Source organism: Cucumis melo, chromosome 7 (genome assembly GCF_025177605.1).
Source record: "Cucumis melo cultivar AY chromosome 7, USDA_Cmelo_AY_1.0, whole genome shotgun sequence".
NCBI classification, from domain to species: Eukaryota; Viridiplantae; Streptophyta; class Magnoliopsida; order Cucurbitales; family Cucurbitaceae; genus Cucumis; species Cucumis melo.
The window spans coordinates 22,751,183-22,883,867 of record NC_066863.1 but is presented as its reverse complement, the minus strand read 5'-3'; the positions used below and the strand labels follow the sequence as shown (position 1 = coordinate 22,883,867).

The window sequence follows — 132,685 nt, the reverse complement described above, 5'->3', positions numbered from 1 at the left end:
TCTAAGTTTATTGCAACACAGTCAACACTTGATAATCGGGTCAACAAGAAGAATAGCAATCCACAACTTTCCATTTGGAAAAATTGTCACGCCCCACCCCAAGGTCACTTGGTGCGACCAAGTGAAAACATGACTGCCTAGAAGTGTATCTCCCGCAAGATATAGCCGCAGAACGCCTAGTAAGCGAAATTAACACAACCAACAACCAATCTTTAAGCAACTTGAACCATAGCTTTATTCCCTAGTTCAACTTTAAACACTTTAAATGCTAAGCGATAATAAAAATACACTGCCGCGGAATATAACAAACAAGTTCTCTTTATTACTTAACATTTGCGTTCAAAATACAATACATGCTCTCTTTACAACAAAGACTTAAAATAAAACTCTCAAGCCTTCAACACCTAGCACAACTTCACTTAAACGCCTAGCTTACTCACTTTAACGTGTAGCAGCTTGCCTTATCCTTCTTATCTTGGCCTTAATGCCTTGAACCTAGGGAAGGAAACCTTAACATGTAAGTCAAATACTTAGTGAGTGATGATTTTAAAATCCTTTTAGGAAATACAATTCAATCACATAAATTCATTTTCATTTTCATAAACAAACTCTCAACGCCTCATTTTTATAAAACATAAATTACACATTAGCTTCTACTTATTTCTTTCTTTCAATAATATGAATCATTCCCACGTCTAGTGTAAGCCCTCTTTTCGCTCTTCTTTATTTTATTAATTTATTTAATATCTCCTACATGGTGAAAAACAATTTGGAGTACTTTTTATACTCTTTTAAGGTTGAGTTAATTGAAAAGAAAATTTAGAACTATTTTTAGTTGGGTTTAAAATTTAAATTATTTTATTAGATGTCGAAAAGAATGAAGATAAGGACAAAAAGTAGGTTTAAATTGGAGTGAGGGGCAATTTGGTCAATTTTATTATTATTAAGGTTACAAAAAAGAAAAGAAGAAAGTTTCTTCTTCTTCTCCAAAAAAAAAAATCATGAAAACCCCCTCCCCTCTCTAGAAATCTCTCTTCCACTCATCGTGCGCTCACCGTCTCTTTCTCTCCTTTAGCCGACACCACCCTTGCGGCGTTTGACTGTCGGATGATGATTGCACACCAATGTAACCCAGCCGACGCTGTGCGTCTTCCTTCGTGCGTTGTGGCTCATCGATACCAAATGAACTACCGTCACGTTGCCCATCTAGCTAAACGACAACCACCCCACGTCGAAACCTTTGCAGGTCACGCAAATTTTAAGTCTTTAGGCTCGATCGAAGTCGTTCTGTCTGAGTCCCTCCAAGGATTTTGTTGTCAGTCGAGTTGCCTAGCACCTAACCATCGTTTTACAAGCCGAATTGCTGCCAACTTCGTTCTTTTTCAACTCTTTATCATCGAATCTAAGTTTTTGGGGTAAATCTTCTTCATTTTAGTTGGATTTCTTGATGAGTTTCAATTACCCATTAAGTTTTGACTTGATTTTCACAAATAGCCATTACATATTGATAGCAGATTTGAGTTTTAGAAGAATTTGAGCCGCTGTCCAGTCATTTGAAAGCTTGAAATTTGACGTTTTGATACAACTTTGGTAAGTTTCTAAGCTTTTTGGATCGGATGTTGAGTACCCATTTAACTTCATTGATAATATTGAGTAACCTCTGATGTTGGATGCTTAATTCAAATTTAGATGGCAGTTAGGGTGTTGTTCGTTGAAGTTACGGGTGCTTTATTAAGTTCTTGTTAATGTTTAGAATAGTTTTATTGAACTTTCTTAGAGCTCTTGAAATACCCACTAAGTTTAAGCATTAAAATGGATTTACCCATGATACTCGGGTCCTAGAGTCGAAGTGGACTTTCCAATAACCTTGGAGTTCGCTTGGGTGTTACCTCTATAAGCTCGAAGCATAAAATGGTTTTAGGTACTAGATTTGAATTTAGAAAGCCGTTAATGTGCAGTCAAGGTGATTTCGACAAGGTATCAAAAAGGTTTTAGGTAAATTTAATGAGTTCTCTTAGAGTTCTTAAATGCTCATTTAGTTTTAGCATGAACTTAATATTACTCATGATGTTTGAATGGAAAGTTGGAGGCTTTACAGAACTATGAAGCATTGTCACCACACTTAAGATCGTTTAGAACAAGTGTGGGTAATCTCTTAAGTTATTGATTTGTTAGTTTGGCTTTGAGATTGTTAATGGATCTAAACCTCTGAGGTATGGATATTGGGTATAAGAGCATATGGTTTTACAAGACGACTTAAGTTTGGTTACTTGTGGCGTTAGGAGTTTAAGTTGAAGTTTAAAGGCTCAAAAGTGAAATATTTAGCCTAAATTAAAACATGTGGTGAATGATACAAAGTTAATAAGAGAAGTGGAATTCAACCAATTGAACCATAAATAGTTTTAGTTGTCATGATCAAGTATTTTAGAGATAGTTGTGATATCTTGATATGCGAAGATAACTGAGGGTCATTGATCATTGTTTTAGGCCAAATTGAAGTGGGGAAAGCGTCTAACCCCGAGGGATCAAGTTATTGACTGTGAGTACTTATTTTCAAGCATTCTTTATATTTATACATGTTATCTCATGATATGGCTTGGGAACTACTACGACTTAAGCTTTTTATGACATGCTTTCATTTATGTTTAAACAATATGTACGCATCACGTTTTTAAGAATGTTTATGACTTGAATTTTATAAAAATTGGTTTCAAGTTCTTGTTTCTATTTATACTTAAACGATGTGTTTATTCATCGTGATTTTAAGAATGCGTATGACTTGAGCTTTATAAAACCATGTTTCAAGTTCTGATTATACTTGGTTTGAAATATGTTTAACTGATACTTATGGTAAACGAGAATGTGATTTTCCTAAGGCTACATACGTGAATGTATTTCCATAGTGCCACCAATGGTTGTCAAGGGTTCCGGAACTAAAAGAGGTCGTGACCGAAGATCCAAGAACCTGAGCCTAGGTGAGGATGTGGATGGAGGATTGTGATATGGCTTCGGGCCTAGCTTAACCCATGGTGGGTGGCTCTATGTGCACATAGGAGCGGTATGGATGTTGTTACTGTGGTAGGTGCTAAGTATGCTTGAGCTCCATTTGGCTGCGTGTTTCCTCGTGAATATGGATCACGTGTTAGCTATTACAGGCTATGTATTTAGTATGCTATCATGGTGGATTGATTGGAGGTTGTTATCGTGGTGGGTACTAAATATGCGTGAGCTAGTTTTGGTCGCATGATTCCTTAGTCATGTGCGAGCTATCTTTGGCCGTATATTTAGGCACCTTGCCATGATTGATTTGGGTACAAGTTTGTTGGTTTGACTAGTGGTTATGAGTTAATGACGCTTTTAACTATTATTTCTTTACTAATTCATATTTACAGATTTTCCTTGAGCATGCTTTATGAGTTTACTTATAAAGAACTTGCCACTTACTGAGTTTTCAACTTTCGTTTTCAATGTCTTCTCCCCCCTCAGGTAGCGATTAAGGGTCAAGCATTGGTTGAACCCTCATCATCACTTGTAGATCTCCATTTTTTTTGTATGTATATAGTTATCTCTTGTATTGCATCTTGGGGAGGTTAGATGTAGCAAGAGGGCACTAAGGGCTCGTGTTTTAAGAAATCCTTCATTAGATTAAAATCTTTCATTTGTAATATCTAGTTTAAATCTTAAATTTACTTAAAACTCTTATTTTGTCTGGATAAATGCGTGGTGAGACACACTTAATGTGATGTGGTTTTTTGGAGTTTGCATATATAGTTATAGAAATGAAAATATCTCCCTTTATAGGTTTTGACTAACTCATATTTTAGGGAGATGCTGTCGAAATTTTTATTGAATTTATTAAAAAATGTTTAAAAAATGGCTAATTTTATGAGCTTTGTTACACAGGCCGTAAATATTTAACAATTTGTTATATTTATGAAAATTTCTCTATGTTTTATTCATTTAATGAATTTAAATGAATAAAATATAATTTAATAAATTAATATTAATTTAAATTAATTAATTAATTTAATGCATTTAAATTATATTTAAATGAGTATCTATTGCATAACCTATAGTTTTAATTTAATTAAATAAAATAAACTAAACTATATTAATTTTCCAATTAATTAATTTCTAAATTAAATATCTTATATTTAATTTAATTCAAATTTGAATCATATTCAAATATAAATTTCTCTCATAACCTGTAGTTTTAATGTGTATCATATATATATATATATATATATATATATATATATATATATATATATATATATTAAATTTTAATCTATAGTTTTAATATGAATCTAATTCACATTAAATTAATATTTTAACTCATTCAAATATTTTATTTTCTCATAAATTAATTTTGAATCATATCCAAAATTAAATCTATATAATAAATTTTAATTATAAAATATAAACTTTATATTATAATGTATCACCATACATTATATTAATTCCCAAAGTAAATTTGAACATTTCAAATTACAACCAATACAAATAAATATCATTACTCTTTACGAGCTAGAAAGGGAACTTAATGGATCTATAGATGAGATGCTACAACGATATGAGATTAATCGACTAAATTCATTAACCACATTAATCAATAGTCGTTAACTGTGTGTACACTCCACTAAAGACTCACAACTAAACTCTTCTCACTATAGATATATTTCTTTGTCCACGGATATAGACGAGTACCAGTAAATTAGTCCTTCACAAGTGTTCGTAACACCATTTTGGTCAAATTACTGTTTTACCCCTGAGTTACTTCTAGTCCTTAAATATTAATGCTCCTCTAATGAACAACATGTTTATGGTCCAACCACTAAACAGAAACTCTTCTCGTGCAAGGATGGTAGGGTCCTTTGTTCAAGTCCCAAATACACCATTTAAGGGAACACTTATCTACTTGAAGGAGTGAATTCCATCTTGTGTGATTATGTTTCTAACTACCTCCATTTTGGGGACAGTAAAGGAAGAAATTATCGACTAGACAAGTAATTTCTCGCTCTGTGTTCTCGGAGGCTTCTAAGAATATCAAAGCAATTCAGTGAGAAAGGATGTAGAACCCGTGGAGTTTCTTCGGTCGTCAACTTATCATACCAATACAGCCCCCGCCACTCGTTGGTCTTTCACCTCGTCAAAGGGATAGTTCCACTCGATCTTGTCCTTAAAATGATAAGTATTTTGAGTCGACAATCTGACCACTCTCACCCATACAAATCAAAGGACAATTCATCGTGAAGAAGAGTTCATAATACACTCAGGATTAAGATTAAGTTACCTAGGTCATCCTAATGAAATAGAAACCTAACTAGTTAACAGAGTTACATCTAGTGGTTACCATTTCGTGGTTTGATCTTTTGCAAACTCGTTGCATAGGGTACCCTCACGCACATGTCACCTACATGAACGTGTTGGATCATTACATTTGTATCAAATATAAAGTGAGTCGTATCCATAGTGTTACCAGGATAAGGTATCTAATCTTATCCTTATACCCTTTAAGTTGTATCTCGAACATCGATCATTGTATGTCTCTACATACTATTCAAGACTCATCAAACAACTTAGGATATTAGTTTATTGGATTTAGGTTATTAAGACAAAATTAATAGTATAATCAATAACACTTATTGAAATTATAATAATAATACTTTATTAACAACAGCTAATGGATTATATTTACTATCTAAGAGTTTTAGGATATAAAACCCAACACACTTGACAGGTAAAAAGCGTCAAGTAAGGCTATTTTTGTAGTAATAAAGCTACTTGACTCTGCTCCACAACTATCTTCACCTCCTTTATACTCTCAGATCAGTCTCAACTAATCGTAAGAAATCACTCCACTTTGCTATAGTCGTCACTAGAGTGCAAATCTCTTTCCTCATACCTCTCTTGAACCTCCTGCATATGTCGCTCTTTGATGCAACTATTACCTCTCCATACCACGATAGCTTGACATGCTTTCTGTCATAATCAGCTACTGAGAGTGATCCTTGTTCCAATCTAAAAAACTCATCTTTCTTTGCTCACAATAAGTACTAGGGTAGTACTTATCTTTAAAAATGCTCTTTAACATCCCTAGTCTAGGGTACGTGCATCTTTACATCGGGCTAGAATGGACTTCCACCATCCCTCTGCTTCTTTCTGCAAAAGGAATGTAACCAATCTAACCTTCCTCTCTTCTGGGTAGCTCATAATCTCAAAACACTTCTTCCACAAGTGAAGGCCCTCGTGCCAATGGGGGAAAGTTCAGTTCAACTGACCTAAGTTAAATTATGGATGTATAGTAAGAGTTGGTATATGCAATAGCTTTACGTGGTTCTGAATGATTAAGGAATTTATGAAGTATTTCTAAAGCTTTGCTCTGTCACACATTTACAATGATTTATACATTTAAAGCTGAGCATTGAGAACAACTATTTGGAAATGATGTTTTAGAAAAACATCACTCACTGGGCATTTTTAGCTCATTCTTCAAATGTTTTCACACTTTCTAGGTATTGATCATGTTTCCCTAAGCTAAGCTTATTGCTGCCGCACCAACCAGTCTGATAGGAGAATTTGTAAAGTTATTATGTTTTAAAGTAGTTGTGTTGTGGGTAATTAAAACTGATTGTATTGGAAGTCTAATCTTGTTAAAACCTTGATAAGTGCTTCGTTTTAAAAGTTTATAAATAAGATGGGCTACACTTGAACTTTCTTTTTCTAAAAAACAAATTATATGTTTCCGCTAAGTTTTAAGTAAGAGTTTAAAGGTTAAGGTCAGCAGGTATCGTTGAAGCAAAAGATGATACATCAGTTGACTTCACACCATCTTTCGAGCTGAAAGTGTAGATGGTCCAGGAAGGGGTGTGACAAGTTAAATTGTATTTTTTGTAAGCGTACAAATTATATGCGAAATATGTACTATTTTTCCTTCACTAGGATTTTTTTTTTATTGGATTTTTTACTAGTAAGGTTTTAATGAGGCATATTTCATATATGTAATAGGCATATAAAGGGGAATATTATAAATATTACTAAAATAGATACTCATTATCCATTATGCTTAGTGTCATTGCATGGCATGTGTCATTCCCTTCTACATCCAACACCTTTGTCACGTGTCTTGAAGATATTCATCCTTAGTGACCATGCAGTTCATCTCATGCTTACCAAATTGCCTATAAACAGTGACATTTGGTAGGTTTTGTAAGACACATATTGGTGAATTATCTAAAGGAATAGGAGAAAAATAAAAATTTGTTGAGAATTTTCCAATTTCTTATTTATTTTATTTATACGTTATATTTAATTATTTTAATATTATTTTTCTCGATTGTCGTCCTTCAGTCTTATTAAAAAAACTATTTTTTAGTTGCAATATTAGTTTTTCTTTAGGTTATTTTTGTTTTTAAATTTTTTTGTTCTTTCATCCAATTTCAATGTAAAATGTAAAAACGACAAATCACACTGCTCCAGACGAAGCAATAATTTGAGAAAGAGATTGAAAAGGAGACAAAAAGAGGGTGGAAATATTGAATAAATGCCATTTTTTTTACACTGGCTGATAATATATCTCACAACAAAAGAGACAAAAAAGTGTGGACAATGACGAACATACTTCAAGATGGAAATCCACGGCTTCAAAGCTCAATGGAATAACTCTTCGTGAATTATTCAAACTTTGCGACTTATACTTATATTACACATACTTTTATTCCTTCAAACATACATCATGTTACATATTTGTTATGATCTCAGTTTCTGCCTCCTCCTTTTCTACCTCCACCCTTCCCGCTGCCTCCTTTCCATACACCGCCGCCATCGCCTCCACCGTAGCCTCCCCAACCAGGAGGTGGTCCTGTAGCATACTTCTGATCTTCAGAAGTGCCATCGTTATCCACATGTGCTACATCCTCTGCTGGAACTAAATACACAAAGATTTCATTTACACCACTTACTCTCACCCCTGTATACATCAGAATTTACAGAACCTTTCTCAATCATATATTTGTTAAGTAAGTGCAATATTTGGCTCCATCTTTTTTTTTTTTTATTTACATATTTTCCATCTAATTTTAATAAGAGCAATGATTAGGTAGATGCACCCGTCGGATCACCTTTTTTTTAAACAAAACATCATTTTTTGAAAAGAATAAAAACTGCCATGTTATAGATTTTTTACTCTCCCTTTGGTATGATACGTTTTTCAGTTGGATAGCTCCCACTGTTGTAATTAAAAGTAGGTGCAAACACCCAATAGTTTTCTTTTAATTATAATCACACATAACAAAATCTAAAAGATACTTTGAAAATGATGAAAGAAAAATTCTTTTTTATTGGTTGTTGATCAATTAATTATCCCAAAACGCCTCGAAAACTTTGGTAAAGCTTGATGTATTCAAAAGATTTAACACAAGTAGGAACAAGTCTTGTTCTAATAAATTATTATAATCTTAATTTTACTTGGCTTTCATGCAAAACATGCATGAAAATTTTGTAAGTTATGTTAAAAAAAGTGTCAACACTAAAAAATGAAAGGAAATACGCGTGTGTTAAATTGAATACCTTGTTTCTCATCTTGAGTTGCGTGGATTTGTTTAGCCCATGAGATGACTAAAACAAACAAAAATAGGACACATAAAAACAGAGAATATTTGAATTTCATTTTCACTTCTAAATAAAACCTAAGGATTGTACAAGTATCGCCACTTTATATAGAGGGACATAACTTCATTTAGATATGATTTTAAATTGATATTCAAATCATATAATATTGCTTAAGAGAACATAACTAATTAGTATATGAATCATAACCAACCTAGAATTGTATATTAGGGACAACTTTATATAAATTAAAAATTTTAGTTCATTAACTTCTAAATTTGTGTCGTAAAGCATCTTAATTTGTACCATACATTTTTTCATAAAAATAATCTAATTACTACGATTAATTTCTAAAGTACATGATCAGTATCGAAACCAAAGCAAGGATTTAGAGGTCCATCACTTAACTAAAAGAGTAAACAACAATGTTAGTTTAGTGGAAGCACATCTTTTATATTTAGATATTACGGACATTTTTTATAATTTATAAAAAACACAACATGCTCATGTATAACTGCATAAGCTGAAGAAGAGCACGTGTTCTTTATCCCTTTGTAGATTCACCCCTAACAAGAATTATACGGTAAGTATACGAAAAGGAAAAGAAACAAGAAGGTTCTGACAGATAAATATGCAAAAGGCATGACATATTATAACATTATATTTGGAAGAATTTATATTTTTCTTTTTTTTTTATTTATTTTGAATGAACTGGAGAAGATGTACAACCTAAGCCTTAACTTAATTTTATGATATCTTTTTATCTTTACATCCAAATATATATATACACTACAACAAATATGCCTTTTAATAGAATCCTACCACAACATTTTTAATAACACGTTATAAAAAGTAAAGAAAAAAAAACAGAAAATAAAAATTGTATTAGAAGGAAACAATTATTTAAATTTTAGGGCAACTCTCATAGATTTTCCCCAAATTCCCCTTTCATTTTTATCTTATTTTTGTTTTCACGTTCACACCCCTACCCTCCATTCGTGCATCTCGGGTCTTGGGAGATCGACTTGTAGAAGACGCACTACTTGAACGATGGCTGATCGACAAGTGCTTAGATGGAGAAGAGAATGGTGCGGACAGAGCTTCGTCAGAGAAGAGCGGCTTGCGTAACACCCGTATGGCTCGAACGAAATAGACAAGCTTCAAGATGGAGATTTAAGATGCGAACGGCGGAAATACTGAGGTTTCAGCTACACGGTGACAGATGTGTACAATAACATCTATAAACATACTCACACTTGTACAATAATCATAAATAACAATTTCTTCTAAGAATGTACAAAGAAGATGAAAAGGAAAAATAGAGCATTGAAGACAAAATGTTGCTCACCATTACCATTGTTTTCCCCTTTTATTCAGAAAAAGAGAAAGTCATTCTCATTGTTCATATTTTAGAGTACTCTATGTTATAGTTGCAACTATAGGACCAAGTTATGAGTTCAATATTGACGTGCTTGGAGAAAATTATGACGCATAACTATATAAACTTAAATAAATAAAAAAAATTAATAATCTATGCCTGTACAAATAATGGTAGACCAATTAGAGAGGAGGAGTAGAGAAAGTTGAGATCATAAGTATAAGGCAACAATGATTTTTCTTCGTATGAAAATGCTAATCTAATGCCAAAGCTTACTGCAGAACCCATTTCGAAAGTTCTTGCAAGATATGATATCAAAAAAGGAGTCAGCTAACTGTCCAGCCAAGCTACTAGGTTCATCAATCAGTGTTTGGATAAAAGCGTTGACTACTCTATCTTCTTGCTCGGTTGATCTCAAGTTAAACCATGTTAGAAGTTTCAATCTAAATCCCTAATGTAACCTTCACATTCTAGCATGGTTTTCCAACATGCAATAGTGTTCTTTATAACCAATATACAGGGTTTTTAACAAACATCAAACAAAGCTTACTGCAAGGATTCAACTTTACAATGCAGCAGGGTTAAACAAACGATTAAAATTAACCATGACAAGCAGTAATAGATGGAAATTCTAGATAAACATGTTATATTTAACTATACTTATAAGATTACATGAAGGAGTTTGATTAAAGAAGAGAAATGCCAACAAGATAATGAATACCTGATTGGCAACAAATTCAACCGGCTCCAACTCATGAACATGGTCTAGCACTATCGGATGGAAGCATCAAAACCATTAAGCACATATCGATTAGTCGAAAGCTCTGGCTAATCATTTATTTGAGAATTAGAAAAATGCAATAGAGGAACACAAACAACAACCACCTCTCCAGTCATTTATCTACCAGCACGAGGTCATAGGCTCGCCGTTGGGGAATTTAAAGATATTTTTATGGCCCGGTTACTACTAAACACTTGACTGATCAGATGGAGATTAATGAGGATAGTATATTAATATGTAGGGTTTTCTACAAATATCAAACAACCAAAGATAAAGTCAACATCGACTGAAAGGATTTCCACAAACATCAACAACCAAAGACAAAATAACCTACTAATATATTCATCACAAACATCAAACAACCACAAACAGAAACAAGATAGATGAGTTAAAGAATAGACAAATTAAGTTGATGGCAAGACGATTGAGCATACCAAATGAAGATGGATTGATCATTCGAAAGAGCCTTCTGAGTCAACTTATGCTACTCTACCTTGTTATTTTGGGATAGGCAAGGCTTGAAGACTTAGAGAGATTGAAAACCCCTTAAATATTAGCTTGACTAGATGGAGATTGGAATGAAGGCGATGGTTGAAGACATAAGAGAACGAAGAAGATTAGGTCGAAAGAAGAGGTTGGGAGAAGGTTAGAAGAAGGTCAGAAGGGAGAGTTGTGCCGTGCAAATAAAAGAAGAGAGTCAAAGGAGAAGAAGAATCGTTCGAAATTAATTAGGTCACATGTTTCGCTTTTCTTTTCTTTCCTTTTAGTTACGTTTTAGTCCCATCCGCTTTTCTTTTCTTTTTTCTAATTCCCGTGCGCGCCAACTTTCTTTTCTTTAATAACATTTTATAATATATGTTATTAAAAAATGTTATTGAAAGTCTAATTTGTTGTAGTGTAACAGGAGTAGAAAACTCGTGAAATATGCCCTTTAACCCACAGAACTCTTTGAAAGCATTATTCTCAAATTTGCACCCATGGTCACTTCGAATGCAAATAATACCTTTACTTTGTTCACGTTGTAATTGGAGAAACAGTTCTTGGTAGACTTTGAAAGCTTTAGACTTTTCACACAGAAACTTTACCTGAGTATATCTAGAGTAGTCATCAATACACACATATGTATAATGTTTCCCACTAACGCTTTCCACCTGCATTGGTCCCATAACATCCAAGTGTAGCAGTTCAAGAACTCTGGAAGTGGAACATTTTATAATAGACTGATGTGAAGCCTTAATCTGTTTTCCAGTTGGACATTCATTGCAAATGTCATTCACATTAGATTTCAACACATATTGTAAAGATGCTAAGATGGTCGAGGCGCTTATGCCACAAATTAGCTTCATCAGTCTTTAACAAATTACATACAAATATTTCGGAGTCCCAGTGATAATAGTTAGCAAAGAGACGAGTGCCACTTAGTATCACTTTATGCTTTTTGTTAAATACTTTACATCTATCTTTACGCAACTTTATAGAGAAACCTTGATCACATAATTGGCTTATGCTGATAAGATTCGCAAAAAGACCTTTTACTAACCTCACATCTTAAAGACATGGAAGCCCAGGTTGATCAATTGATCCTTTTTCGAGAATCTTACCTCTGACTCCATCTTCGAACATAACATGTCCAACACTAATTTCTTTGAAACTAGTAAAAAAATGCAGCATTTCCTGTCATATGATGAGAACATCCACTGTCGAAATACTAGTCAGTAGCTCCTGTAGAATGGGTGGATGTTAATGCAACGTTACACTTTTTCTTTCTTCTTTTTGGTCTCCATTCAGTCTTGGAGCTTTTCCACAACTTATTTCTGAATGTAGGTGATAACAGAACGGTCGAATGTGCCTATGTCTTCCATAGAAGTGACAGATCCACTGCAGCTTCTTTCCTTTTTGTTGATCTTCTTTAATTGTTGGAGTAGAGTTGTGAGTGCTGGAGGCTTTTACGAATACTGTAGATGATGTGCTTGCATGGCTGTTTTCAAAATATCCCAGACCCATTTTATTTTATGGTGATTTTCCATCATTTAAAATATTCTCTAGATTTTATGTTCCCGAAGTTAGCATCTTGACGTGCTTTGACAAGGATTCAAACTCATGACGAGCTTCCTTCAACTTTGTTTTGAGTGTTGCAATGGATGTTGGTAATGGTGATTATCTTCCACCAAAACTTGTATTCTTTCATTTACTTGTTTTAAAGCAATTTGATCAGCTTCCCATCTCTTCAATAGATCATTACTGGAAAAATGTACAATTGAGGAAGATTGTTGGTGATCACAATATAGATCAAATTCTTTTCGTTTGTTAGGACCATCTTCATTCGAGATCACTTTCTCCGTGGATATGCTAATGAGAGCTCGCCCAAATTCTTCTGTATCACTATTAGAGGTCATTTCATCGTCAGATAAAGTCACTATCAGACTTTTCTTTTTCTTTTTGTGGAAAGTTGGACATTCAGCTTGAAAATGACCAAACCCCTCACACTCATGGCACCTGATACTTCTGTTTCCTCTCTCAGACCTTGTGGTTACACCCTCTCGGTCATTTCTTTCATAACCTTTTCTTTTGTTCAGATTGAAATTATTGTTTGAATTAGAAGCGTTTAGGGAATATGACGAGGATGTCGAGGAGTCTTTAGTATTGTGATTTTTATTGGTTCCAACATGCCTGAAGAATTGATTTCTGAGTTTTGACATTTGTTTTGTTAGAAGTTTTATAGATTTTGCAAGGGATTCTTCACTTATGTGCTCCTTCTAAGGTTGAGTATTATCTTCATTGATCGATGAGAACGCAATACTAGACTTTTTTTTAAGATCACCCCCTCCTAGAGTTAGTTCGAAGGTCTTCGGAGACCCAAATAATTCATCAAGTTTCATTTGAGTAACATCATTCACTTCTTCTATTGCAGTGACTTTCATACTAAAACGTTGAGGAAGAGACCGTAGTACCTTCCTTACAAGTTTTGAGTCCGGTATCTTTTCTCCTAGTAAGAAGGATTCGTTCGCAATATTTAGAACCTGTACTTTGAATTCTATTAGAGTTTCATCATTAGTCATTTTGAGTGCTTCATAACGAGATGTCAGAATATGTAGGAAAGACATCTTTACTTTAGAAGTTCCTTCATAGGCAACTTCCAGAATGTCCCAGGCTTCCTTGTATCAAGTTAAACACATTTTGATCAACACCATTGAATAGGGTATTTAGTGCACGACAGTTCCCAACAGTAACTTCATCTTCAGCACTCGATCACTTTAATTCAAACTTTGGAGAGACTTTGCCATCTTCACTGGTTTCAGTTGGATACTCTCATCCAGCCATCATAGCTCTCCAAGACCTAATGTCAAGAGATTTCAAGACGGTCATCATTCATGCTTTCCAATATCCATAGTTGGCTCCATCGAGAATTAGGGGTCTTGTTGTTGAGCTTTAATTTATTCACGTAGTTAATCCATTCGCAATAGTTTTCTTCGCAGCCCACTCTGATACCAATTGAGAAAGTGAACACTCAGTTATAATTAGAAATTATGTTGTACCGGAAGATAATAACTAAGAGGATATCAACAAAAACATGAAAGACAAGCAACACAATCAACTTTGGTAACCTAGTTTGATGATACAACATCTACATCTGGAGGGCTTCTGACCCATGATAAGAGATTATATTTCTCGTCTAGAACTGTATGATTGCAATGTCATGTCTTAGGGTTTAGCACTCATCACATGTTTTATTGCGCTAACCATGAACTGACACAATAATCAGAAATAACAATAACTATCATAACATGAAAAGAGACACTCCCCCTTAATCAATGTTCACGGGTAATTCTAGCTTCAATCCTCCTTGAACCAATGGGATAACCTCTCATTTTCAATATGATGTTTCGTCACAATTTAGTTTTGGATGTGCATACTGAAAAAGTTACCTTCAATCAGAATACTTTCTTCTAACTTGAAGAGCACACTCGGCCAACGTTTATTCAACCTTCCTTCCTTAAATAAATTTGAATGTCTTGGTTGTTTTGCGAAATCCAAACAATTCATAATTAAAGGAATTTTGGGATATTCTAACCGTAATCCCAACATGCATATATCCTCTAATAATAACAATTAATTAATAAATAATAAAGGAAGTGGGACCACATTGTAACAAACATAACAAAAGCTCCTTCTCATGCCCAGATGAGCACAAGAAAACTAACGATGAGCACAAGAAACTAACACTAATCAATTCCTAAAAAACTAGCATCTATATCATACCAAATCATTGACAATCTCATAGCATAGCCACAACCAAACTCTCTACTATGTATATGTTGACGTTTTTTTTTTCAATATTAAACTTGTAATTTAGTTTAATTTAACCCCAAAATAATAGAAAAAGGAAAAGAAAAGAAAAATACCTGAACCTTGAAAATCTTCTATAAAACCTTGAAAAAGAAAAATACCAGAACCTGAACCTTGACATTTAGTTTAATTGAAGGCATATTCTATAAAACCTTGAAAATCTTCATACTAAACTTGTAATTTAGTTTAATTTAACCCCAAAATAATAGAAAAATAGAAAGAAAAAAAAAAGAGAAATGTCAATTATTAATAAGTTGATATGAATAAATGACAAATACCTTAACCTCACTCTCTCTAGTCATTTGTGCCCGCCTGGTTGACTTATATTCGAAAGTAAATAAAGGAAGATTTGAGAGAAAATTACCTTAAGAGCCAAAGCTTTTACGATCTCCTTTACTGCCTTACACTTCGCAGCTTCCTCCCTTGCAACAGATCATACCTTTTTAATCTTCTATCGACACTTTCATATTTTCTCATCTCCATTGTTACATTGTAATTCAAGGTTCTTTACCTTTACGATAAAAAAAAATTAGTGAAAACTCATAACACAATTTAACTTGACATTACAAACTAATCCCCACTGCACAATCATAGTTTAGCTTCCAAATTTCAAGGTATAACCATACCATATTCCATCTGCATCCAAATACGACATGACTTTTTTGGAGAAAAAATAATGTGTTGAGTTCTTAAGTATTTTGGAATCAAAAATAGAGTAAAATCTGACTTTTATTAATGTCATAATTAACCAAAACACCCTTACAATGGGAGCAATTAAGTAAAATAAGAGTAAAATATTGCATATATTTTTGGAGAAAACACTCATTTCTTGACCTCTTTTCAAAAGAACGTCAAGTAATTAAATCCCAAACATCAAGAGAGTCCCTTTTTTTAGTAGTATTGTGGGAAAGATCCATGCAACTGATGTCATGTTTAAATTAAACTTGGAAATGAATAAGAAAATGTCTTCTGCTTATATGTTGTCTTCCTTTAATATTTGGCATGCTAGGTTTTGTCATGTTAATAAAATGTTAATTAGCAACATGAGTAGATTAAACATAATTCCTAAGTTATCTTTGCATGAATTTGGAAAATGTGCATGTTGTAGTCAAGCTAACATAACTAAGACTTCGCATAAATCTGTAACTAGGGTAACCTGGCCTCTAGATCTAATTCATGCTGATGATTTATGTGAATTTGATGGCATGCTAACTAAGAATAGTAAAAGGTATTTTATAACCTCTATAGATGATTGTTCCGACTTTACTTTTATTTTATTTACTTAAAAATAAAAGTGATGCTTTTGATATGTTTAAGGTGTTTGTAACTGAAATAGAAAATCAGTTTAATAAAAGAATTAAGAAACTTCGTAGTGATAAAGGAAATGAATATGATTTAGTTGCCTTTAATGAGTTTTATAACTCAAAAGGAATAGTACACGAAAAAATTGCACTTTATTCTCCTGAAATAAATAGAAAAGTTGAAAGGAAGGATAGTACACTAACTGAGTTAGTAGTTGATATCTTGCTTGATTGAGGAGCAGCAGCATCTTGGTGAGGTGAAATAATTAAAACAGTTAATTATGTTCTTAATAAGATTTCTGAATCAAACAAAACAACCTCACCTTACAAAGTCCTTAAGAATAAAACACCAAACCTGTCTTATCTTAGAACTTGGGGTTGCCTAGCCTATGTTAGAATTCCTGATCCTAAAAAAAGAGAGCTAGCCAGTAGAGCCTATGAGTGTGTATCGGATACGTTGAAAATAGTAATGCATATTGGTTCTATGACTTATAAAATAAGGTAATCATAGAATCAAACGATGTAGATTTTTTCGAAGATGGATTTTCTTTTAAATCTAGAAATAGTAAGGGCCTAAATAGTTAAACTAGCTAGTGGGGGCTCAAGTTTAAGTAGTTTATCTTCAGTTAGGATCCAAACCCCAAGATAAGGAATTAGATCTTGAACCTAGAAGAAGCAAAAGAGCCAGAACCATAAAAAACTTTGGAGAAGACTTCGAAATATACAATATAGAAGAATATCCTAAAGATCCAACAGAAGCCTTATCCTTAGTAGATGCTAACTTATTGCAAGAAGCTATTAATGATGCAATGAAACCTCTTGAATCAAATAGGACTTGCCACCCAATTGACTTACCTCTTGGCTACAAAGCAATAAGCTGTAAATGGGTTTTCAGGAAGAAACTCAAACCTGATGGATCAATAGATAAGTATAAGGCTAGCCTAGTAGCAAAAGATTTTAGACAGAGGGAAAACATATATTTTTTCAACACCTTCTCCCCTGTTATTAGAATCACCTCAATTAGAGTGTTGATTTCTATAACTGTCTTGAACAATCTCTTAATACATTAGATGGATGTTAAGACTGACATCCTGAACGATGATTTAGAAGATGAGATCTATATGGAACAACGTGAAGGTTTCATAGTTCGTGGTTAAGAATCTAAAGCTGTAAGCTAGATAAACTCTTTATGGCCTAAAATAAGCTCCTAAGAAATGCCACAAAAAATTTTATAATCTAATCATGTCTAAAGGATTCAAGGTAAATGAGAGTGATAAATGCCTCTACTATAAGACTGAGAATGGCTTATGCACTATCATATGTTTATATGTAGATGACATGTTAATCTTTGAATCAAACTTGCACGTCATAAATGATGTAAAATCAATATTGAGTGAAAATTTTGACATGAAAGACTTAGGAGAAGCTAATGTAATCCTAGGTATCAAAATCACTATAACTAGAAAGGGAATTTCTTTATACCAATCCCATTACATAGAGAAGATCATAAAGAAAGACAACTACTTTGATAGCAAACCAACATGTACATCCTATGATTCTAGTGTTAAGCTATTCAAAACACTGGTGACAACGTTAACCAATCCGAATATGTGAGCATCATAGGAAGTCTCAAATATGCTACTGACTGCACTAGTGTCATGCCCACCCCAAATGTCACCTCTTGTGACCAAATGGGAACGTGCCACCTAGACACCCATCGCATACCTCATCACGAGATGACGCCCTAAACGCCTAGTAAGTAGAACTCACATCGTCTTGTCTCATCATAACTCATCGCAACAAATTTACTTAACCTTTAGATTTTACTTCATCGCCTAGTTTTCAATACTTAATCAAATTCAACTACTAAGCGATAGGTACAATTAATAATCCAGCGGAATAAACGTAACTTATCTTTATTAACTTAACTCTTTACACAGGGTTTACACTTAAAATTACATTTCTTTTCTCGCAAGGTAAAATATTAAATTCTAAGTTCTAATCCACATGCCTCCATTCACCAAGGTGCTACTTTTCACATTAGAGTGTTTAGGAGTATAAGAACCCATCTCAAGTATAACCTTTAGGATTTTCATGCCTGACTCAGCTCTTTCACTACTCATCGTGTTGGGCCTCACAAAATTGCAATGCAGCCCTCGACACCTATTCGAAACTGAGCTTGTAGCCCTTCGCATTAAGGAGCGAAACACTTACCTACTGACACCTTAAACGCAATATGGAAAGACACGGTTTGCTCGCCACACAAGTTTACATAACAACCCATCTTATCCTTATTTACTTAGCTTCAACGCATGACAATCTGGGGAGGAGAAACTTAAAATACTTAGTGACTGATAGATTTAAGATCTACCTTTTTGAGGAATACAAAAATTTCAATAATAACAACAATCTTAATCTCAAGAACACAAGTTCTCAATACATAAATTTATAACCACAACAATTGAAACAATCCCACACATTTCATTTCATCAAAACATTCACCATTCATTGTCATGACCTGGGATTCTCCCATCCACATATAATCACCTAGACATGGGATTCACTTTAACAACATCTCGCAATAGACTTGAGATTTCTACCAGCGTCTCATAGCACTCATTTCCTTCTCAGACCTGAGATTCTCTTTCACCAGCATCTCATCGCCTAGACCTAAGATTCACTTCCACTAGCGTCTCACAATCGACCTAGGATTCACTTTCACTAGCGTTTCATAATTCATTCCTTGCCTAAATCTGGGATTCACTTCACCAGTGTCTCGCGTTAAACTTGAGATTTCCACCAACTTCTTTCGATAGATCAACAACACCACACATTACAACTAGACTAGACATAGCTTATGTAGCAGGGCTACTATGTAGGTTTACTAGCAAACCTAACCTAGAACACATGAATGCTGTAGAAAGAGTAATGAGATATCTTAAGAAAACCTAAAATCTAGGATTGCATTATCAAAAGTTTCCTACTGTACTCAGGTTACAGCGATGCTGATAGGAACTCCCCCTCAGATGAATCAAAGGCTACAAGTGACTATATTTTAATATAGCAAGAGGTGCTATTTGCTTGAAAATCTAAGAAATAGACCATGTTAGCACAATTAACAATAGAATCATAAATGATAGCACTAGCTACTGCTAGTATAGTAAGTTGGCTTCGAAGCTTGTTATTAGAGATTCCCACATGGGAAAGACTGGTACCAGCTATACTAATCCTTTGTGATAATACTGCAACTATCGCAAAAGTTTAGAACCGCTATTACAATGATAAGAGACGACAGTACGTCATAAACATAGTACCATCAGAGAATTTCTCACTACTAGTGTAGTGATTGTGGATCATGTATAGATTGATGATAACTTGGTTGATCCTTTGACGGAGGGACTAGCTAAAGAGAAGGTTTTTAGGACCTCATAGAGAATGGGACTCAAGCTTATAGAAAACTGAATCAACTGTGACGTAAATCCAACTTGAAAGACTAGAGATCTCAAGAAACAAGTTCAATGAGTAATAACTGATCACAAATGATATGAAGAAAATCATGTTGAAATACCTAGGAGTTCCATTCTTATAATTCACTGATTAGCATGATATCTTGAAGCGAATGATAAGGTTGAACTTAGTTGTTAATGAATTCTATACTTAAAGTTAAGTAGGATACCTAGTTATAAGAGTACTCTTGATAGATTCACCTCTAAGGATGTGGAAATGAGGGTCGCTTCCTATAGAATTCTAGGTAAATTCTCTAAAGCATCCACTAAACTGGGATATACGTGCAAGGCCTTAAAGCACAAGCACGTTTTAGAACTTCACTCGAATAATGTTATGTATGCAATCTTCTTAAAGGTAAAGTTCAAAACCATGAGTTACTTTACAATATTCTAAATCATCGCCACTATATAAAGGTTCAAGTCATCAAACACCTTTGCTTAAGCACAATATTACATAGATAGACACTGCTCGATAAAAATGTTTTAAAAAATTTCCAATGGAGGATTGTTAATGAATTTTTTTGAAAATATCATTATTACAAAATTTGGTTTGCCCTACATTGCTAAGAAAGCATTATGGAAGTCTTTTCAAATATCCACACATTTATTTGTGGATTTAGACCCTAAGGGGTAGCTAAGTTTTGGAATGGGAGAGAAGATAGGTAAAGGTATGTTTGTCGCTGTCTGCACACGCGCCGCTGTTGTTCGTCCAGTCAGACGTGCGTAGCGAGGCAGGGTATGAGAGTATCTCTTTGGGTGTTGGTATTACAATCAATATCCGGTGCAGTTCTAATTGACGAAGCACGGTTGTTTTGTCCTGGAGACAACAAGACTGTACAAATCCGTTTGGACAAAAGAGCAGAATTATGAAACGTCTTAAAAAAAAGCAAGATCTGTGGTTTAGCCTTTTTTTTTCTTGACTTGTTTTTATTTTGCCGTAGACAAATTTTGTTTGCAATTGGACTAGGCGAGTAAAACTGTACATAATCTGACTAGTAGGCGAGATAACACACATTCTATTTAATCGTTATACAAGGCGAGATAACACGCGTTGTCTAAGCGTTCTATCTACGTACATACCTTCTAAGCAATACAATAAAAGATTATCATAGGAAAATGTTTGCAGCAAAAAAGCTATTATCAATGTTTATTATAATTTATGAATATTTGTAGTAGGTACTATCGTAAAATAATAATAAAAGAAAATACACATTTTGATTATTTTGAGTTTTGTTTTAACTATTTAAATAGTTACGAATGAAACTCACGCTCTTGTCAAAACTCTCAATAATAACCTAATTATAAACTCAAATCTCTCCTCCTTTTTATCTCTCTCGGAGTTGTGTTTTATCAAATTTTCCCTAATAATTCAGGTTGTAACACCCACTACAAGAAAAGTTACCTTCTATGACATTTCATTACAAGAAAAATGGAGAGGAGAGAAGAAACAACTGTCATGATACGTCAAAATGCACGTTTTTGGCGAGAAAAAACGTTGTTTTCGAAAATTATTTTCCATGACAGTTATTTACTGTTATAAAAGATTCTAGGTTTTATTAAAATAATTTATTAAAATAAAAATCCCCAAATCTATTAAATTAATCGATTAAAAATTAGAAATCCCTAATTAATCGACAAATCGCCTTCTTCGACGTCCGGCGTCCGATTCTTCCGCCCAAATATTCTTCCTCCACGTCCGATTTTCTTGCGCCCAGTTTATCTTCCTGCCTGATATTCTTCTGCCCCAATTTGCTGTCCGCCTCGATTTGCCATCGCCCACATTCGATTTCTCTTCTGCCCGCGGTTGGACGGACTTCCGCCGACCGTCCGTCTTCCGCTGATCGTGTGTCTTCCGCCGACGGTTCAACGTCGGCCAACTGTTTCGCCTCCACCCACGCTTCAACATCCGCCCAATCTTCTGCCAACAACCGGTGAGTTCTCAACCCTTCCCACTGTATCTCACTAATCAAGTCATTTGGCAAATTTTCAAAGCAATTTTAGTTGATTAAAGCTGTAGTTTCTAAGTTGTAATTGTTTTCTTATATGTAATAAAGCTTATGTAAAAGTTTGGAAGTCAATTGTGTTGTAAATGGGAAGTTTCTAAAGGTCAAAGTTGCCATGGTGGTGTTGCCGAAAACAGAGGACAAAACTGGGCTGTTATACAAGAGCATGAAAATGAAAGGGAGAAGCTAGTCATCAAAATGGAAGCTGTTATACAAGAGAAGGTATCATTAGAGACTAAATTAGTTGCTTTGAAAATACAAGTTAACAGTTTAACCTTGGAAATAGAAAAACAGAGAGCCAAGGTAAAAGAAAAAACTTCGGCTCATTCAAGTAGTAGAGCAATTATTGACTATATTTACCTTATTTTCACAATTATAGGTATTTTCTATAAAAAGTAATAATGGTCATGCTCAGACTATGGAGAAACTTAAAACATTGGAGGTTCAACGATCCAGGTGAGTGGCTATGAGTTAGAACTTTGATTTTTAACTATTAAATTATTTCAAATGACTATTAAATTAAGTTATGCACTAGCCCTCTTGACAGATGCTTAATTGATTGTTGTATACTTTGGAAGATTATGCTAAAATCATTACCATCCTATCCTTACTCTTTCAAATCTTCTTTTTACATATGAAGCCTCGAGGAAAGGGTGAACAAGAAGGGAATGGCAATGTTTAAGAAAGAGGAGGAATACAATGATATGATGTCAAAGAAAAACATTATCAAGTTTAATTTCGTCAATCATGCATACATTTTCTTGTCTTCGTTTTACTAACTCAACTCTACTTTTTAGTACGTGGATTGAACTTGTAATTTAACATTTTATCTTTTAAGTAGTCGTACCGATCATGTTAGGTAATAGTTTTTGTTTTTACTTTTCTATTTACAAAATTTACGGGAAGAAACACTCAAATCTTAAGTTAATTTTTTAAAAAACAATAACAATAGGTAGGTAGATGTAATGTTTATAGTCTTGATCGATTTTTAGAAATGAGATCTTTTTGGCATAGCCATATGTTTAAATTTCTACATCTCTTATATTAATCATCTTTCTTTGTTAAAAACCATTCTTTTTTTTCCATTGATACTTATAGAATGGAGGTGTTCAGGTTGAAGTCAATAGCAGGAGCTGCAAAGGTAGCAGGAATATTATTTTGCATTGGTGGTGTTGCGATAATGGCATTTTACAACGGCCCCCAATTGAATTTGTTTAACAATCACCATCATCTCTTTCCTATCCATAAACCTAATAATAATCACCATTCTTCTTCTCTTTCATTGCCCAATTCTTGGCTGATGGGTTGCTTTTTGATGCTATCTTCCAATACCTTATAGAGTGTTTGGGTTGTTCTTCAGGTATCAATTTTCAAATATTCTTCTAATCATTTGTTTGGATATATCAATTTTTGTTACAATAATTATATTATTTGAAAAAACAGGCATTGGTATTGAAAAGCTATTCTTTCAAGCTTCAATTGACAAATCTTCAATGTTTATTAAGCTCATTTCAATCATTTGATATTGCCATTGTAATGGAAAGACAACCTCATAAATGTAAACTTGGTTGGAATCTTCAACTTCTTGCAGTCATATATTGTGTAATTTTGTCTCTATATCCACTTTAATTTCCTCCTTTTCCTTAGCTTTTTTATTATTTCTTGAAACTAACCTTAAAGTATCTAAGTTATTAAGAACTCAACTGTTTGGTTAGAATTATAATTTGGGTTCTAAAAGAAACAAACTTCAAACTATTAGCTTGATATATATATATATATATATATATGGGTTTCTATGACAGTTGTCTATAGCCAAAATTGAGGTTGGAGGGTAAAGAAGCTGTCATAAATGCTAAAAAAGCGCTACGGAAAGGCTTATTGGGGATGATGATTTGAATTCGGAATATCTTTGTCCGTTTTGTCCGAAGGAATTTGATTTGATTGAGCTTTGCTGCCATATTGATGACGAGTATCCCGTAGAAGCCAACTTTGGGGTAAGAAAAATCTCTAATTTGTAACTTTAGAACCTAGCGTTTGCGTTTTTAAGTTTTAAGTGGCTTTGTTTATTCGGTTCCCTCAGTTTCAGTAGGAGATTCGATAGACTTTTCTTAATGCTTGAGCTAAAGTTTAGAGGGTCTATCTATTTAGTGTCGTTCAAGTGAAGTAACCTTACCTGGTAATAGCACCTAAATAGTAGAAAATTGGGGTGACTCTCAATATTTGGTAGATTTCTAACATATCATTGATGGATTTAGATGACAGTTAGTTCTCAAAATGCTTGATTGTCTTCCTTGAGTAACAATGAACTTCAAGCTCAAGTCATAATCTTGTTGACTGTTAATAGTTCATGTTTTTATGTTTTTTATGCAAGTTTTTTTTTTTAAAAAAAGCTTTTGTCGTGAACCTGTTTCATGAACGAGAAGGTCCTTTCTGATGTATCATCTTACTGGCTGTTTATGGAATTTATCATCATCTTTCAAATATGTTATAACCCACTTACTAATAGAAGATGATTTACTGCACAGTTGCTTGAGTATTATTTTTTGGGGTTTGACTTGTAACGTTATATTACTATGGCTGCCTTTAGCTTGGGTGCCTTGGTCGTATTTTGCTTATATTTTTCAATTCCAAGATATACTTGGTTTGATATTGTACTTGAGCACTCGTCTTGCCTCTAGTCAAGAATGTTTGCCTATGGTTATTGGTTAATATGTTGTACCAGTGACGAAAGTTTAGAATTCTTCTACTTCAAATCCCAGCTCTTCATAATCCATTTTCATTCAAAAGGTTGGTTTTCTCTCCTTTTGTATTTTGTGCTAATACATCGTTCGATCAATTTTTTTACTTTTAGCCATTGATATACTTGTAGTAAAGCAACAGGTATTAGTTTTGTATCAATGCAACACCCATTTTCTTGTTTAGCTTAATTAAAGATGTATTCCCCATTGTGTGTGTGTGTGTTTTTCTTTTTCAAGGTATTTTGATTAATGGGCAATTTCTAGGGCCACAAATTGAGGCAGTTACTAATGAGAATTTGATTATCAATGCCTTTAATAGTTTAGATGAGCCTTTCCTGATCTCCTGGTTGGTTTTTCTTTTTCATTTTTACCTTTTTCCGTTTTTGTTCACAACTTGTATGAAGAAATGCCTCCATTGTCTGACTTGGTTGGATTCATGATCTTAATCAATCCATTTCTTGATTTCTCTTTATGATGTTATAATTTTGGATTATCGATTTTCCATTATGGACTATTTTCCACGTAGGAAACTTGGAATGATTGGACAACTTGAAATTTTCATTATAATGCTTGCATAGTCTTGAATGTACAAAAGCTCTTCTTCTTCACCGCTTCTCCAAGGTTTGCCATTCTTCTTCTCTCTTCAATTCTCTTCCAGTTTTGGAATCCATTTCTCTAATTGGAATTCATGGTTATATATATATATTTCTGGTAGGCATGTGGTGCTTGCTTCTGAAGTGGCGAAACGTCTCCCCAAGAATCGCCTTCTTTCTGAAGTAAGTATTTCATGATTCTTCTCTATAATCATTATTTCTTGTGTGGAATCCTATTGTGATAATCGAAGACGAACTAAAATTGGAAGTGGAAGAGATCTCTCTCTTAATCATGGGCTGCTTTTACTCTGATTGTGCGATAGAATCTAAATACATTTGAGATCTGTGTAATTTGATTATGCAATAGATTGATTGCGTGATGATTAATCTAAAGTAAATATTTCTCGATTCTCCTCCATATCATAATTTCTTGTGTGAAATCCTATTCTGCTAATTGAAAAGAAAACGAAATAAAAATTCGCTTCAAGAATTTGCATTTTGTTGGGGTAAAGAAATTTTCTTTCTCATCCGAAAATTTCCTCTGAATCTCTTTCTTTTTACTTGACTCCATTGTTATTAGAATGATTTGTAATCTGCTGATTATATATAAATTGTATGTGTTTTTACTTGTATTCTTAACTCAATTTCTCAAAACAAGAAAAAAAAAAGGCAAATCTGTATGTATCGAATCTCTTGTTTATGTTCATAATATCTTGTTCTCATAGACAAAATTGTAATTCACAATCTCTTTATCTCAGTTTTTATATTTGAACAAAGCCTTGAATCATGGGTCTAACTTGTTTTTCTTTTTAATAAAACTTGGAAGCTGTTTGACTGTTTGTAAAAGTTGTAGTGTTCTTTGTTTAATTTGTTTGTTCAATGTGAAGATTCCATATAATTACCTAACAACTTTAACATTTATAATGTTAGTGTAACAATTTGTTTATTTAAATAGTTTCTTCAAAGTGTTAATGGATAGGAAGGTAGTCATATAATCTACGACTTATTTGTGATTCTGAAACAGGAAACTTTTTTTTTTGCGGTTGATTTTTTGAATTGTTAATATAGAGGGGGTTGATTGTTATACTTATGAGACTTTGTTATTATTCTTGAAGTGTGTATGTGCTCTATGTTATTGAAGTGTGTATGTGCTCTATGTTGTTGAAGTGTGTTGTTGATCATAAAGTGTTGTTGAAGTGTGTTGTTGATCATGAAGTGTGTATGTAATTTACCTAAGTTTGTGGGCTAAATTTGCTAAGCTTAGAAGTTATTATTCTTGAAGTGTGTATGTGCTCTATGTTGTTGAAGTGTGTTGTTCATCATGAAGTGAATGTGATGTGTTTATGTGGGTGAATGTGTTGTCTTGTTCAATCATTTTTTTTCCTTTTCTTATCTTATTAGGTTTTGCCACAATCCATTGGAGCAATGAAGCCACATTTACGCCAATTCATTGATGTATAGGCTTTTTTGTAGGTTTGGTAGGAAATTTTTATGTTTAAATGTAGTTATTTAAATAGTTTGTTCGTACCAAAACACATTTGTTCCAACAATTAAAGCAATATTACAAAGTGTGTTTCTTTCTATTAAAGCGTTCACCGTTTTTTCATATGTGATTGTATTGGTCTGTAATAGTAGGACGACAAGAAATATAAGATTCAACAAGAAAGAGGGCTGTTGAAAACAGTGACTAAAAACACAAATATGACATTTAAATTGAAAAATAAAACTGTCATCGAAAAAGTTTTATTGACATTTAATTAAAGTCATGGTAAGTTAAATAATGACAGTTAAAAAGTGTCATAAATCATAAATAATGATATTTAATATCAGTCATATAATATTAACAATGACAATTATCCTCCGTCATAAAATGTAAACTATAACAGTTATCCTCCGTCATAAAATATAAACAATGATAGTTATTAACTATCATCGAAAATAAATAATGACAGTTACAATCTGTCATAAAATGTAAACTGTGATAGTTATTAACTGTCATCGTAACTAAATAATGATAGTTATAATCTGTCATAAAATATTTCATTATTTACAACTGTCATAAAATACTTTCCATGACTCCCGCATCAATGACTGCAAAAAAACTGTCACGAAAACCTTTAATGACTAGAATCTTTTTTCTACTAGTGACCTTTCAAAAATTTCAATTTGTTTACAATTATTGATAAGAAGTGCACTGCGTATAGACTTTTCGATTCTAGAGGAGCCGGTTTTGTATTGTAAAACCATTTCTGATAATTTTATTCTCATAGCTAACACATAAAAAATATATATATATATATATATATATACAATTTGTATTCTTTACACATTGTGGAACATTTTGGAAATTGTAGAGACGAAGCTAATGGGACAAAAAGAGCGAGTAATACTGTAATAATGATTTTTTTTTTCTTTTAAAAAAGAAAGAGTAACAAAGACAAAATAAGACACCTTGTATCTTTCCTCCATGATTGTACTTGTGTGGTGAGTCACGTGTAATCCTCGTACACTCTTCCATATTGGTAAGAAACTTAAAGATAAAGTTTTGGTTTCCTAAATTGGCCCATCTCTTTTTATATGAATAGAATAGCTCGTTAATATACAACCGTTCACACATCGAGGCTTGTAGATTATGCATGGAGTTTCGTATCCACGAATATAATCAACCATTTATCTCATTGTAGGAGATGATTGGTCAAAGACACCACGAGCACCATACGGAATACCCACTTGTATTTGTTGGATACAATTAATTAATTAATAAAAATAAATGTTTAATTTTGTTATTTTCTCCATTATCTCATGTCTTCTTAATTACAAATAAATTAGGTCACCACACATAAAAATGAAGAAGATGGTTAGTAAAATATAATATATAATATTTTGTGATCTAGAATTATCAGCAAAGGAAACACACATACATGATAGTAACAATATTGTTCAACAACACATACAATCCCATCAAAAAGGGTGGTGGAAATGAAGATGATAATAAGCAGCCCAAGCTTGGTTACCCAACAATCTTTTTCCTGAATTGAACAATAAACTCAGAAATCTTGTTAGAGTCAGGTAGGGATTTAGAAACGCTCTCCTTTTCTGAACATCTTTTCGCCCAACTCACTAACTTTGGACACTCAGTTTCAATGCTGAAATTTCCAACGCTCTCTAAACCACCAAACCAAGTTGAAAATCCAACCAAAGATACGTCTAAAACTCCAAAACATTCACCTCCAAAATAATCCTTTTCTCCAAGCACTTTTTCTAATTCCTTCAATATTTCCATCATCTCCTTTTTCCCTTCCTCTTGCTCCTCTCCTTTTCCACCATATATCTTCCTCACACTTCCATAAAGCTGCATTTTCAAATACTAAATTTACATCAACATTTAACCCAATATTTACAATTCCAATCATGCTTTTTTCAGGTTTCTTCGGTAACCATTAGTTTTTTAAAAACAACTGGTTTTGTTTTTTCTTTTTGACAATATCGATTTTATTTTAAAGCTAATTTTCTTCGTTTTCACAATTTAAAAAACAAGTTTGTTAAAGAAAAAAAGAAAACCGAAAACAAATAAGGTGATAATTAGCAAGATTTAAACACAGCCTTTTCAACGACGATAAATTAAAATTAAGATGATGATGAATATTAATGTTAAGAAAAATGAAGAAAAGAAACGGTCACCTTCTTATCGATGAAATCAACCCAAAATCTGGCTTGAGCTCGTTCATAAGGATCGGACGGCAACAGAGGAGCTCTGTCATTCCAAAATTCATCGATATACTCAACAATAATGGCAGATTCACAAATGGGTTTTCCATTATGAATAAGAACTGGGATTTTCTTATGAATTGGATTCATTTGAAGAAGCAAAGGGCTCTTGTTACTCAGATCTTCTTCGATACACTCATAACCCACACCCTTCTCTGCCAAAGCTACTCTAACTCTCATCCCAAACATGCTGGGCCAGAAATCCAGGATTTTCACTTCGTCCGCCATTGTTAGCCAAACAGGAACAAAGCTTCAAACAAATTGTGAATGATAGAAGAGAAATTGCGAGTGGACCCGTTTTATAGAATTTGGAAAAGGAGAAAATTTTGAGGGTGGGCCATTTCTAGAAAATTCCCCCTTTTCCTGTTGGACAAATCAAATTTGAAGTTTATCTCAATAATTTTAGGTTTATTCGGTTTTAATTTTTGGACTTAAGAATATATTTTTAAAATAATTTTATAGTAGATTTTTCGTCATTTTTTTTTTTGTTTTTTTATTAACATTTTTTTACTCTGAATTTTAAAAATACATTTATATAACTAACATCAACAACTAAACCAAAGAATCCATTAAAGGCTGTTTGACCCTCGTATTGTTGAAGAGTAGTCCACTCCATATTTGGTCTAAGGATTATTATAATTCGAGCATTAGGACTAGGACTATTATACCGATTTTTTCTATTTCTCTTGTGTTACTATTTCTCATTCCTCCATTTTCTTCTGTGACACTATTTCTCGCTCCCCCATTTCTCCTTTTATCTCTATTCCTTCTCATTTTATCACTATTCCTCACTTCTCCAAGGATTATTATATATTTCATAAATTTTAGTTATGTACCAAAAAAATCCATCTAATGAATTTTGTTAGGAAAAGTAAATTAGAAAAAATCTACTTTGCAAAAATAACTTGGGAATATGGCTTGTTAGAAAAAATAAATTGCAAAAATAACGTAGTAAAAATTACTTAAGAAAAATATCTTAGAAAAATTTTCTTTATAAAAGTTTAGAAAATTTGTGTTAAATGGTTAATACCTAAACATAATACGAAAAGTTAATTGTGTTAAACTTGGGAAAAATAGTAATTCACAATTTTATCAATTTATTTCAAGTTTTCAAAAGGGAAATTGTATTGGGTGGCACAATAAAAATTCAATTTAGCAATATTAGCACCAACATTTTCAATTTTGCAAATATAGAAACTTTTTAATTTTGGTTGATATTTCTTATTTTATTCTTTTTATTATTCCAAAATTACCCCTCTTTGTTGTTTTCTCTTCCTCTTTCGTTTTTCTTTATTGTTCTCCTTCATTTTTCGTTTTCTTCTTCTCTTCTCTGTCGTTCTTCTTCACCATTTCTCCTATTCACCTACTTCTCTTCTCCTCGTCTTCTTCTGTCTCTTCTCCACCGTCCTTCTCTCCTCTCTTCAGTTTCGTTCTTTTAAATTTCTCCCTCTTCGTCGGTTTTTTTTTATCTTCTCCTCGTCTTCTTCTCCTATTCTCCTCATTTTTTCTTCAGGAAAAACAAGAATTATGTATGTATTTCTTCCCTTTTTTTGAAGCACTAATACTATTTCTGTGAATTGCTCATATATTATTTATTAAAATTAGGGCTACGATTAATTCTTCCTCATCTCTTTTATTTGTTCCTAATATCTTTTATCGAAAGGAACTTCATAGATCAGTTTGGTTTTATTTAGTTATGTTCGGTTCTTTTTTTTTTTAAATTTGTATCAGTTTTTTATATCAACGGTATGATATACTTATATTATATGTATTAGTTGACTGATATACTTACTACGTGTTTTTTATTTTTCCAAAATGGTTGCAGTTCATTGTAGTTATGGTTAAATTGGCAGTAATTGTTTTTCAGAGTGGTCAATGGGATGAGCAACATTACTACGTGGATTACAAAACAAATTGTGTTTTGGTTGATGGAGTGATATCATCATTTGATTCTTTTGTAAACTTGATTCATACTGAAATTCAGGTTGAGTCATGTATTGAACTTTCAATTTTAATTTGTTGACTATAGGCGATAATGATGTTCAACATGTTATTAAGATTGTAAACATACCATAACAACTGTATCGACAATACATAAAATGTATCATGCTTATGCATCATATATATTTAATTAATTGAGTGTATCAACAGTTTTGCAAGTGTATCAACAACATATCAAGTGTTTCAAACTAATAATATGTATCAATGAAGTTTAGCAAGTGATTAAGTGTATTACAACTATCAAATGTATTAGCAAACAAACAAGTGTATCATTCTTAGTGCATCAAGTGTATTTAATTGATTAAGTGTATCAATAGTTGAGCAAGTGTATCAACAACATATCAAGTGTTTCAAACTAATAATATGTATCAACGAAATTTAGCAAGTGATTAAGTGTATTAAATCTATCAAGTGTATCAGCAAACAATAACAAGTGTATCAATGATATATAAAGTGTTTCATTCTTAGTGCATCAAAGTGTATTTAATTGATTGAGTATATCAATAGTTGAACAACTGTATCAACAACATATCAAGTGTATCAACTAATAATATGTATCAATGAAGTTTAGCAAGTGATTAAGTGTATTAAATCTATCGAGTGTATCAGGAAACAATAACAAGTGTATCAACGATATATAAAGTGTATCATTCTTAGTACTTCAAGTGTATTTAATTGATTGAGTGTATCAACAACATATCAAGTGTTTTAAACTAATAATATGTATCAGTGAAGTATTAGAGAGTAAAAAAAAATGTACGAGCAGTACATCAAATCAGGTGTATCAACGGTATATATTGGTGTATCAACCGTATATATTGGTATCAGTATGACTGAAGGGTAGCTTCGTAATTTCGTATTTTTAAAATGCGGATTGGGCTTCAATTTTGTTATTTTTGCAAATGTAAAAATGATATGCTATGGGCCTAATTTATGATACTATAATTGTCATATTTGCAAAAGACCCTTTTCAAAAAGGAAAAAAAAAACAAACTAGACAATCAACAATTTTTGACAATGTTTAATATAGAAATAAATAAACATAATAAAAATAATATTGGTAATTAGGTGGGGTAAAATGAAACTATATTTGTATTTCCATTAATTCAATTTTTTTTCAAGCTTTTATTTTTAAATAAATCAAAGGAATAGTTTTAAGAAAAATTACAATTCAAATTTTTTCATTAAAAATTTATTTTTTGAAAAGATTTAGCATAAAACAAAATTAGACTAACCAAATTTGTATCGTAAATTTGAAAAAGAAAAGATATGTATCATAATCCATTTTTTTAAGAAGACAATTTGTATTATAAAAAGAATGATAGCATGATAAAAGATAAAAACAATAAATTTCTATCATAAAAAGAATAAATTTGTATCATACTTAAAAAAAATAAATAATCAATGCTAATATGACAAATGCATTTAAAAAAAAGTAAGTTGTGTAGTGGTTAAAATCATGTAAAAACTTATATAATTTTTTTTACAAAATTAACAAACTTATAACTTCCTTTAAAAGTCATTTTTGGAAAAAAAAAAACATAAAGTAATGAACACTAGTAATTAAATAATGAAAATGAAGAATTAGTAATTAAACTTTCTCCTAAATTTTTTTTTTATGACATGTAACTAATGACTTAGAAAATGTAATTGAAGAAATGAATATGATAATTTTAATAAAATCATTTGAAGAAAAATATGTATTTCATATATCATATATAAGCATGGCAAAAAAAAAATTAAAAAAAAAACGAAAAACCAAGTTTGAAGCTAAATTTATTAATTGAACATTATGATTAATTAGATTTAATAAAATTAATTGAAGAAAAATGTGTAATAGTCTACACTCTAAATGTAGACAACACTGACACAAACTATAATACTCTACACCCGAAACGCTTACTATTATAATCTCCCGTCAATTATAATATCCATATTATTATAATCTTAGACTAAAATGATATTTGTACTTTTTTTTTTTATATATATATTTCACCATTAGAGTCGTTGTGTGAATTAAATATATTCCATACATTTCACGTTATATATATTTATAAAACTGAGACACGTTGATATCTCGGAATAGATTGCATTTGAAATAAAAAATTATATGGTAACATATACACACATGATCACTTAGGATTTGAATTATTTAAAGTAAATAATCAGATACCTATCTTGTCCTCACTATTTATTCTTATTATTAATAATTTTGAATACCAACTACTCCCTTCATCATCGCTCATAAAGGACCATTCACCTACCTATTTTGTGTGAATTTGTTAATTCCACAAATTATGTTGCTTTTAATTTAATTATCAAACTTACCTTTCATATTTCCTATATAAATGCCATAGCAAAACAAATAATCTATGTTGTATTCTCTTAATTAATTACCTGATTCAGCTTAGTCTATAAATATACCTCTTCTTCAAATTTGTTAGGTTTTTACCTTTGATTTTCATAAGCATTTTTTTAGAAAACTTTATTTCCTTCATAAATCTGTTCAAGTTCAATTTACTCTGTTTTATTGGATATTGTAAACTGGACATTGTTTTTAAAAACTGGAATTTGTTCTATTTTGATAGATAATTACTTTTGAAATTCAAACATTAAAATGATAAAAATTGTCTTTTAACAAATAATGTGAATTTGTCAAACTCAAATTTTTTCTATAACTTTGTTTTCATCGAAACTCACTCATTTTTTAAATTTCTATTTTTTGACTTTCTAACCGACAAACCTCTAATCATTTTTTTTTTAATATATTTTTTTCTCTTAAAAAAAACGGGAAAGAGAGGATTCATTGATTATGAATAGATTATCTTTTGAAGCAATCATCCAAAACAATATTTTCAATGTATGTTGTGCAAAGTACTTCTAATACATTACGTATAGCTAAGGTTGAACGTGACACTAAAAAGTTGGATCTCCACAATTTTGAGGGGAAAAGTAATAATAATAATGAATGACCTTACGTATGGAATATCAAAGCCACATCTGGCCAATTTTATTCAATGATTCACACACTATATTGATATAATCTTCAAAAGGAAATTCAATTGTTTTTCCTTTTTTAGTACCACAACTATCATTCAGGATCAAATCTTCGACCATTATTAAATAGAAATATCATGTGAATTCTGAGGAGCTTATCTCGCAATATCTTTTTTTTTTTTTTTTTTAAGAGAAAAATAGCAAATGAACTTCTTATTCAGCAAATCTCTAAACAGAAAATAAGAAATACAAGCATAAAATTTGGGCTTAGTCAAGCCCAAAACTTTTCTTCCATTCAACCACAAATTGATAGACATTGTTGGGGTCAGGCAAGGACTTAGCCACACTCTCATTTTGCAAGCATCTCTTTACCCAACTCATTATCTTTGGACACTCAGATTCAATGCTGAAGTTGCCAATGGTCTCGTAGGTATAAAACCAAGTGTAGTATCCAATCAAACCAATGTCTACAAATCCCAAACTCTTACCTCCAAAGTAAGTCTTATCCCCAAGAACTTGTTCCAATTGCTTCAGTACTTCTATCACCTCCTTCTTCCCTTCCTCACGTTCCTCTCCTTTCCCTGCCCATATCTTCTTTGCACCATCATATAGCTGTTCATCACAAATAACACGTTGAATTAAAGACATGTATGTTGTTTGGAAGTGGTTATTATACAATGATTAAAATCATTTTTAAAAAATAAAAAATAAAAATGTAAAGGTTATACCTTCTTGTCGATGAAATCCACCCAGAATTTGGCTTGAGCTCTGTCGTAAGGATGCAAGGGCAACAGATTAGGAGCTTTATCCTTCCAAACTTCATCAATATACTGAAGGATAATGGAAGATTCACAAATGGGTTTTCCATTATGAATAAAAACAGGGATTTTCTTGTGAATTGGGTTCATTTGAAGAAGCAAATCGCTCTTATTCCTCAGATCTTCTTCAACATATACATAACTCACACCCTTCTCTGCCATAGCTATTCTAATTCTCATCCCAAACATGCTTCCCCAAAAATCCAATAATTTCACTTCCTCCCCCATCTTATTCCCCAAAAATGACAACAAATTAAAACTTCTGAGATATGGAATGCAGTGGACACATTTTAATGGTGAAGATATGAAATAACAAAAGAATTTTGTTTTTATCTTTTACTTTTATGGTAGTGGTCTGTGGACCAAATCCCTTTTTCTTTTTCTTGTTTTGGCTTATCTGCCTATGATTGAAACATAATGGAGAGAGAAAAATAGTTGAAAAGTAAGGTTAGGATTTTTAATAATAGATTTATGTTTATAACAATAGTAATTGAGTGATTTAACATGGTATGGTAGGGAGTTGGTATTGGGAGGTAAAATCTTGAACCTCCTCAAATGTTATTTTCTTTCAAATGTTATAAATAAATTAATAATTATATGATACAAATTGAGTGTGAAATTAAAAATGGAAATGAAAAGAGCTCATTTGGTTCACTAAATCTCAAATATTTTATTTTTAAAAATTGAGATTTGCTTAATAAGATCTCTTCTTCCTACCTAATACCATATATCTTTCAATCAACCATTATATATACGTTCTTTGAATTTATTGCAAATGTTATCAAACTAACAATTTTCTGAAAGATTCTGTCCATTGGATTCCATCCATTAACCCTTATGACCATACAAATTTTGTAATCGAAAAAATAGAACTCCATCTATACATTTGCAATTCTTTTAAGAATTGAAGAAGACGATATTTATCGAAAGAAATGTTCATTTTGTTGAAGAAGGTAAGAAAGAAGATTTTTGGGGATGAAAGAGGGAGTGTATTGATGTTTAACCGGAAACCAAGTGTGAATAAGTAGAAGACGGAAATGGATGGTGAAAGGGACATTCTGTTCGTGTTGACAAGAAAAGTATAGTGATTGGTGACAGGGGATGACTAGCAAGAATTATTTGTTGTGTTAGAGTTCTTGGGATGCAATATGTTGATGATAAGATCTTAAACTATAGTTAGCATCTAATGTTGAAAATTTGGAGAAGGCGGGTGCGGAGATGTACTGGAAAACTCAGAACAATTGGGAAACAGAGCATTTACCAAGTGAAACCAAAACAAATTCTTAAAGATCAGCATTCACCAAAAGTAAATGGCAATTTATGACAATATTGCCATTTTATTGAACAGTGAGACTCGCTACATTGACAAATTGTTCAAAAGCACACACACAATCAAGCAAATGCGCAAATGAACCATCTTTTTTTCTTTAGAAGACCCAAAACACAGAAATTAAAATACCCAAAAACCCCTCCAAACTAAACACAACATATAAAACATTACACATGAATTTATTAGTGATTGTTTTGGTCAAATAATCCCCATAGCTTTTTGCACTTGAACCACAAAATCATAGATCTTTCTGGAGTCAGGAAGGGACTTAGCCACACTCTCATTTTGCAAACATCTCTTTCCCCAACTTATTATCTTTGGACACTCGGCCTCAATGCTGAATTTCCCTATTGTCTCATATGTATAGAACCAGCTGTAAAATCCAATCAAAGCAATGTCTATAATTCCCATACTTTCACCTCCAAAATAGTCCTTTTCTCCAAGAACTTGTTCCAATTGCTTCAATATTTCTATCATCTCCTTCTTTCCTGCTTCATGCTCTTCTCCCTTGGTAGCCCATATCTTCCTTGTAGGATCATAAAGCTATAGACAATATTTAACAAAAAATATATATATATATATATAAATATCTATTATAAATTCAGTGGGACCTATCAGAACTGTATGTGGTCGCGAATAATATCATATTATCTACTTTAGAAATATTAACCTAATATTGTTGGAATATCACAGGTTGAGTTTTATGCTAGAAATTAACCCCCATCCACTCAAGCATGTCATTTAGCAAAAAAGAATTTCTATTATGAATGGGTCAAGCTTCTCGAATTCGTACGTTAATAAACAATACTTTTTACCAACTTTTACGAGGGGGTGGTGGTGTATTTTTTAATAAAAGACACCAACTTTTAACAACAACCAAAAGAAAAGAAAAATTATGCAAAGAAGAGAGAAAGGGGAGAAGACAAATTTAACCTTCTTATCAATGAAATCAACCCAAAATCTGGCTTGAGCTCTGTCATAAGGATGAGAAGGCAAGAGAGGAGCTTTGTCATTCCAAACTTCATCAATATACTGAACAATAATGGAAGATTCACAAATGGGTTTTCCATTGTGAATCAGAACTGGGATTTTCTTATGAATTGGATTCATTTGAAGAAGCAAAGGGCTCTTGTTTCTCAGATCTTCTTCAATATACTCATAAGCCACACCCTTCTGTGCCAAAGCTATTCTAACTCTCATACCAAACATGCTGGGCCAAAAATCCAACAACTTCACTTCCTCTGCCATTGTTACCCAAGTTGATCATCACAATAATAACGAAGGAACCATTTTATAGGGAACCGTATATTGCAAAATTAGAGAGAGAGAGAGAGAGAGAGACAGAAAAGGGTAAAGGACAAAAAGGTAATTAAGTAAGGTGAGAAGGAGCATGGAAACAGCTCTTGTTTTCAAAATTTCAATGCCTCTCTGGAAAAATCTTTTTCTTGTTGGTCAATGTATAGGTGAGAATTTCAAGTTTGATGTCCTCTAGTCTGTAAATCAATCAATTTGGACGTACACCTAAGACTTCTAACGCTTCCAAACCTACTAAAAACAAGAAAATCTATCCTTCAAAGGACACAATTTCGACTAGACGTGTAATTGTAAAGTGTCATATTTAAGTTTTCTAGAATTTTTTTATGTGACAAATTAGGGTGATCGAGTTAGATTAAAAGGCTAAAACTCTAAGCTAAATGGTATAGAAAGCTTGTTTTTATTAAAAATTAATATATTTATAAAGATTTTTAAGTTGCTCTTTCATTTGCAAAGATACTACGACGGTTATTGGAATATTAATAACGTTTCCTAAAGTTTATCGGTAAGTAAAAATTTATTTATTCGTTTCTATAAAATTAGCAATCAATTTAAGTATAGATAACTATATTGAGATATAGTACACCGCAACTTATAGATATATCCATAGTCCTCTTTCCTTCCAATCTTTCTTTCCATCTTTTTTATTATTATTATTTATGAGTACATTTAAACCAAAATTTCTTCTTCTTTCCTAATATAACTGACACTTTTAAGTAAATTTAAAGATTTACTTATCTGTATGATATGATAATTTTGTAAGATGTACAAAATGATATGTGAAGCCAAACATGCATTTAAAATTTTTTCTTAATGATTTTCTTGCTCAAAATTAAAATTATTTTTCTGTGTTTTTTCAGATGTAATATCTGATATATTTATATTCCTGATATGAAATCTATGTCCCATGTCATTTGAAATGAAAAAAATAAACATATAATAAAATTATCAATATTAAGTTATTGCCTATTACTCAACTAAAATAACATACTTACTATATCTCAATTTCGATGTTAGAGTTTGTATCTCTCGTCCAATCAATTTCGGGATCAAAGTTACGTTTCATATCTTTCATCAATTTAATTTTTTTTTAAGAAAAAACATTCCTAAACTTCTATAATCATCAAATTACACATTATTATAAACCTTTTAAAACGTATAAGTAGTTTAAGTCTACTACCATAAGAAAACTAAATTAAAATTCTCACTAAATTCATGTAATTAGATTAGAAAAAACTATCTAAATTGATACTTAAGAAAAGATGGTAAGACATAATTAAAATTATTCAACACAAAAATAACCAAATAATAATTATCCTTTTATTGTATACTCATTCCACGGAGAGTCAGGAGATTTAAATACCCCATATCCCATAGATATATATATATATAACAAATCCTATGATAGATAAACTTATAATAATGACTAGTGTAGTTAGCCTTTGTATTGATATATAACATATATGTCATCATTATTTCGAAGCCTATACTACATTTATCAATGGTATGATTGCCTCCAAATGTGCCATTTTGAATATGGGCATGGTTCCTCCATTTACATTTACATTTAGATGGTATGGTACCAAATAGATTGATTTGCATTACTCTTGCACATGATACAGGACACTATACTCGGGTAATACATTTACGAAGTAGAGAAAGAGAAGAAAATATCTACCAATATAATATAGTGTATGAGGGGTGAGAAAATTGTGTTTGATTTCAAAGATGATATTACAATTATTATATCAATATATATTATGTGTGTTGAAGTTGGGGAAGAAAAATAGGTCAAAGAATACAATTAATAATTACAAAAATAATAATAAAGAAAATGAAAGAATCTTAGTTTGGAAAACTTTAAAATTAAGATGACCTCAGTGGTGACCTCATAATAAATGTTATAAATGGAAAAGAAGAAAGTTGTGGAAAGAAAAGGAGAAGTCACAATAATTGATCTATTAATTTATATAAATAATTTCTAGGTATATATAGACTACACGTAACAACCATCATTTTGGTCAAATAAATAAATTTACACTAACTCACTCCTCACTCTCACTCTCACTCCTCCCCGTACTAAATTTAGTTTTATTTTTCTTGTGGATAGATAGACTGTTATGAATAACAGATATTGATGGACTAGACTGTAGTATATTTGAATATCATTTTTTAACATTAATAATATTAATGTTTATCTAAATTATAAAAAATGCATAAAATTTTGATACAACTTATAAATAGTTTGATCTATTCCTATACTTAAAATATTTCCAGAGGAATCTATTCATATTCATATTTCTAGAATGGTTGGTTCTATTCTGTCAATTAAATATGTAAAATTGACAAGTTTTTTAAATACTTCGATTTTTGATACAGTTATTTTTGTGAGGTGAGCAATGATCTCACAACAAACATGTTTGGAGGAATATTCCAGATTTTCAAATTATTTATTAATAGTGTAGTTTTAAAACTATTTAGTAATACAGTGTTATTTTGATTTGATTTGATTTTTTCTCTCCGTTTTCTTAACTTTGGTGGAGGATTGAACAACAGTTCTTTTTTTAAAACTTTCTTACTAAATTTTTAAGGTCCGTTTGGGGGAAGGGTTGATTTAGGGAAGGGTTAATGTTAAGATAAAACTAGGTTAACCTAGTTTTATCATAACCCTTATTTGGGAAAAGAGTTTAAAAATGTAGTTTTATGATAATATGTATTTGGGGGAAGGGTTAGGTGGGAAAGATTAATGGGTATTTTATGATAAGATGTGTTTGGGGGAAGGGTTAGGTGGGTAGTTTAATGGGGATTTTATGATAAAATGTGTGGAGGAAGGGTTAGGTGGGTAGTTTTATGGAAATTTTATGATAAAATGTGTTTGGGGGAAGGGTTAGGTGGGTAGGTGTATGTGGATTTTGTGATAAATTTTATTTGAGAAAATTGTTAAATGGGTTGGGTTAATAATTTTTTTTTATGTGGTATAATTTTTTTTTAAATTAAATTGTAAATATCATAAAAAAATTATTGCATACTTTTTTACGAAACCATCGAATCCGTCTTATTGTCCTTTTTTATTTGTTGTATGTGTAATGTTATTAAATTATTACATACAATTGCCCAGATTAAAATTAATTTTTGAACATATTGTGAGAAATTTATTACAATTAATTTTTTAGAAAGATAAAAAAATTATTGAATCTTTATAATCGGCGATAGCGATGTCATCCTATTTTAAACCTATATAAATAGCCGTTATAACGCTTTAGGAAATTGTGACTATTTTCCTTAATTTAAAATAAACATTAGCAAGGAGGAAGATAAGTACTTATCCCGACTCACTTCCCCCGACGTTTGTCCCAACGTCGAGGACTGCGTCGGGAGATCCTTTCCCGACATAATTTTCACTTTTCCCGACATTTTTCGGCGTCGAAAAAATCCCGATTTCTTGTAGTGAGTTCTTTACAATAGGAAATGCATAAATAGTCAACATCATAGACAAAAAACGTAAGGAAATAATAAGCAACCCAGGTCCATAGAAACATAAACTATCTCTCTATGTCTCGTAGGAGGACTCTACAAAATCCCTCTCTCTCTCATCCTTAGGCATAAGTACGAAACCCCGAAGGTCGTCCATACGAGACAAAAGATGCCTTTGCAATAACTCCCTATCCAAACTCGTAAGTTCTGGCATCTCACGCAATATGTGGAAAAATTCCGTGCACACATGGTTGTCATTTGCAAGGTTGCATGCAGGCCACTCCGCAATCTGCCTGAGTTGCTCGTTTGTTTGGTCGAGCGTCAGATGTATCGCTTCAACATCGAAGTCTCGCTGACTTCCCCTCTTCCTCTTCGATCCACTCGATCCGGTCCTACCCTCTGAAGCGACAGAAGGTCGGGATGCACGTACATCGTCCTGCGAGAGGTCAATTCTCTGGCTGTACACGGGCGGGAAGTCCTCGTTTCCATCCCCCATATCAAATCTGTTATATCCGCCACCAGGCTCGTTAGACCCCACGTCCGCGAATGTCTCAGCGAACCGACCGGTCGCCCTATCGCGACCGAAGACATATGTAAGTTCGTCGTAATACGGGAATGGTTTGTTCAGGAGTCCCTTTGCTGCAGGATGCGACTGCGGGCAAAAAACATATCATGTATGAGTACTAATTGAAAAATTGTTAACTAAATGTACATTGTGAACGTTGTGTGACGTTTAAATTATTTTCCATACCCTAACCCAATTATCAAATAATTCCTTCTCCGCAATGATACATTTCTCTTCATCGTTCCACCCAAAGCCACTGCACGCTGGGCCCTGCATTTCGGCAATGGCCTGAAATGTTCACTTCGGTGTCTTGATCCTACAATCAATTACAGTTGTTGCTCGTACCTGACATCCAGGTAGTTTCTCCGCCATCATGCGTACCAACTGCGCAAGGTATCCTGGGCGGAACGTACCATTATCTGATTTCCATCCCCCCATCGACACCAACTCCATTAAACATTCCACAAGAGTCCCCTCCTCCTCCTTCGTGCAAACATGTCTCGGGGCACGATTTGAGGTTGACATACTGAGAATGAGAAATTAGAAAAAATACATGGAGTACGTAAGTAATTTCACAATTGAATAGTAAAAAAAAATAGGCATGATACAAATTCATGGCACGCGTACATTTCATATGCAACAGCCCATATTACTTTTCACAGTACATTTCAGAAATGATAGAATTGCAACCTTACAATCGAAAACTTGTAATGTAAAATTGTCGTAGCTAAGCGTTACGCAACTGCCATTCGGTGAACATCGATTCGGCTAGGTCGTCGCGCCACTAAGACCACTCGTTTGTTGTCTCAATGTACTGAATGTCTTCTGAAGCGGTGGTCGTCGCGTACGTGGAGTCCCCCCCTGTCCTCCTCGTCAACGTCCTCGCAATATGTCATTTCCCTGTTGATCAAATTGTGAAGCAAGGCACATGCTAGAATGGTGCGACACTGGACTTGCAGGGGATAGTACGACTTTCCATGAAGAATGGCCCAACGACCCTTGAGAACACCGAACGCGCGCTCAATAACATTCCTTGCCGATGAGTGCTTCATGTTAAAGTACTCCTTTGCATTTGTTGGCGCACTTGCAGCACCACGCCACTCTTGCAAATGGTACCGCTGGCCTCTATATGGGGCAAGAAACCCCTCCGCGTTTGGATATCCCGCATCGCACAAATAATAATATCCTGTTATTAAATGGTTTGTTTATGACCTTTAAATAGGTAAGTAGGAAGCGGCGGTGTTTTATTATAAAGAAGATATACCCTTTAGCATTTGTAGTCCATTTTCTCGTGAAAGCGAATCACGTAGGATCCGCGAGTCTGCTGCGGATCCTTCCCAACCGGCGAGGACATAAACAAAATTCCCTTTCGTGTCACAGACCCCCAGAACGTTTGTGGCAATTTCCCCCTTACGCGTTCTGAATTTAGGCCAATCTCCTGCGGGGATGTTGACCTTTATGTACGTCCCGTCTAACGCGCCAAGGCAGTTCTGCAGGTTGAAATAAGTGCGACGTATGTAAAGGTGAAATATAGTGAACTTCTATGATGCCCACCTCGAAACACTTCCAACGTTGATCATTGCAGTTACTTGTTATCGGAACAGGTCTCTTTATCAACTTCTCGTACAGTCGAAGAACAGCCAACAATACGATGTTAAAATGTCGAGATACTGTCTCACCGAACCGTACAAATTCTCGTTGGATGACGCGGTTCTTGACGTCATGAGCGAGGACGTGCAAGAACATTGCTACCATTTCCTTAAGAATAATTAGGCATGAAGTATAGGTGAGTGAATGAAGTTCTAATAAGCTTCATATATGACATGTATCGCATATTAAATAGGGGGTTTAGCAAATTACTAAGTTTAGGGTATTACTAAGTACGTAATAAGCTTTAATTACGGATTTTTCACAATGTATATGGATATTGTACTAATTCACTTAGTACATATTTTTAGGAAACTTTACATAGTTTGTAATGGACCAACAAACACTCCTTGGCGTTCTAATTGCGTCCACGCTGGCCCAACATCATATCTTACTAAAGTTGGAGCTACTAATATACACCGTCTGATACACGCCATAGAATAAGGCAGCTTGCGTACTTTTGCATGATACACGAGTCAGATTTAGTGTGTCGCCAAAGCACGCGAATGGACAGGCGAGCATTCACAATTCTATGTCATTTACTTCGGACTGTATCTGGCCTTTCATCCATCAAGATTGTCGATGTTGAGGAATTGGTAGCAATGTTCTTGTACGTCTTTGCCCATGACGTGGAACCGCGTCATTCAAAGGAAATTTATATGGTCCGGTGAGACAGTATCACGACATTTTAACCTTGTACTATTGGCTGTCGTCCAACTATACGAGGAGTTGATAAAGCGACCTGTTCCGGTGACAAACAACTGCAATGATCAATGTTGAAAGTGTTTCGAGGTGGGCATGGTACAAGTTTAATGTATTTGACCTTAATGTACGTGGCACTTATATCGGCGTGTTTATTACAACCTGCAGAATTGTCTTGGCGCGTTAGACGAGACGTACATAAAGGTGAATGTCCCCGCAACAGATCGGCCTACATTCAGAACGCGTAAGAGGAAAACTGTCACAAACGTACTGGGCGTGTGCGGCACGAAAGGTGATTTCATTTATGTCCTCGCCGGTTGGGAAGGATCAGCAGCAGACTCGCAGATTTTACGTGATGCCTTGTCACGAGAAAATGGACTACAAGTGCCAAAGGGTATATTTTATTTATAATAAAATAACACCGCTTTCTACTTACCTATTTGAAGCGCTTAAACGACTATTTTAATAACAGGATATTATTATCTGTGCGATGTGGGTTATCAAAACGCGGAGGGGTTTTTGGCCCCGTAAAGAGACCAGCGGTACCATTTGCAAGAGTGGCGTGGTGGAGGAAATGCGCCAATAAATGCTAAGGAGTACTTCAACATGAAGTACTCCTCGCCAAGGAATGTCATTGAGCGTGCCTTCGGTGTTCTTAAGGGTCGTTGGGCCATTCTTCGTGGGAAGTCCTACTATCCCCTGCAAGTCCAGTGCCACACCATACTAGCATGTTGCTTGCTCCACAATTTGATCAACAGAGAAATGATATATTGCGACGACGTTGACAACATGGACGAGGGAGACTCCACGTACACGACGACCACCACTTCAGAAGACATTCAGTATATTGAGACGACAAACGAGTGGTCTCCGTGGCGCGACGAACTAGCCGAATCGATGTTCACTGATTGACAGTTGCGTAACGCTTAGATAAGACAATTTTACATTACAAGTCATCGATTGTATGCGAATTTCGATCACTTGTAAAATGTACTGTTGCATATGAAATGTACGCCTGCCTTTTGTTTGTGACTGTTAAATGTGAAATTATGAAATTACTAACGTACTCCATGTATTTCTTGTAATTTATCATTCTCAGAATGTCAACCTCAAACTGTGCCCCGAGACATGTCTGGACAAAGGAGGAGGAGGGCACTCTTGTGGAGTGTTTAATGGAGTTGGTGTCAATGGGGGATGAAAATCGGATAATGGTACGTTCCGGCCAAGTTACCTCGCCCAGTTGGTACGCATGATGGCGGAAAAACTACCTGGATGTCAGGTCCGCGCAACGACTGTAATTGATTGTAGAATTAAGACACTGAAGCAGACATTCCAAGCCATCGTCGAAATGCACGGGCCAGCGTGCAGTGGCTTTGAGTGGAACGATGAAGAGAAATGTATCATTGCAGAGAAAGAATTATTTGATAATTAGGTTAGGGTAAGGAAAATATTATAAACGTCACACACACGTTCGCAATGTACATTTACTTAACAATTTTTCTATCAGTACTCATAAGTGAAATTTTTTTCCTGCAGTCGCATCCTGCAGCGAAGGGACTCCTGAACAAACCTTTCCGTATTACGACTTACATATATGTTCAGTCGCAATAGGGCGACGAGTCGGTTCGCTGAGACATTTGCCGACGTGGGGTCTAACGAGCCTAGCGGGTATGACAGATTTGATATGGGGGATGGAAACGAGGAGTTCTCGCCCGTGTACAGCCAGGGGATTGACCTCTCGCAGAACGATGTACGTGTATCCCAACCTTCTCGCGCTTCAGAGGGTAGGACCGGATCAAGTGGATCCAAAAGAAAGAGGGGAAGTCAGCGAGACTTGGATGTTGAAGGCATATATCTGGCGCTCGACCAAACAAACGAGCAACTCAGGATGATTGCGGAGTGACATGCACACGCCCTTGCAAATGACAACCATGTGCGCACGGAATTCTTCTGCATATTGCGTGAGATGTCAGAACTAACGAGTTTGGATAGGACGCTATTGCAAAGGCATCTTCTGTCTCGTATGGACGACCTTCGGAGTTTCGTACTCATGCCTGAGGATGAGAGGGAGGGATTTTGTAGAGTCCTCCTACGAGACATCACGAGATAGTTTATGTTTGTACCAACCTAGGTTGCTTCTTATTTGCTTACCTTTTTTTTCTGTATGATGTTGACTGTTTATGCATTTGCTATTGTAAACAACTATTTTTTTCCTTCATAATGTTTATTTAAAATTAAGAAAAATAGTCACAATTTTACCAAAGCGTTATAACGGCTAATTATTTATGTTCAAAATAGGGGAACATTGCTATTGCCGATTACAAATACAAAATAATTAATTTGTCTTTTTAAAAAATGAATTTTAATTAATTTTTTCACAATATGTTCAAAAATTAATTTGAAATTGGACAACTGTCTGTACTAATTTAATAACATTACACGTACAATAAATTATTTGCAATAAGACGGGTTTGACGCTTTCGTAAAAAAGTATGCAATAAATATTTTTTATCATATTTACAATCTAATTTAAAAAATATTATACTACATAAAAAAAATTATTAACCCAATCCATATAACAATTTTTCCCATATAAATTTTATCATAAATTTCACATAAACCTACCCACCTAACCCTTTCCCCAAAACACATCTTATCATAAAATCCTCGTTAATCTTCCCCACCTAACCCTTCCCCCAAATAAATTTTATCATAAAATCTTCATTAACTCTTTCCACCTAACCCTTCCCCCAAACACATATTATCATAAAATTACATTTCTAAACTTTTCCCTCAAACAAGGGTTATGATAAAACTAGTTTTATCATAACACTAACATTTCCCTAAATCAACCCTTCCCCCAAACACACTCTAAAAGACACATATTCGGTGGGTTCTATTCTATCCATTAAAACTATAAAATTGATAACTTTTTTAATACTTTAATTTTTATAGTTATTTTTTGTGAGGTGAGCGATGATCTCACCATAAGAGTCTCCTCCATGTTTGTGAGTTTGAAAAGTTCCTTTTTTGTTTCCTTTTATATTTACATTTATGGGTGAAGTATTCAAAATGTTGATAAAGTGTTTTGAAAATGAATAGAAACTGATTTAATTAATTCAACCAATAATATATAGTTTGGTTTTGAACAAATGCATCTTTTACACCTAATTACATTTCTATCATTCTAACATTGTTTGCAATTACATCTTTGTTTGAGCCTATAGGTCCACAAAGTTTGTACAGTGAAAGTCCAATTGTATAATCATTTTATTTTTCTCATATTTTTTATCAGTATTTACAAAGTTAGTTGTTTAAAAAGAAAATTCACAAACGAAAAATGGTTGGCCAACAACAATCGTCGAACAACTATCGACAAAAGTTGGCTAACAACGATCACTAAAAAATGGTTGACAAAAGTTGGCCAACAACAGTTGTCGAAAAGCAGTCGACAAAGTTTGGCGGGTGGCAAAATATTGAAAAATGATGGTCAAAGTTTGACTATAGTGACCATTGGAAAACGCTTGTCGAAAGTGGATCAACGATGATTATTGAAAACGGTAGCGGTTGACAAAAATAGTTGTTATAAAAACATTCTTTGAAAGTTTATCGTCATAATTGTCAGAGATTGACCGACAACGATTTTTCAAAAACAGTAGACAAAAGTTGATCGTCAAAGGTTGACAAAAAACAGTACCTAGAAGTAATTACCAAAAGTTTACTGCATACAGTTAATGGTGGTTGGTAGTTGTTCTATGGGAGTCGCCAGAGAACGGTCACTCAAAGTTTGGCTGGTTACAATTGTCAAAAAGCGGTCATTGGAGGTTGGCCTGAAGCGATTGTGGCATAAACCATAAACGAAAATTGGTTGTCGACAATTACGTACAAAATAGTGGTCAGATGTTCATGGATGATGGTTGTTGAAGGCCATAGTCAAAATATGGCCAACTAAAGTTGACAAAAACGGTTGTCAGAGGTTGATTGATAAGGAAAGTTGAAGATGTTGATCGAAATGTTCCATACAAATTAGGAAGATTAATCATTAAACACACAAATTTTAGTTTTTTAAAAATTGGTTTTAAGTATTTATTTTAAGCCACGTTATTTTATAAATCTATTTTAGGTGGTTGCGAAATACGTAAATTTTTTCCAAACAACCTATTTTTTTTTTAATTTAATCACTTAAAAATGCAATCAAAAGACACTGTGAATCCTTTTTTAAACTAATAAAAATAGTATCCTAAACCCTGGCGTGACCCATTTCCCTGTGACATGCAAAACCACTTTCCCCTCATGCATTCGTAACATTTCCCCTAACACAATGCCGCTCTAACCTACTACATAAAAAGTTAACCTACTCCATCGTCATACTGTACCATCAAGCATTTTTTTACCACAACTTTGGTGAGTTAGATATTATATTATTGCTTTCTATAAGAATCTCTGGTTGATTAAATAGAGCTGTATACCCAACTTCAAAAACAAGAAAGAGTAGAACCCACTTACGACAGATTTACTAAAATTGGATGAGCAATACACCATACAACCCCGAAGTAATTAAATATTACATATGTTCACAAGAAGTAAATTTAGCTTTGATATCTTGAACAACAAGAACGAATCTTACTTAGCGTTAAAAGAGTCGTTTCAAGAAAATGACCTTCACCTACCACTCATTTGATGTTTTATATTGTTCGCAATGACGTAAACGAAATATCAATGATTTGGAAAAAAAAATGATAGTTTTATTTAGTACGCGAAGAGACTTCGAACATTTGGAGAAAAAAATCACCCTTTCATCTCCAAATAAATCAGTAAGATAAAATAAGAAATAGAAAGCATATTTTGATAATTTCTATAAAATGCTTTCAAACAAAGGTCATGATTTTTTTTTAATGATTTAAATATAAACAGTTCACATGTGCAAGCAACCACAACCACACCATATAACAACTTTTAAGCTTCCAACATAATTTCAGCAAACAAACAGTCCAGAACACGAGCTACATATTTCCTTTATGCCTGAGATTACTCTTAATGGGCCCCAAAAATGCACTCATGTAACTGTATCTTTGTTAGCAGATTTAAATCTTAATTGTTCTTAATTTCTCCCCTTAATCAGTTTAACACTAAACTTTTATATCCAAAGAGAGAAAGAGAGCCTAATACTCCATTATAGAGGAAAGTACCTCCTGAGTTTGGAGAATAACAAACAGGCAGAAGTTCAACCCCTTGCACTTCTGGGTTGAATTGCGTGACAGATTGCTACAAAGCGTGATATACAAGTATAGAAATATAGATATGGTGCATAAGATGAAATAACAAAACACAACAAATAAAATCACTCCAAATGGGATCATTCAATCCTACCATCCACAAAGAGAAGTTTTGATGTGAAAACTTGAGCTATGATGAATTTGGTGATAGAGCAAAGAGATCTAACTCATTCAATTGAAAAGAACAGTCTCAGCATCCTTATATCAAATAACATTTACAATGTCTTTAACGCACATCAGCAACTGAGTCTCAGCCGTTAGCCTTCTACTTCCCAAAACAATCATCAATATTCTCCAAACTTAGTATCACCCTTCTAAGATAATCCAATTTTCTAGTTTTCAAATTGTTATAATGTTTCCAAACCAGTTTAATGAAAGAAACATCCTTTAAAAACAGAACGTCTCCATCCAGAATGACTTTCCAATACTACAAAAAAAAAAAAAAAAAAAAAAAAAAAAAAAAAAAAAAAGATAACTGAAGGTTAGAGCTAACTGCTTGATGCAAACTTAGATATTATCTCCCCTATGGTTATGTACAATTCAAAGCAAGTAGAACTGAGAAGAATTAAAGCCGAAAGTGGTATACGACACTGACATCACTAGATGAAAATACAATCAAACCCTTTTGAAAGCAGCATCGCCTGAAATATTTCCAACTGTAGGCTGCCGCAAGAGCCCACTGCGTCATTTTATCGCATCAAGTCAGGTACAAGATCAGATGTAAGGTGTAATAGGTTGCTTAAAAAGCAGACTTACATGGTAAAAATGCTAACTCAATGAAAGCATAGATATGTTTCTCTCCCGCAGTTTGCCTATATTTCTTTAAAGGAAAATTCGCAATGCATCCTCGAGATAACAATTGTAAGCCAAAAATCCTACCAAAAAGAATATTATACAAAATCGAATAGAATTCCTGAACTTTCTTCTCTGCCACCAGTTGTGCAGCTTCGAGGTATAAAGAAATTTCAATCGTGCGCATCAGTGATCCCAACTTTTCACAAGATTAATGGTAAACCCACTGTAGCGGTTTGGGTGCCATAAAGGACAAATTCCCAATGATGCCAATGCTTGCTTGAACAGAGCATAGGATATCATCTTCACAGATCACAAACAGGACATTCCATTCCCATCAGAAGGAACAGTTACAACAGAATGAATTTTGTTATATAGATTGTGAGCATTATATGGATGTACATCAAGAACCAAGATAAGGCTTTTTACTCAGTACAGCTACCGTGGACGAACGGAAGAGACTCACCAATGTTACTTTTCTTGGCTAAATCGTTGAAGTTTTTCAATAAGGTCCCCTTTTAGAGATTCTGGTATCCGTGAAATAAACTTTTGTTTGGCATCTTCAATCAGCAATTTCCTGCATTGTATGTGAATTCACGTGTAAATTACAAAATATTAAGACGGGAAATATGATTGGAATAAAACCAAGTCAAGTAGGATAGGAGGTGTTGAGCTTAAACATCATGAATAAATTCCAACGAGTATGCCCCAGATCAAGTCACAATGGTCATTGTATATCATATATAACTCATGATGCAAACCAAACATTTAAGTCAACTAATCCAAGTTTCTAACATCCTACAACAAAAACCCTAGATCATCTAATAAAAGCAATCAAAAGGAGCTCTTTGAATGTTATTAAAAGACTCAAAAGGGGAAAATAAAGCACAGTTCAATCAGCAGGAGATATCCCCACTACGAAGTCACAACTCTCCATTCTTTCATTTTTTTCAGAAAAAAGTCTCTTATCACAATTTTTTTAAAACAAAAACACACACACACACAAATGGGTTATAATTCTCAATTTGAAAAGGTAATGGAAAAAGCAAATCCACCAAATGAAAACCCAGATACTCAGAACCTGGGTGTCAGTATGATGAACAGTACACACAAGCACAAGAAACGAGTATGGCTTATCAGCATTGGCACATCGTTAATGGGTGTTTACGCACAGTTTTTAAGTAAAAATTGGCATAATTTTCTTTTGGAGACAATAAAAATTGACATACATTTATAGACTATTCCCTATAGGACTGCAATCCATAAAATATCAAGCTCGAGCTCAATGGTACAGTTATTTTTGGATAAAATATATTATCAGATAAAAACTAAATCATATTGCAGTTAAATTATGAAACCAAGTCTTAACATATCGCATGTATAAAATAAGATAGTCAATAAAATAAGAGCAGAACCCAAGCAATGAAATTCACATTAAATAAAATTGGTTACACAACAAAGAGAACAGCCATTCACTTAATTAAACAACGAATCATCTCAAATAACTGTCATATGAGTATAAACAACGCATCAATGATAAGACATATGAGTTCGAACACATACATAGGAAAAGAGCTATGAACAGATAAGAAACCCAAGAGCACAACTGAAGAGCTACCATCAGTTACAAATGTAAAACGTAATTGCAACTTCCTAAGAAGTGCATATTTCATAAACAGATGACACAACGACAAAGTGGCATGTTAAAATCTAAACATATATGGCACGTGCACGGTGTGGCCACATATAGAATAATATATTTTTATATTTTATTAGAATATTTCAATAATTCTCATACTAAAAAAATTGTTTTAGTTTGTGAAACGACTATCAAAATATTCCAGATGAATACGAAACAAATAATTTTTTTTAATAATTTAACGTCTTATTGAAAAGGCAATTCAAATTAATAACAGTTATGTTTTTAGCATTTATATGTACTTCACAGGTCACCTTCAAATTGTTCGCAAGTGTTTGATGTGTGCTTATCATGCTTAACAAGTATTCAACGCATGCCCAACTCAATTCATTCAACTAGGGTCCATAACAAATCTCTATTATGCTTAACTAGGGTCCAACACGTACCCCAAATTGAAACGTTCATTGCTTCATAACTACATATGCAGGTACAGTTTCCTAATGCCAATTTAAATACCATTAGACAGAAAAACAGTTCCCTTCTATATTTATGAACACTGTCACAGATTATGAAGAAAAATTAACAATCCAGGTTTAAGGAATTCCCCCAACAGAATGGAAAGCCAAAAAACTAACAGACTTTCTTCAGAAGAGGAATGATAATTTCAAATAATAATGGCTTGCATAAGAAGTCGTACCAACATGTAAAAAGTAATACATACTTTAAATCGTTACAAGTTCGAGTGGTGTCCATTTCCCTTAAGCATAATCTCTTCCTTGAACGCATGCAATTGAAGACCTCCTCTAACCAACCGCATGACCTTAAAACTGATAAAGTTTCTCTCTTGAGACTAAATATAGATTACAGAAAGATTGTCAGAATCCCAAAAAGTCGTGATAAAAGTAAAGCATAAAGGAAATAAACTAAAGACATCAAAAGATTTATAGCAAGAGATAATACAACTGGTAAACGTGAGTTTGGCATTCATAATTTAAGAACTTCTTAAGAAAAAACTCTTAAAACGTATTCTATAATTTGATTTTAATTAAAATCCTCGTATGTTTGGTGACATTTTCTTAATAGTAATTTTTATCACAAGTTGCTTAGTTATAAAACTCTTTGACGGTTTTAGTTGAAATTCTTGTATGTTTGGTGACATTTTCTTAAAAGTAATTTTAATCATAAGTTCCTTGGTTTCCAAACAACCGCAAACACAATTCTAAAATGATTCTCACTCAATAACCTTTTGGATAAGCCAACTTCAAATTGACTCTTTAAAAAATGAATACAAACCAATTTGACTATTTGAAAAATGATTTTTATTTATCAACAAGCATTCTAGATTTAAGGGAAACAAACACTTTTTGCACCATGTTGTGTATACAGGTCACCGTTTCCTGTTTGACGACCATAGTGTCTATAGGTCCACAAAAAGACAAATCTAGTCAGGACAAGAAAATTCTCATTCATCTTAATCTACCAAAAATCATAAAATGAGAGTACTGAACTTCATTGAATTCAATAGAGAAATGTTTTTTAGGAGATTGACATACTCTTGTTTCAGGCCTTCAACTCTTTCCCGAGATTTAGCATCCTGTTGAAACAAGATACAGAAGTCTGACTTTCTTTTGTCCCTTTTGACCTCAGAGGGGCAGTTGCTTGCATTATCCACTTCGTCATGATCAGACCCCCGTCCTGAAGTGAACTTGTTATTCATAGGATTAATATCGCATTGATTGTGTTTATCTGCTTTCAATCCCAGACTCCCACCATTACCATTGCTGCTCATTAACACAGATTTATGTTCCCTCTCAGTGACATCATGATCAACTTCAAAAATTTTCTTGCTATTTCCATTCCCAAGAGAAGATTTATGTCTTGCACCATTTTCCAGAGGCAATGAGTTTACATTCTCTTTCTCATTCTCCTTGAAGGAATGATCCTTCTCAAAAACAATCTTACCATTAATGGTGGAAGGAGCTCGTACGGTATTAGAATGTCCATTCATATTAGAATGTCCATTCATATTAGAATCTCCATTCATGTTAGACTTTCCTCGTGAACTGAAAGTTGGTTTATCTACCTTAGATAAATTTGAAAGTTCCTTCCGAGAAGATTGCTCAACATGGGATCTTGTCTGTGCTGTTTTAGTAACAGAAGGTTTTGAGATTTTAGACCCATCACTGCGATTACATTCATGAGATTTTACACCATTGGAAGCAAGAGCTGTGCTAGCAGTTACTGGCCTTTGGTTCGTACGAGAGAAAAAGAGAATATAAACCTTTTCCGACAAAACCTCTTGAAGAGTTGAAACTGTAACATATGAGTCGTTGCAGCAATACCACCTACCTGATGCATCCTGCTAAGAAAATAAAGAAGACCTTATCAGGATCTGAAATTGTAATATATTTAGTAGGTTTTATATGAATATGGCCCAAAATAACCTTGATATATGCATAATAATGTCCAGATTCTGCAGAGAAACCTGAATGCACAATGGTACCAAAGAGCTTGTACTCCGGCCGCGAATCCTGTAACAAGATGTAAGAAATTTATTAAAATGAAATATATCATAATAAAATAACAAAATCTCACCTAAAAAGGACCAAAACGAAGTTACAATCCATTGCATAAATGAATCATGCAAAAGAACAAAAACTATAGAGGAAAGTTGGACAAAGATGCCTATTGTATAATATAAGTCGATGCTTTAAAAAAAAAATTCATTACACACACAACAGAGACAATTTCATCTTCATCACGAAATATGGAGGAGGAAAAACCCCAAGCCAAAGGTGTTGCAAAAGACATATCCAATTGGATAAAAGAGAGTCAAAACTAAATGACTGGAAGTATTTAGACAATTCACACTAAGATATAGTGATGAATATATCTTGCTCTACGAATGGAACTCATACGAACTAAAGGCCAGTAACTACTAGCACAGTTCCTTCAGCGATTCTCAATCAAATCCTTTCGTATCTTCAAAGGAACTCAACATATCTTCACAAATAAAGTACAACTACAAGACTTTGAAACTTTTACTTCTTGCCTATACTGCCATTCGTTGGTGTAGATTAGCTCTCTCCCTTTTGCAATTACGCCCTAAGCTCTCTTATAGGCCATTGGAAACGTTTTCTTCCAATCCAATTGATAGGACTAATTTTTGGAATTTCATTTGATCAATTAAATTCTTTGCTTATGATCAAATATCAGTACTTCTTAAAAATGTGCCGCCACTTGCAGTGCAGTTTTTGGATCATATTTTCCTGATTAATACCCCATGGGATAAGGTTCCATAAGAAAATGTTAAACTTACCTCAAGTCTTTTGCTTCCAGATGATATTTGTGGTATTGGTCACAAACAATTATCTTGAGGGGAAATGAACATAATTACATTCTATAAATTTTCTTCCCCGCACTACACAAACTGACACACAAAAAGGGTAGCAAGTTCCACACCCTTTTGTATCTATCCATTCCCCTAAATTTCACCAATAAAGCACAGCATGTTATATAACCTGCTCCAACAAATCATATTTTAGATTTTGATTAAAATTTAGTTAAAAATGACCAGTTCTAGAATCTCTGTCCCACACTTTTTGTGATTCACTGCACCAATTCATACAGGAAGGTATTTGAAGTGATCGTTCAATAAAAACTAGATTGCACGTACGCTCTTTCAAGGCCAGACTGCTGTCCAAATGAGATTACAAGAATCTAGCATTCCTCACTATCCCATTATTGTTGGCATCCACTTAAAAAGATACAAGGATATTTACTCTGAAGGTGATCTACCTTAGAGAAATGAAAAGATGATCACAAAACAAGGGATTGCTGATGCAAATGCCAATTCCTAATAACATTGCAATGATACGCTGGACTGTGGAGCCATGATGCAACCTTTGTTTCAATAGATTAATTTAACAAGATGTCTTTTCTCTTGCCCTGCAAGTCAATGTACCTTTCTGAACCACTATATAAGTAAATTACCACGTTGCAGAGAACTACAAGTCTACACCATTTAACCCAACCATCCCCTAACAGGAGCAGGGACTGAGGTGACTGAAATCCATTTTGGGGAAGCTGACTAGGAGCTTAGGGATCAAAACTATACAGATGAATTTATGTCTGGCACAAGCAAAAATTTCAAACAATCATATAAAAAACAAGTCAACAACCAAGTCTCCATATAAGATTCTAACTAAGACGTGTTGATTAACTTTTGACTAGTTGCAATCCTAATCCACCATATTCTAGCAAGCAAGCAAAGAAAATGGAAGATACAAGTCCTCAGCAAAAAGAAATAAATAACTAAAAAAATGTTGCAGTTACAGGCATACTGGAAAGAGTAATTCCAAATATGAATATAAAATTGATTAAAGAAGGAATAAAGAATTTATTATTGGAAACCTCATTGTGCTAAAATTAGTCTAGAAGTCTAGCTGAAACCTATAATTAACAAGAAAAATAGATGATTGGTATTTGTTCCCTCCCAGATGTTAAAAAAGATCTTGCCAATGTCTAGGGTAGGGTCTCCAAAGCAACTTGCAGAGAAATGCTTACCTTTAATATACGAACATTCATCATACATCATTAAGGGTGGATTAGGGCAAAAGTCTCACACTATTTTACAGTGAAATTGTATTCCAACTAAGTACTCATCGCTTATGTACCTCATAATATTTATTTAGCTCAACGGACATGTTTACATGTGTGCTGATAGCTCGAACATACACACAATCTTAATAAAGAGGCATTTCAGCAACAACATTATTTTGTTAGACACAAACCTGACTTCCTTTGCACATGAAATTTGAAAGCTGCAAACTCTCCTCGTACGCAATGGCCTTGTCAATCTTACCACCAAATATGCCTTCAAATCTCTGCCAAACCCATCCAAGAACAACGCCTTTACATGAAAGCAGCAACACTACGAACTTGAACAAAGAACGGTGAATTGAAAAATGAAAATAAACAGCAAACCAAAAGTCAGGGCAGCAAACCTTCAATTGGATGACAAGAATATTTGGTGCTTGGAGTATTGACATCTGCTTCCTAGCCACCACCAACTTCTTACAACTATAAAGGAAACATAATCTCCCTGAATCAAACCCGAGCAAAAGAAGATTCCAAAACCAGAGGAGAAAGAAGGTGTATACATAAAAACTTACTTGTCACACTTGTACTTATTACTGCCATCTAAAATTTCCAGTTGAAAGAACTTCTGAAATGCCTCTTTAAGAGAACTACTATGCAAAACATCAAGACTAATATCCATTATCTCGTCAACCTTATTGGAGTCGTTTCCACAAGATAAACACTTCACCTGGCTCTGCAAGGCACCCCCAAAAATTTCCTTGACGACCGTGGAGCTTCCAGTAGTAGCTCCACCGTTGTAGCTGCCATTACGACGCTGCTTCTTCAAGCGGAGGCAGGTGTTGTGACAAGCATCGATAACATAACGAAGGAACTCGTGTGCATCCTCCTGACGTCCCAGGCGAAAATGCTCGGCGAAGATCCTGAGACAGTTCTGGACATTGAGAGGCGAGTCCAAGGCTAGATCCAAGCTCAAAGACCTCACTATACGCCTCTCCAGAATGCAAAAAGGACATTCGCGCTTCCGGTCGGCGTCGGAGGAAGCAAAATCACCTGAGATAGAGATTGATTAAATTAGGGCAGAAAATGGGAATGAAAATGAAGATGTAGAAAAAGGGAAGAAAAATAGTTACAAAGAGAAGAGTGCTGATTGCGGAGGCAGAAATTGGCGAGGGGAGGGGTGTAAGTGAGACATTGAAGGACGCTGTTGAGGTAGCAGGTATTGCCTAGGTTTTTGAGACCGAGTGGGGGGCCGTTCCGCCGTTTCTGACTCAGTAAACTCGGTTGCCAACTCATTTGCAATTGTAAGGCCATTAACGACCTTCTTCTGCTTCCTGAATAGGTTTATGCAGAGCATTTGAGGCTGCCGGTCCGGTACCTCTACTCCTCGACTGTCGCCGCCGGCAACACCACCAGCTAAATCGCATAGCGTTTTTATTATTTTCCCTTCTTTTCCCTCCTTTTCTTTCTCCCTCTCCCTCCAAACCCAAAATAAAAGACGACAAAATCGTTTCCTCTTCTAACCAAAACACGGTTTTTTTTTTCCTTTTTTTTTTCTTAAATAATAATAATTATTATTTATTGTTATTCCATAATTTATTTCATTCATTTAATAAGCTTTACTTTTTACTTGCCGTTAATGTTTTCTTTTCTTTTCATTTTTCTTTTCTTAGGGTAACCACGAATCCAATTTGTTTCAAAATAATCAATCTACCAAACCCCTGTAATTTTCCTTAAATTCTATATATATATGCTTTTAAGTTTTAATTATACTTATATCACTTTAAACATTTATATTTTTATATTGTACTTAAACTATCATTTCAACCTTCTCGTTTTAAAACAAGAATGAAAATATGACGAGATAGTAGTAGTAGTAAAAAAACTTTAGGAATGAATTTAAAAATTATGGTAAAATATTTGTTTTTTTTTATTTATAACATCAAAATTGTAATTTATGAGAGAATAAGACTAATGAAGTTTAACCCCTAACCAAAATTCTTGACAGAAGTTAAGGTTAGAGCATGAATGAATACGAGGCAGCACTAATTCATAATTAGTCATATCATATTTTCGTCTTTGATTTAACAAAGAAACTAATATAAACATTGGTGGATGAAATAATACATGTAGATTGAAACATATCCTAAAATTTTGAGGTATAATTGAAACCTATGTCTTTGGAACCAACCACATCTAGACATACTAATTTGTTACAAGGCAAAGTCAATTCACATTTTCCTCATTTAAATGAAATAGTTTAGGAAAGGGTTGTTTGAAACAAATTTAATATGTTAAACAAAATAATGAAAGCAAATGGCATTTTACCCCGACATGGCAACATCTTATGAAAAAAGAAAATATATCTGCGAAGGAGAAATAAAACATTCATTGATATCCTCTCCACCACTATATCCTCAAAAGAAAATAAATAATTCATTATAACTCTCTTGCATCTCTTTTATCCACGAGAGTAAAGGAGTATGGTGAACCATTCATAAACTAGAACTAATGGAAAACTACTACTTATAGTACAACCATCTTTTCAAGTCATAAAGCCGCAATTCAATCACAAATTACAAAGTTCCAAAGTTCTATAACTCTCTTTCTCCCTCTTCCTTTCTACAATGAGTTACATAAACCTGGAACTTTCCAACCCCACACTTCATAAATTCACGTTTGTTAACACCATGGTTCAAATTTCCTTCAAAATATCATAGAAAGACCACATGTATAAGTATACTCGCTGTGAACAATGAATGCATATGAAATTGAAACTCAAGTCAAATGATCCAACAAACTAGGAAATAGAAAAAATGGAAATCATGCCAACAAATTTTTAATTCCACAGGTCGTTGTATAGACGGTAAGAAGAACTTTGTATCAGAATTCTGAAAGATAGTAAAACCATTGAGATTCACACCAGTATAATCTTTTTGGACAGTTACAACCACTGGAACCAATAGAACTCAATTCCAATGCTATATATAAAACAATCTGAATCATTTCTGTAAGATGGGAACAAATCTACACACAAAAGATCTTTGTTTTGAGTCTACCTGACAATTGCCATATGCTTTCATTTTGCTTAAACAGCGAGAGATTCTGTCACTGCTCGTCAGTTCATCGGTGTGGGGTATGAAAATTGAACATTGGAAGGTACAAAAATGCCAAAGGATGCAGGTCAGTTGATCTTTACTTTTAACAATTGTGGATGGTAAACTTACGTTCCGAACTGTGGATAGCATATCTCTATACGTCTGAATCTGTCCCTACCATAAGCAAACTTACGTTCCTTATCGCAGGAGCAGCTGTGAAAAGTGTACACAATACATTAAAAGGTGCACCTGCAAGTAGTTTCAAACTAGGTACTTTTAGCTCGATTTTCATATACTTTTAACTATAAATACACTAGTATAAAGTGCTTGATAACAAGTCATTCAATATTTAGTGTTATTTTAACATGCTTCCAATTCCATCTGTTTAGTGTGCTTTTAACATGCTTCCGATTCCTAGTGTTTAGTGAGCTTTTAACATGCTTCCTATTCCTACCATTAGGGAACTTAGGTTACTTAACATCCTTTTAACCTTTAACCACCCTACCGTAATTTTTCGCAAAGCATTTCTAACTAAATTACTTCAGACTTTTCTTTTTTCCTTTTCAAAAAGCGCTTTTATGCTACCCCAAATATAGCCAATTTGAGTGGCAATTCTCAAATAGAATCGACTAAACCCAAAAGTCAAAACCTATTAAGAAAACTTAGTAGACCTTTCCTGCAACTGACGTCTGCAATTTCCTCTAGAGTGTTGGATCCAGCTATGAACTCCCTTGAGAAACTATCATTTATACTGATATTAACTTTTGACACCCAATCAAGGAGGAGACGAAACAGAGGAAAAAGAAGAGCAATCATATACCTCAGGATAACTACATTAAACTTCCAAAACAAAGTAACTATTTGTTGCTGGACGAGGATGTGACCATTGGGATGGATTCAAGCTGATCAGAATCATTAGGACTTCTTCGTGAAGCTTCCTTTTTCAACTTGTGATTGTTGTATGCCACAACTCCGGCAATGGCTGTGTCAAGACAATGGTAATTAGAAACAAATATGGGATTTCACCTTCTATGTGGAGTTTTTAATAATTGCGAGGGTATATTGTTCATAAAGATAAAGTTACAATCCTTGAAAGAAATATACACAAACACACACATATATTTCCAATAGTACAAACGAGAAAATTAATAGAATGAATGAATAAGATTAAAACTTTGCTATGCAATAACGATTTGAACTGAGATCTTAACAGAATACTCTCCACTCCAGAGTCCAAATTTAACTAGAACAAGACTCTAGAATAATAAGGATAAACTTAGAAGATATACCTAGCATTAGCAGACTATGAGGAAATCGATTCATTATGTTAAGATATGAAAAAGCCAAAAGTTATATGCTTACCAATGCCATACCCAAAGAGATTAATAACAGTCAACTTTACATCCGCAAATAAAAGAGCTGACAGTAAGACCACAACCCAGTCCTTGACAACTCCAGCAACACGAATAGTCAAGGCACTTGTATGTGTAATAACAAGGAAAACTGAGAGGTTGAGAGCAAAAGTACATAGAGAGTTGAGCACTAGTATAACAGGAGGAAAGTTCCATGATTCACGTTCTTCCATCTTTGGTTTCTCCAGAAAGATCCATGGAATGAGCAGGCAAAGGGCACTGCACCAATCAAATAAAATAATTATTGTAAATCTAAATATATATGATCCTGCATGAAGTAAAAGAATTTTCAGCAATGTCAATGTTTACAAGAAAGAGAGAGAATAGACCATCAAGTACATACCTGCAGGGACTAACATAGTACATGATAGAAATAGGATTTAATTTTAGGCCCTTTCTTTTAACAAGGATCTCCATGAAAATTAGTCTTAGAGCTTCCCCTACAACGCCTCCCATTTGGTAAACAACACCAATCCAACTGATGTTTATTTCTCCATATGAAGCCACTAGAACACCAAAACTTATCACTGACATGATCAGTAACATTCTACAGCTCATTAACTCAAGACCTGCTGCTACTCCAAGAACAAAGACGGCAACTGGCACTGCAAAGGACATTTGGGAATCCATTGAAATGTTGTCATGATAAATGAAAAATGAACCAAACTAATATTAGGCAATATGCACCAACAGCTGCGGTGGAAATTGGGATGATCCTCTATCCCACTAAAGCTTACTTATTGCTTTGAGCATTTGTGCGAAGGCAACAGAGATATACAGGTAAGCAGTGTTCCCCAGCCAAAGAGTCATTGCAAAGGTTGCACCAATTGGGATTACTGATGTAGCATACCTAAACCAGTAATGTTTCATTAATTTACATGACAGGTCATAAAAAATAACTATTTGTTATGAAGCAAAATTTCCTTTTTATATAAAGCATTCAGATCAAACAATTATAAAGAAAAAAAGAATAAATAAATAAATACCCCAAAAGAAAGAAAAAAATAAATACCCTACACACACCAAAATATCTTATGCTTTGAAGATACACCCACATTAGCTTTGGGAAGACAATTTTACTTTATAAGTAGCTTAAAGAGTTGGTTAGTCATCTTGAAATCAAGATATTGCAGTCTACATTCTTCATGCAAAAAACTTAAGGGATTCTAATATCCCGTAACCCATACCAAGGATATTCATAAAACGTTTCTCCTATTCTTCCACTGTATTAAGCAATAAATTCATACATAACAACTTTGTAAAATGTGATATCTGATAATAGACCCATATAAAGTAGCTTTACATACATTTCTGCACTCATACCTTCCTCGATCTTCAAAACCTGAGATAATAAGCAGACTGAGGTCAAGACATTCTGTTTCATTTATATCTATATGCGAATATTAAAGTATGCACGATACAGTTATTGCTCAATGCCAACCTTACAAAATCAATAATCCATAATACCTTAAACACTTTAATGAGTATAAAACATAAGATGGACGAGAAGATCATGTGGAGTAGAGTCAAAGCAAGAGGATAAGGAAAGTTGATCTCCTTTGAGGACAAGACCCACTGCATCAACATATAAGAGAATTCAAAAAGTTTGTCAAAGTAACTTCCGAAATATATATTCATGTTGTATGTAAAGAAAAAATGATCATTCCATTTATTTGAGAGTTCAACAACATAGAGTAAGAAGATTCAAACCTCTCACTTGTTGATAGAGGATATATATACATTAATCAGGTGATCAATGTATTATGTAAGATATGAAATGAATAGAAATGTTAAAAAATATCATTACTAAATTTGTTTATTCACTATCACAGGTGACAAAGTGGTTAATGTAGGCTGTTCCCTCAAATTTTTTGTTTGACTATCTTAACCGGACAGCTACTTAATTCACTCGAGGTTGCTGAACAGCTCCTAGAAGAAGAAGAAACGCCCTAACATAATTCGATAATAACATAATGAAACCTACGCAATACGCCTTCTAAAAGTATTTATTAAGACATAAATATTAAAAAAAGAGTCCTAAATGCCCCAAGCTTAAACTTTTCTTTTCCAATCTCTTCCCACTTTCTAATGACCATTGTACGAGACTGACCGGAGAAAACCAAAATGAAACCATTGCCGCCAAATTCGAACCAGAACTCAGAATCATACACACCCTAAACCCAAAATTCAACAGTCGATAGAGTCCAAGTCAAGATTTGAAAAACCCACACAAAAACGAGTGTTCCTTCAAGAGCATAATCGATATACATATGGAAAAAAAAAAAGAAAAAAAGAAAAACTAGATCTAGGACACATTTGAGGAGAAGTAATCCAAAAACAGCAACCGCAGGGAAAGACGAGAAAGAAACCAAACAAACAATAAACAAAAGGAAAAGGAAAAGGAAAGAAGAGAATACCTTGTTGAAGAAGATCTGGCCACTGGAGAGAGCAATATAGAGAAGAAGGTAAGCATAAGTGAGCACCTCCCCTTTGAAAAAACCTTCGGCTCGGCGATCCGCCATTGTCCGTTGTCAACAGCAGGGTCTAAGAAAACGATTGTTCAAGCTTCCTAGTTGATGAATTGGGTGGATGAATTGAATGTCATTTGCAATGGATTTCAGATTCGTATAATATCGATAGGAGGAAAAAAACCGCGTAAAAGAGAGAGAAAACAGAGTAGAGAAGCAGCAAAGCGAGAAGGAATGGATATGGAATTTTTTCTTTTTTCTTTTTTTAATGGCAAAGACTTCAATATCTTACCCAATTAAACTTTTAAGTGTAGATATTTATTACATCTTTACTTAACAAGCAATAAACTTATTAGATTAAATAATTAATATTTATTACATCCTTCCAAAATTTTTTACTATTTTTCTCCTGGTTAACCATCTTGAAACCAGAGTTCGAATCATCCTTGAAAAATTATAATTTATTTTTGGTACTGTCATTATCTATTTATAACTATCGGTTTTGATATTACTCTCACAATTGTTCATTAGTTTCAATAAAAGTAACTAACACTTTAATCCCCAAAATCCATTATTACAATTTTTATATTAATGTGATTCAAAAACAAAAAAATCAGCCTTTTAACTTTTCTTTTAAAAAATCAAGATATTGATTAAATGAATAAAATTTCAATACTTTTAATACAACAACTATGATAAGCAAATGATTGACATTCATTAGCTAAAGCATATAATGACTAACTTTCAAGCTAAATTTTTAGCCTTTAATGACGAGTTGAAACTTTTTTTTTAAAAAAAAAAAATGTAATAATATTATACAACAACAAGGAGTACCTCACAACCTGAGACCAAGGCAAGAGAGTAGAAAACACTCGCAAAAACAAGGAGAAACAAAAAACATAACAAAGGCACAAAAAGAAAGTACATCAAAGACATAAAAAGACACAAAGACAACAAACTCAAAACAATCCCATCACACAAGGAAAAACAACAAAATAAAGAATAAGAAAAACCCCATATTCCGGGGACAAGTAGATAAAAACCAAAAATAAAACAAGATAAATAAGAACTTGACCATCCTCACACCAAGAAACAGCACGAGCACGAATACAAGTACAAATAAGCTGGAATAGGACAATGGGATCACGAGCCTGACCACCATGGAGACGATGATTTCACTCCTTCTAGATAAAGTATATAGCTGCGCACCAAAGAACGGACCACATCTTCCTCCTCACATCCTTCCCAATACCCTGAAGACAAATCCAAGACAACTCAACCCCCCAATACTCAATCCTGTGAGAGGAAGCCATGACCTGTAGGACCAGAGACCAAACATCCCCCCAAAAGGACACAAAAAGAACAAATGATCGCAAGACTCAACAACCCCCTGACAAAGAATGCACGACAGTGGAACCGAACTATTCTACCTACGCAACCTATCTTTAGTCCCCAACCTATCTTTAGTGGCTAACCACGCATAAAAGAAATGCTTTATGATATTCCCCCGCCCTACAATAACCCAGTCCAACGAACCCGACCACCTCGAGGACGAATAGTATCCCATGCACTCACGATCGAGAAACCACCTTGACGACTAGAAACCCAAACTCATCTATCCCTAACACTAAGACACGAACTAACAGCCTGAACCTATCCCATAACTCAATCAACTTCATAGACAATCACGACCATTATCACTCCTCATCTGACCCAATAAATTCAGACAATCTAGCCTCTCTCTGACTCATCGCATCATAAAGCACCCTCTCCCCAAATCTGCTAAAAAATGGAACCCCCTACAACCACGGATCAAGCCATACTCTACATCTCCTGTCATCCCTCACTTCCATTCGGACGTGTTGTCTCAAACTATCTTGCTTACGTAAGATAGCCTAGAGACACCAAGACCAACCGACCCTACACTCAACCACCTACAACGACCTCCCCTTAAGAATTTAAGCCTCCACTCAAGCCACCCAAAGAGAACCTAAACTCGTCAGCATCAACCAAAGAATCTTCAAAGTACTCGCAATATTCCAATAAGGCCTATCACGGATAGCAAATCCACCCTCCTCAAAAGGAAGACATACTTCCACCCACGCCACCTTAACACCCTCTCTACCTTCCTCCTTATCCCTCTAAAGATATTACCTCAGTATCTTGTCCACCTCATGGTGCACACTCGCAGGTAGAACAAACACACTAGCCCAATAAACTTGAAGACTGTGAAGCACAGAACAAACCAGCTGCAATCTACTAGCAAAAGATAGAACTTTAGCAGTCCAAGAACGAATTCGAATTCGGCTAGTAATACGCTAAATAAGAGGAGCACAATCATTAGGATGTAACCTATCAGATAGTAAAGGAAGTCCAAGATAACGAACAGGTAGGTTTCCAAGGGCAATATCCAAACTAGCAGCTAGACGGGAAGCAACCTCATTACTTACAACAAAAATAGAGCTTTTTCCAAGATTTGCAAACAAACCCGAAAGTTCACCAAACTTCTGAAGAGTCTCACGAACAAAACTCAGAGAGGGCTCATCAACAGCACTAAATATCATAAGGTCATCAGCAAATGTCAAGTGAGTTAAGTTAACCTTCTCAGGCTTATTCAGCAAACGAGAAAGAACCTCCATCACCATAACAAAAAGGAATTGAGATAAAGGATCACCCTACCTTAAACCTTTCCTGTTATGGAGAAACTTTTCCAAGGAGCCGTTAATCATAATAGGGAACATGGAGAAAGTAACACAGGTCCTAAGCCAGCTCACAAACCTCAACGGAGTACCATAGCAATCAACAGGCCAAACAGAAAGTCCCAGTGAATAGAGTTATAAGTTTTTTGAAGATCAACTTTCAAAGTACAACGAGGCTTACCAGTGTTAAGATGATAACCCCCAATCAGCTCCCAACAAAGCAGAATATTGTCAATAACACTTCTCCTAAGAATAAAAGCAGACTGATTACACCGATAAAAGAAGGAAGCCAAACACGAAGCCTATAAGCCAAAATCTTAGAAGTACATTTGTATTTCACATTACAATAAGAAATAGGTCGAAACTCCTTCATACGCTCAGACATTCAAAATTCGAATTACTTATGAAAAGTGACAAGATATCTAAGATTGGAGTCATGACAAATACTATAGAAAAATGTGAGGAGAAAGAAGAGACTCAATACATAAAGAAATGTAAAACATGGATGATAAAAGAAAAGAAAGTCAGTTTGATTAAGAGAGGAAGTGAAAGAAAATATAAAAATCATGAGGGCGAGCATACTTTGCACTTTAACATTCTATGCTATTTATTATTCTTTGATCTTGATAGTTTAGAGGAGACCTTCGAAAATGAGTTGAATGCAACAATCGTGAAGTTAATATTCTATGCAAAACAAATGGATACCATTCAACCACCAAAGCAATCTCGAGATGATGACTAGAAAATGACTTTACAAGGCAAACTTAAGATTCAAGGACGAATCTTCTCGAAGAAGGGGAGAATGATAAGCAAATAATTGACATTCATTAGCTAAAGCATATAATGAGTAACTTTCAAGCTAAATTTTCAGCCTTTAATGACGAGCTGAAACTTCAAGAGTCACTTGGATACCCAAGGGTCATAATGAATCTAGAAATTCATATTCATTCACATCTTTAATGCATTTTAGATTTATTTACATCTTTTATACATACTTTCATTTATTAAAGTGGTTGAAAGGGCATGAAATTAAATGTTGTGTCCTTTCATATAACATTTTTAATTAGTATAAATGGGTTGTAGTTTCCACATTTTAAAAGACAACTTGAATTTGAATGAAATTTCCTCATAGTGTGTTTCTCTCAAACTTTATACTTTCCTTTGTATTCTTGTGTTAGAATGCATGCTTATGCTTAAGACTTTTAGTCTAGTTTGATCAATTAGATTGTGGAGAGTTTGAAATCTTGAAGTTAGGAACAAGTTCTCTTTTCTTCTTGATCTTTCATCAATCTTTCCAAGCCAAAAATCTATTTAGTTTTCTTGGGGTGTTTAAGTATTTGTTCAATTGGGGTTATTCTTATTACTTTTGTGGGGGTTCACTTAGGATAAAGGGAGTTCTCAAGCGTGATTGAGGTAGTTTCGTTTATCAAACTACAAAAGTAAAAGGCGAGACCTTCAACTTTAAGTAAGAGGAAACCATGAAAATAGCAAAATCCTGAATAAAAAAAGAAAAATAGCAAATGCCAAAATTATTTTGATTTATGGCAAAACTGCCTACCAGATTATTTTTTCCAATTTTTTTGGTCCGAGTTTACCCCTCCATGAATGGCAATTGCTAACATACAAATACATTGTATTTGTTGAGATCAAAAAATCAAACAAAATATCACATAGCATGAATACATTGTACTTGTAAACACATTTACTTTTGATAAATCTTAACTAAATCAAAAACTATTCTATTATTGCAGAAGATTGAACCAACATCCCCTAATTTTATGTCTTTAGTTTCAATATCCCCTAATTATTAGGATACAAAATCAAGTAATTAACTAATTTTTATATTTCATATTATTTATAAAAAAAATATATTAAATAATACGTATACAAATTTTTAATAACAATTTCAATCTACATCATGCCCCTAAAATCGTTAATTTGAATTCAAATTTTACCTCGTTTCCCTAAAATAACTTTAAAGATAAATTCAACTATTTTTCATTTTTTATTCTTCAAAAAATATACATAAATAATACATAATACATATTTATATTTTAACATTATTTTTAACATTATTTTCCACCCTATTTTAATTGTTAGTTTTAATTCAAATTTTTAATACTATTTTAAAATCCAAATTCTACACATTAATTTTAGATTGTTAGTTTGAATTTCTAAAATTATGCCAAAGATAATGGAGAGTTCCTTAATTTTAGATTTCCTATTTGTTTGCTAAAAAAGAGAATTCTTGGGAACAAAGCATGCATGTTGAATTATATGTTGAAAATAATTCATCTTTAGAGCATGTTGGCATGATAGTTGAAAATGACTCCTTTTTTGAAAATGATTGCTTGATGGGTGATAACATTGAAAAGGCTTCTTTGGAATATTTTGATCATGAAAATATCTCTCATAATGCTTCCACCCATGTTAGTGAGTTGAAAAATGTGATTTTTGATAACTCTTTAGTGTTGAAATTTTGCATGTGAACCATTTAGAGTTAAAAAGTTTGGATAATAATGTTGATTCTTTCAAGAACATACTTGATGATTGTGTTCATGACAACATTCTAGAAACTTTCGGTCATTCTTCTCTCTATAGTGTGCATGATTAATTACTTAGAAAAAGTTGATAATGAGCATACGTTAGAAGATGAAAATGCAAGCTTAGAATAAAATGATTTATTCGACTTTGGTTTTTGCATTGAGGCTTCAAACTTTAGGCATGTTATCAACGACATCTTTTTAAGGTAAAAATTTGCAAGGAATAAAACTTTTCCATCTAATATTTCTTGCTTCCCTCTTAATGATGATCACCCACTCATAGCACCTACTTTCTCCATCGATAGTCAACCAAAGCTTGAGAGGTCTTCCATAATCACACAAAGAGGAAAGAAACCCTTGGTTATTGATCCGAGTTGAATTAGGGAAAGTACGGTTGCACAATCGACCTTAAACAATGGAAAATTTTACTATTTTCTTTTAAATTTTATAGATTTTTTAAAAAAATTAGTTTAACCACTTTAATAAAATTTGACAAAAATTCTTGTTTTCTTTCTGTAGGAATAAAGGGAAATGAAGTATAACCAAACTTGTAACCTTTGCAAGAAAGGGGAGGTTTTCTGTTTTCCTTCTCTTTTTTCCATCCTTAGAATCTTGTTTAAAAGGCATTCAGAACAAAGCAAAGTTTTAAGTGGGGGGGTGAGGTTGTAGACTTGCATGTTCCCTTGCATGTTCCATGTCTTTTGGAAAATTTTCATTTTTCCAAAAATGCCAAAATTTAAAAATTTTTAAAATTCTCTATTCTTAGAATAAATATCATGTCTACTTTGCTTTCTAGCTTAGAAAAGCAAATCTGCTCAACCCTTGAGCATGGAGCTTGGGTTTGTGATTTTGTTTATTATTTGAGTATTTTAAATATGTTGAAAATGCATACTTTGATAGCTTAGAAATGTGTAGAAGACATGCTATTCACTTTTTGAATATTGTGAATACTATACATTCTTAATAATATGTGTTGAAAACATGTGCTACTGAAAACATGACCTAACCAAAACCAGACTTGTCTAGCCCTTAGAGTTCAACTAGTTAGGTCAAGTAGAACGCGTTGAGCTCCCTCAGTATCAGAACTTGTGTGGGAAACTCTTCACTTTTCGCCTAACCAAAACCAGACTTACCTAGGCCTTATAGTTTAACTTGTTAGGTCAAGTAGAGCGCGTTGAGCTCCCTTAGTATCAGAACTTGTGTGGGAAACTCTTCACTTTTGGTTTAACCAAAACCAGACTTGCCTACCCTTAGAGTTTAGTCGATTAGGTCAAGTAGAAAGTGTTCAGCTCCCTCAATATTAGAACTTGTGTAGGAAACTCTTCACTTTTTGCCTAACTATAACCAGACTTGCCTAACCCTTAGAGTTTAGTCGGTTAGGTCAAGTAGAATGTGTTGAACTTCCTCAATATCAAAACTTATGTGGGGAACTCTTCACTTTTGGCCTAACCAAAACCAAACTTTTCCTAGCCCTTAGAGTTTAGCCGGTTAGGTAGAATGTGTTAAGCTCCCTCAGTATCATAACTTGTGTGGAAAACTCAATATCAGAACTTGTGTGGAGACCTATTCACTTTTGGCCTGATCAAAACTAGACTTGCCTAGTCCTTAAAGTTCAATCGGTTAAGTCAAGTAGAATGTGTTGAGCTCTCCCAGTTTCAGAACTTGCGGGGGGAACTTTTCACTTTTGGCCTAATCACCAGACTTGTCTAGTCCTTAGAGTTCAGTCGGTTGAGTCAAGTAGAATGCATTGAGCTCTCCCAGTACGAGAACTTGCATGGGGAACTCTTCACTTTTGGCTTAACCAAAACCAGACTTGCCTAACCCTTAGGGTGTGTTTGAGGGAAGGAAAGAGTTATGGAGGAAAAAGATTATAATAATCCTAAGATTATGATAATCCTAGTATTATGATAATATGTGTTTGGGGAAAAGATTATTATTGATAGTGTTATGGTAATATGTGTTTGGGAGAAAAAATATAAAAGGTAGCGTTATGATAGTATGTATTTCGAGGAAGGATTACGATAGTAGTGTTATGATAATATATGTTTGGGGGAAGAGTTATGATTGTAGTAATTTAAAAAACAATAATAAATTTTTGATTGGATTATTTGGGTAGGGTAATGTAGGGTTGTAAGAAAATAAAAATAGGATAAGATAGGGCTATTTAGGGATTAGGATAACCCTGATCCCCCTTTATCATAATCCTTGGGCCAAACACGGTTTGGCCCAATTTCCTAATCCTTTTCCCCCTAAAACCCCACCCCAAACATGCCCTTAGAGTTTAGCTGGTTAGGTCAAGTAGAATGCGTTGAGCTCCTTTAGTATCAGAACTTGGGTACGAAACTCTTCACTTTTAACCTATCCAAAATCGGACTTGACTAGTTCTTAGAGTTCAGCCGATTAAGTCAAGTAGAATGCGTCAGGCTCTCTTAGTATCAGAACTTGTGTAGGAAACTCTTCACTTTTGGCCTAACTAAAACCAGTTGAATGGGTGTGAAACAAAATTAGGGGTGAAAATCTTGGAGCAATATTGCGATGAGGATTTAGAAATTAATTCATCTTTCTTAGAAGAATCTAAATCTATACAAAGTTAAGTTGAGAGGTTTGGAATACTTCATGAAAATTAAGTTTGATATAGTCCTTAATTTAATGTTGGTTTAGTGGAGATAGGAATATAAGATTCGATCTTGGTTCTTTTTGCATGCAACTCTTGTGGAATATTCTGAAAAAAAAAAAATTAAAGTTTGCTGAATTTAAGATTGGATATGAAAATAATGTCTTTTTTACTTGAAAATTTTGATGAAATTACATTTCTCTTTTGTTTGAGTCAGATTCTTCTTTTGAATCTTGGAAATTTTCTTGATTTATATTTTTGTAATGTTGAATGTGTGTGAAACAAAGTTAGGGGCTGAAATCTTGGAGGAATGTTGGGATGGGGATTTAGGAGTTAATTCTTCTTTCTTAAAAGAATTTGAATATATACAAAGGTATTCTTCTCTGTTTCCAATCACTTGAGGTAATCTTGTAGGTTCTTTAATTCTTGGTGGAAATTCTATGATACTCTAAGGTAATTCTTGCTTTCTTAGTAGGTTCTGTTGCTTGTTTTCATGCCATTGTTGAAAATCTTGAGGTTGTTCTTGATTGTTCCCATGCTTGGTTTATCGCAAGAACTTCTAGAGTGTCTCTTGGTTAATTACCAACCATTCTTCCTATTGCATCTAAAACCCAAATGTCCATACCCAAAGTGAAATCTTCTTGTATAAGAGATTCTTCCACTCTAATTTTCCATTTACCATACAGTTGCTCTATCTTGGAATTCAAAAGACTCAACTTGAGTTACTCTCCACCTTATAGTCATGCAAATCTCAGAATTGTAAAAAAATTTAGAATTCAAAGGACTCAACTTGAGTTACTCTCCGCCTTATAGTCATGCAAATCTCAGAACTGTAAAAGCATTTTCTCTTTTGTTTCAGGCATTCAAAGAAGAGGAATTTCTCTCTTTCTCTTTCAGTTGTACATAAGAGAAGGGATAGAAGATTTTTGAAGGTAGAATGATTAATAAATAGATGAAGATGAAAAGAAGAAAGGTTAGGGAAAGAAGAAAGAACATAGAGGTTAACTAGTTCGGTTAGGTTTATCTTCTTTATTGTTTTTCAATATGTGAAGAATTTTACAAAATAAATCTCTCAACCTTACTCCTGACTTCTATTGTATATAGAAATTTAAAGGATATGCTTCAACAATGAACTTGATGATTACATTAGAAAATATGTATTTTGTTTTTATTTCTTTTCGTCCTCCACCTCTACAAGCAACATGGAAATCACTACTTTGGTCTATTTGTCAAGTAGTTCAAATTTGATTACGTCAAGGCATCATATGAATTTTTTTTTCTCTAACCACTTGGTCAGCATGTTGAAGCATTGCCCGAGGTATGGATCTTGACAACTTCGATTTCTCTTATCTCAATTTCTTCTCTAATGATGTTGTGAAATGGATAATTCTTAGTTAGATAGATTGTGCTCTTGTTATCACAACATATTTTGATTTTTGCTTGTTTAATTTTGAAATCATTCGATAACACTTATTCTCTCAATGTTTTAAATCCCCACATCACATTTGACTTATTTGTCAACTAAAAAATGTAACGACCCGAACTTTTAAACTAAGTTAAGGTCATTACTAAAAAGATAAACATCAAAAGACACTTTTTTGAAAAGAGGATAACTAAAATCTTTATAAAATTAATATCAAAACGTTCACAAAAAACATAAGATTTTCAAAATTAACAAAAAAAATTTTAAAATGGGACCTGCGGGTTCTAACAATTTTAAAGAACTAAAAACAAATAAATAGAATAAAATCTTTAAGTAAAATGGTTAAAATTTAAAAATACTGAAAGACATATAAATGAGTGCGGAAGCTGAACTGTGTCCCCATATGGCATGTCACGGATCCCTCGCTGTCGCTCGCCAACTTCTTAAGTTCTTTACCTTAGCCTGAAATATTAAACATAGAAAAGAGTGAGTATATAAATATACTCAGTAAACGACCCACTACTAGTCCCGCTAGGTGATCTGTTAACTTTCCGTTAGAAACATAATCATAACGTTGTGTGTCCAAAGGAGCACACCTGAATGAGTGAGACCTTTCGGACACCCCTAAATTGTGCGAGTGATCTCGTAGGAACACCCCTAGTCGTGCGAGTGATCGCAGGTACACACTCCATAAACATATATGTAATACGTAGGTACACCCCTAATCGTGCGAGTGGTCCCGTCGGAACACCTCTACCGGTCATTAACATCATAAACATAACAGTCATAAACAACATACTACCGGTCATTAACATAATATCAGTCATCATCATCAATCATCAATACAATGACAGTCATTATCAATAGCATCAAATTATGCATTTTAGCTACCATCAATGCATAATCATAATTACATGCGGTCTCTTAAATTCAATTTGAAGGTCTAGTAGGAGAATCTCTTACCTTGAGATTGTCTAAAAAATTATTTCTTGGCTGACAGTAATTTTCCAATTAAAGTAGATCATAAACAATAAGGGAAAATCAATAACGTAATTAATAAAATTTACCAATGGCTAGTATCTAAAATTTTCCAATTTAACCTATCCAAAATTTAAGATTGAAACCAATTCAACTTTGATTGGGAAAAATTCAAGATTAAATCTAAAATTTTAACCAACTGAACCTTTAAAGAAACTCTAATTAGATCCAAATTAAATTAATAAATTATTAATTTAATTACCTTGGCTTACCAAACTTGACCGATGTTGAAAAATTATCTAAACCTTGATGAGAAAATTCATCAATTCTTCAAGCTTTGGCAAAGGGACCAATCATAACTAAAATTGGAGAAGCGACGGCGGTAAAATGTTATCTTAGAGAAGAAGATGAAAAACCTTTTTCTTTTTCCTTTACTTTCTAACTTAAGCATTCCAATGCTATTTATAAACTCAAATAATAACAATAATATTTATTATTATTATTTCCTTTTCCTTTTAGGATATATATATATATATATATATATATATATATATATATATATATATATATATATATATATATATATATAATACCAAATATATACATATATCTTTATTTCCATTATCTTTCCTAAATAAATGCCTTAAATGCATAAAATCTTTGACATTTATAACCATAAATAATAATAATAATAATACTTCTTTATTATGATTATTTTTCTCTCACCAAAATCTACAATAAACATATATATTTATTTAAACCATTATTCTCTCTTTTAAATAAATATATATCTTTTTCATCCAATCAAATCAATCATCTCTCCTCATGGATTATCTTCTTTTCCAAACAATTATATTCCATCATATAATTAACATCATATATACTCAATTAAATCCAATTCCACTAAAACTAACTTTTCCCCCCAAAATCTCAAATTAACTTAAATCCTAAATTAATTTAATCAATCAAATCTTTTTCAATAAATCACTTATAACTTTCAACATGAATTATCTTAACCCAACCATAACAACTCCACTCCATAATCAAGATTTATCTTTCTGCAGAATAATTAATTATCTTCTACAATAATTAATTATTATTTATCTTTCTCCAAAATAATTAATTATCTTCCACAATAATTAATTATTATTTATCTTTCTCGAAAATAAATATCCTTTTATAAATAATTATATTTACCCAAAATATAATTATTTTTCTTTTTCTCCCTTAAAAATATTCTTTCTCCAAAATACAATTATATTTTCCTTAAATAATTATATTTCAACAAATATAATTATCTTTTCCTTTAACATAATAATTATATATATATTTTCACATATACATATAATTATTAAATCTCCAACAAACTTTCCACCTCACAATTTAATTAAATAACATCCATAATTATTTAATTAAATTCAACTTCAACAGCACTAAAAATCCACAACTTTACTTAATCCTCTTAACCTACCATTTAATCAAAAACTCAACAAACACCACATATCAAAACCTCTAATTAATTAAATATTCATCCAACAAATATTTAATTAATTTCAATTTCCACGTAAATCAAATAATTCTCATTAAATGAATTCAAAATAACGCCCAATAAATTAAATCTAATTAAACAAAATTAAGATAATTAACTCTAAAATTATCTTAATTTTTGGGGCGTTACAAGAAATTCCACGAATATTGATTGAGATATTAAGATTGCGAATCATGAATATTGCATAATTGCCCCCTTGGCCGCATAGTGTCACAATCGTAACTTCTCAACACGATTGTGCGGCACTTGCTTAGCTCAATCAGCAAGTCAGCCGTTCGATAATCGGAATCCGCGGACAAACTCGCGGTATGACGTAGCCTCCCTCCCCGTTCTTGGGAAAATGTTTTTTTTATAAAACGGGAGAGAGAAAGTAAATAGTTGAAAACGTCATAAAGAAAGCATTGAAGACTGTCAATTGCAAGGAAAATAACTCAGCATGCAAAGAGTGCGACAAGGCTTGGGCGGGGGTCGGACTGTTCATGTACCCCCTATAGTACATATTGAGAATTTTGGCCTTGGCAGGCTTGCATATGAAAAAGGCGAAATGTCACACTATGACTCGGCGACACCTAAACGAAAGAATTAACCTAAACTACTTTCAAGACATAAAGATAAAGTGATTTGGGGGTATTCGGGCATATGACCAACGGTAAATAATACGTTGGACAATTATGCCCCTGACATTCTCCCCCACTCAAACGGTTGACGTCCTCGTCAACTGGCGAAGCTGGAGCTCTTCGGTCTTCTGCATCCACGCTTCAAACTCTTCGACAGGTCTTCCACTGGTTACCTCCACGAGGGCTTCTTCCGCTTCACCAGGAATTTATGTATCTCCCTCGTGGACCTTCTACAGGTCCTTACTCTGTCAGCAAGGCCTTCCTCGACTTCTCTGTCTTCCTCCAGGTCCAGGTTGACAGGTAATCATACGGCGTTGTTGCACCGTCAATTGGAAGCTTGGTCATCTCCTCTAACTCGAGAGGGCACCGCTTTTGATCTCCTCTCTCCTCCATCGGCCTTGAAGCTTCTTCTAGGCACACTTGAGCGATGTTGGCCATCTGTTCACCTTCTTCTCCAACTCGGTGGACTTGAGGGCGGTTCCCTAGACAAGGGCCATCACCGATGAGCGGCAATACAGAATGCCTCCTATCTTCAATCTCAAACGGACTTTTCTTGATCAACGAGTCGGTCTGAGCACTATAACCGAATTGGGTTACCTTCAGCAGTTGAACCCAATTCTCTTGTCTGCCATCAACACAATGATGCAGGTATTCTTCGAGCACACAGCTGAGTTGCTCGGCTTCGACTTCAGGAGTCTTGGTCGCATCGACGAGCCCAAGACTTGGCCCCTCGATCATGGTTTGCTTCGAACCATTGAAGGCGACCCGACACTCGAGGTTCTTGCTCCACTGAGTGTCTTCTTCTCTCGACGACCCACCATGGTGGGGCTCCCTCACATGAATCAGCGCGCTCACCTGTCCCTGCACAAAACAACACTTTCCTCCCTTGGCATCAGTAAGACCCAGCGGTGCCACGGGGAACTCGTATGCTTCATGCCTAGTGACACAACTTTTCTCGAGTCCCTTTGCCTTCGTTGTTCTTACTCGACATTGCCTCGGTCGGTCGTCTGATTTTGGGCGATGCTTCACTCCACGTCGGCAGTCCACCCGCCTCGTGAGCATGGGGAGTGGACTTTTACGCCGGACCGTGAGCTTACTCTGGGTACGACGATCAACACACTGTTGTGGGCTTCTGCCCTTCTTCATCAGGGAAAGGATGCGGGCTCCATACGGAGCTTGTACAGGTATACTGCACCCTATATTTGATAACATCTCTGACGGTTTCCGAAGTTTGGTTAACTCCAACGGCGCCATGCGATAAGCATTCTTCGCATGTGCGTTTGCCTCTGATGGCGACTCTACCCTATGGCCGGTTCTCCTCCGCATCAGCGAGGACTTGGGCCATCTACTTGGCATCACACCATGGCACTTCTCTGGGACACACAGAGTGTCCTTGGGGACTGTCTCCCCCGGCTTTTCCAACGCCCCAAGCAGGATCTCCACAGATGGTGGTTCCCCTTGGGCGCGACTCTCGTCTAGTTGCATGGCCGATATCATTCTGAACCCGTTAGGCTGCCGAATATCTGCTTGTACTACCGTGGGGAAGGATCCGGTAATCGCTAGACATTTGGCTGACGACATTGGAATGACTTGATGATGTTCAAGGAGGAACTCCATTCCCAGCACTACATCAAAGTCGTCCATCTTTACAACCACAAAGTCTACGGGGCCTCTCCATCCTCCCAACTTTATCGTCGTTCGCTTCACCAATCCGACGATAGGTAGGGCAATGGAATTCACGGCTTTCATCTTTCCTGAATCCCTCTCCCAACGGAGCCTTAGACGTCTAGCTTCCGCATCAGTTATGAAGTTGTGGGTTGCACCAGAATCAATCATAGTGCTCTTAGCCTGCTGTTGGTTGATCCAGGTGTCAACATACAGTAAGCCCCCTTTCGATGGCACGTGGCTCTCCCCTGACTTTTTCTGGAGAGAGGACATGTATTTTATGGCCCCTATTCGGGTCTTCTCGCCCCCATCTATCGGGCCCGCTTCATCCTCGACTTGATTTGACTTATCGTCTGAATCCGCAATTAAGGACGCCTGAAACGCATGGAAGTCGACTTTGTTCGGGCATTCCCTTGCCAAATGGGGCCCCTGACATATGAAACAACTGAGGGGACGCTTGGTTGGGCTTCGATCATTCGGCCTCCGCCATGTATTTTCGGTGGTTGACTGGTAAGGTTTGCGGTCCTTACCAGAACGTTTGTCTCCCCCGACAGCTTTGGGAGAGCTCGGGCGACTATCCCTGTTCCTTCTTGGTGAGGAACTTTGATTACGCCTCGCATCTTGAGAGTCACTTGTCAGATCGAACAACCGTTCGGCTGCTGCATATGCCGACGTGAGGTCTTGGACCCTTTGTTCATACAACTTGGCCCTCGCCCACGGTTTCAGCCCTTCGACAAAGTAGAAAACTTTGTCTTTCTTTGACATATCCCGGATGTCTAGCATTAACCCTGCGAACTGCTTCACGTACTCCCGAATCTCGCCAGTGTGTCTTAGATCGCGCAATTTTCGTCGAGCCAGGATTTCCACATTCTCGGGGAAAAATTGCGAGCGGAGTTCTCTCTTCAGGGCGTCCCACGTATCTACAGTGCAACGTCCTTCCTGTATGTCTACGTATCGGGACCACAACTTTTCATCTTCAGACAGATGCATCGTTGCCAACGTCACTTTGGCTTCTTCGACGACAGTGTTTGTAGCCTTGAAGTACTGTTCAAGGTCGAAAATGTAGTTCTCCAGGGCCTTAGCATCTCTTGCCCTACAGAAGGGCTTTGGTTCTGGGACTTTTACTTTGCTAACCGAAATTGCTCCTCCAGTTGGAGCTTGGTTAGCCATTGCTCGCATCGTGAGACTCAGCCTTGCGTTCACGTCTGCGATTTCATTTCTAACGCCATCGAGGGTGACTTTAAAATCCTCCGACATGCCGTTTATCATCTCTAAGAGTGTCTTCTGAGTGTTATCAAGCTCACTGATGCGTTTTTCCATGTGGGCAGCAAAACCTGAAGAACTCTCCCCACGCTCGTAGTTAATAGTTCTTCTGGCATTGGTGTTTTCTTCTAGGGCGTCAACCCTTGCCAACAACTCTTTTATTGGCAACCCTTCGACACGGCCGGCTACCGCATCGATCATGTTAGCTTTCTCAGAAATTTCGTCGACACGAGACTCCAAGTAGCGGATGGAGTCGGGAACTTCGACTAGGTAGAGCATCTGCTCCTCTATCTCTACCAGTCGGTCTCTCTGGGCCTTGCCCGATGGATTCGACGACGACATGCTTTAGTGTAATCGTCAATTAGCCAATTTGGCTCTGATACCACTTGTCACAATCGTAACTTCTCAACACGATTGTGCGGCACTTGCTTAGCTCAATCAGCAAGTCAGCCGTTCGATAATCGGAATCCGCGGACAAACTCGCGGTATGACGTAGCCTCCCTCCCCGTTCTTGGGAAAATGTTTTTTTTATAAAACGGGAGAGAGAAAGTAAATAGTTGAAAACGTCATAAAGAAAGCATTGAAGACTGTCAATTGCAAGGAAAATAACTCAGCATGCAAAGAGTGCGACAAGGCTTGGGCGGGGGTCGGACTGTTCATGTACCCCCTATAGTACATATTGAGAATTTTGGCCTTGGCAGGCTTGCATATGAAAAAGGCGAAATGTCACACTATGACTCGGCGACACCTAAACGAAAGAATTAACCTAAACTATTTTCAAGACATAAAGATAAAGTGATTTGGGGGTATTCGGGCATATGACCAACGGTAAATAATACGTTGGACAATTATGCCCCTGACACATAGCACATCTCTTGGCCGCATGACATTCCTTCTTGGTTGCATGCCAATCTCTTTAGGCTCTTGACATTTCTTAAATGCCTAGCTTCCTTGTCTAGCATACTCTTGGCCATCTAGCCTTGTCCTATAGATGTTGTCTTGATGCCTCTCGGAACATACCACATCTCAACCTTTGGCCACCTAACTTGTCTCTTTAGAGGTTCTCTCGACACTTTTGACTGCCTAGAGTATGCAATATTTTAGCCAACACTTAGCCAATTTTTAAAAATTTGTTAGGCCTTCCTTTGTTACGATGACTCTTTTCTTCCATACGACTTGAACTTAACCATCCAATCTTATTAAAATTCATTTCCAATCTATCTTGAAGCAACAATCTTAAACCATCTTTCTCCTAACCTCAACCTCTACTCTCCTCTTGAGTTTCTTAGATGACTTAGGGATTCTTGGGTTTTGGGGTTTACAAGCAAGATGCATCTCTTCCTCCTTCAAAATATTTGTAGCAGCGTGCAAAGGGGGAGGAACGCGCTGCAGATCTTCCTTAAGGTTAAGAAATTCTTCTTGCCTATCAATGCACTTTTGATCAAGTAAGGACTTATTAAGGTCAGGTTGCGAATTGGAGGATGTTGTTATGATGATAGGGGATGTAGAAAGTGGCGAGAGGATAATAGGCGACATATGTCATAGTGCCTTAGAAGAGTTAGATTATGGGAAAGTGGAAGGTAGATGATGTTAGTATGATTGATGAGGAGGGATTGGATTTTTGGATAAGGAGGAGAAGGACTAAAGGATTTGGATTTTGGAGGAGGTGATGGGAGAGTTTGGAAGTAAGATGGCTAGAGGTTTAGGGTTGATGGTTGCACCTAGCTTCCATCTCTTTTCCTTTTTCAGTGAGTTAGATGAGCCAACATGGGCCTTTTTCCTCTTGAAAGTGGTGGTGGTGACGAGAGGCCTTTTCTTCTTCTCCACAATTCCTTTCTTCTCCCTTAACTTTATTAAGGGTTTTAAGGCGTCTCTCTTCTTTATTTTGATGGAGCGTTATGATTTGGTTGAGAGTCTACTAAGAACATATATCACTAGGAATGGGTGCTTGTAGAAAAGTTGAAAGCTCAGAAACTACTTTCAATAAAGAGCTTCAATGGTGTAGAGGAAGAGCACAACTTTAGGGGCTTCCATCCAAGAGAAGATGAAGTTTCTTATTATGGCGCCAAGGTTAACTACCATCTACTTTATAATGCAATAAATCATCATTACATACTCTAGTAGGATGGTGTTGTTGGCACACCCTTTCTCGGAGCTCCTTTCCTGAACCCCTAACCTAGCTCTGAAAGGGGTACGTGGATTGGCAAGGATTGCCATATCTTGGCAACACTCACCAACCGACTAACCTATCTAACTTAACTAGCAGTCACAACACGAATGCATGCTCGAAAGGAACAACAATACAAGTTACATGCTTTTACTAATAACTTAGACCACTCGTTGCAATTATTGTGATACATCAACGAAAGCTTTAAACATGACAATAACCTTTTTACTAAACTAACTTATAACATCGAAACTTTAATAATAAACATAGACATGCTCATCCTAAACTTTTCTTACATAGTCAAAACTAACTTTCGAAATGACTTAACAATTTCTAATAGTTGGTTGCCCCGACAACAGTATGTCCAATATCAGGGAATGCACAATCCATACCTGAAAAGTGAGAAATGATTTGAAAGGATAAGTTGAAAGACTTAGTGAGTGAGCGTTTTCATAAAACATGCTTTCCAAAATAGTTAAGCATAAATCTTTGGCTTATAGAAACATCCAAGCTATTCGAAATCATTTGAAAAATATGGTACTCGAACTTAAAACATTTGATGACATTTCATAGACCATTCTTGATCATAAATTCACAATCCGTTCTTAGCATGAGTCTAGGTAGTACTAACACCTCATCGTCAAAAGACTGCTTAGGCGTCGAAACACCTCTTTGTCAAAAGACGAACATAGGGTACAATTTTCACTATATTCTTCTCCTCATAGGCACAACAGAGTATACCTTTCCTGATGGATTTAAGCATAGGCTCGCCAACCTTTCCATTAGTAGCGGAGTTTCCAAATGTGCACATAGAACCATAGAGAGTACATAGAACATACAAGTATAGATTTATAAAATCATGCTTGAAAACTTGGTTGAAGACAAATTCTTACTTTCAAATCACGTAGTCATAGACACGCTTTTAACATAACATAAACTTTGGAAAATCAACTTAAAACCATGTTGTACTTAATCATGAGTTCAGCTTTCAAACATTTTAACATACATGCTTTGCAAATCTAAATAGAAATCAATAAGTTCAAATACATTTCTCAAAGCACGCTTTAAGATATCACTAGTAAAACATGCTTAGAAATTATTTTAAATGTTTATTTTGTCACTCACAAACTTGATCCAACCCTTGGCTTTGAAATTCCTTCAAATTCTTCTTGACTTGAAAAATTTATATTTATATTTAATTAATCCCTTAACTATAGGAAATATTCAAAATTTGCTCAAAATTTCCAAAAACACTAAAACAACCAAAAAATTGTGTCATGACACTATTGGTTGTATGGCATGAGCGATGGCAGCCCGTGCTTGCCTTGCATGCACACATGTGACGCCCGCCTGGCCACATGGTGTCATAATTGCAACTTTTCAAACACGGGATGAGTGATTGTGCGACACTTGTTCTAATTCAGTGAACAAGCCAGCCATCTAAAATCCGAAAGTCGCGGACAAACTCATGGTACAATGTAGCCTCCCTTCCCGTTTTGAGAGAAAAGAGTTTTATAGAACGTGAGAGAGAAAGAAAAGTATTGAAAACTCGTCAAAGAAAGCATTGAAGACTGTCAATTGTAAAGAAAGCTTAGATTTCAAAGAGTACAACAAGGCTTGGTCGGGGATTCAACTACTATGTCTCCCCTATATTACATTTTGAACAATTTTAGCATTGACAGGCTTGCATATGAAAATGTCAAAACGTCACATCCTAGGTCGGTGACAACAAAATAAAGCAATAGGCTAAACTAATTACAAAACATAAAGATAAGGTGGTTTGAGGATGCTCGAGCATGTGACCATGGGCAAACAACGCCTTGGACAAGCATGCTCGTGATATTCTTCCCTACTTAAATAGTTGACGTCCTTGTCAACTAACGAAGTTGAAATTCTTTGATCTTCTACTTTCAAGCTTCAAGGTCTTCGACACGTTCCCAACTTGTTTCTTCCACGGGAGGTTCTTCCACTTGATCAGGAATTCGTGGATTCTCCTCGTGAGCCTTCTACCTTTCCTTACTTTGTCATAACTCACAACTTTCCCAACTTTCCTCGTGAGCCTTCTACCTTTCCTTACATTCCCAACTTGTTTCTTCCACGTGGATTCTCCTCTTAAGTGTAAGTTCATAACTCACAACCTAGCAGAAAGTTCAAAAAGTGTGAAAAAAGCACTTCAAGACCCAAAATGACAACCGTGTGTGTAACTACAACAAACTTAGTGTCAAACCAACCTAAAACGTGTCTAAGTATCACTTGAACTTTCAAAACGACCTAAAAAATCTTAATTGTAAGTTCTTAACTCATAACATACCAAAAAATTCAAAAATGTTAAAAAAGCACTAAAGACCCAGAATACCAAGTTTGTAAGTGCACCAAACTTAAATTCAAACAAACCCAAAAAGTATTCAAAACACGTTTTAACTTTCAAATGACCTAATAACCCTTAAGTATAAGTTTGCAACTCATAACTTACCAAAAGTTCAAAAAGTGCGAAAAAAGCCCTTCAATGGCAACCATGTCTGTATGTGCAACAAACTCAGTTTGAAACAACCTAAAAGGTGTTCAAAACATGTCTAAGTACCACTCGAACTTAAAAAATGACCAAACAATGCTCAAGTGTACTTTCATAACTCATAACCTACCAAAAAATTCAAAAAGTGTAGAAAAAGCACTTCAAGACCCAAAATGGCAATCAAGTGCGTAAGTGCGACAAATTGAGTCGCAAATCATCTTAAAAGGTGTTCAAAACGTGTCTAAGTATCACTTGAACTATCAAAACAACCTAACAAAACTTAAGACTCAACATGTCAACCAATGGTACAAGCAACAAACTTAGTTTCAAACCAAAATAAAAAGAGTTTAAAACCTCCTAATAGTGCTTAAGAGTAGGTTCGTAACTTATAACCAACTAAAAAGTTCAAAAAGAGTGAAAAAGCACTGAGGACCCAAAATGACAACTAAGTACGTAAGTGTAACAGAGTTACTCTCACACAAACTTAAAAATGTTCCAACCATGGCTACGTTTCACTTGTACTTTGAAAAAAACCTCACAAAGCTTAAGTGTAAGTTCCTAACTCCTGACATACGAAAAAGTTAAGAACTGTGAAAAAGGCACTTTAATAACAAAAGAAAAAATGGCAACCAAATGTATAAGTACAACAAAGTTAGACTCAAACCAACCTTAAAAGTGTTCAAAAGGTGTCTAAGTATCACTTGAATTTTAAAGATGATCTAACAAAGCTTAAGTGTAAGTTCGTTACTCCTGACCTAGCAAAAATTTAAAAAAGTGAGAAAATAGCATTTCAAGACCCAAAATGGCAACAAAGTGTGTAATTTCAACAAACTAAGTTTAAAGCAAAACTAAAAGGGATTGAAAACATGTCTACGTATCACTTGAACCTTAAAAAACGACCTAAGACATCTTAAGTGTAAGTTCATAACTTACAACCTAGCAGAAAGTTCAAAAAGTGTGCAAAAAGCACTTCAAGACCCAAAATGGTAACCGTGTGTGTAAGTGCAACAAATTTAGTGTCAAACCAACCTAAGACATTTTCAAAATGTGTATAAGTATCACTTGAACGTTTAAAATGACCTAACAAATCTTAAATTGTAAGTTCGTAACTCATAACGTACCAAAAAGTTCAAAAAAGGTTGAAAAAAGCATTCAAGACCCAAAATACCAAGTGTGTAAGTGCAACAAACTTAAATTCAAACAAACCTAAAAAGTATTCAAAACACGTCTTAGCTTTCAAACGACCTAATAACGTTTAACTATAAGTTTGTAACTCATAACTTACCAAAAAGTTTAAAACATGGCAATCATATTTGTATGTGCAACAAACTTAGTTCGAAACAACCTAAAAGGTGTTCAAAACATGTGTAAGTACCACTAGAACTTAAAAAATGACCTAACAATGTTTAAGAGTAATTTCGTAACTCATGATCTACCAAAAAATTCAAAGAGTGTAGTAAAAGCATTTCAAGACCTAAAGACAATCAAGTGTGTAAGTACAACAAACTTAGTCTCAAACCAACCGAAAAGGTGTTCAAAACATGTTTAAGTATCACTTGAACTACCAAAACAACCTAACAAAACTTAAGTGTAATCTCGTAAATCATAACCTACCAAACAATTCTAAAAAGTGTGAAAAAAGCACTTCAAGACTAAAAATGGAAATGACAAGTTTGAAGTTTGAGTTTTATCGTTCCATAGTCGGAATGACAAGCTCCTCCTCAAAGTGAAATAGGGGGAGATTTGATGGGCTTATTTCTCTTTGAAGCCCAACCCATTAATTTTTAGGTTAAGTTTTTTTAAGCATTTTTACTATGGGCATGATGGCAACCGGTGAAGGAAAAATAGAAAAAAGAATATCGTGCAGTTCCATTCTTCGGCCATTTGGGGATTGATTCGTGGTCTGATCAAGTTGAAATTTTGACAGTGTATTCTTGGCACGAGGGTCTTCATTCTGAACGATGGAGATTTCGTTTGGAGGTATCTACAGTCAGATTCTAATGAAAAGTTGGCTACCACATCTTGTTTTTTTTTCAATTGTTATTGTCGCTTGTTATCAGGGCTACCACATATTGTTTTTTTCAATTGTTATTGTCGCTTGTTATCAGGATTATTATTCTCGAGATATTTGCCTCTAGTCGTGATTAGAGAGAACTTTGTTGTACCCATTAAAAATTATAGAGGAGATTTTGACTTCGGTCCATGATTTTTTACTCCTCACATTGAAGGAGATTTTTCGCGTTAAATTTGTTTTGCCAATAAATTTGTTGTGTCAATACTTTGATTAGTATTCTAATAGGTTCACACAAAAGTAGGATAATTGATCCAGAGGATAGTTGATCCAAGTCAACAGGATTTCGTGAGTAAAAAAGACTAATATGCCATTTGGTTCACCAATAATTAAGGAAATTTATTACCTTGATATTTAGATCAAGTCACACTTCTTTCCAAAAAAAAAAAACTGAAGTGTTTCAATTCCCCTATGATAATTACCAACTAACATCAAGTCACTTTCAATTTAAAAATAAAAACAACCTTTAAGATTAATTTCAGATTCATCTATGGAGTTTTAAAACTTTCCATTAGTTTCCTACCACATATTAATACTGGACTATTTATTTTACGTTTAGAATAACACAAATTTTTTTATACAAAAAATATATTCGCATCATTAGGACCTAACATGAAATTAGTATATTCTCAGGCAAACACACCATCAAAGTTACAAGGCCGTCATCGAATCCTACTCAACCAAATAGTAACACTGGTCTTTGTTTCATTTTTGTAATATAACTATTAAGGATCAACTCGGTTGGTCTAAAAAAACTGCAAACCATCGAAAATATCCAATTTTCTTCGTTTGCAAACCAAAACTTCCAAACCGGATAGTTTTCGATCCGAATTAACATTATTTTTGGTTGGTTTTGACGATTTTTACAATTTTTCTATTCATTTCAACACTACCGACAGGCTACAGTAATGTGAATGAGTTAAACAACCCTCGTTGGTCTTCAAGTTTTCAACATAGAATCAACTTCCATTCTACCAAAAACATCATTTCTCATTTCAACGCACCATTCATCTCTTTTGGCAAATTGTCATGCCATCTCCAATTGGTACCTAAATAAAAGCCAAGTTAAGCATCATCAACACAGCTTAAGGAGGTTTAAAAATAACAAAGGGAAGATATATCACAGTGCTCACCATACTTATTCCAACTCGATCATCTTCCAATATCTTTTTATTCAGTCTCCTAATGCTATCAGTCTTCTTGTCATCAACCTGTTCAAAATCCACAAGCATCTGTGAACTAAATCCAAATAGTGTTGAGACAACAATACAAGAGATATTGAAGTAGCAAACGGACCATGGGGTCAGCAACTTTTCCGTACCAAAGGACATTGTCAATCACAATTAAGCCTCCGACCCTGACCTATAAACAGAGTGACGAAGAACTTCAGAAACCTTTTAATTAAACACCATGGAGTGAAGAAATAGACTAACTAATCTAATCATCAGAGACGTAAATAGATTTTTAGCAAAAGCAAATTGTTTATCTTCTCACCAATTGCAATAGTAGTTCGAAGTATTCCTCGTTCATCCTCTTCTCGGCATCGATGAAGGCAAAATCATAGCTGTAAATGCATGTTGTTTTGTTTTCTAGTCATTACTTTGTAAGGTTCCTAGTTAGGAATAAATTGGGATAATTAGTATGACTAGTAGTAAGGGTCATTCTAGTAATTAGACGGTAAGCTTGTTAGGGCTTTTAGTTATAAATAATCGGAGAGAGTTGAGAGGAAGGGAGTGAAGAACTTTGCGGTAGTTATAAATGATATTGTAGGTTCTTCATTGATTTTGCAATATAAATCTATCTTTTAGTGTTTTTGTTTGTTCTTTGTTCTCATGTGTTCTTGTTGGGATGTATCCCAACATACTTTTAATTAAAGTTCGAGGATGAAGAAGATAAAAAGATATGGAAGAAAGTTAAACCATCGGGAAATCAAAAAATTTTAAGTACACATCAAGGTAAATTAAATATTTTTTGTATACTTTCAGCCTGAATTTGGATATTAGCACAAGACCCACATGCCGACCATGAATATCAAATCACTACTAAACTCATAAGTGTAGATGACTTGACTAAGTTTAAAAAGAGAAAACAGAGAAGCGTTATGGGATATTTGTAACAAAACCGAAAACACTTCACCTGCTAGCTTCACCATTTGCAATAAGTGATTTGAGTGTATATGCTGCAAGCCCATGCCTCACATCCACCTACTTCCAGGAATCGTCCAAGACAAAGTTTTGAGTATCAGAAACATGTTATAGCCCAAAATTATGAACATAAACAATCAACCTTCATGTACTTTTAAGAGGGCATACATACTCAGGCTGGTCTAAAACATGACGAACCTGATTAAATGAATGGCCTTTCTTGCATCTCCCAGTTAATTAGATATCAGTTTTACTTTTACAATGCTGTAACAAGGAAATCTACTAGCTAGGGTTACTCACAAGCTTGGATACAATCAGTTTTACAGTTCAAGATAAAATATGTTGGTTGCAATCATGTTGGAGCTATTACAATATGAAAATTGTGCATAGAGAAACAGTATTTCTCAAAAGATTCAGGCCACTGTTCAGAATTTCTTGATAAAATAAGCGGTAAATACCATAGTACACAAATGAAGGAATATTTACTTTGTGTGAAACACCGGCAAGTTCATAATATCTTTTAGCCACCTCAAGATATTCAAGATCTCTTTCACAGGCAACTAAACGCCCTGATTCTGGCAGGACTAGTGCTACGGCTAAAGATGAGTATCCCTAATGAAAGGAAAAAAACTTAGGTTAGACCTCAAGCTATAGCACTTTTCAAAGAAAACAGGGAAGATAAAAAATGCTTGTGGTGAACAAATTCTGGGTGAAAGCATTTTTAGTTGAATGACTAGGAAGTTCCACTTCGAAAGGATATAAGATGGACTCCAGTAAATTGGGACTAGGAGCTGAAGATCTGAATATTTATTTTTCTTCACTTTAAAAACAAACAAACAAAACAAAACAACTTGGCTTTCATTAAGAAAAGAACGAAAGAAAATGTGGAAATGAAAAATGAAAAAAACCCAAAAAAAGGCGCTAGACTACTCCAACTAATAGAAACACGATCAAGTGAATAGTTACAAAAGAGCCTACAAAAAAAGACCAAAGTGTCTTTACAAATGTTTGACAAACATAATTTCAGCTTTGCAATAATTAATGTTACATTACTTAACCAAAACTGAAAGCACTACAAGAGCATTAAAGCTTCCATCACCCTATAAATTTATAATTGGTTGTTCCAAAAATATTAGCAACACTGAATACACATTTTATCTAGGTTAGTCCATGGACAAAATCATACAGATTTAGATACAGATGAAAACATTTAGAAGAAGAGCCAACTGTAAAAGCATATATATATATTTCAATACCCTTGGCGAGTTTAGTTTGACTTTTAGAATGTGAAAATGCTTCTAGCCAATTAAAGGTAGTAGTCAAAACTTTGTTCACATTCCATTTAAATCACTACTTCAAAAATTATCTCAACTCACTCTAAATCAAGGGGGAAAATGCACATGAAAACCTGTTGAGAAGTAAGAGTTGTACAAGGGGCCTACAGTGTAAACACCCACTTCGATGCACCTCTTAGCACCAAGAATCTGAACAAGCATTGCAAGAAGTTGTGCTTGATCAGGGGATACCTACAACACAAATTTCTCAGATTCAAGTGTGCAGTTGAAAACGGTAATAAATGTTAAACCTAATCAACATAACATTGGTCCGACATTTTTTTACGTAGACTAGAGTATATTATATATTTTATCAGAAGTTCATTAATGATTGGTAGGCTAAATTCTAGAACTATGAAGAAGATCAAATTTTCTAAAAAGAACTATGTTCTTATAAAAAAATTTTCCAGCAAAGTACCTTATCATCAAAAAGAATTATAGTATCTTATTATACAGACTACCTTTGATATTTGCAAGAACTTTCGGGAAACTGTCAATTATTATAATAATCATATAAGTATTGTTTTGCAATGGGATGAGTGGCATTTCACGTTTCCACTTTTCTGTCTTTTTTTTGGCGAGGAAGTTATTGCATCAAAAGAAAGAAAAACAGACTGGGTATGGGCAGGGAAAAGAAGCTTGACAAGAACTGCAGAAAGCTCACAGAAAACATCTAAACATAAAACATAGGAATAATGTACCAATGGAGTTGGCAATGGTCACCTGCATTTTGCTACCACGCATTGAGGCAGTCTCTTCACGAAGTTGCCCCAGGATCTAAACAAACAAGTTCGATTACAATCAGACAGATAAAAACGTACCCAAGATAAAGATGAGTGGGCTTGTATGCTAAAAAGGTTAAACCTAACTTAACCTATCAACTCACAGTTTAAGTTTGGTGGTGACTTAACAAGATATTAGCTCAGAATATCCTATGTTCGAACCATGTAATGTTGTTTCACTTCATTAATACTGATTGTAGTTTTGATTCTCATACTAAATTTCTACCAACAAACGCGGAAGAGTGTGTCAATGACATATATTCAATCAACTCAAGCTTTTATTGTTTCATCTCTATCCAAGTAATAGCAGTCCAGTAACTCACAATGTCTTTCCAGAAGATAATCCAAATGGACAAACAAAGAAAGCAACAAAAGAATGTACCTCAGGCTCTCGAACATTGGAGAGTATATACTCATACAGCTGCGGATCAACACTAATAAACTGCTTATTGCTAAATTTGCCATTTGAGTTGGTGGTGTAAACTCTTTCCAAATGCCTCTTCTTGCTGCTAAAATCATCCAAGTTGAATTGACAGCGAACACAATAACTGCAAGAGAAAGCCCCTTTCAGAGTTTTGATACTGGCAAATGCAGTCACTGGGGACAGAGACGAGAACACCGTCAGCAGATTCTTCTGTGGGTATGACATAAAACGAAGCCCCATGTTGCTGCTCGACATCAAATAACGATACGCCCTGCAGGGTAAGGGAGCAAGAAAGTAATGAAGAAGTGTAGGAAACAGAAAACCCAATAATAAACAGATTTTATAGCTCAAGAAATTGCAATACATCCAGGGAAAGTTTAGAGATGCCCAATCAACTGTACTTCCTGCAGAGTTACTCTGTTGGGAAATTCTACAAACAGTTGGTGTGGATACGAGGGAGAAGGGGGAAAGAATCAACGAGACGGAGCCATGAGAAAGAATATTGGATACTTGCAATCTGAAGGTAGATGGAGACTGGCCGTGAAAACCCAGAAAGAAAATGTACCCGATGAGAATAGAGTAGAGTTGACCTCAGCCCTGCCCGTGACTGAGGCTCGGTGGTGGCGAAGGTTCAAACACAGTCAGTCTCAGCCGGATAACGTGAGATTAGAGTACAACGTGAGTTCATTTCAAATAAGGAAATCGAGGATTGAAACACTGATATTATTATAAATAATGGATAATATAGATATGCCCGTCAAGCCATGTCTATTGTAGATACTTGGGCTGTTTGGTGTTGGGATAATTACTATGAGCTTAACCCTAATCCTCTTTGGAAGTAGGTTTATGGAAATTTTAGTTTTAAGGTTTTTATAATACCCGTGTTATCTTTCAACCCCCATTCTCTTATCTACCCACTTGCCGATTTCTCTTCCCTCGTCATCTCCTTCGACCCGTGTTTTTTGTTTCCTTCAATCCGTCTTCCCCTTCCATCCATCTACTCCTCCATTGTCGATTTTGCTTCTCTCTTCTTTTCCCTCTCCTCCTTCATTGTCGATTTTTCTTCCTTTTGTGTGAGATGTTTCTTCTAATCTTGTTTTTGCACCCAAAAAAAAAATCCCCCTTCGCTTCTCTTTGCAATCCATCTCTACATCTGTCTAAACCTTCTCTCTCATTCTCTGAAACTAGAAATTGTTTTGCTGAAGACTTCGCCCTAACGGCGTTGCATCCAAAACGTTTTGATTTCCCATTTTGGGTTTCATTGAATGGCTAGGACTATTCCTTGTCTCCAAAACCTTGCCTTGCATGTTGGATAAGTGTTCTCGGTCAACTTGCAAGTTCGTTGTTGCCCTTTAGAATTCTCCTTGCCGCTCGATGAACCATTTTGTCGCTCGGTCTTTCCCTTGTCGATTGGTGTTTCCCTAGACAAGTGCTACACTCCACACTCTTTTGTAGCAATCGGTGAGGGTCGAGCATGGTAGGGAGGTAATTCTCGATTTGATTTTTATTTTTTATTTTTGCAAAGTTGATGATGAGTTCACATGTTGGGACTTATTTCAAAATATTTTTTTTCCATATTTAAATATGTTTGCCTTTTTTTCATATGTTTAGTAATTTTTGTTGTCCATATGCACTTTTGAATCTGTTTTTGTTCTTTCTTTCGGTCCTATGCTTGTTGTGTTTGTATGTTGCTTCATTTATAAGAACATATTGGTTTGATATGTATCTGATTTTGTATGTAAAATATGTTCTTGGTGTCCAAATAAGCCCCCTCTTAATCCATGTGTCAAGTAAAGGACTCTTAGTGGCCATGTAACCCATCTCATCCTTGCCACTTTTCCTATAAATAGATGGTTTTGGTTGATTTGTAAAGACACACCAACATTGGAGAGATATCCAAATAATTTGGAGAAAGTAGGAAAATTTAAGATTCTTAATCACTTAATTATTTTCTTAATTTTCTAATTTTCTTAAGGCATTTTCAAAAATATCAAAATAAACTAAAATATTTACAGTAAAATTTTGATTTCTATCAATGATAGAAATTGATAAACTTCTATCACTGTCTATCACTGTCACTGATAGAAGCATATTAGTATCTATCAATGTCTATTATTGATAGAATTTGAAATTTTGTTATATTTTGTAAATAGTTTGTCAATTTGCTATTTTTATAATTCCCCATTTTCTTATTTCTTTCTTTCTTTATTTGTATATTATACCATATTATTTTGATATTATATTTTCTCGATATTCGTGTTTCGATTGTACCTCATCTTTACAACACGTTATTAGCACAAGCTCCAGTCGCCTCCTCTATCAAAGTTAGGTCCTAACGATATATCATTTTTTCCTACTCGTTATAATTAATCAAATAAATATTACTTTACATATTTAATATATATTAAATTCCTAATATAATTATAATAATTTATGATAGTATTACCATGACAAGTCTTACGAAACTATAATTTATAGCTCTTCATATTAACAGTAGCAATTATTTATTCATAGGTTCTCGATGTTGAAATGCATCTAGACATCATGAATCTCAGAAATACAATTAAAGAAGGAAACACAACGACCACTAAAGAAAAGTGAAAGCCATGATTTTCTTTCGTCATCACATTCATGAGGATTTAAATTCCGAATATTTAACTATGAAAGATCCCCATACGTTATGGAATAAATTGAAATAAATGTATGATCATTTAAAATTAGTTCATCTTCCTCAAACTTGTTATGATTGAATACACTTCAGGCTACAAGATTTTAAATCAGTAAGTGATTACAATTCTGTATTGTTTAGAATTAGTTTAAAAATTGTTGTTATATGGAGAAAAAATTATTGATATGGACATGTTGGAAAATACATTTTCTACTTTTCGTATCTCAAACATGCTCATGCAGCTGCAATATCGAGAGAAAAGTTTTACAAAATATTCTAAACTCATCTCATGTTTTCTTGTTGCTGAACAAAATAACGAGTTGTTGTTGAAAAATCACGAATCCCCGACCAACAGGAACAACGCCATTCCTTGAAGTGAATGTTGTGAATTTCAATCGTGGATGAGGTCGTGGTCGTGGTCATAATCGAGGTAGAGATCGTGGAAAAGGAGGAAACAATTATTATTTTCGTGGTGGTCGTTCTTATAATCCAAATTTTAAAAGAACCACATGAAATGATGATCATAAAGGGAAAGCTTCATAAAATAAGAATTCAAAAAGTGATTAAGAGATATGCTACCGATGTGGTATGACTGGACATTGGTCACGTGTTTTCCATACATCGAAACACTTAATTGACCTATATCAAGCTTCCTTAGAGAAGAAAAAAGGAAAAAATGTAGAAGCTAATTGTGCCTATCAAGCTAATGATATATTCGATCTATAAGGCCCTGATCACGTACTGCTAACGTGATAAAGACCTTGCGGCAGGATGCTGAACGAAGAGATTTCTGACAGTAGAATATATTCCGCAAAAGAAGTATGTGTGAGGGCCCTAATCTAGAGAAAGGAAGTTCGGCTGGAGAGGATCCTTGCTGGGAGATCATTTTAGATAGGAGTATAAGACATCCCATGAGAGAAAGTTCAAAAGGAAAGAAGGCGACACAAAGAGAAATGCTTGTCCAAGTCATATCACATGAATGTAAGCAATGCGATAAGAGTAAGAAGCGAAGAAGAGGACTGCGGTGAATGTCAAAAGTTAGGCATTTAATGTAATAATACAAGAACAAGTACCTATGCCTAAGGAAGTGTGGCTAGAAGTAGGTGCCTTGTTGACGTGACTGCACGATCCAAAAGTACGTATTTGTGGCTTCTCAAGAAGACGGAGAGAGTCGGGCGATTAAAGAGTTTAGTTTCCCAAAGAGATAAGGTTTAAATCTCAAGAAAATGTCTAATCGCCACTAGCTTGTAACCTACTTGTCGAGTTTGGATTGGCTGCATGGCATGATAGAATCGGTGAGCAACACGTGTAAAGCGTGGAGGTGACCCTTAGATGTGAAAGGCCACTATAAATAGGGCCAAAAACCATAGGAAACGAGAGTCTTTTATTCGAAAGAGTTAGATTTGTTTTTATGAAAGTGACAGAGGGAAGTTCAAAGTGCTAACAACAGGACGAAAGAACTGCTAGGTGAGAAGAAGAATCTAAAGCAGAGAAGGAATGGGTTGTGGCTAAGTATATTTGTGAGTGACAAAACAAGATTTCAACATGATCTCTAAAATTGTCATTTATGATTAAATCTTTTCTTTGCTTATATGTGAGTTATGAATAAATGTTCATGAGTGATTCTTCCTAAACAAAATGAGTATCTTTGTAACAAATGTTGTCTTTGAGTAACTTTCATAAGTAGAATATTTGTGAATCTTTCATTAATGGAAAAAATATTTTACAAATGACTTCCATAACAAGGTATTCTGTTGATGAAAGTATTCTTTCGTTGATTCTTATTATATGATATCGTTACTACTGAAATATTATGTAAAGAAAGTAAGCTGGGGAATTAACCTTTCTGTTTACTGTTTGTATTGGTTATCTAATGAGAGAAGAAAAGTGCTATCGCAAGATAGTTAAGTACGAATCCCAAGTCTAGACGATGGGAGAATTCCAGGTTTAAGTGAGTCTATAATGCGACATTGGTTGAATATGAGGCCCATGTTGAGAAACATTGAATCTGACGAGACGCTGGTGTAAATCCCAGGTAATTCGCATGACGGTGGTTAAGTGCGAACTCCTAGTCAATGAGGAGAGATTCCTAGGTCTCAGAATAGATTTGTTGCGAAATGATTCCAGCGTATGGCGTTATAGAGCTTGTTGTGAGAAAGATTTTGATGAGACGCTGGTGGAGTGTAACTCCCAAGTCTAAGAATGTGAATGTGGCGAGACGTTGTTGGATATCCCAAGGAACTTGCGTGATACTAGCAAGATCGAATCCCTAGTCAGCAAAGGGAGATTTCCAAGTCTTAGAATGACCTTACGTCAGTGATCATGGTACATTTGATAACTCATTGAGTAGTTATTTGAGTTGTGATTGTTATGCGATTTGTGTTAACTGTTCGCTACGATGAACTTCATGTGTTATGACTTACTGTTTCTTTTATTGTGGATTCCTTATGAATTCCCCAAAAGTTTATCTCAAACCCATCACTTAGTAAGTCCGTTTGACTTATGTTTTAAGTTTTTCCTTCCTAGGTTGTCAAGCGTTGAAGCCAAGCGAAGGATGAATCTCATACATTGTAGCCTAGTTAAGGAGAGAAGGTAGAGTTACTTTGTAGCCTTATACGATACGATAGTCATGTCATCTTATCTCACATCTAAGGAGCCAGTTGGTAAGCGCATCGCTCCTTAGCACAAGCTCAAGTGGCTCAGCTCAAAAGGGAAGCGGGTGCAATACCATGCTGGCAAGGCCAAGTCTAAGAAGCTAGAGAGTCAGAGAGCTGAGTCAGGGACCACAAGATTAATGGTGGATGGGCGGTCGAGATGAAGGATAAAATGTCACCTTTACACCTTTAATTACCACCAATAGGAGCAGCGCTTGATAGTGAAGAGAGAACTGCTCTTGAGTTGGGATGTTGATGACTCAAGGGGAAGGGGTTGAAGAAAGGGGTCTCAGATTTTTAAAGACCTCGATGCGAAGAGCTACAACTTGGTGACAAAAAGAGAATAAGGCGCATTCCTACATGATGAGGCAAGCAAACTAAATGTCAAGTTAGAAAAGTCGTGCTAGGCGAATGAAGGCCTAAAGATTATGTTTAAGTCTTGTTGTAAGGAAAAGTATAAGTTCCGTTTGTACTTTATAGTAAAGTGTTAAGTTAATAAAGAAAGAGAAGTTTGTACTTATTCTGCTACACTACCTTTGTGTCTGTCGCTTAAGTAGTTGAAAGATATTGTTAAGCTAAATATTAAAAGCTTTGCATTTAAGCACTTAAAAGAGAAGTTTTGTAAGCTCTCTTTTCATTCTTCCTTTATATTAATATTTCCTAAGCTGTGAAAAATAAGTTTAAATTTAATTGTCAATTCTTTGAGGTTGATCTTTTTAATAAGAAAATTGGAACAAATTTAGTTTGGAATAAGGCTTAGAAATTTGAATTTTGAAAGAAGAAAACTAAGAGCGAAAAGGTAAGTTTAATTTGAAGTGAGGGGTAATATGGTTATTTTTATATTATTAGTATTACTTTTTAATTAATGAAAAAGAAAAGAAGAAGAAAATTTTGGACTCTTCTTCTTCTTTGTGAAAACGTAGCTCTCCTTCTTCACCTTCAAAAAAAATTTTCGTCCGCACTCGAACCAGCCACTACGAACATTTTCATCTTTGCCGCCATAGGTTTTCGTACATCATCTCTGCCGCGTCCGACAAGTTGATTGTCTGATTTTTCAACCACTGCTTTCGTCCGTGATTCCGATTAGTTGTGCCACTGTAGCCGTGTCTCCCCGAAGGTCGCTGTCGTTTGAGGTTTCGCTAGAATTTTAGAAGCTTGTCGACGATGCCAACCATCTCTTATCATTCTTCAGGAAGTCGATTTGCTGTTAGTTTCATTCTATTCCATCCGTTTCTCTTTGGATCTAAGATTCGAGGTAATTTTTTTCTTGATAACTTGAAGACAAAGTCTGCCTAAGACGATGATAAGTTCATGACAAAGGATGATTCCTTCACCAAAAATCAACACGTCAAAAGAAATATTCCACAAGTGTGTAAAAGATAAATTTTACCGAACAAAGTTAATGAAAAAATAACGGCCAAAGTCTAAATTATCTTGAACTGCTTTTTACTTACAATTGAGTTCATCATCATACAAGCCATCATGTTTTCAATACAAGATTTCTTCAAACTTTCACATAATCTATCACACTTCTTGAACAAATTACCGTCCAATAGAATAGCAATATGAAATCATAAAATTTGAAGCACGAACAGAACATAGCAATTAACAACAAACAATAGATACCCATGAGTTTGTGATAATCAGTAAAGATAATAGACCCAGATAAAATTTTAAAGAATACAAGACGAATAAAGAAAAAGAAATGCAAATAATAATCAGAAGCTAGAAGGGGCAGCTGAGAATATACCTCAAGAATTTGTTTCCATGAGCCAAGAGAAGAGGCCAAACCATTATCCTGGCATGAGTGGATAGTCTTAAATTGGTTGATGTCGAGCTTCTTGAAACAATGCTCAAACACAGGGAACATTTACAAAATCAGAGAACAGAAACAACTCAAAATGAGCAAGGGCTTAATCACGCTTACTGTAAATCTAAATTTCACCTGCTTAAGAGATTGAATTCTATTGAGCAGCTCTGACCTCGATCCATTCAATTCATGAGAACTATTAAGGCTGCACCCTAAAAAAACCCATAAAACTATTATTAAACAGTTTAACAGTTATATAGTTTTTCTATTTAGTTTGTTATACAGTTTTTCTATTGGAAGTTTTTTTTTGTTTCTCTCATCTATACATTTTCTTTTATAAAAGGAAATGCCATGTACCTGAATAACTCATTCAGAAATTTCATTCAAACCTTCCACTCTCTGTATTTCCTATTCTTCTGCTGCCTTTTATGGTATCAGACCCTCAACTTCACAGCAATGACTTCCTCAAGTTCAACCCTAAATCATGGAACCTCCTCTTCCTCAAGAAACAACTCACTGATAATCAACCAAGGACATCGTCTCGTAGTGATTAAACTCACAGACAGCAACTATCTCACCTAAAAACTTCATATCCTAAGCACAGTGTATGGCATTCTTGGAAAATCACATCCTTAGTGACTCCAAACCAGGAAAGATGAGATCAACTAGTGTTGAAGTTGAAAGAAACACCAAAAATACAGAAACCAGTTCTGAAAGAAACGCAAACGGAGAAGAGGCAAGATCACTTGGATGAGGCAAGAAATGCAAATAGATAATCCTAAGTACATCACTTGGATGAGGCAAGATCCTTTAATTCGTTCTTGGATGATGGGTTTAATGAATGAAGACATAGTAACTCAAATGATTGGGTGTAATACAACAAGAGAAATATGGTTAACTCTTGAACAAACCTACTCTTCATCAAACACACCAAAATTATGCAAAAGAGACAATTGCAAAACCTAAAGGTGAAGAATCTTGTTTCAGCATTAAATGAAGTAGGTTGTCTTATCTCTCTACAAGAACACACAGTATATATCCTCTCAGGATTAAGATCAAAAGACGATCTCATAGTCTCTGCCATATCTGCAAAATCTAAATCAAAACCACTAAAGAGATTATCTCACTTCTCATGGGTCATGAGAGCAGAATTGAAAGAAATTCATTGATAAATATTGATGGTACTCAACCTACTGCCAATCTTGTTTATGGAAATATTGATAAGAAATAAGGATAAAGCCAAGGGTAAAGAGATCAGGGGAAAAGTCAATGGAACCAGTGGCAAAATAATAACAGAGGAGGACGAAATAATAATAATGGTGGAAATCGAGGAAGAGGAAGAAAACCTTGGAATAACTCCAAACCACAATGCCATATTTATGGAAAATTTGGCCACATAGCCCTGAGATGCCATTCTTTATATGACCCAATTTTTCATAAACAATTCACTGGTAATACTCCACTTGGAATGCCAAGGTTCAATAATCAGAATCAGTTTAGAAATAATCACCATCAAGCTTATACACAACACAACAGCAGCAATGGATGGTATCCGGACACTAGTGCAACTAATCACATCACAAATGATCTTACTAACCTCAACTACAGCACAAACTATAGTGGAGTAGAACAAGTTCATGTTCGTGATGGAACAGGTTTGAAAATCCTAAACCCTGGTCATTCTTTCCTTATTCCTTTTGATATTTCAATTTCTTCTGATAATCACTGTCCTATTCTCTCCATGCCAAATGTTCTTCATGTTCCCCATATAAAGAAAAATCTTCTAAGTGTAAGTCAATTTACAAAAGATAACCATTGTTTCTTTGAGTTCCATCCAACAGTTTGTTTTGTTAAGTCTCAGGTAACTGGGAAATTTTACTCCAAGGACAACTTCATGAAGGACTATATTGCTTCTCACTAGTGAAAGTTCATCCCAATTCAAACTCAATCACCTCTCATCAGTCTCAAATTGACAAACCACATGCTCTAATGGCCTCCACAAACTACTTTCCTCTCAATTCAACTAATCCAACTCTCTGGCACAATAGACTAGGTCATCCATCTACTACAGTTGTAAACCAAGTATTAAACAAATGTAATATTTTCTTACCAAATCCAAATAAAATACCTACAACTTGTCATTCATGTGCTCTTGGAAAAAGTCACAAACAACCCTTTTCCAAATCAAAAACAAATTATTTTGCACCTCTTGAACTTGTTGAGTCTGGTTGATTATGGGGACCATCACACACCATTTTTTGAAATGGATTTCGTTATTATATCACCTTTGCTGACATGTTTTCCCACCACACTTGGATATATTTTCTCCAATCCAAGTCTAAAGCCTTAAAAGCATTTCTATTATTCAAAAACCAAGCCGAAAACTAGTTTAATACCAAAATCAAATCTCTACAATCAGATGTTCATTGACTCCTATTCTAAAAACCAATGACATAATTCATCGCTTTACATGTCCCTACACCTCTGAACAAAATGGTGTCGTCGAGAGAAAACACAGACACATTGTAGAAACCGGCCTTACTCTCCTATCTCACTCCTTACTACCTCTAAAGTTTTTGGATGATGTTTTCTCTAGTGCAATTTTCTTAATAAATAGATTACCATCTATTGTCCTTCATGAAAAAAGTCCCATGGAAATTCTTTTTAAAACAACACCAGATTACTCCTCCTTAAAAACTTTTGGCTGCCCTTGTTTTCCATACCTCAGACCTTACAATCATTACAAATTACAAATGAGGTCTTCTCCCTACACCTTCATTGGATATAACCCCAATCATAAAGGATACAAATGTCTAGATAAATTAAAAAAAAACTTTTGTCTCTAGGCATGTAATATTTTAATGAACATGTCTTTCCTTTTGCTTCAAAAATCACCACACCTCATAACATACAAAACCAACCTACTTCATCCCTTTCTGTACCCATCCTAGCACCTCAACCATCAAGCATCCCTTACCAAAATACCACCACAGAGTTACCCAATCACACCCAATTTACTCATACTAATCAGACCACATCTCATCGAAACTCATATACTCCCAGTCAAACCATCTCTAGTCAACCAAGTGAACTTGTTCCACCGCCACAAACTTGTGCTACTACCAATGTACATCAAATGGTTTCAAGATCAAAGAATGGGATCCGAAAGCCAAAAGCTTATATCACAGAATTAAATGACAAAGAACCTCACTCTACCAAAGAAGCATTGAAATGCCTTCACTGGGTCGAAGCAATGAATGAAGAATACAAAGCCCTGATGAGAAACAATACTTAGGAATTAGTTCCTATGCCCTTAATAAAAAAAAATAATGGGCTCAAAATGGGCTTTCAAAGTAAAGAAAAACTCATATGGATCCATTGCAAGATACAAAGCACGACTAATGGCTCAAGGTTTCCACCAAACAGCAAACATAGGTTATTAGAAACTTACAGCACTGTGATAAAGCCTATAACCATTCGAGTTATATTAACTACGGCTCTTGCACACAACTGGCAAATTAGACCATTAGACATAAACGATGCCTTCCTCCATGGCGTTCTAACAGAGGAAGTGTACATGGAACAACCTACTGGCTTTACTGTTGAAAGTAACTCGCCAAAACCACTAATGTGCAAACTAAAGAAAGCCTTATATGGCTTGAAACAAACCCCAAGGGCATGGTTTGACAGATTGAAAACCTTCTTGTTATCCCAAGGTTTCATAAACTTAAAAGCTTGTTGCTCACTTTTTATGAAACTAATAAATCACTCCCCATGTTACATTTTGATATATGTAGATGACATCATCGTAATTAGTTCCTCAAGACATGACATTGACAAACTGATCTCTCAAATGAATGTTACTTTCTCCTTGAAAGATTTTAGAAAGCTAAGCTACTTCTTGGGAATAAAAGTTTCTTATCCACAATCTAGTGGACTATTCTTATTACATCGCAGAAATACTACAAAGAACAAAGATGGTTGATGTAAATCCTATTGCAACCCCTATGATCAGTTCTACCATCTTATCATCTAAGGCAGTGAAAATTTTGAAAATCCCCACATATACAGAAGTATTGTAGGAGCACTACAATATGTAACAATTACGAGACCTGAAATAGCTTACTCAGTGAATCGTGTTTGTCAATTTATGCATAGTCCAAAACTATCACATTGGTAAGCAGTGAAAAGAATCCTTTGATACCTCAAAGGAACATTGAAACATAAGCTGCTACTAAAGAAACCTACCAACTTTACAGTTTAGGCCTTTGCTGATGCCGACTGTGTTGGGTTTTATGTCCTAAAACTCGTAGATAGTAAATATAATCAATTGACCGTCATTAATAAAGTATTTTATTATTTAATTTCAATAAGTGTTATTGATTATTTTATTAGTTTTTTCTTAATAACCCAAATCCAATAAACTAACATCCTAAGCTGTTTGATGAGTCTTGAACAGTATGTAGAGACATACAGGGATTAATGTTCAAGATCAGCTTAAAGAGTCTATAGTATAGGGTTAAGGTTGGGTACCTTATCCTGTTAACACTATGGATACGGCTCACTTTGTATTTGATACAGACACATTGATCAAATGCGTTCATGTATGTGACATGCGAGTGAGGGTATCCTATGCAATGAGTTTGCATAAGACTGGACCACGAAATAGTAATCACTAGATGTAACTCCGTTAACTAGTTGGATTGCTATTTCATTAGGATGACCTAGGTAACTTAGTCTTAATCCTGAGTGTATTATGAACTCCTGTTTGCAAGGGATTGTCCTTTGATTTATACGAGTGAGAGTGGCCAGATTGCCGACTCAATATTCTTATCATTTTGGGGACAATACCGAGTGGAGAGCTGGGAACATAATCACACAAGATGGAATTCACTCCTTCCCACCTTTAGGGTAAGTAGATAAGTGTTCCCTTAAATGGTGTCTCCGAGACTTGAACAAAGGGCCCTACCCTCTCAATGGCACGAGAGAGGTTTCTGTTTAATGGTTGGACCATAAACAGGTTGTTCATTAGAGGAGCACTGGTATTTAAGGACTAGAGGTAACCCAGGGGTAAAACGGTAATTTGACCCAGCTGGAGTTACGAACACTTGTGAAGGACTAACTTACTGGTATTGGTCTATATCCATGGACACAGAAATATATCTACAGTGAGAAGAGTTCAGCTGTGAGTCTTTAGTGGAGTGTACACACAGTTAACGAATATTGATTAATGTGGTTAATGAGTTTAGCCAATTAATCTCATATCGTTGTAGCTTCTGATCTGTAGGTCCATTAGGTCCCCTTCCTAGCTCATAAAGAGTAATGAGATTTATTTATATTGGTTGTAATTTGAAATGTTCAAATTTACTTTGGGAATTAATATAATGTATATTGATACATTATAATATAAAGTTTATATTTTAATTAGACTTTATTATATAAATTTAATTTTGGATATGATTCAAAATTAAATTATGAGAGAATAAAATATTTGAATAAGTTCAAATATCAGTTTAATGTGAATTAGATTCATATTAAAACTATAAGTTAAAATTTAATGTGTATATGATACATATTAAAACTATAAGTTATGAGAGAAATTTATATTTGAATATGATTCAAATTATGGATTAAATTAAATATAAGATATTTAATTTAGAAATTAATTAATTGGAGAATTAATTAATAGTTTTGTTTAATTTGATTTAATTAAATTTGATTTAATTAAATTAATTAAATTAAAACTATAGGTTATGTGAGAGATATTCATTTAAATATGATTTAAATGAAATATTAATTAAATATGATTTAATTATTTAATTATTTATTTAATTAATATAATTAATATAATTAATTAATTAATTAATATTAATTTATTAAATTAATAAGGAACGTGGGTGGTTTTCCCACGTTCCCAATTATTCTCTCTAACTTCCCTCTTCTTCCGACTGAAGAAGAGGGAATTTTTTGCGTAACAAATTTTTTTTCGAACGGGAGAGAGTTCTGCGAAGAAGTCTATCCATTCTCTCTAAAAAAAATCTCTCCATTCCCTTATTCCAATTTTGGTTCCCACAAACCATCTCAATCAGAGAATAGGAAGGTTTTCAAGTGGTGGCGCCCCAAAATTTGGTGATTGGCAGATTCAGAGTCGTCAACGAGCGTAAGTTTTATTCTATGTAATTTTTTAAAGCATGTTTAACCAATATTTTTTGCCAATGTATTGGTATTTTTAAGGTTCTAATTAAAATTGAGTTTCTGTATATTTTCCGCTGTAAAGGGTTTTCATCCCTTCAGACTGGGCATCAGACCCAGATGACAGACGCTCAACATCTAGAATATGTGTGAATTTTTGTGGAAATTTAATCACTTGGGGATTTAAAAAGCAACATATTGTGTCTAGATCAAGCACTAAAGTAGAATTTTGCTGCCTTGCATATGCAGCCACTGGACTTGTATGGCTAGCCTCCCTCTTCAAAGAATTGAAGATCCTTTTACCAAAACCACCAATACTGTGGTGTGACAATCTTTGAGTTGTTCACCTTAAGTCCAAATCCAATACTACACTCAAGAACAAAACATGTCGAGCTAGACATCTTTTTTGTAAGAGACCTTGTTCTACAATGGAAAATTACAGTTCAATACCTTCCAGCAAAAGCTCAGGTTGCAGATATACTAACCAAGCCACTATTTGCACTTTCCTTCATCCCACTTCGAGCGAAATTAGGTGTTACACATGCTGCAGATATTGGCTTGAAGGGAGATATTAAGGTTGCCTACTAAGAAAACTCAGAAAACTATTACTAAACAGTTTAACTATTAATTTTCAGTTTAGCAGTTATACAATTTTTCTGTGTAGCTATTATATTGTTTTCCGTTTAGTTTTTATACAGTTTTTCGATTACAAGTTTTTTAGTTTCTCTCATCTATACATTTTCCATTACAAAAAGGAAATGCTATTACCTAAATAACTCATTCAGAAATTTTATTCAAACATTCCACTCTCTGTATTTCTTATTCTTCTGCTGTTGTCCTTTTAAAAACAGACTTATCAAATCTCAGAAGATCAAAGTTAAATTGTTGTTATCTCAGAATTTGAAATCACACCACACACCCAAAAGAATTAGCTAAGAAGTTAATGTATATACTTTTTATATATATTCTTAACACTCCTTCCTCCCCATCTCTAGTTTGAAAATTAGTAGATAACCCTACAAGTAACTAATTACAAGAAACGAAGAGGAAATACCCCTAAAGAAGTTTGAACTCAAGACTTCCTAGATTTTAAGAAACCAAGTTAATTATTAATACTAGATTAGCAAGACCCGAAAACCCAAGACTTCACTTTCAGCCTTCCCTTGGTCTCTCTGTAGTTCGATTTCAATTTCTACCTACTGCCTACATGTCCATTCGATTTCGTCTTCTCATTCTCACCGCCGGTCTCATCCTCGCCACTTCGTCTTTCGTCGTGAAGATCCACAGGCCTTCAAGTTCCTTCGTCTTTAGTTACAAAAGGTTAGTACAAATTGATTTTATATCATAAAGATCCTATTTGAATACTTTATAAACTTCCATTTACATCATTTTTATCTACAGCCCACACACCCACGCCTGTTTGATTTCATCTTCTCAGTTCTCATTCTTGCCGCACGATCTCATCCGTGAATATCCCCTGGCCTTCAAGTTCCTTCATTTTTAGTTACAAAAAGTTAGTACAAATTGATTTTATACCATAAAGAGTCTATTTGCCTTTGCCTTCTGGACCATTGGCTGATTATAGATTTTGTAAACCTTAAAAAAGATTAGAAGTAGTGGTGGGTAGACAAATATTTTTTAAAAAATCTGGAAAACTACTCAATTCGATTTTTACTTGCTATGTTTTATTAACCCTTAATTTTGTTTTGTTTTGCTAACCACTAACTTTCACCTATAAATTTATTTGTTAGATTTTCTATGTCTAAATGTATAACAATATTTAAAAAAACAATTCAAATCTAAGCTTCAAAAACTAAAGCTTACTGTAAATATATACAAGTAAAAAAAAAAGAATCAAATTTTGAAAATACAGGAATTAAGAAATTGCAAACTAAACAAAATTGAGATATATCATTACAAAAACAATATTTATTAGAATTATCAGAGGAGGGCTTGCGGGAGAATTATGATAAGTGAGAGTTGAGGTATAGGGTGAAAAAAAGACAATACAACTCGACAACCCAACCCAACCCATATTTTACGGGGTTGGGTTGGGTTGGAAACTAAATTCGGGTTATTCGGATTGTCAATCCAACCAACCTGAAAATATGAGTTGGGTTGAGAATGTCTCCCAACCCAACCCGATAATACCCCTACTCGCATGCGCTTTTAGCATTTTTCATTGTGGACATGTTGACTTTTTTTTTTTTCAAAATTGTTCAATACACTTTAAATATTTTACCAGTTTGTTATATTTTTTAAAAACCCCTTTATTTATCGACCATTAAATATGATTTATATTTGATTTTAAAATATTGAATTTTATTATATTTATAATTAATTTTAGATATATTTTTTAATATAATTCCATTATTTGAGCTTTTGAATTTTTTTTCGAACTCTCTTATTCATAAATAAAAGTTTATTATTAAATAGTTATCTCTTTAAGCTTCACATAGTAACAAATTAGTCTAGTGGTAAATTATTAATCCACATGCATACACCTTAATTATATGTCTTGATACTTAAATATGTCTAACATTAAATTCTTAATAAACTCAATTTACTAATAGACAATTCTGTAATCAACAGTGATATACTTAATATACTTGAGAAAAGAACCATGAAATTGAAAACTAGTTGTAGAAGAGAAGATATTGTGGAGTAGTATATATTTGGGAAATATATTGATGATATTGAAAATTATTACTGTTTTCGTAGTTTTTCGGCCGACTTGCTCTTGTATCTATCCTCAGCTTCCTAATAAGTTTCTACTCTGAAATCTCCAAGAAGATTTTGGTTAAAGGCGATTTCGTGGTTCCTCAAACAGTATGGTTAAAGGGACCTCGGGTAGGCTACATAGGTAGAAACCCAATGTCAATATCCAACGCATATTTTATAAGAAACCATTTCCTACATGGACATCGGTAGAGGCTCATGGACCAACAATAACAGGCCTCTTTGCCACATCCAACCAATGGCCTTTTTTTGAGAGATTATTCTGAAAGATGAAGACACACATTTCAGTGATCATGACCTTTATCAATCCTTTTTTCATGTTTAGTCTTTCTTGTTTTTTTTTTTTTTTTTTTTCCCTTCTTTTACAAGGAATAGGAAAAAATGTGGGATGTGCATATCAAAACCTTCTTTACCAGAGAAATAGAGTATATGTTTTTTACACTCACTACTTGTAGTTCAACAGCATAAAAAGATGTTATATTAGCAAATGTTCACAAATAAAACTTTACATCTATTGACAATATTTAACTTTTTCGACTTCATCTCTTTCTTTTCTATGGCAATAGATATTATGTATTTTTGCATGACTATCTCCAGGATTGAAATATTGAAACAAATAAAAAAAATTGTATATCTTTTTTAATAAATTTAAATTTTAAAAGTGATTCATTGAGAAGGAAAAATAATACTACACATATATTAGTGATAATTAGTGAACAGTTGAAATACTTGTACAAATATAGATGTAGCCGAGACACATTTAAAAAACTATACTTGTTATATTGTGTATTGCATATTTTAAAAAGAATTTGCGAAAGAAGACAGTTCTTTCCTTATTCTTATTCTATTCCGTCATGAGATCATCGTATCGAGAAAGATCAAGCCCTTGTTCATTGAGTTGAAGCTCGACCAGATCTGAATTCAAGGGCATACTCGGAATAGGAGACAGGGGAAGGTTGAACAAGAGTCTGCTCTTGCTAGATCTCTTGCCTCCTTTTTTGTTTCCTATCTCCAACTAACACACACCATTGAAGAATTATGTTATTTAAAATCTCTCCATTATTGTTGGTACAAACAAATAGTAAATAATTTATATGCGGTGTTTGAATTGCCACGCTCAATGGACATAGATTTTTTTTTCTTAAATCCTAATTTTTATTTCGTCACGTTTCTTATTTATCATCCATACTTTTATGTGCACTAACTTTATCATATGTTTAATAAGGATTTTTTTTCTTTTTCTTTTTCATGTACCCAATGTAGCTCTCAATGTTTCACTCTTAATTCAAATCGACTTTGCTATTTTGTTTATTTATTAAATTAAACATTTTCCCCCCTTTATGTTAAATTGAGTTATTTTAGCAATTTAGGTACCTTACGTTATGTGCTTTGACAATATGTAGACATTCAAAAATAAAAATAAAAAATCCTAACACATATTTTTTAGATTATAAAGTAGGTTATAATAAGTTGTCACTCAATTAAATAACATAAATTTATTTTGTATTTATCTCCTACATCATTCTTTGGAATTGGTAGGCATTTCTACGATTTCTTTTAAATGGAATATATAACCAATATAATGAGCCGTTACATTTTTTTTTTTTTTGAGTTTTTTAGTATAACTATTGAAATAGAAAATTCGAACCACAAGTTTTATAGTTATTAATATACTTTAAAGTCGTTGACTAAGCTTTTGTTGACACCTTTGTTATGATCTTCTCACTTATAATGGTCAGATTTCTTGAAAATTTTAATGGTGGGGAATTAATATAAAGTGGATTCCCATTTACTTATTAATAATAGGCTTTTAAAACACAATCACTTCCATTGCACCCTATGTTATACATATAATTTAATTTATGTTTATAATGTATTAATTGACCATTTTTTAGTGTATATATAATTTATGAGGTGGGAGAAACAAATCTCTAATAATCTCAAAGTTGATTGAACAAATTTTATGTCAGTTAGCATATCATCATTTTGCAACAAATTTTTTAACATTGTTTTTTCCTCGTAAAAGAGAAATACTTAGTTGATTTATTCTTCGAGGCATACTTTTCTTAAGTACTTTTATGATATTTTTAGCAAGATGATAATAAAACTTTAGTTAAATTGTAAATTTAGTCTAAAATTTATGCTTATAATCTTAAAAGTTAGGATTTCATCCATATAGTTTTGCTTATATTCATAAATAGTTCATATAATTTAATAAACCCTCTCTAAAATAGCAATTATTTATAAGAGTATTTTTATCTTGACATGAATTAGATTTGTGCCAAAATAATATTTAGATTTAAGATTAAAATGTTGAAGCCTATAAATTTGAATTGTAGTAAACCAAAGGCAGAATGCGACGTGGCAAATTTTATAATTTGAAATAGAAAAAAAAGTTTATTTTGCAAACTTCCTACATACATATATAGCATAATGACATTGTAACCTTTTGAGACAAAAATGAATCGAAAAATGAAGTCATCCAATCAAATCCACCCAAGTGTGTTTCAAGTTATTATAGTTTATTTGCTCTTTTTAGAAAGCAAATTTTGATTGAAATTTTTGTGGGCCATTTTTTTCAATTCTTTTTGTGCAATTAGAAAAAGAAAAAAAAAGGAGAATAAAATATAGTATATTCTTCTTCATAATTTTTCTAAAAAGGCCCTTTTTCTTTAGCTGAATTCAATAATTCACCCACCTGATCATCCCCCACACCCCTCTTTGTGCTTTTCATATCACATGCTATTTCTTACCCTACTAGTTTTATTGTTTTTACATTTAACTAGCTACTACTATACATTATCTATATTAATTAGATAGCAAAATATTATAATTGAAAAATACCTATATTTATAAAAGATATATAGATGAACCAAGAATTTTGATAATCATCCAAATGGACATGCAATGCATGCACCTTGCTTTTCAATAACTTAACTATAGGAACTTTAAAGTTAAACAAGCTATTGGTGATCTTCCAAAATGTTTTCTAAAAAAACTCAATATTGGGGTAGCAAGACAATTAGTAGTAGTATGGTCATGTCCATAAGGGTATATGATGAGAATGTCAAGGTCATTGGATGTTGAATCATAATCCTATTCTTCGGTATGATGTGTTATATTATTAAAGCTAAAATATAGGTTTTATTTGATATAATAATTTGGTTTTGATTATAGTTTTAAATTACAACCACCCACAAATTTTTATGTTTTGTTATTCCATTTTTTACTCATATTTTCTAATACCAAACCAAGTTCTTAAGACTAAAAAACCGTGTTTTTCAAAAACTTGTTTTTTTTTTTCTTTTTTCTTTTAGAATATGGTTAGAAATTAGAATGTTTCAAGTCATGTGAAAATTGTAATAGAGACTGAGATAGAAATATAATAAATTAGAAAACAAAATCATTATTATATATTGTGTAGTTGTCAATATAGTGCTAAGTTTAAAAATAATTTACATATATTATTACATGACGAAGGATATTAAGAGCAATGAATATTTTGTTTTCAATGGTCTAATTAATAAGTACATTTTCCATCTAAAATAATTACATTCTCAATGCATTTTTGTTCTCAAAAACTAGATTTTTTTAAAAAAATTCTAAACAATCACTTAGCTTTGATTGAAAGAACATAGAACATGAATGGTAAGATAATGGTAAACGAAGATGTATAAATGTGCCGTGTTTTCATTCTGCCACTAAAAATATGTTTTGCATTAATGATTCTAAAGTTGATCAAAATAATTTAAAATTAACCAAAAAAATCCATTTCATGTTTGATGTTATATTTTGAGTGTTTAGTATTTTTAACTATTTCAAAATTAAAACTAAACGTGAGTTAACTATTTCAAATAAAAGACGACTTTAAAACTTTTCGTTCAAAAAGAAGAAAAAAAAACCCTAAGAGTTAGGTATTAATTATCTATATATTTATCGTTAAAGGAAGAAAACTTTATATGATATTGATGGTCACTTCAAATTTTTAATGCAGTAGCTATAAAGTCCGTGATCATCTCGATTCGTGTCTACAAACAAATCTATACCTAACCTATAAATTTTGACTGATTTTGTAAAAAAAAATGTTTGTTCTTTCTTTCACTCAAACTACTACTCACATACAATTGAATTAATATCATTTTCTTGGGTTATTTCGAGGCCTACGTGTATTGTGCCTTAGTTATTAATAATACATTGGAAGTTTCATCATATTACTTTTAACAAAATGACAGGGTCCAAATATGAAAGAGATTATTTATTTATAAAAAGCAACGGATTAAGTTGTGAAAGAAAACAAATTTGCGTTGGATAATAAATTACCCTTTATAGAAATAATTGATTCCCTACAAAGTTGACTTAATTAATAAAAAAATAAACTGAAATTAATTAAATAAAGAATATACCAAAACAAACCAACCCGATTTCTCATAGAAAAAAAATAATGGGTAACAGGTTTTGCCAACTACCTTCCACTCTTGGAAAGTGGAACTTCCAGGTGTTCTATTTTGGGAGGATAAGACATAAAAATGTTTCTTTTTTTGCCAAAAAACAAATATTTTTTTTTATTTAATTGTTCTTAATATATTAATATTAATTATTTTGTATTCTAGGGGTCTTTTTAGTTTGCTTGGCATTGTCTTATTGGTAATCTCATTACTCATTATTGAGATCTGTTTAGTTAGGTTTCCCTATCTACAAGTGTCTCACTATCAAGAATCAAACAGATGTTCTTTTTCTAAAAAAAAAAAGAAAAAAAAGAAAAGTGTATAATTTTGAGACATGTTTGCCTTTACATTCGTTGTATTAAATGCTGTTGTTCTACTTTCATGGGGTTGAACTATGATTTTTTTTTTTTTTTTTGTTTAAAATAATCTAGGTGTTGTTAAGAAAATGACTTTTTTATAGCTTCTTTGAGAAAAATACTATTTATTTTGTCATTTAAGAAAATGGACAATTTTTTAAGTAAAATATCATATATGTAATCTCAATTTTTTTTTAAAAAAAAAATCAAATAATCATAAAGCTATGGGATGGAGCTTCAACTTTGGTGATTCACAATGGAGTTTTAATTTGTTAGAGGTTGGGTGAAAGATTGATATAAACTTTTACCTTTAATCTTTTAAAATAATGCATGTATTTTTATTTAAGATACAATACCTTTTTTATTTATAATAAAAATGTTTATTTATTATTCTAATCTACTTCAAAAATATATTATTAAGTTTTTAAATCTATTAAACAAATAAAAACGATTAACAATTGGTTAATAATATGCTTAATTTTTTTTTTTAAAAAAAAGAAATTTGTTATTAACTTAAATTTGAAATAAAAATATTTCTATCCTAAGCTCTATTATTATTGTTTAAAATTATATTTTAGGTTAATGAAAATAAACTCATCTAAAACATTATTTATCATGTTGTAATCAAATTATTTTCAAACTAAGATTCTCTACAAACACTTTATCATTATCATTATAAAATGAAAGGGTTGGACATATTTTAAGGTTAAGTTAATTAAAAATGTGGCTTTTAAACTATATGAGGACGTGTTTTAAATATTGAGATAAATTCTATTTCTAGAAAACCCCATTAGAATATAAAATTCCCATAATATATAATAATGATTAGTAATATTGTATAGAAATAAAAAGAGCCTCCTAGAAGAATTGGATTAAAAAAACCCTAGCTTGTACATAATAAATTCACATTTTCCATCTGTCATGATTTTGTAACATATCTAAAGATGAATTTTTTAATATAATCTCCAAGTGCTACCCATTTCATTTGGAATATTAATCACATAATTATAGAATATTTGAAGCTAACATGTCGTCTACCTATATATATATTTATATGTATATGTATCATTGATTTTTATTACTTTTTAAGTTTTGGGAGAGGGAGAGATGGATATAGGTTTTCATTTTGCCTATTGTTGGTGGCCTTTTTCTTTTATTCACATACTAAATAAATTAAAATAACATTTCGCAAAGATGCATGTCTTTTTCTATCTTTTTTTTCTTTTTTCAAGAAAAAGAAAATTTTTTTGTTTTTAGATGTGGGAAATAATAGTGTTGCAATCAAATTAGACAACCAATAATAGCTATGACATAGGGGGAAAATTGATAAAATTTTATATCATATCATACAAGAATTGGGTAACTATCAGAAATATTAGTTTGACGAATGTCTCTGGCTAGATGTTCAACCATTGTTTGATTTTCACATGGAGCTTTCTATTTTACAATAGGCTAGTTAAGATATTTTGACTAAAATAAAGTAATTTTACTATAGATGATAGAGTCATTGGATGTCACGTATGATAAAATAATAATAATAAAGCATTCGTTATCTAGACGTACTTTGTAGTCTAACAAGTCATGGATTTTATGAGAAAAAATGGTTGAATTTTGTCTAGAGAGTAAAAATACACGATTTAATTATAGAGTAGTTAAACATGCGCTCATGGTTTGAAAAACTTTGTATGTTACTGTACTTTCTTAATTAATCTTTACATGATTCGATCATAAAACTCCCATAAAAATCTAAAGTTCATATAGTTTACTTGTAAAATCGAAGAAAATGGATTATAATAAACTAATAAAGTAAATGAAATTTATTTTATTTCTACCTCTTTTTAATATGAGTCACTTCCGATTAATGAAATTACACTGCCTTTTCAATCATGCCACATTGAATAGTATATACACACACAAATATATATATATATATATATATTCTAAACGTATATAATTGAAATTATTCTTTCCTCCATTATTCCAATAACATTTAAAATCTAATTTGTTAATGATGAAAAATGGAGAATCTTAATTGTGTGGCAGCCATGGCTCGACCAATGAAGAAAATTAATAATGCTTCCATGTGTGAACTTAGATAGGCCCAAGTTTAAGTGTGATTCTTCTCTTAAAAATTTGACACCTGTTCACTGAAGGATGTGGACTATTACATTTTTTTTACATAGAAAATGAAATCCCATATTATTCATATATATATATATAAAGATTTAAATGGAGACAGCCAAAAACACCCTTACCTCTCTCAATGGATTATGCTCTGATATTTATAAAAAGGAATGAGAGAGACTTATATATGAAATATTTGTCTTCTTTTATCACTTTGATGATATGATGCTTTTTAGAAAAGTATAAATAAAAATAAAGGAAAATTATGATATTATAACTAATTAATACACACCTAACATATTCAAACGTATTTGCTATCTAATATAATATACAAAAAAAAAAAAAAAACCAATTTATAGTTAGTTAAGAAAAGGTTGTTAATTAATAATTGAGTTATTTAAATCTAAATTGAAATTAACGAGTATAATTTTAATTTGTGTGTCTTAAGAGATAAGATCTAAACCAAATGACTAGAGAATTGCATAATTATGATCTCAAGACAATCCTTATCTTATCACATTTAGATTATGGTGTTATCACAAAAATGTTCATCATAATCCAATTATTTTCCTTGTCAACAATTTTGGTTAAATATTGACTCAGTATTAGAAAAACCTTATCGATGAAAGTTGAACAGATAAATTTCCTAAATCGTGTCTAGAGGCAAAATATTGAATTTTTTTTCTTTGATTCTTGTTTGTTTGTTAAAGAAATATTGAAAATGAAAGGACAATTGAAAACAAAAGGACATCCAACAAATTAGAAAAGATAAAGATTCTTTCCAACAAGATGGAAAGAAGCATCCATTTTGGAGGATGGACAAATGAAATAAGTCCTTTCACATAAAACCAAGCGTCAAGTTTTAAGTGGCCAATAAGATATTGGTTCTTCTTTTTAGTAACAACAATTGAAATTAAATAGGGATGAGAAACAAAATGTATACTTGATCAACTCATTATATTAAAATGTAGTTTTTTTTTTGGTGCCAAGTTCGGGTAGAACTCTATGATAACAACACTCCATGTATATGTCCATATCGAATATAGTCTAAGATTCTATCATTCCAGTTTGCCATCAATGGTTGATCCAAGCATACAGTTATATAATTAGATTACTTACCATTTAAATGAGCCACGGTTACTTATTAATAATACTCATAAAACATTCTACATATATTGACTATAACATCAATATGTATACTAACAATATTACATCATATCTGAATTAGTATGTGTAGTCACCTAATTTTGTCCAACCTTATTTAAAATTAGTTTAATTGCTACATTAATTTTTACCTTAATTTGACTTATTTTGAATTTTGTGATTAACTACATTTCTCTTATTAAAAAAATATTATTTAATTACTTTTAAAGTGTTGTGGGTAGTTTGGTTAGAGTAACTAAATCATTTAGTTATTCTAAGTAAGGTAGTGGGAAAATATGGTAATTTTTTTTAATTTGGTTTTGTTAATAAATGCTCCATGCCATTTTGAGTTGTATGCTAAAGTTGGGCATTATTTCAAATTAAAACAAATCCCATCATTTTGAATTTTTAGCCATTTGAACAAACATTTTTTTCCTATAAATAACCTCTTCTTCTTCATCCACACAACACAACATAAAGAAAATGCCATACAGAAAAAACCCTAGAAATTTTGTCATCTTCACATCTTCTCTTCTTCATCTAAATCTCTAACTTCCATACCTCTACTTCTTTTAACTTTCATACCTTCTTAATATATATATATATACAATATCTATTTTATCTTCTCTTCTAGTAACTCCTAAATCTTCATCTTTCTCACTGCAATGCCAAAAATCAAACACACGAAAAAAACTCTAACTTAGTTGGAGGTGTATGGTAGAATTTTGGTTCCAATGGTCCACACCTCAACAACAAATGAATTTGTGTTTAGATTTTAACTTTTCTTTCTTTTCTTTCTTTTCTTTTTCCTTTTTTTATTCTTGTTATTTTGTTTATTTTTCTTCAAAGTTTTTTATTTTTTATTATTTTAACTTTTCTTTCTTTTCTTTCTTTTCTTTTTCATCTTGATTATTTCTTCAATGTGTTCTTATCTTTTATATATTATTTAATAAATTTTAAGTTTGTTAACATTTTAAATTATTTTTTCTTTAAAAAAATCCGACGATGGAATCTAGGAAATTTGGGAGTTCAATTTCTTAAAATTCTTGAGGTGAGAAAATCGATTCTTTGGAAGTCCGAGATCAATCTCCAATATGTTTTTATTAAAATCTCAATATGTTATTTTATGTTTGCATAATTTATCATGATGCCTCTTTACTATTGTTTATTTCTACTTTATAAGCCTTACTTTGTTTCCTACTTAAAATTTTCAACTTTTTGTAATTAAAATTCTCAATGTTTTAAAATCTTTCACTTAAAATTATCCAAGTTTTAAAACATTTCACAAAACTATTTTTTTAATAATTTAGAATTTTTTCTTTTAAAGTTACAATTTTTTTTTTATGTTTTTTAAACATTCAAAATTTAACCTACGATTTCATAAGGTTTCTTAATCAATCTTTTCTAATAACTTATACCGTTTTTCCTAAACAAAATCTTACAACGGAATCTAAGAAATTTGGGAGTTTGATTTTCTAGAATTTTCTTGAAGTGAGGGATCATATCTTTGAGATTCCAAGATTTGATCCCAAGAAAAAATGATTTTAATTAATGTTTTAACAAAATCTTTTTATTAGAATGCTATTCCTACAACTGATTTTGAGAAATTGTACTAATTCTTCACTTTCTTGAGGTTAGAAGATTTTCTTCAACATAGTTTAATTGATAGAATGTTTTCCACTTATTTTATGAGATCATTTTTTCAAATATTGGAGTAATGAGGGGTAAAATAATACATTAGTTTTTAAAGAAATTAAAGAATATTTTCAATTCAAGATTTGGAATTTGGCCACTGTTTTTTAAACGGGTATTATGGGGTGCTAACACCTTCTTCGTACACAAATGACTATCAAACTCAACTCTAGTTATCGCAGACCATTTTTTTATGATTTTATTTAAAAAGTTTTTACTATATTTCGATATCCAATCACAACGTAAAAAAGATTGGTGACGGCTCCTATTTTATTTTAAAAACTAGCCCATTTTGAAGACGTCGGCCGCTCCGCGTCGTCTTGGGCACGTAGAGACATTATGGAAGTAAAAAAAATTTAATATATTAACTTAAATAATTTTTATAAAATTTTTTTATTTACAAAAATATTCATCGACAACTTAAATTATGTCTGTGTTATATCAAATGAGTCTCGTGATTTTTTTTTTTTTTTTTTTTTTTTTTGGTTGCTCTTTTAGTAGGTGGATTTGAAAGAAGGTGATTTGTGTACATGGTCACTTTACCCACAAAGATTGGCCTAAATCTACCAAATCAGTTTGACTAATCCCTATGTGTCCTAAACTAATTATGTAATTATGTGTTTTAAAATTTTTAATATATATATATAGAAGAATGTATGAATTTTTTATATGTAGAGATTAATACAATAATATTTTTTTAAAAAATTAAGTATTGTAGCCAATTAGATTGTAGCTCACTAATGTTTGTATAAATACATTTTACTAATAATTATTCCATTCATCTTTTGATTCATGCACTTTTTTCTTTTAATAGTATTTATGCATTCATTTATATATTCTTTATAAATTTAACTTTTATTAGTTATATTATTATCTCTTCTCCCACACCCAAGAATATTCACTTTTCCTCTCTCAAACATTCTTTAATTGAAACTATAATAAATTCTGTTTTCAAGACATACACATATTGTCTCTAAGAAAAGAATTAAGGATTTGCACTTAAGTCCTTTTTTTTTTCTTTTTCCATTTTTTTTACATTGCCAATTCTAACTTTGGTTGAGTTGATTAAAGATAGAAATATATATGTATTTTATCTAGTTATTATTGATACTACAAATGAAAGTTGACTTTTTTTGTAGAGGAGAGATTTCCACTAGATTTTTGCTTCCTTGAAAAAAAGAAATTATTCCAATTCTAAGTACTCGGGTGTGAAGCAAAAAATTCATAGGTCAAATCTCTTCCAAAAGAACACACACATGGTATATTATCGTTATCATTATCATTTAATTATTCCCTTTCTAAAGTTTTTTGTTTTGTGTTTAAAGGCAATATAACCAAACCTATATGATTTGAAAGCTCAAAGTAAAATTCGCTTTACTAAAAACCCCATTTCTGTCCAAAGATGATATCATCATTTTGACATGCAAAACATTTAAATAATTAGTGGTTAAAGATGTAGACTTCCTCTCAAAAGTCTTCATTGTATTTGAACTCTCTCATGATCCTTAAAATCCCTAACCACCACCATATGTATATATAGCCTTTGAAATTGGTGCTTGTTCTTTGCACCACAAGAAAGAAAAGAAAGAAAGTAAGAGCGCATTGAGAGATTGCATATCTATCTTCATGTACTTGAATTCAATAATGTTTAAAGAGACTTTTTCTTTCACAAACAACTACTTAGTTATTTATATGTTTTTGTGGGTTTGTTGTACAAGCACTTTTAAGCCTCAAGAAGAGCCCTCCAATGAGGCCAAAAAGTATAGCATTTCTTTTATATAGGACATATACCTAGTACGACGCTAATACTTGCATGTACTTTTTTAATTTTAAGTTCAATGTCATTGTGACGTGAGATCAAACTACTCACTTTTTGATATGATAATTAGTATTGTATCAACTAAACGAGTTTAGGCAATATAATGTACATCGAGTATAAAGTTCGTGTACTATACGATTGAAATTTTGTTTTATAATTTTATGTTTAAGTCTAGTACTACGTATTAAAGTCGATACTAGGACCTTAGTTTTTTTTTTTTTTTTTTTAAGAAAATGACATTAATATTACAAATGTGAAGATAAAGAATTTACTATATAAGAGAGTACTCATATTTATAAAAATAAATTTATACTAATAATAATGTCTAGCCTAACATGATCAACAAGTTCGGTTGTCATAAATTTGTACCATCAACTTTGAGGTTCGAGATCTCTCTCCCCATATAAAAAACATATTTCAAAGTAATTTTAATTAAAGTAAAGACATTATCTTTGAGAGTAATTTTAATTAAAATAATTTTAATTTGATTTTACATTTTAAAAGTTGATATTTTGGGACCAAAATTGATTTTTAATGATTCAAGACATATTTAAAAGTAATTTTGAACTTAGTTAAAGTACTTTTCAAAATTACTTTCAAACATGTTCTAAAGTATTAAAATGAGATAGACTCTTACAGACTACTTTCTCCTCAAAATTCAAATATAATATATTTAATCATTAAAAAGTGTGTTTTCAACTATAGCAGAATAAACTAAAATATTTATAAAATAAAAAAAATTATATTCATGATAGATACATTCTATCAATGTCTTTCATCGATAGAATCTAAAATTTTATTACATTTTGTAAATAATTTCATCAATTTAATATTTACGATAATTTTTCTATTAAAAATATATTTTTATGTTTTAAGTGACATATGTTCATAGTCTATTTTTTTACTTTTTATTTTAGTTTATAAAGAATGGATATGTTTTTTTAACTAATTTAGTTTTCTGTTTTTTAAATTAAGCTTTTTTTTTTCTTACTAAATTAGGAAGAAAAACCGAAAATGAAAAAAAAAAAGGCTTTTGTTTTTCCTTTAATAAACAAAAGTTAAAAAACAGAAAAAGAAACCAAAAACTAAAATATTTACCAAATGAGGGTATGTGGACTTTCCATTCAACTAAACTTAAATCAATCCATTACTACTAAAAAAAATCAAATTTAACTGTTCCAAATTACGACTATTTAGAGCACAATATTGATAAAGTTTAATTGTTAGAGGTGTGATTTTGAAAAATCAAACAAAAAAACAGAGAAAATTCCCTAAGTCAACCCAACATGATTTTAAAAATAAGAAAACATTAAAAAGTTGTAAAATTGATTCATTTATATAATTTTCCAAATTATACATTTATATATGTATTTTTCTTCTTTGAAATTTGGTTAAATTTGAAAAGAATCTTTAAAAAGTATAGAATAACTCAGGAAAGAGAAAAGGAAAGGGAAAGGGAAAAAGGCCAATGAACTAACAAAGTGTTCTTTTAGAGCAAACTTTCAATGAACTAACTAATTAGTTTGATTATTATTATTATTATTTGAGTTAGGAATAATGTTTTGAAATGGAATCTGTTAATTAGCTAATTAGTTCAAAAGTATGTAAACTAAACTTTATTGTAATTTGTAGCTGATGATTAATAGTAAAATGGTTCCCCTTTTCACCCAATTTTCTCATGAATGCTTCCTAAATTTCAAGCTAGGGTAGTGTTTTTGTGTTCCACTTTTCAACCAACCCTTCTATTGGTTATAAGTGTACTGTTGTAGGCAAAAAGAGACTACTCTATTCAACTACTATTTACTTATTTAATTAACTAATTCAAAGAAATATGGGTGAGGAATCCCCAACTTATACCTTTTACCCCTCTTCCCCTCCCTCCTAAATATAATAATAATAATAATAAAATAGAAAAAAAAAATTGTTTACCATCCTGATTATCAATTATCTATTTGTAATATTTTCATTCATTTTGCTATATTTACAATGTAGATTAAGTATCATTAAATAAGCAATGTTATTGAAATCAATGTCATGAAACGTCTAATTATGATATTTTCTCTAAGGGTCATCTATAGACTTATCTTGACAGTGGAATTAGAGGATTAAAAAAAAGAGTCGCGCAAAACATATTTTTAGAGTTATGTAAACTTTTTTTTTTTTTTTTGTAGTGATACCCAAATAGATTTATATCATATTTTCATAAACTTAATTACATCCCTAGATACTCAATTCCTAGAAATATATAATATTCATACATAGCAAAGAAAAACAGTTAGCATTATTTTAAATACAACGTTAATATATTATCAATGCATACATCTTAAATTATTAAAATATTTATAGAAGTTTTCTTCTATGGTTAAGAGGTCACACATGTATAGATTAATCTAATATTGATTTTTGTTAACGCAAATTACTTTATTTTTCAACGTATATATCAAATAGAACAAACCATACTCATATAAATGAGAGAATATATATCGAAAAGACAATGCAAAGGTGATTGAACAACTCTAATCCACAAAAGATGACAAACAAGACATATTAACTAGTTCATCACCGACACCTATAAATATTTATTTCTATCGTTGATAATTAAAGGTTGATCGAAGGGGATAAAATAAAAGAATATAATTGAATCTCAACAATAAGAAGATAGATTGGGAATAATGGGAGGGAGTGTAGGGTAGGGTAGTGAGAAAATTAAGAGTAGGAAAAGATTGCAAAACATAATATAGTAGGCCAACTGTGCATATGACATATCCCAATATCCCAATTAAATTCATTGCAGTGACATTCCCATTTTCCCTAACTCTCTCCAACACACACAATTCTCTAAGTGTACTCGTGTAGTGGCCAAAAGAAACACACTATAAGTGAAACATGTCCATCTTCTTTTTTAATTTTGACATGTAGATTCAAACAAACAAAAGAAAAAAAAGAAAGAAAGAAAGCTTGCTATCCTCATTTTCCATTGAACCCAAAAATAAGGGCTTTAGTTTTATGGACCCTCTAAACCACCGAGCAACTTGGAATATACGCACACAGTTCTTTTCCTCAATTATTATATTATTTCTCTCGATTGCTATATTATTATAATTAATTTTTTCATCCCACTCAGTATGTGTGCAACAATTTTTGTTTCTTTTCAATTTTCTCTTAAACTAAAGCATGTTACTTTTTGACGTTATCAGGGAGACAAAGTTAGTTAATAGGATGAAATTAAACTCAAAACAATTTTAGTAGTTGACAATTACTTTTATATGTTTGTTAAATATCTTTGGTTATATATAATGTAATTCTCTACACATTATTGATATTTGCACATGTAGTGAATTTTCTTATACAATTTGCATGAGAAACAATATTCTTCCTATCCCATAATTAAAACTCCATTAATTGAAAAAAGTTTTGAAAAGTAGATTTTGAAAAGCATGGAGACTCTTCCCCATTATAGAGATTAGACAACTTTTGGAGTCAAGTGATCACCTAGTAGGTTCAAAAATATCTAAGTCTTTTTCCCTAAATTTTTCCACCCCTTCCATTTTTTCTGTTCCAATTAAAAGAAGTATAAATAGTAATAAACAAATAAAACTTTTTTTAAACTCGACGCTACAAGTTAAAGCATAATTTAGCCTCGTTAGATTAATCTAGTGTCAAAATAAACATAACTTGAAGTTAGGAATTTAATGTCTAGCTCCATTTCTTGTACTAGAGGATTAATCTTTTTTATTTCTGCTATATTAAATTGCAAGATAGTCATTGAAAATTATTCCTTTAAATAATTCTAAATTTTCAAACTTTCCCGTAATAAAAATAAAAATAGTTCATACTTGACATATTTCTTGTTTATTTTTAATAAGATTAAATTATAAATGTTGTTAATTTATAAATCAAATATTTTAATTGAAAATTTAGTTTCAAAATCGACTTTAATTGCTTTTTAAATTGCCATATTTTTTTTTTTTTTTGACCTTTTTTAGAACAAAATATATAATTAACTTGATACGTCCACATGTGTGCAACATAAGTAAAAGCTTTTCAATAATTTTGTTTTAATTTCATGTTATTAAATAATTAGCTCGAATTTTTTATTTTAAAATTTTCCAAAAACATATAAAAATCTATTCGTTATTCGTTGGAGAAAAAAAATGAAAACGTAAAAATGGTTTTAGCATTTGGAATAATAGTTCTTTTTTTAGAAATTTATTTTGGTTGGATATTTTAACATCTAAACACATGTCCTATAAGAAAATTATTATATTTCATTTCATTCACATACACTTAGGGTTTTTATATATAAACCAATAAGAGGTTGTCACCACCACCTTCACATCTTTTTTGTAATTATTGATGGAAAATTGATGACTCTCAAAAGTAATCCACTTATTTTTCTCTTTTCAATATAATGCATTATCATTTTCCACTAAAATTAAAACAAAAAGAAACTATTATTATTATTAATTAATTTTATTATACAAGTGTTAATTTATTTTGAATTCTTTTTTCCAATGAGAGAATTTAATTTTAATTATCGGTCATTATTGTTCTTCAACCAAAAAAAATTGATCGTGGCAAACTATCAACCTTTTAAATTGTGTTTGTATCTTAAATATGCTTGAATTAATGTATACAATTAAAATTTACACAAAGTATAGATATTTAATTTTTTTTTCACCCAATATTGTACTAAAATCGAACATAAAATGCAAGGGGAAAAGAAACTATAAATTTTCTTTTTCTTTTATTTGCAGTACACAATCCTTATACGATAATTGATCAGTTTTTAGTTTTTTCATCTAGTCTTAAGGAAAAGAGTAAGTACTAATTAACCATATGCTGAAGTTTTAAAAAATAAAAAAATTTGTGAAGTTATGATAAGCTATCGGTAGAATGTGTGTATACAATATCTATATCTATATCTATATATATATATACACCAAGAAAAAGTAAGAAGACAAAAAGTAAGGCATATTAAAGAGAGATAAATTGAAGATCCATCATTGTAAAAGATCGATAAATTTCACATTTTCTATAAAATATACATTATATTTGATTACCTTTCTTTTTGTCAATTTAAAGAAAAAAAATGAAGAAATATGTAACTCAAGTAATTGATTATCACAAACTCGAACACTAAAAATATATTTAACATATTCTATATGAATTAGTAAATTTACTAAATTCTTTATTATGAAGAATTTCATAACATAAACACTCATGAATAGCATGCAATTTACAAATACCTTATTTTTCCTGACCATGTAAGTAATGTCAAAAGTTGGGATTCTTTATATATTATATTCATAATATCTTAATTATATTGTATTCAAATTACTAACCCTACATCAATATATATATATATATATATATAAAGAAACTTACACAAAAAAAGCGTAGTCATGCCAACAATTTCATTTTTCTTTTCACATACTGCTCCGTTGAAAAGAGATCTTGTATATCATAATTTTAGATATCAATAATGATAATACTTGGAACTTACAAAATTAATAAATTAATTAAATTGTAATCCTCTAATGTTAATGGACAGTAAACTTATTTTAAAAATTAACAATTAAATTATATTCTCAATGTTATAGTATACATGTAAGTAATCAATGTCTTTTTCTACTATGATATATATGTAATTTGGATATGTACTAGAATGTCAAAGTTTTACATATAATCAAACTTAGTATATAAATATCAGAACATGTCTTCACTTTTAGAGAAACCTTTGAATTTTTGCTTCTACCCTAAGTATTATATACAATTAAATCAAGTTTAATATATTTATTAAAAAGATTATTATTTAATTAAATGCGTGTTTTTCAAAATAATAATTAATCTAATCTAGTAGAAAGATCTTTATGAATATAATATATATGAAAAGTATATTTAAAATATTATGTAATTTATAATTAATTCATTGCGTTGCCTTCAATGTTAAAACACTAATGGACACAAATTTAGATAAAAAAGATTCAAATAAATAATAAAATGGGAGCTTTGATTCAGGGTGAATAACAATATTATGTGCGATCGACAAGTTTTTGTTATTAATATTTAATAAAATTGTGTTTATAATCTTGTTGCTTTGTCGCTCTCTGTAACTTAAAAGTTGTATTTACAACACTAAAATAATATTCATTGCATGGGGTTATATATATTTTCAAATTTGTAAGATGAAACCATCCAATAAGGGATTTGGAAGCATGAAAACCAAAAACAATTGAAAAAATATCAATGTTTCCATGAGAAATCAATCCAAAAGTACAATATATGAAGTTAATTAATTGTGTGATCTGGTGAATATGAGGATTAGGGATGAGATTATAGCCTCTCAAAAATTGAGTTTACCTTGAAAGGGGTATGTCACCACATGAAGTTTTAGTCCTCATTCACCTTTGACTCAATTCCTTTATTATTATTTTTTAAATATTATCATCCATACTAATTTTCAAAAACACTTTAGAATATACATAAAACCATACACAATTACCTAGTGTGTTTGGTCATATACAATACATCTGGAATTATATATGTGTGTGAGAGAGTATCCGAATCAGTATTATGATGCAAAAATAAATCTAATAAATAAAACAACTACAAAAAGATTTTATTTGTTAACTAGTGAAAAAAATTATTTAAAAGTGTTACATGAATGTATTGATGGACGGGGATTTTTTTTGGGCCGAGAGTCTTGATACAATCAAGTTGTAATTAAAACAAGAAGTCATTTTTTGAGGTACAAAATGTCACGTTGTAATCAAAATAAAATCATGAATTAATCACATTTTATTCATTTTTAATAACATTTTTTAAAAAAAAAAAAAAAAATCTATGTTTATATTTGATGTCTATGTCATTTTTAAGAGTCAAACTACAATATTGTACATTTTTAACCAACAATGTCCTTTCCACTTTCAAAGTGTAACTTTATAAATGTTCAATATTGTTTTCATTTCAATAGACATTAGTCCCATCATTTTAATTTGTCGCATTCTAAAATGCAGGTGTATAGTAACTATATATAAAATTCTATTTTTTTATAAATAAAAATTAAGATAATATTAAGATGCTCAAAATAGAAAGGGAAAGAAGATCCATAATCGTCTATTCAACGATAATTGATATATATTCCTTGTATTAAATAAGAGATTGAATTCCCTATATAAGTGAGAGGGAAGAAAGAGTATACATTGTTTAGGTTAATTGAAATTAAAATATATAATATTTACTTTTAAAAGAAATCAATAATTAACAGAAGAGTGAAAGAATAAGCAGAAACCATCTGAGCTTCATTTCTACCCTAAACCCAAAAGCTTCAAGATTGGTTTCTCAAAACCCCTCACTTTTAATCCTACTTACATTATCAACCCCCAACAAAGTTCTTAATTATACTTTACACCCCCCACAACTTTTTTTTCAAATTTTTTATTTTTTTACGGGTAGAGGAGATTCCGGGGACGTAAAAACACACTCATCCCGCAGGTAAAAATCTCCCATTTCTTTCCTTTTTCCTTTCCTTTTTTTTACCATATGTTTTTTATTTGTAATTTACCTTGCCTTTTTACCGTATCTGCTTCTGCAAATCCTCGGAGCTTATGAAAGTTCCATGGAACCCATAAGGAACTCGAGAAGGAAGCTTCACAGTAGCTTCAAGCTCCAAAGTCATGGCGTTAACTATCTGAAGCTCCGATTTCCATTCCTTCTCGTCGTGAACGAAGGCTAAGATGTGGCCGTCGTCTTCCGCCTCTGCGCCTTCTCTTGGCAGAAACAGAGGCTCACCGCCGTACCTCTGTTCCCCATACAGATACTTTTTTATTTCTCCAGTGAAAAGATCCACCTTTGCGAAACCAGAAACCTTTGGCCATGGCTCTGCTAGAGCCAGATAAGAGAACTGGGTTTTTCTTCCAAGTAGATTTCGGTTCACCATTCCGGCTTCTAAGTTCACTTGCTCTGTTTCGCTGATGATTGGCCGACGGGTTGATTTTCCAGTGGACAGATTCAGACGAATTTCCGATAAAACGGATTTCAAATTCTCTTCGCATTCGTTGAAAATGGAGTCCGGCGGTGTCATGCACGATCCAATTACGACGATTTCGTTCGTTTCAGGTTCTTCCCAGGCGTTCCAGAGATGGAAACAGAAGCAATCAGGAGCTTCAATCCATTTAATGGCGTTGGCGTCTGCGGCATTTTTGTCCAAAATTCCGAACCGGGAGGTTTTTTCTTTGTCGTATACTACCGGAGAACCGCCGCGGATCATCTCCGGTAACTTGAAAACCACCTGCTGATCGGGAATTACGACGTATTTCTCCGTAATAGCGAAATCGTGCATCATCGTTGGCTGAGGCAGGGGAATTTCGACGTCCGGTGATTTCTCCCCTTCCGGTGAGAATTTAAAGTATTTCAAATATGGCTTTTGGATTACGTCGTAGCTTAAAGCGAACATCTCGCCCGAAACAGGGTCGAGTTTTGGGTGGGCAATCATTGTGGATTTCAGTTGGCCATCGAAATCGAACCGGCCAACAGTTTTCAAATCACCCGCCGGAGTGACTCTGATTTGGTAAGGCAAATCATCTTCCGACATGGCAAGAAGCCGTCCGTTGAAATAGACCAGACCGGCGTTGGCGACTCCAATTCCTTGGTTGTGATCAACGAGACCAAATAATCCCCTGGCATAGAAAAGCATCAACCGAGCTATCCCAGAGTGTCCATGGAGTTCACCGATTGCCTTTGGGAAAACCGGGCGTCCATAAGCTCGCTCCTGAACCAGCCGTTGAGTCTCCGTAAACCGGCAAGCGTAACTAACGCCACCGGCCTCGGAAAATTCGACCGCATGAACCATCCCATCGCCGTCAAACAAGTGATGACCAGACACCGGTTCGTGAAGTGGGTTGGCTCCGTTTCGCACATAAACCCCTCGAATACACTCGGGAACTTTCCCAATCACCGGTAAACCCTTCCGAACCGGCTGCTCCGGGACAGGAGCAAAATTGCCAGCAATTTGAACAGCAGGGTCGGCCGTCTTGGGCAATGAATGCTTGCGCTCAGCTGAAATCAGAGCATTCTCGACCGCATCAAGCGCCATAGCCGCAGCTCGCTGTAAGAAATTCCAGTCCTCTGATCCGGAGAGAGGCGGTGTAGTGGAAAGGGGAGGAGGTTTGGGGATTGAAGTCTTAAGTGGAGATGGAAATGTGGTGTGGGAATGCTTAGGAATTTGAATAATAGAAGGAGTATGAAGAGAAGAGGATACAGAAAGTAGTCTTCTAGAGGTATAATTAGAGAGAGTTTTGTCCGGCATTGAAGAAGAAAAGGGAGATTTGAGGAATGAAGAAGAAGCCATAGTAGATAGAAATGAAATGAAAGAAGAGAAAAAAGGGTTGAAGTGTGTATTTGTTGGAGAATTTGTTTGTAGTACAGAGAAAGAGATCAGAAGCGAAGAGTGTTAGAGAGAGAGAGAGAGAGAGAGAGAGAGAGAGAGAGAGAGAGAGAGGGAGGGAGAGAGTATGAGGGGAAAAGGAAGAGGAGAGGGAGAGTATATATAATGGGAAAAAGGGAAGGGCAAAAGTGTCAAATAAAAAAATTGTTGGAGAAGAGAAGAGAGCACCACGTGTAGGATCAACAAAGAAAGTGAGACTGTTAAAATTGAAATACCTAAACGTCACTCCAAACTAATTAAGTGGGACATTATTCCCTTCAATATTCCTTCAATTTCACTCTCTCCTCTCTCTCCTATTTCTATTTCTTTCCTTTTCTTACTCATATGTAATTAAATTTATCTTCATCAACTACTTTAAATTTGCATGTGTTTTCAATGTTCTTTGCCTCTATGTTTAATATCCATTTTCATATTTCAAACCCATAACATAAGAAATAATTAAGCTGGAGGAGGAGGAGGAGGAGGAGTGTTAATTTGAACTGTATCAACATTATATATATATATCATATAATTATTGATCTAAATTATGTATATATATTATATATGTGTGATAAAAAGAGAGAGAATATGGAAGGAAAGTTGCATGCATTTTTTAAAGAATCAAAGTGGGATTTTTGTCACCGTTCATGCATTTTTCTCAAGATTCTCTAATTAACACACTTTGTATTGAGAATGAATGTGTGGTAGATGACAAATATTTTTTTAGTAAATATTTCGGCCTATTTATCTTTGTGTGACTTTCACACCGTAAATTATAAAGTAGGTGGACTGTACACATACGAATGCAATCTGACATCTTTTTTTCTTTTTTTCTTTTTTTTAGGCTTATCAAGAATTTTCTTATATATTATGTTTTTGTTTGGATGAGTACTCATATATGATTTTATCAATTAAACCCTCACAATTTTTATAATTTGTTAATGTGATATTTGAAGATAAATCTCTGAAAATCTTTTATACATGGATGGTTTTGAAATGCAATCTTAATAAAAAGTTTTGTCCCCGAAATAATTTTGATATACTTAAAAAATCCACAATTTACGTAGATAACTACTAGTGTATGGTTTAAATTGACGTAAATTAATTTATTTTTTCTCTATCGTTTTTATAATATTATTTTTAACTTGGAGGGGGGAGATGTAGAAGCAGTAGTACCCTAAAATATGATTTTGTTCCTTTCATCTTTTTTCTTTTTGGAAATTTCAAAAGATTTTAAATTATTGTTTCGTTGCAAAGGCTTGGAAGTTAAAATATGATTATTTTATGTGGGTTGAAATGTGTTTAAGAAGTAGAAAATGTGGAAGAATGGACTTTTTAGTTCATCATTCACATTGATGACAAGTGGCATGAGGTAAGCGGCCATAAAAAAGAAAAATATATTGTAATAATTAAGTTAATTAAGAAGGTAAAAGTCTGGTTTTCTTTTCTTTTTTCGATTTTAATTTCTACATCACTCTCTTTAATTATATTTAAGAAGCATTTTTTTTTAAAAAAAATATTCCTTTCGATTTATGTTTAAAATAAATTTGTTGTTGAAGAATAAATTTATACTTTATTTTAGGTTAAATTATAATTTTAGCTTTTGTTTTAATTTGTTGAATAAACCACTAAAAATACTGAAAAGTTAAAATATTAATCCTATAACATAAACCTAACCAAAATTGTAAATTAATAAAAATGTAAAATACATTGAGGATTTATGAGTGCCATATTTAAAAAAAAAAAGTTTAAGAATTCCTTGCCTACAAAATTGAAAATTTAAAAGTTTATCGAATATTATTAAACATAAAATTGAAATTTAATGACTTGAGCTCATTTAGTAACCTTTTTATTTTTTATTTTTGAAAATTATATCTATTTTCTTGCCTTTTCTTTCAATAGTTTGTAACTTTTTTTTAATTTTAATTTAAGAGGAAGAGCTAGATAATTCTTAATCAAAATTCAAAAAAGAAAAAAAGTTCTTAAAAAAAAGTTTTAGTTTTCAAAATTTAACAAAAAAAAAAAAAAAAAAGTATATAACAACTAGAATATTTTGAAGTGGAAGGTGATATATATTAAAGACTTTTTCAACATTTATTTTATAGACTAACTTGAACAAATAATGTGCAAAACCTAAATATAGGCTTCATATATTACCCTCATTTAACTTGAAAATTAAGTGAATATTATTAAAAATGAAATTAGGGAGAAAAGAAACGTTCCAAAAGAAGATCATAAGAAGATAGAATATATATTTTAAGAAATCTAAACATTACAAATTAAAATAGACAATTTTACAACCTTACCAAGAAAATGTAAAACACAACTACCGAACACACTAGTAGCTAGAGCTATTTAATTCAAATTATTAACCAGTTGAGTATATAAATTAAACTAAAATTTTCCACATCAGGCTAGTAATTAAGACAAATTATTGATGAAATTATATTTTTCTAAAGCACATCTGGACTATCAAACACCACAATAAAAAAAATAAAATAATATATATATACATATATAAATTGAATGACACATAAAATTTATATCATTTAACAAGTTTAAGAACAGCGTAAAACTAGCAATGTAATTAAAATTTAGAGAAAAAGAAAACGCAGAAGATCAAATAAACCTTGAAATTATTATATTTGTCTTGACTTAGGTTATATATTGATTGGAAAATTACATAGCCCATTTAATGTTGCTGAAAAAAGGATCCATCCAAATAAGCAACTCTCGAACTATTTATGAGACAGTCATGAGTCAAGTATAAAAACAAATATATCAACATCTCTCTATTCTCTTGTTTTTCATATTTTGCAATCTTCACTTTCATGATCATCAAACTCATCTTCTTTTTACCATATATAATTAAAAATATGGAACATAATAAGTGTTGTTTTATTTAGTTAATTAATTCGATATAGTGATCCATTTGATTGTGATTATTATATATAAAATTAGAAGAACATAAGGATAACATGCACAAGATTTATAAGGTAAGCATATTAAAATGAAAAAGGGGGGGGGGGGGGGTCTATTTATATAATAATAATAATAATAAAAAAAAGAAAGCAAATAATTTGACTTGGTCTAAATGAAGAGAGAGAATATCCAAAATGTGAGGGGAGAGGGGAGGGGGGAGGGGATTAAAGTTTAAAAAGTAAAGTATGAGAAAGAACCTTAAAAATAAGAGAGAGAGAGAAGAACGTGGAGGAGTGTGATTGGAGGGTTATAATGCGGTTGGTTACAACGCGGAAGAGTTTATTGGTCCCGTTGTGCACGTTTACGTCTCTAATTTTATTTTTTTACAAAAAATATTTTTATTATAAGAAGAAAAAGGAAAAAGGAAAAAAGAAAAAACCCGCGTTGTGGCCTCTATAAGAGTCTATGAAACCGCACGCGTGGCAGTTGGTGGTTGGCGGTGACTGAGCCACTAAAAAGCATATGAAAAAGTGTCACCGTCAAATACAAAATACAAAATACAAAAAAAAAAAAAAAAGAATTTGGGGGGGGAAGAGACTAAAAATAAATATCCCACGCGCTTCCCTGCCGCCAAACCTCTCATTTTTTGTCTCACCAATGTAATATTCTATCAACACTCTCTTTTCTCCATATCTTATATTTATTTTAGGTTTATTCCAACTCTTTCCTCACCTTAAACTTCGTTTTACTTTTATATATATTAATGGGTGTAACATCACACACTAACCTACAATATTTTTGTTAATTTAAGTTATAAAATCGATGTTTCTAAAATTCAAAACATATAGCTTTTGATTGTTTATTTTAAAAATTATTTAAATGTTTAACAAACACTCATTTTAATTCGGATTTTTGTTGCCTTTATTTTTATATGTTTCATTTTTGGTCTTCCTGATCATCTATCAACTTGAAACCTATACATATAATTTACAATTTTTTCTATGTAATCGTTATTGTAGTTGAGCTGAATAAAGTACTCTTTGTCTCATGCAAAACAACAAATTTATAATATATTTTAACATTAACGGAATGTATGCATGTAATTTACACGAAATGAAAATACAAGTGTCTTCTGGTTACATCTCCTAAAAATGATTTTATATGCAATATCTTTTGGGGTTTGGCTATACGCTCCAACTGTTTCTATTAATGTTGAATTCTTGTGTAATAAGATGACTTAAACTCTCAAAACTAATTATCACAATTTTGTATTTAAAAATACTTTCACCAACAACCAAATTTTCTAAATTCAACAAAACTAGATGTAAGAGGTGATCAATACAGATAATTTAAGGTATGTTTGGATTATGTTTTAAAATGTTTAAATTTGAAAGAAAGAAAAACTTCATTCCAAAAAAATCTAAAGTGTTTTGGTAACTTTTCAAAATGCGTATTTTTTAAAAATAATCAATTTTAAAGAAAACCCTCAAAACTAAATTTTGAGAAAATAGGTTTTGTTATGTTTTTGACTAAAATAATGTTTAACTTCTTTTTAATTGTTTAGTATAAAAAGGAAAATATTTTCAAGTTTTTAGGGATATTTGTTATTCCCTCTGTTGGTGGCACTTTCTCTCACATGAAGATTTTTTAGAGAATATATTTTAATTACTCCATCAACAAGTTTGCATTTTCTCTCATATAAAGATATTTTTCTTATTTCATCAACAAAACTTCTCAAGATCCTTGACCAAGAATCTTTAAAGATTATTTTAAACAAAAAATATTTAAAGTTTACTTTTCCTTCCGGTTTCAAGTTTCCAATTCTCTTTCTATACAAAGGAAAATTTGTTCTTCCTCGAGGTATCGGATTAAGACGCATTCAAGGAAAAACCCATAGAAGAATCTTTACGAATGTAAGTCTCCTACCTTCATAAACATGTAATATTTGACTTCTTCGAGAATGATTTGAGTTATATATGAAGAAAAAATATTAAAGAAGAGCTTAATAAATGGAAGCTTCAAATAATCAATGGGAGCTGATATCTAAGTTTCAATTATTCCAATTAAGAGAGCCTGAAACGAATAAGAGATTTAAATAAGACGTTGAATACGAGTTCAGGGGAGCCTAACATTCTTCATTAGATTCAAATATCAAATTCGGGAGAGCCTAATTATTTTAGTAAAAATTAATCACTAAAAGAGTTCAAATCTAGATCTAGGGGGAGTGTCTTCTAAGTTAGCTAGTGAGGTGTGTTTACAAAATAAAACTCATTTGAATCTTAAATCTCTTTATTTGAGCCGTAAAAGGTCTCTAAGAGTAGGTGGATTTTAGTTCTCAAAATTACAGGGTTTCCTTGGCTATCACACTCTCTATTTAGTGATTAACCAAGAATTTATATGAATTTTTCGTGTTATATTAAAATTACTAAAACACCACTCATACTAAACCTCCTTCCACCTTTCTCCCCCACATTTTTTACCTAGCCAAATGATTTTTTTCTTTGCTACAAAATGCAGACTAGTTAGAATTGCACAACTTTTTATGCCTAATTGATATTATATTTTAGAAAATTTTATCATTACTATGTTTGTTGTTGGAGAATAATTATAGTTTTTATGATTATGAATTTACACGTGAAGATAAAATAAAAATATCTAAAAGAATTTGATTTAAAAAAATCATATACTTTTTAATTTTAATAATTTCAAATTTCTAAAGATTATGTATTTAATAATGAAGAAAATAATAATATAA

At 33.1% G+C, this 132,685-nt stretch overlaps 7 protein-coding genes across 20 annotated transcripts; all 7 read right to left on the bottom strand.

The window, feature by feature from the left end:
• Positions 1-28,112: 28,112 nt before the first annotated feature.
• LOC103492983 (glutathione S-transferase U25-like) lies at positions 28,113-29,436 on the bottom strand. Its single transcript, XM_008453590.3, has 2 exons — positions 28,936-29,436; positions 28,113-28,606 (listed from the first exon to the last, which is right to left on the bottom strand). The coding sequence occupies exons 1-2, from the start codon at positions 29,248-29,250 to the stop codon at positions 28,265-28,267; spliced, it is 657 nt and encodes a 218-aa protein (XP_008451812.2). The 5' UTR covers positions 29,251-29,436; the 3' UTR covers positions 28,113-28,264.
• A 4,568-nt stretch (positions 29,437-34,004) lies between these two features.
• On the bottom strand, positions 34,005-35,941 carry LOC103492982 (probable glutathione S-transferase). The gene is made up of 2 exons (XM_008453589.3): positions 34,749-35,941; positions 34,005-34,632 (listed from the first exon to the last, which is right to left on the bottom strand). Exons 1-2 carry the CDS (start codon positions 35,064-35,066, stop codon positions 34,288-34,290), a joined length of 663 nt encoding a protein of 220 aa, XP_008451811.1. The 5' UTR covers positions 35,067-35,941; the 3' UTR covers positions 34,005-34,287.
• A 153-nt stretch (positions 35,942-36,094) lies between these two features.
• Positions 36,095-37,686, bottom strand: LOC103492981 (probable glutathione S-transferase parC). 2 transcript variants are annotated; one of them, XM_008453588.3, is made up of 2 exons: positions 37,102-37,686; positions 36,095-36,711 (listed from the first exon to the last, which is right to left on the bottom strand). In XM_008453588.3, the coding sequence occupies exons 1-2, from the start codon at positions 37,414-37,416 to the stop codon at positions 36,367-36,369; spliced, it is 660 nt and encodes a 219-aa protein (XP_008451810.1). In that variant the 5' UTR covers positions 37,417-37,686; the 3' UTR covers positions 36,095-36,366. The 2 variants fall into 2 exon arrangements, with proteins under 2 accessions (XP_008451810.1, XP_016901176.1); XM_017045687.2 differs by having other exon boundaries at positions 36,095-36,690; positions 37,102-37,582.
• A 12,083-nt stretch (positions 37,687-49,769) lies between these two features.
• Positions 49,770-57,685, bottom strand: LOC103492980 (ubiquitin carboxyl-terminal hydrolase 25). 5 transcript variants are annotated; one of them, XR_007822165.1, is made up of 9 exons: positions 57,310-57,685; positions 56,752-57,229; positions 56,584-56,659; positions 56,371-56,463; positions 54,022-54,108; positions 53,131-53,939; positions 52,275-52,427; positions 49,903-50,515; positions 49,770-49,825 (listed from the first exon to the last, which is right to left on the bottom strand). XR_007822165.1 is itself a non-coding variant. In XM_017045697.2 (8 exons), exons 1-8 carry the CDS (start codon positions 57,488-57,490, stop codon positions 50,410-50,412), a joined length of 1,983 nt encoding a protein of 660 aa, XP_016901186.1. In that variant the 5' UTR covers positions 57,491-57,685; the 3' UTR covers positions 49,770-50,409. The 5 variants fall into 5 exon arrangements, 4 of the variants coding, with proteins under 4 accessions (XP_016901186.1, XP_016901187.1, XP_008451807.1 ...); XM_017045697.2 differs by having other exon boundaries at positions 49,770-50,515; XM_017045698.2 differs by having other exon boundaries at positions 49,770-50,515; positions 53,131-53,936; positions 57,310-57,683.
• Positions 57,686-58,539: 854 nt separating this feature from the next.
• LOC103492979 (probable sugar phosphate/phosphate translocator At3g14410) lies at positions 58,540-63,449 on the bottom strand. 5 transcript variants are annotated; one of them, XR_007822164.1, is made up of 9 exons: positions 63,104-63,410; positions 62,154-62,261; positions 61,994-62,028; positions 61,424-61,536; positions 61,030-61,291; positions 60,637-60,905; positions 60,095-60,256; positions 59,236-59,487; positions 58,540-58,880 (listed from the first exon to the last, which is right to left on the bottom strand). XR_007822164.1 is itself a non-coding variant. In XM_008453582.3 (8 exons), the coding sequence occupies exons 1-7, from the start codon at positions 63,206-63,208 to the stop codon at positions 60,132-60,134; spliced, it is 1,017 nt and encodes a 338-aa protein (XP_008451804.1). In that variant the 5' UTR covers positions 63,209-63,449; the 3' UTR covers positions 59,066-59,523; positions 60,095-60,131. The 5 variants fall into 5 exon arrangements, 3 of the variants coding, with proteins under 3 accessions (XP_008451804.1, XP_008451805.1, XP_008451806.1); XR_538361.3 differs by having other exon boundaries at positions 59,236-59,523; positions 63,104-63,408; XM_008453582.3 differs by lacking the exon at positions 58,540-58,880 and having other exon boundaries at positions 59,066-59,523; positions 63,104-63,449.
• Positions 63,450-86,002: 22,553 nt separating this feature from the next.
• LOC103492978 (uncharacterized) lies at positions 86,003-90,673 on the bottom strand. 5 transcript variants are annotated; one of them, XM_008453581.3, is made up of 10 exons: positions 90,505-90,673; positions 89,898-90,210; positions 89,457-89,510; positions 88,842-88,925; positions 87,886-88,011; positions 87,392-87,459; positions 86,750-86,819; positions 86,552-86,617; positions 86,394-86,466; positions 86,003-86,304 (listed from the first exon to the last, which is right to left on the bottom strand). In XM_008453581.3, the coding sequence occupies exons 2-10, from the start codon at positions 90,192-90,194 to the stop codon at positions 86,246-86,248; spliced, it is 897 nt and encodes a 298-aa protein (XP_008451803.1). In that variant the 5' UTR covers positions 90,195-90,210; positions 90,505-90,673; the 3' UTR covers positions 86,003-86,245. The 5 variants fall into 5 exon arrangements, with proteins under 5 accessions (XP_008451803.1, XP_008451802.1, XP_050942999.1 ...); XM_008453580.3 differs by having other exon boundaries at positions 90,304-90,664; XM_051087042.1 differs by having other exon boundaries at positions 86,389-86,466; positions 90,304-90,660.
• A 34,122-nt stretch (positions 90,674-124,795) lies between these two features.
• Positions 124,796-127,093, bottom strand: LOC103503120 (9-cis-epoxycarotenoid dioxygenase NCED1, chloroplastic). The gene has a single exon (XM_008467277.3). The coding sequence runs from the start codon at positions 126,931-126,933 to the stop codon at positions 125,158-125,160; it is 1,776 nt and encodes a 591-aa protein (XP_008465499.1). The 5' UTR covers positions 126,934-127,093; the 3' UTR covers positions 124,796-125,157.
• Positions 127,094-132,685: the final 5,592 nt, after the last annotated feature.

What these genes read in the sequence shown, in the direction of transcription:
- LOC103492978 (XM_008453580.3), bottom strand. An exon ending in CCAATGTTCGAGAGCCTGAG is followed by an intron (nt 89,511 to 89,897) that starts GTACATTCTTTT and finishes TTGTTTGTTTAG; the next exon opens with ATCCTGGGGCAACTTCGTGA. An exon ending in AGATGATCGAGTTGGAATAA is followed by an intron (nt 86,305 to 86,393) that starts GTATGGTGAGCA and finishes GCTTTTATTTAG; the next exon opens with GTACCAATTGGAGATGGCAT.
- LOC103492983 (XM_008453590.3), bottom strand. Translation starts at nt 29,250, where the DNA reads ATGGCGGACGAAGTGAAAATCCTGGATTTCTGGCCCAGCATGTTTGGG. An exon ending in TTGATTTCATCGATAAGAAG is followed by an intron (nt 28,607 to 28,935) that starts GTGACCGTTTCT and finishes TTGAAAATGCAG; the next exon opens with CTTTATGGAAGTGTGAGGAA.
- LOC103503120 (XM_008467277.3), bottom strand. Translation starts at nt 126,933, where the DNA reads ATGGCTTCTTCTTCATTCCTCAAATCTCCCTTTTCTTCTTCAATGCCG.
- LOC103492980 (XM_017045697.2), bottom strand. Translation starts at nt 57,490, where the DNA reads ATGGCCTTACAATTGCAAATGAGTTGGCAACCGAGTTTACTGAGTCAG. An exon ending in AATAAGTACAAGTGTGACAA is followed by an intron (nt 56,660 to 56,751) that starts GTAAGTTTTTAT and finishes TTTCCTTTATAG; the next exon opens with TTGTAAGAAGTTGGTGGTGG. An exon ending in TTCTTGTCATCCAATTGAAG is followed by an intron (nt 56,464 to 56,583) that starts GTTTGCTGCCCT and finishes TGGGTTTGGCAG; the next exon opens with AGATTTGAAGGCATATTTGG.
- LOC103492979 (XM_008453582.3), bottom strand. Translation starts at nt 63,208, where the DNA reads ATGGCGGATCGCCGAGCCGAAGGTTTTTTCAAAGGGGAGGTGCTCACT. An exon ending in GCCAGATCTTCTTCAACAAG is followed by an intron (nt 62,262 to 63,103) that starts GTATTCTCTTCT and finishes ATGTTGATGCAG; the next exon opens with TGGGTCTTGTCCTCAAAGGA. An exon ending in ACAAATGCTCAAAGCAATAA is followed by an intron (nt 61,292 to 61,423) that starts GTAAGCTTTAGT and finishes TGTCCTTTGCAG; the next exon opens with TGCCAGTTGCCGTCTTTGTT.
- LOC103492981 (XM_008453588.3), bottom strand. Translation starts at nt 37,416, where the DNA reads ATGGCAGAGGAAGTGAAGTTGTTGGATTTTTGGCCCAGCATGTTTGGT. An exon ending in TTGATTTCATTGATAAGAAG is followed by an intron (nt 36,712 to 37,101) that starts GTTAAATTTGTC and finishes TATTGTCTATAG; the next exon opens with CTTTATGATCCTACAAGGAA.
- LOC103492982 (XM_008453589.3), bottom strand. Translation starts at nt 35,066, where the DNA reads ATGGGGGAGGAAGTGAAATTATTGGATTTTTGGGGAAGCATGTTTGGG. An exon ending in TGGATTTCATCGACAAGAAG is followed by an intron (nt 34,633 to 34,748) that starts GTATAACCTTTA and finishes TGTGATGAACAG; the next exon opens with CTATATGATGGTGCAAAGAA.